Genomic DNA, 144,179 nt, shown 5'->3' on the forward strand with positions numbered 1-144,179 from the left:
TTATTTTTAATGGAGGTTGCAGCCACTCTCTTCTAAACATCTTCTAAACATCTGGATGAAGACCCTTTGAGTCAAAATGTCTGGTTATCCATGTATTAAAGGGTAACTTTTTCAACCTTCAACCTATTTTCTCATATTTTTGTGTCTAATGACTGATGGGAACATTTTTAGGGCCCGAGCGTCGACAGCGGTGAAGGCCCTATTGAAACTGAAGGACTTACTATTATTATTATTACGTCAAATTAATCGCCTTTTTGAGGGACTCAACATACTCAAAAACTTACCAAAATTGGCGGTCACATCAGGCCTGGTAAAAATGTACGTATTTTAAGGGTTTCGGGAATAGGCGCACAAAAATGGCTCACTAGCGCCCCCTACAAAATTTTAAAAAATGTAGCCCCTGCAGTACGTTTAATGTAGACGTGGTATACATACTGTATGTAGCATGTCAAGACGTACAAAAAAGTTTAAGGTAGACTATTGTGTGAGGTATCATTGAAGTCAGTAGAGAGTTCCCTTTTCATTGGAGATGGTTTGGCCCGCCCCTTATGCTTAAGCCCCTTTCATAACTGGTGACCCGTTTATCGTAGACTCTTGTGTGAGGAATCAATGAACTCAGCAGAGAGTTCCTTTTTCATTGATGGTTATCCCTGCCCCATACACTTGTTACAACTTTTGCAATACACCATCTCAAACGGCGCACACTCCACCGTGCGCGCTGTGTCCGACAGTTGCGCAAATGCAGGGTCGCGTGGATCGGCGTCTGCCAGTAAACCCGACGCGCGCAGAGGAGCGAGGGCCAGTCCAACGCTGCTTGCAGCTTTCATTTTAAATTGATCCAGTATTAGCAAGACCGAAACAAGTTGCATTGCAACGTTAAAGGGCAATTGCGTACTGTCCAGTTTCCATCCACTAATAGGGCTGTTTTTGCCGCTGACAGGCTCAGATTATTATTCTAAAGCCCTATCCTGTGCGAATAGGGCTTCAGTGTCTGACAACATTATGGAAATGATCCCTACAGAGATAGATCTTTCTGTTAAAGAATAACATCCTTTTTGTTTAAGATGAAAAAGCCCCGAAATCACCATCACCAAACCCACCAGACTCCATTTAAATAATCAGTGCTTTTATCAGCATAAAGCACACTTGATTCAAAGTCGAAAGAAACAACATAAAACTATGAAAAGCCATCTTGGTTTGTCTTTCCACTGTTCCAATTAATTCACCCATTTACATGCGACAATATGCTGGTTCTATACACGCTAAATGTACTATTTATTTACATGGAGTCTGGTGGGTTTGGTGATGGTGATTTCCGAGCTGTTTCATGTTCAACAAAAAGGATGTTACTCTTTAACAAAAAGGTCTATCTCTGTAGGAATCCTTTCCATAACTTTGTCAGACACTTAGAGTAATAATCTGAGCCTGTCAGCGGCAAAAAACTTTTATTGGACGCAAACTGACAGTGAACATTTGTCCCATAGGGTTACATTGTTCGTGGCTGCCGGTTAAAGCGTTCTCTCTCAATCCTGGACCAATTTCAAAGATTTTTGTTCACATTAGTCACTTAGACACAAATGCATGTGCAAATAGGGCCCAGGTTGAAAAATACCTTAAAATTACCCTTTAATAAAGGGTTTCAAAAGTACTATCAGAGTCCCTCAGATGTCTTTTTACCAACTAACACGAATGGCTTCAATTAAAAGTAAGATTTTAATGCCCCCTTCAGAAGCTCCGCCCCCCAGATTCAGGGACAGGTAACTACTGGCCGGCCGGCACATTCACCTACTGCCACCCCCGTTCCCCCCCCCTCACCCCCCGCCCCTACCATCAACTGTCTCCGCCTGTTGCTGATTGGCTGGAACAGTGCTTTGTGGCTCATTCACTCCATCTTCCAGTCACACAGCCAGGGCTCTGTATTATCACCGCATTTTTTTTTTTTTTCAGTGCACAGAAAATAGAGAGCTAGGTGACCGTGAGGAGATATTCACTGAATTTGACAAAAAGTGTAATGAAAGACCATCACTTACTATACCTTTTTAATAAGAAATAAATACAGAAATAGAGACTGTTCTATACAAAATGGCTGTTTAGCATAAGAAAAAGGAAGCTGAATGGGCTGAGTGCAGAATGCAAAAACTATACAGTATGTGCAATGGGCAGATGAGGACATACGTTTAGAAGATGTTTGTTTACATGTTCTGTAATGAGAAATAAAACTTTATCGTCTGTAGTTGACTGATCAAGACTTTCTAAAGCAGTTTCCCTCAACACGTTAACCTCACACCGACTACAACCTGTTGCATCTCTCGAGTTGAACTACAAACATCATCTTTTAAAACTGATGAGACCGAATTGATTATTTTAAAAAATAAAGTCCTTACCTGCAGCGGTCTTATAGCCAAGCACTAAGACGAGCAGGTAGATATTCACCCTCATCCTCACGCAGACTGACGTGACTGATCAGTGACCACAGTTTTCATCTGAAGTGAGAACAGGAACTCGGCTGCTCTGTGTCAATGTGCGTCGCGTGGGAACAGAAACCCACAATGTTGACTCATATCGATGCCTTCCTCTATTTCCTCCTGTGGTCAATGAATGTTGATGTTTTCTTTTTCTTTTCATATTCATATTTCAATGGATATTCCAAATATACTTCACTTATAATGAACTATGTGTGGAGCTAATTCTCTGCTTTGGTAGGACAGGCACACACACACACACACACACACACACATACACACACACACACACACACACACACACACACACACACACACACATACACTTTGAATGAAATGAGCAGATTGGTGAGAGAATGCCAGTCTTATGAAATTATATGCTCTCTTTCTCTCTCTCTCTCTCTCTCTCTCTCTCTCTCTCTCTCTCTCTCTCTCTCTCTCTCTCAATTCATTTTGCTTTATTGGCATGAACAAAGAAAACATGTTGCCAAAGCAGTTTACAGGAAATTCATAATGTCACATATTTAATACATATATCACATAGATTCTATACTGTACTGATCGCTATACTACACACTAAACTCTCTCTCTCTCTGTCTCTCTCTCTGAGTGAATGGCGGATTGAGTGTGGAGAGCGTAGATTGTGCTGACTTGTTTCAGCGTTTGTGAGTTTATCTTACTCTTTTTTTCTCTTTTTTTGTGTGTATGTGTTTATTTCTTATTATTATTTAGTGGTGTGGTGAGAGTTTTGGTGGGTTGGTGGTGGTGTAACTGGCGGCGTGTCTTTTGTTTGGCACAATGCCAGTGGCGGAAGCCGCTGCGGCTGAGTTTGAGAAGCTGACTCGGCGTCATGCTATCAAACTCAGCCCAGTTGTACAATGTTCTGTGGAGGAGGCCGGTTTAGCGGTGGGAGAGGTGGTTGGGTTCAGCAGCATTAAGTCTGCTTCCCGTATGAACGGAGCGATCGTGATCTTCCTGGACAGTAGGCCTACCGCTAAAGTAAGCGAGGTGGTGGAGAACGGTGTAGTGATCCAAGACACTTTCACTCCCGTTCTCCCACTGGTCAGTCCAGCCATAAGAGTAACGATCTCAAATGCTCCTCCGTTCATAAAAAATGAGATGTTGGCAAAAGAGTTGTCCCGCTACGGACAACTCGTCTCTCCGATAAAAATGGAGTCTTTGGGCTGCAAATCCCCGCAGCTAAAGCACGTCGTGTGTCACCGGAGACAGGTGTACGTGGTTCTCAAAGACACAACAAGTGATCTAAACCTGTCCTTTTCTTTTAAAGTGGAGGGTTTTACTTATATGGTTTTTGCGTCATCAGAGACGATGAAATGTTTTGGATGTGGAGTAGAAGGGCATTTGGTCCGCTCCTGCCCGGCGAGGGGGGCAGAGCGGCGGCCGTCTGCGGCGCCCGCGGCGGGCGCTGCCACGGCTACTGCCGCGGCCGGCGGGGATCCGCCGGAGGCGGTAGCGCCGCTGGCGGCGGGGGCCGTGCCTCCCGCCGTCCCGGTGCTTGATGAACATGTGCCGGCGGTGGCCGCGCCGATGGTGGCAGTGGATTTGCCGGGGACTGTGACCCAGGGTGCTCCGGTGGTCGTGATTCCTCTTTTGAATGTTGGCCCCTCCACTTCAGGTGTTGAGGAAAGTAGTACACAAAAACAGATAACCCTAACCCAAAGTAAAACAAATGAGTGTGTGAACACAGTAGAGGTGAATGAAAACGTGTCAGTGAGTGTGGATCTGCTGGTAGATGACGAGGATATGGATGATGAGGAAGGGCTGAAAATTGCGCAGAAGAGAAAATGTATTGATTCTGTGCCAAAAAACTCAAAAGCTAAAAAAACGAGTAAAGTACTAACCACTCCACCAGAGTCAGAAAGGGACTTCAGTATGACTCAGGAGGACCAGCTGATAACTCATCAGACTCCTTATCTGCCGGCAGATATTAAACAGTTTCTGGAGAGCACTAAGGGAGCCAGGCTGCCCATAGTAGAGGAGCACTTCCCTGATCTCAGGCTGTTCATCCAGTCAGCTCGGCCTCTCACCAGAAAGGCTGGTGAAGAAGTGCTCACAGATCAGGAAATCTACCGTCTAAGGAAACTGATAGTTAAAGTAAAAGCACAACTCAACACCGATGATGATGAATGTTAAACGTGTATTTTCTTTATTTACTATCATGTTTATCTGCTGTTGTTTTTTCTCTCTCTCCATTTATGTGTGATTTTAACATAGGGACTTTAAACATAAAGTTAGATGATTAGAAGTTAGATGTGATGTTTTTACAGGAAACCCACAGCACCACAGACATTGAATGTGACTGGAGGAGGGCTTTTAATGGGGAGGTGATTTTAAGCCACAAGTCCAGTCTGAGTGGGGGGGTGGGGGTGTTATTTGCCAGGAGTTTTTTTACCAGTTTCTTTTGATGTGGATGAGATTCTGCCAGGTGTGTTGTTGAAGGTTACAGCTCATTATGAAAAGGTGAAGTTAGTGTTTTTAAATGTCTACGCGCCAACCAATGGGGTGGATAGGGTAGCATTTTTAAACATTTTATCTGATGCCATTGGAGCTTGTAGTGATGATTATATGTTTTTAGGGGGGGATTTTAACTGTACGGTGGATCCAACCCTAGATAGGAATCATCCTGAACCTCATCCTGCATCGTCCCACAGGATCAGACAGCTAGTGGAAACACATGACCTGTCTGACCTGTGGAGGGGTTTCAATAGGAACCATAGGCAGTACACCTGGAGTCACTCCAGAGACAATGTTTTATCCCTGGCCAGACTGGACCGCCTCTATTGTTTTAGACACCACTTTAATATCTTTAAGAGGTGTGTTATTCAGCCTGTGGGTTTTACTGATCACTGTCTTGTCTCCTGCTCTGTTTTTATAAAAGATGTTTGTTTAAATAGCGCCTATTGGCATTTTAACACAGCTCTGTTGAATGACCAGGCTTTTAAATCTGCTTTTAAGTTGTTTTGGTCTTCCCACAGAGAGAGCAGGCCTGCTTTCACCTGCATTCAGCAGTGGTGGGACTTTGGCAAGGTTCAGATTAAACAACTTTGCCAGCAGTTCACTCGCAATGTCACTGGAGAGTTGTCTCGATCAATGAAGGATCTGGAGAGACAGGTAGAACAATTACAATCTTTAGCAGCTTCTACAGGAGATCGAGGGCATTTAGTCTCCCTCAAGTCTAAACAGTCGGCTATAGCCAACCTGCTGGGCGTCTCAGCACAGGGAGCTCTGGTCAGGTCGAGGTTTATGAACATCTCACAGATGGACGCTCCATCTCAGTTCTTCTTTGGGCTGGAGAAGAAAAATGGACAAAGGAAGATCATCCATTCTTTACGTACGGGTAGCGGCTCTGAAGTCTCAGACTCGTCTGAGATTAGGAAGTTTGCTGCCAGTTTTTACGGAGACCTTTATAAGAGTGAGTGGTCAGATAATCCAGATGTGTACAGCAGTTTCTTCAGTGTTCTCCCTCAGGTAAGCATAGAGGATAACTCCCATCTGGCAGCAGAGGTAACTCTGCAGGAGCTGACTACAGCCATGGGAAGTTTGCAGAGCGGCAGAGCTCCGGGGATGGATGGCCTTCCTGTGGACTTTTTTAAGTCTTTTTGGTCCATTTTAGGACAGGACCTGCTCGAGGTGATAAATGACAGTCTCCAGAATGGAAGACTTCCTCTGAGCTGCAGGAGGGCCGTCATCACCCTGCTGCCTAAGAAGGGAGACCTACAAGAGCTGAAGAACTGGAGACCGGTCTCTCTGCTGTGCACGGATTATAAAATCCTGTCCAAAGCTCTGGCCCTTAGATTGAGGGAGGTGATGGTGTCCATTATCCACCCTGACCAGACTTACTGTGTGCCCGGCAGGCTCATAAGTGACAATGTCACTTTAATTCGGGATGTTTTGGACCTCTCTAGTTCATTGGCTGTTGAAACTGGTCTTATTTCCATAGACCAGGAGAAGGCTTTTGACCGGGTTGAACACCAGTACTTATGGCAGACTCTGGCTGCTTTTGGGTTCAACCCTGGTTTTATAGCCATGATCCAGGTTCTCTACAGTGACATTGCGAGTGTTCTTAAGATAAATGGCGGGCTGGGTGCTCCCTTCAGCATCAAGAGGGGGGTGAGGCAGGGCTGCTCTCTCTCTGGTATGTTATATTCATTGTCCTTCGAGCCTCTGCTCCACAAATTACGGAATAATTTGAATGGTGTGTGTTTCCCTCAGTGTCCTGTGTCTTTTAAGTTTTCTGTTTATGCAGATGATTTGATTGTTTTGGTAAACTCACAAAGAGACATTGAGGTTTTAGAAAATACTGTTAAAGTTTTTGGTTTGATTTCATCTGCAAGAGTGAACTGGGGGAAGAGTGAAGCTGTGGTGGTGGGGGAGAGTTTGGGGGATCGGCTCAGGCTGCCAGGTGCTTTGGTCTGGAGAAAGGGAGGACTGAAGTACCTCGGAGTTTTCCTGGGGGATGAGACTTTTATACAACGGAACTGGGATAATGTTTTAGAGAATGTAAAAGGTCGGCTCAATGGATGGAAGTGGCTATTGCCAAAAATGTCCTACCGTGGCCGCGTCCTCATTTTAAATAACTTGTTCTCGTCTTCCCTGTGGCACCGAATGGCCTGCGTTGACCCCCCGACCTCTCTCCTGTCCCAGGTGCAGAGGCTTTTGGTCGGTTTCTTTTGGGATCGGATGCACTGGGTCCCACAGAGTGTCCTGTTCCTCCCTAAAGAGGAGGGAGGGCAAGGTCTGGTCCATCTGGCCAGCAGAGGTGCTGCCTTTCGCCTCCAGTTTTTACAGAGGATGCTCACTGGACCGATAGACGTTTTGTGGAGGCCTTTACCCCGCTGTATTCTGCAGCGTTTTAACAGCCTCGGCCTGGATTTTAATTTGTTTTTAATGGACTCCAACAACATGAGCAAGTTGTCTCTGCCGGGTTTTTATAGGAGTGTTCTTAGTGTGTGGAACCTGCTGAGGAGACAGAGAGCGGAGCAGGAGGACTCTCTGCATTGGCTCCTGCAGGAACCTGTGCTGTTTGGGACGGTGCTGGACTGTCCTGGCTGGGGAGGAGCAACGCTGTCCAGGGTGCTGAAGGCTGCAGGGATTTCCACTCTGGGTCAGGTGGTGGAGCTGGCTGGACCTCGGCTGGAGGACCCCGTCCATCTGGCTGCTGGACTTGGTCTCAGGTCGGTCCGGGTCACCAGGCAACTTTTGGAGTACTGGAGACACAAGCTGACTGGACATGAATGTTCCCTCCTAGACTCCTTCAGTAATGGGTCACTGCTGCCGAACGAGAACGACCCGTACCCTTCCCTTGGTTTGCTCCTGGATTATAAAGACTGTGGGGGCCCTCTGCTGGAGCCGGTACGGGCCGTCTCTCTGGAGAATGCCTCAGGAAAAGCGTTCTATGGTCTGATGGTGAAAACACTGAACAAGACCAAACTGAATGGACGGACTGACACTCCATGGAGGAGTCACCTTGGTCTGGATCAGAGTTTTAGACCTGCATGGAGGTCCATCTACAAACCTCCACTGGCTAAAAGACATGCAGACTTACAGTGGAGGATCCTTCATGGGATTATTGCGGTGAACTCTTTTGTGTCTGTCATAAACGCTGCTGTTGAGGACAAATGTCCATTCTGTGGACTGAGAGAGACGGTATTTCACTGCTTTTCTGAGTGTCAGCGTCTTTCTGCTGTGATTTTGTTGTTACAAAATGTATTTACCAGATGTGGAGAGGTTTTCACCAAACAGGTTTTTATTTGTGGTTTTAATTACAGTCGCCATCATAAGCACAAGTGCCAGGTTCTAAATTTTGTTTTGGGACAGGCCAAGATGGCGATGTATGTAAGCCGGAGAAGGAAGGTGGAGGACGATTTAAATGTTGATGTTACCCTCGTGTTTGTAAATGCAGTTAAATCCAGACTGCTGGTGGATTTTAGCTTTTATAAAGCTGCTGGAGACCTGAACTGGTTCCAGCAGGTCTGGGGGTTTAATCAGGTTCTCTGTCCTGTCTCGGAAGAGACGCTTACCTTTGGAGACGTGCTCATGTAGTTTATTTATTTTCAAAATGTGTTCTGATGTAATTTATTGAGCCTTGAAATGGAATGAAAATGTGCGGCAAATAAAGCTGGTTTCAAAAATAAAAAAAAAAAAAAAAAAAAAAATCTCTCTCTCTCTCGCGCGCTCTCTCTCTGTCTGTGTCTCTCTCTGTCTGTCTCTCTCTCTCTCTCTCTCTCTGTCATTCTCTCTCTCTCTCTCTCTCTGTCTCTCTGTCTCTCTCTCTCTCTCTCTCTCTCTCTCTCTCTCTCTCTCTCTCTCTCTCTGTCTCTCTCTCTCTCTCTCTGTCTCTCTCTCTGTCTCTCTCTCTCTCTCTCTCTCTCTCTCTCTGTCTCTCTGTCTCTCTCTCTGTCTTTTTAATTCAAGCACACACAAAATCACCTGGCAGGAGAACATGATGTGTGCTATTCTTTCTACAGTCACTGTGAGGCTGAAACTGACTCCCAATCAGTGTTCCATTTAACACGAACAACATTTCAATACCAAAACATGAGCCATTTGATTTCTGCACTGCGCGTTTTTCATGCCCCCGCCTGCCTGTGCGTGCATCCCGTGCATGCGCGTCGCTCCTCCTTGTGAATCCTAAATAGCGCGCCGAGCCGCAGAGCTGGATGGCATCGCAGGGTGTCCGGTGCCAGACTGACCGCTTCGCCCGTGCCAAAAACCGCTACTGTGTTTAGGCCCCAAACTTATTAAGTTTAGAAAAAAGATCATGTTACTTTACTTTCCGAAGGTGACGCACGTGTCGCTGAACATGACGTTTGTATGTAAAGTCTTTTTGGTTATGTTTTACACCAAAAATAATTTACTTAGTTAAGTTAAGCAAAAGTGATTTGGGTTAAAATCAGACACTATAATTCACTTCCTAAAGGTTACAAACGTTTCATACAGGAAAGAAAAACTCCATTCTCCCGGGTGAAAGTCCTGCTTTACGCCCGTCAACCACCACGGCCACTAGAGGGCGCCGCCGCTATAAACATAAATATAGGTCATATTTTGCTGCTTGAACAACAGACTTCTGGGAGCGTTTTCCGGGGGACAACAGTCTCTATTAACTGTAAAAATATACTGTAAACAATTGAAGAACAAAGATGCAACATGTCACCTACTTTCAAATTCTGAAAACATTAAAATATTTTGAACTTAAAAAAAACAAATCTCATCTGTAAACGAGATTCCAACTTCAGCTTTTAATTTGAGCATTTACATTTAAGATGTTCTATTTCACTGTCTATTTGTCCTTTTAAATAAGATTTTTTTTTTCTCTCTTCTCTCTTTCACCTCTTCTCTTTTTCTAATGTACTTTAAGAGTTCCTTCATTAATATTTATTCTGGGTAAAAGTAAAAGTATCCTCTGTAGATTTGTTAAGGTGTATCTGTCAATCAAAGCCAAAAGAAATAATCATTCATTGAAGTATAGTTTATTTAACTAACTCATAGTGACTTAAAAGACCAATTAGAAGAACACAATTTTCACAACATCAAATTGTCTTGATTAAATAATTTGCAAAGACTTAAATTGTGTGAACATGTGAAAATAATAAAACAGATATAAGCTGATATGTACATGTTGTTAAAGGCATACTATATAACTTTTCCCTCTTCGAGTATGCCTTTAAATTAAAGGTCCCATATTGAAAAAGTGACATTTTTACGCCATTTTTAATAATAAAGCTGATTCGAGGTGCTATATAAATACTGTGAAAGTAGTCTCGCATTGCCAGCATGAAGACTAAGAAGACAAGACACATTACTCAGTAACGTGTCTTAATGAACACCACTCAAACTAAAATGAATTAATGCAAACAATCAGATGTAGTTTGTATCTTCATAGTCTCGCATTGCTCTGGTTTATTATAACAATAATAATCTTTATTTAAAGAGCACACCAAGCACAGAGCTTCACAAAACAAACACAACAAGCCAGTCATAAAAACATCAGGTTTTCTAAAACAACAAATAAAAACTATGTTATGTTATTGGCATTTCTTTAAACCAATCACAATCGTCTTGGGCGGTGCTAAGCTCCGCACGGAGCCTCGGTGCCTCTGCAAAATAGCCTCGGGAAGGAACTTGTTTTGGTGGAACATGTGTACATTCAAAGGTTGTTTTAGTAGTGCAACGCCAACACAAAGAAAGAGGACGGTGACGGACATCTGGCCAAAAAGAGGGAGGGATTCCGGCGGAATTTCCGCCGGCAACGGGGCAATCCCGTAAATGAAGTGTTGTCGATATATAGACTACTGTGAAAGTAACAACACGTTCAATCCACAGAGAAATGCACACAGCCAGTATTCAGAAACTGTGCCTTTAAACGAGCCGTCCATTGTGATATCACAACTATACTATAAATAGGTAGAAAGTGTCGCTACAGAGCCGTTACAGTCATTCCCCGGCTGCAGTGACGGAGCAGAGTTATTGGTTCTGGTTGTTTGCCGGCGCTTTGGGTTTCTCCAGTAAACAATACGTGTGACAAACCGAGAAAATCAGAGTGAAAAAAATCCCCATCTGCTTCTCATTCAGTGTTTTATTAAATATATATTGATATTATTTTGTTTCTGTATTTCCAGTTTTAAATATAATCTGTCTTTATACATATATAATGGCCTCTTTGACCCTGTAAACCTGCTTATATATCCTATGTGTTAAAGTTACCTCAATTATTATAATTGTAGCCAACCAAGGAATATGGGGACTCATTAGGAAGCGCTGTCACTGTGAGAAAGAATGAAACACAATGAATATATAATGCATGTTACCAGAAATATGTAAACAGAGTATTTGGCCAAATGTTGATGAGAGCTCAGTTATTACCGGTCTTCTTCTGGTGGAAGATCAGGGATGGTATCGTACGTGGGATCATGTCGGTTTGATCCATCTGTTGAAACATTTTACCAACGAGCATAATTAACCAAATTAGTTCACCTGGAGACAGTCCCATTTGTCTGCTTTTTCTAAAAGGTAGTCGTAAAATGTGTTCATTTATTTACAACCCGTTTTCACTCCCAACTCGTAAAATACTGACGCTGGGTCAGTGTCTCTCAGCGTCAGATACCAACGCAAAAATCACCCTTTAGCGTCTGTATGGAACGCATCAGGCAGATCCCGTTCTTGTGCCGCATGTCAGTTAAACATACGTCCCGACCCAGACACCGAGAGCCCTGATTAAGCGCTTCTAAATATGACGCCAAAGGGCTAGACGCAAGTCCCAAGAGTGTCAAAAAGTGAAGCCAAGAGTCCCGACAAAGCGCATGACTCTAAAGGAGACTTTTTGCGTCAATAACGAACACCAAAGGCACCTGACCAAGCGTCGCTATTTGACGCGCTGGGAGTGAGAATCTGTTGTTATTTACCTGAAACATCTGCCATGCAGTGTGCAGCTGCTTGTGCGGTCAGTGTTCCTCCACATGCCAAAATAAAAGATGTCTTCTTGGTTGTTTTGTTAGATGCAGAATAATCTAAATGCAATGAAGATATAAAATATAGTCTAGTCAGAAGTGCTCCCATTCTCACTGTATATCAATGAAAGCAGGAATAAAACAGTGATGAAGTTCAGTTTACATCAATCAGAATAGAAAGAGGAACATTTCTTGGCTCTCACCATTAGTCGGCTGAAGCACAATTCCATCCTGTATCTCATCATAGATGGGGCATCTTTCTTCACTTCCTGTGAAAAAGACACATCAGTAAAACACATCAGTGTTTTCACACATAGTCCTCTTTAAATGGACCAAACTCAGTTACCTTGGGGCGTTTTCACACTTGGTTCGTTTTACCGCCTTCCAAAAGAACTCACTGACCTATTAGTCAGAATTTCGTTCCGACCTATTTTAATTTTTCTGGATCAATATTGAAAACTTGACCCAGAATGTCTGTCATGTTTGTTAGTGTCTGTTTCCTGTTTTATTTTGTAGTAGTCTGTTTTGCTCCCTGTCTTGTTTTACTTCCTGTTTTGTGTTTCCCACCTGTTTTGATTGTTCTGCCCCGCCCTGATGTGTTTCACTTGTTGTGTCAGCTGTCCCTTGTTAGTCCTTTTGCTGTCGTGTTACCTGTCGTGTTGTTTGTTTCCTGGCTGAGTGGATTACTTGCTTCTAGTAAGTGTGTTCCTGTCTTCAATAAATCTCTTTAACTGCATTTGGGTCCAAGCTTCACCTTCCACCTGACAGAATAATCTGACCATAGATGGACCCAGCAGTTGTTGAGTTTGTGCCAGTTCTTCACCCGTTGGACTCTGTTGGAGAACTTTTGATTGAGTTTTTCCGCTCCCTGCATGAGGAGGACCCCGCTTTCGCTAGGCACCTTATGGAGGGGCGCTGGCAGGCTACGGCAAAGGAATTCGGTCTCCCTGTCTCCAGGCCTGTTTTTCCTCCAGGGCCTCAGAGGACCAGTCCTCCAGAGCCCTCGGTGTTGTGCAGCGGACCAGAGCCCTCGGGGTTGTGCAGCGGACCAGTGCCCGTGCTGTCCAGTGCTCCAGAGCTTTCCAGTGTTCCAGAGCTTTCCAGTGTTTTAGAGCTTTCCAGTGTTCCAGAGATTGAGCTGTCCAGTGTTTCTGAGCGGACCAGTACCCCTGAGTCTACGCCGTTGTTAGGCGCTCCAGAGACTTTGCCGGTGCCGAGCTTCCCAGAGACTCCTGCTCCCCGTGTTTTGTCGGTGATCCGGCCGACTCCTGCTCCCCGTGTTTCGTTGGTGGTCCAACCGACTCCTGTTCCCCATGTTTTGTCGGTGGTCTGGCTGACTCCTGTTCCCCATGTTTTGTCGGTGGTCCGGCCGACTCCTTCCCCCCGGGTTTTGACGGTGGTCCGGCAGACTCCTGTTCCCCATGTTTTGTCGGTGGTCCGGCCGACTCCTTCCCCCCGGGTTTTGACGGTGGTCCGGCCGTTGCCTTGTTTCCTGTGACTGTTCCAGTTACCCTGTCGGCGGATTTGACGACTCCTGATCCTGTTGCTTTGTTGGCGGATCCTGCTCCAGCTGACCCATCGCCTGTCTTCAGCCCAGCTGTCCCGTCGCCTGTCTTCAGTCCAGCTGATCCTTCATCTGCTCAGGCTGCCTGGGCTCCAGAGGGAGTCAGCCTTCGCTGCCGGCCTCCAGAGGGACGCCGTCTTCGCCGACCTGCTCGGTCTCCAGAGGGACGCCGTCTTCGCCGACCTGCTCGGTCTCCAGAGGGACGCCGTCTTCGCCGACCTGCTCGGTCTCCAGAAGGACGCCGCCTTCGATGACCTGCTCGGTCTTCAGAGGGACTCCGCCTTTGCCGACCTGCTCCTCCTTAGTGTCCTCGACGTTCAGTTCGGCTGCCAGAGGGGTTCAGTCCTCGCTGCCACCCTCCAGAGAATCTTCATGGTCCTGTCCACCCTCTAGAATGTCTCCGCCATCCTGTTCGGCCTCCCGAGGGGTTTCGCCTTCGCCACTGCCAGCAGCCCCAGTCACCGAGTTTCGCTCCCATTTCTGTTCACCCTTTTTAGGCTCTTATGGTGGACATTTTTTATTTTTGGGCCATCTGGGAGCCGTCCCTTAAGAGGGGGGTACTGTCACGTTTGTTAGTGTCTGTTTCCTGTTTTATTTTATTAGTAGTCTGTTTTGCTCCCTGTCTTGTCTTGTTTTACTTCCTGTCTTGTGTTTCCAGCCTGTTTTGATTGTTCTGCCCCGCCCTGATGTGTTTCACCTGTTGTGTCAGCTGTCCCTTGTTAGTCCTTGTTAACCCTGGTATTTAGTCTCTGTGTTTCCCGTGTCTTTTGTCGGATTATTTCATTCTGTTTGCGGTGCGTTCTGTTTTGCTGTCGTGTTACCTGTTGTTTGTTTTCTGGCTGAGTGGATTACTTGCTTCTAGGAAGTGTGTTCCTGTCTTCAATAAATCTCTTTAACTGCATTTGGGTCCAAGCTTCACCTTCCACCTGACAATGTCAAAGTTTTGGTCGTCTTTTTCGACACCTTTGTTGCTTTTCTTGATGTTTTATCACTGTTTTTCACTTTCTTTTTCCAATGTTTTTGAAACTTTTATGACGTTTTTGTTGCTTTTTTTTTTTAGTTTTTGCTCACTTTTTCCGATGTTTTTGTCAATTTTTTCTGCGCTTTATTTGATATTTTTGTTGTTTTTTTCCCCCTGCATTTTTCAAGCTTTTTCCAAAATATTTGTCACTTTTTTCAATGTTTTTTTCAAATGCTATAAAATTGAATAAAACCCCCAAATTCAATGAAAGTAGTGAACTGATCATTTATTTAACTTGTGAAGATTGTTCAATGGAGCCATCCACATTATCTTTTTTGACAGTTTGATTGAAAGAATCCCAAATTTCTGATCTAGAAACTCTTTGAAAATGGGTCAAATTTGATCCGAGGACAACATTCGCCTAGCCTAGAAATCTAGACGCACCCTGGCAGCAGCAAATGTAATTTGCAGCCAGGGTCAGTCTAGCAACTCTCCGTTGTCTTGCGAGCTGGAAAAACCAAACTCTAGTCAGGCCAATCACATCGTGTATAGAGTCGGTGGGTGGGGCTTAACATAATGACGGCAGAGTTGCGACGGTTCCGCGTGAATTCCCTGCTACTTGAAAACAAAGAAGATGGCTGCTGCTACTGGCGAACAGCGGTCTTTGGAATCGGCTTTGGCCACAACTCTGGAAGACTTGGAGTTAAACTTTTCTTTGAGAAAAGAACAAAGAACGGCACTGAAGTCATTCTTAAAAAAGGAAGATGTGTTCGGAGTTTTGCCGACCGGATACGGCAAAAGTTGAATCTATCAACTAGCGTTGGTCTGCTTGGTTATAGCGCTATCCTATTGCGTGCAGAGGGAATTTGAAAGACAACCGTTCCCAGACCCAACATCTTGATGTGGGTCTGGCTTGTCAGGCTACATTGTGCCCCTAAGGTGGCAGAAATACGACCTAATATCTAAACCAGAAAATGTAACCGTCTCAGTTTTGAACGTAAAAGTCGGGATTTTAAACACGTGTTTAAATTCATGAAATGTTTGCAGTTTGGTGATGTTTAGGCCCCAAAACTATTAAGTTTAGAAAAAGATTTTTGGGTTAAAATTAGACATTACTTTACTTTCCGAAGGTGACACACATTCAGAAGAAGTCGTTTGGGTTAAAATCAGACGCTATACGTCACTTCCTAAAGGTTAAGAAAAAGCAACATTTCTTATCTCTCACCATTAGTCGGCTGAAGCAAAAATCCCTCCTGTATCTCTTCATAGACTGGGCTTCTTTCTTCACTTCCTGTGAAAAAGACAGATCAGTAAAACACATCAGTGTTTTCACATATAGTCCTGTTTAAACGAACCAAACTCAGTTCTCTTAAGGCGTTTTCACACTTGGTTCGTTTTTGCGCCTTCCAAAATAACTCTGACCTATTAGTCAGAATTTTGTGTGCATATGTAAAGATGTCAAGGCCTCATCAGAGCTGAAGGAAACCAGTCCTCTTCCTGGTTTTTGGTTTCTTTATTTCATTCTGAACAAAAAAAAAACCAATAAGATAAAATATAAAAATACAAAAAGTGCATTGCAGCCACACACTGTACATAAAGATCTTTATGTACAGTCTATGGTTGCAACATACAAAAGGAAAAACAATATGTATAAAGTGTTATAAACAATATGTAGTGGGACAAAGCCGGAGCTTGTTTATTTTCCCCACCCCTTATATTCAATTCTAAACAGTTCCTATACATATTATATATTCATTATTATACAGTACTGTGCAAATGTTTTAGGCAGGTATGAAAAACCCTGTGAACTAAGAATGCTTTCAAAAATGTGTTAAAAAAAGCCTGTTGAAATGCATGTTCCTTTCAAATGGTGCCCCATTTGAAAGGAACATGCATTAGTGGGATGAGCAGCAGTGCTGAGTATGTGGGTTACGCCCATGAAAAATTTGCCAAATCTTCTCTGCCAATGCTTATTCTGCCATTGACTCGTTTGGTGGATTGGATGTTTGAAGTTTGAAGAAACAAGACATATTGGCAATTTAACAATTTATTCATTTCACAAACAGGAGCCTCAGTAGCGTGTGGAAGAACCATACACAGCCACAACAGCCTAGCACCTCCTCCTCATGCTGGTCACCAGCCTGGTGTGGGGTGGCATCTCCCTCACTGGAAAAACGAGGCTTGTCATCATTGGAGGCAATCTCAATGCAGAGAGATATAGAGATGAAATTCTGCAACAAGTGGCAATCCAATGTCTCCACACTCTGGGACCGAACTCTATCCTCCAAGATGACAACGCTCACCCCCAAGGGGCGGGGTTTATCAGAGACTACCTCCAGAATGTGGGAGTGGAGAGGATGGAATGGCCTGCCAGCAGTACTGATCTCAACCCCATTGAACACTTGTGGGATCAGCTTGGTTGTGCTGTTCGTGCCAGAGTGACCAACACAACCACGCTGGCTGACTTGCGACAAATGCTGGTTGAAGAATGGGATGTCATCCCACAGCAGTGTGTGACCAGGCTGGTGACCAGCATGAGGAGGAGGTGCCAGGCTCTTCCACACGCTACTGAGGCTCCTGTTTGTGAAATGAATAAATTGTTCAATTGCCAATATGTCTTGTTTCTTCAAACTTCAATCATCCAATCCACCAAACACCAAACGAGTTAATGGCAGAATAAGCTGTTTGGCATTGGCAGAGAAGATTTGGCAAATTTTTCATGCGCGCAACCCACATACTCGGCGCTGCTGCTCATCCCACAAATGTATGTTCCTTTCAAATGGGGCACCATTTGAAAGGGAACTAAACAGGCTTTCCAATGGTATAAGATTTATTGCCAAAAAGCATTGTTACCACAGAGAAATAATCTACCAAACACACATTTCCTTACTTTTTGTGATAAGTTTAGTTTATTTTCATCAATTAACAAAATGCAGTGAATGAACAGAAGAGAAATCTAAATCAAATCAATATTTGGCCAGTGCCCGTGCTGTCCAGTGCTCCAGAGCTTTCCAGTGTTCCAGAGCTTTCCAGTGTTCCAGAGCTTTCCAGTGTTTCAGAGCTTTCCTGTGTTCCAGAGATTGAGCTGTTGTTAGGCGCTCCAGAGACTTTGCCGGTGCCCAGCTTCCCAGAGACTCGTGCTCCCCGTGTTTCGTTGGTGGTCCGACCGACTCCTGTTCCCCATGTTTTGTCGGTGGTCCGACCGACTCCTGTTCCCCATGTTTTGTCGGTTGTCCGACCGACTTCTGCCCCCCCGTGTTTTGTCGGTGGTCCGACCGTCTCCTGTTCCCCATGTTTTGTCGGTGGTCCGACCGACTCCTGTTCCCCATGTTTTGTCGGTTGTCCGACCGACTCCTGCCCCCCGTGTTTTGTCGGTGGTCCGTCCGACTCCTGTTCCTGTTGCCTTGTTTCCTGTGACTGTTCCAGTTACCCTGTCAGCGGATTTGCCGACTCCTGATCCTGTTGCTTTTCTCCGGACAGTAGATGGGTGTACCTGGGTCCCACTGGTTTCTGCCTTTTCTGAGCTGATGGCACTGCCGATTTCGAAGGGAAATAAGCTTGATCATTTATTTATTACTTGTTTTTCATCTGCTGCACGTGCAAGTTTCCTTGGCCGACCACTGCATCTATGATCCTCAACGTTCCCTGACTTTTTGCAAGTGTACCTATAAGAATTGATGCTGGTTTGAAGGCAAAGGGTAGTAACACCAAATATTGATGTGATTTGGATGTTTTTTTGGTCGCTCACTTTGCATTTTGTAAATTGATAAAATTAAACAATCATTTATATTTTTGAAAGTTAGTTAGTTAGTTTACAGCATTTTTTCACACCTGCCTAAGACTTTTGCACAGTACTGTATATAATATATATTCATAGCAAAATAACAAACAGTAATGTGAATCACCTACCAACATTTTTCAGCTTTTTTTATTTTTATTTTTTATTATTCTTTTTCTTTTGGTTCACTTTTTGGGGTTTATTTATACGTTCTTTTATTAGTGCATCTTCTTAAATGTGTATTTATTGATTCAATGTTTGTCCTTTTAATGTGTAAACAGGTCAAGTTTGATTAACCTCGTCTTTTCAACCGTCTCCGAGTGAAGTAGACGATGATGATGAGGAAGAGGAGGAAGAGGAAGGAGACGACTACTCCATAAACCCACCGAAGAAATGGTTGAGGGATTTCAGGGTCAGCTGAAAGACAAAGTAAGAACTAATTAACACTTTGAACAAACAGCATGTCATTTACAAACACAGCTCAGTTTTTGTTACAGCAGAGCACAAATCAAACAGAGACAGTTATTATATAAAGTATTGTTTGTCGTGCATGTGTATTTCAATACAATTATATACGCTTGATAGGCCGTTGTATCTGCAGGTTAAAATATAAGGTCTGGCTAGTCCACACAGCACTCCGGGATGAGAGAAAAACATGTTCTGGTTTATTGGCATTTCTTCAAACCAATCACAATCGTCTTTGGCGGCGCTAAGCTCCGCACGGAGCAACGGTGCCACTGAAAAATAGCCTCGGGAAGGAATTTCTTTTGGTGGAACATGTGTACGTTCAAAAGTTGTTTTAGTCAGCAACAGAAAACTCAGATTGGACAGATAGTCTAGCTAGCTGTCTGGATTTACCCTGCAGAGATCTGAGGAGCAGTTACCCATAGTCCTCATAAATCAACCAGAGTTTAAAATGCCAACACAAAGAAAGCCCAAGGCAACAGAAATCCGGCCTAAATGAGTGAAAACAGGCGGAATTTCCGTCTGCAACAGAGCAATCCCGGAAGTGGAACGTCGTGAATATAGACTATGACTTTTACAACTAAGCTTAAAAAGATTTACTTCAAAGAAGTACTAACTGAAAATGTTCAGCAACCTATTAGTATAACAAATTATAGGCTATACTTTTATGAAAAAGTGGACATAATGTTCACACATCACCAGGGGTCCGTTTCAGGAAGGAGGTTTAACAAACTCTGAGTCTAACCCTGATGTCTGAGTTGATTTACCCTGAGATGGGAAACTCAGAGTTTTCGGTTTCAGAACAGCTGATATGAGTTGGTTCAATCAACTCAGAGTAGGTTCACGCATGTGCACCACCACAATAAAAAGGCAGCATCAATGGAGCCATGATACTACGATTCACCATGGCAACAACCAAACAAACGGGTCGGCGGAAATACTCATGCGCACATACAGCGAGTTAAAAAAACAACACAGCGGCTGCTGTAAAAGACAGAGACTTTGCGTGGGAGAAAATTGCTGCTAGAGTAAATGCGTATATTCCAATATAGGCTAGTGTATCATATTTAATCATAAGTATAGCCTAATATTACTGGTGAAATGGTATTGAACCTATAATCTATTTCATTTAAGTGCAATACTGTGGGCGAAAAAGTACTACGCCTACTAATCCCACTTAGGCTGCAGCACCATCATTAACAGAATTATAATTCATAATCTTTTATTTCAAAGAGTTTACATCATTCACCTGCAATACTGTCCTGACCTACACTCTTCTGACAGCGCTTTGCTACAGTGGCTTTATGCTCCGATTCACCAATATTGTAAAGAAAATGGGTGACGTTATTGATATGAGGACGCATAAGGTTATTTAGGCTACATAACAGAAGAAGAACAATACCGCTCAAATAGGAAGTTATCTGAAAATTAAAATGTCGGGGTTTCAATATCATCTCCCGACATAAAACACCCTGCGAAGTCAAGCAGAAGTAGGCCTAAAGCAGCTTCTTCATCAACGGGATCGTCAACAAAAGGAAATGCCATGTTTTTAGAAAAAAAAACGTTTTATAGTCTGCCTAACATGGTTAATAAACCAACACATTTTTTTTTTAATTCATTCCGATAACAAACTCCGCTAAAATGTGCCTGATACAGACTGAATGAATGAATGAATGAGGAAATGAAAGTGTGCTATGTCAGAGGGAGGAGACTGAGAGAAACTCACAGGCTCAGTTACCATAGTAACTGACTCTGAGGTTAAGTTACCTCTCTTTCTGAAACAGAAAACTCAGAGTTTCCCTCATCTCAGGGTTAACAAACTCAGTTTTCACTAAACCTGCTTTCTGAAATGGACCCCTAGAATCCTGTCTGACTGGCTCGGTCGCAGCAGAGGCCTGTACTACGAAGCAAGATTTGGCGTTACCGAGGTAACTTCAGGTTCAACCCAGGGTTTTCTGGTCGGGAGCAGGTTAAGTTGGAGATTAGAGATCAACTGGTGTAAAAGCACCGCCTACTGACCAATCAATACTCGATTGATAACGGCGTCACCGTTCTTAGAAGATCAGGCGGACCGACAACCCCATTAACATTCCCTGATGGGTATTTTTATGAAATATATAGATTTTAATGGGATGGAATTACATGTCAGCTATTTGTCGCTTCTTGAGCCGCGTGTCACCAATGCGCACAGCGGTTTGAATTATGTTTTTATATCTTTTATTTGCTCTCACGTTCGCTTCCACTGCCAGGGTTGCAACTGAAATAACAGGCTAAAGCAACGACAGTTTATGGAAAGCACAAGGGTAATTATAGTCAGATGATAATGATGCCTGACTGATGAGGAAGATATTGATAAGCGTTGTGATTTACGCATTTACAGCGTCGGCTATTTTTTGCCAGCTTTCCTTCCTGTTTTAGGAAGCAGCGACTGTATTGCCTTGTGCCTGCAAAACCGTGTCTGTGTTCTTCATATTTATGTAGAATTATAATTTGCTCTTATGTAAAATATGCGGCTCTGGTAGATGTTTGTGATTGGTCGTGCTGTGCAAACACCGCCTCTTTTATGTGAACGCGCACGTTGCTGGATTGGGAAACCCTGGGTTGACTGAACTAGTTGTTAACCACCGTCGTGACACAGGTTATGCAGGATCACGGTTGTTAGGTTAGGTGAGGCCGGGTAACTGAAATAAATCCAGGGCATGTTGATCTTGCTTCGCAGTACTGTCCTCTGGACTATGATGGTTGCATCGTATTTGTTGTAAACTTTGATGTACGTTTCTCAGAACAACTTTGATTCTGTCCTGTCCAGTTACCTGCGTTGGTGGAAGTTTTATCTGTTGTATTTCCTGTTGTTGTTGTTGTCGGGGTTGTTGTTGGGGTTCTTGTTGCTATTGTCGGGGATTTTGTTGTTGTTTTTGGGGTTGTTGGGTTTGTCCTCATTGTTGCTGTTGCTGTTGTTGTTGTTGTTGTTGTCTTGATACCTTCTGTGTGTGGCAGAGGAATACATAGTACAGTATTTATTGTGTGAAGGCAGAAACCTTAGGTTCTTTTTCAGCAGTTTCTATATAAAGGAATAGAGACGATAGACACCGCTCTCATGTCTGTGCGGTAAATATGAAGCTACAGCCTGTTAGCTTAGCTTAGCATAAAGACTGGAAACAGAGGGGAACAGCTAGCCTGGCTCTGGTCAACTTGTTTGTTTAATATGTACAAAACCAGAAAGTGTAAACTGACACATTGTAGTGTCACGGAGCGTTATATGCTGGACGAGCCTCAAGGAAATTACCGCTCTACTCTGTGTTTCCCTCTGATTTCCTGTCTCTCACCTTCGATCATGTTCAGATAAACAGCAAAAAAGTCAATTAAAGGTTACGAGAACAAGAAGAGGAATTTGCACCAGACAGTAGACCCAACCCTGGCTGTGGTGTATGAAGATAGCAGCACACACACACACACACACACACACACACACACACACACACACACACACACTGCCTACAAACAGAGAAGAATAACAGCGTAGGGAGAGGGTAGTTCGGGGCTCATTCGAACCGAGATGCTGGTGGACCGGGCTCTGACATGATGTTTGTTTCTAGGGAAACTTGGACTCTGTTTTTGTGAACCCACAGCTATGTTTGTAAACTTTTATACTGGACTCAGTAAACTTTTCTTAACTTACTGCTGTGTAGCTGCTGCTCTCCCCCGGTGCATTCTACACGCTGAAGGGTGCTTTTTGCTTCGTATCTGACGCTGACAGCCACTACCCAAGCGTCCGTATTTTACGAGTTCAGAGTGAGAATGGGTTGCAAAAAATCACCTACCAGCAGCTCTAAAGCTCACTGAATGACACATAATATCTTGTTTGTTTAATATGTGTTTACTTTGCCGATATTTCTGTTTCCCTCTGATTTCCTGTCTCTCACCTTCGATTACGTTCAGATAAACAGCTGGTTTTCCATCACAGTAGTAAAGTCCAGAGTCGCCAGGCTGCACATCTGTTATAGTCAACGTCTGGTCAACAGAGGAAACATCAAACCTTCTTCCACCAGAGTCTCTGCTCCATGTTGGAACGTGTGATGCTCCGACATCATGAGGACATGTCAGAGTGATGCTGGTCCTCTCTGGAGCAGTGACTATAGTTGTTCCTGAACACAACACACATACTGAGTCAGTACAAACATTGACTCATGTTTATAATGAACCGTCATAAATGTATTACACATGTTCAGCATGAAGTCAGAGGCCATTTGAAGAGTTTTAGGGTTATTTTCACTTAACATGTGCTCCATGTTTATGAGGTTTCAGAGGAGAGATCTTTCCAAATGTGACTACACAAGAACAAGATGACCCTTTTAACATGTTGTTAAAATTATAATTATGATTATAAATGCATGTAATCCTTCATTTAAACAGATCCGTTGTTCAAGAGTAAACAAAGTTTTTTGTAGCACTTGTTCCCTTTGTGAGGAGCTCAGTTTAAACATGTGCTATGAAGTTTAAATGTCTTGTCACATTATTAGGCCTATTAATAATCAGAGATGTGATCAGTTAGCCAATTTTTGCACTTTTTAAGATAAATAATGTGGTTGATTTCATAGTTGTGTATGTTGAAATCTAATTAAAACTAAAAACTTAAACACAGAAGTGCAGATGTAGGCTGCACCAAAAAGCTCCTCAAATACAGGAAGTAAATATTCCTGCCAATCATAGTGCCATGAATTTAAAACTTGATTTTAAATCCTTCTTCAGACATAAATAATGAGTATATTATACTTTACAAAATAGTTGCCATTTACATTTGAAATGCATCATTTCATTATTGTGTATTATTATATTATAATATATTTTTTAATCAAAGATTATTTTTGATTAAACATTTAGCTTAGAGACATGATTCTGAAAAACAGGAAGAGAAACAGAAAGCAGAAGGATGTTTTTGGAGTTTGATGTTACTTGATGGGATCACCGTCAGATCTGCAGCTGCTTCATTGTTACAGAAGTATCTTCCAGACTCTGAGACGACAGCTTTTAGAATGAACAGTGACTTATCAGATAATGAACTGTATTTTTTGCCCGGGTCATCAATATGTTTTATGTCTCTGCCGGTTTTGGAGTTAACTGTCAGAATGTCAACTGTGTCTCCATTCCTCTCTCTGCTCCACGTCACGTCTCCCTCCACAGAGTGAGGACATCTCAGAGTCACCTGTGTCTTTTCTTCAACTATTTCATGGATTATTCCTGCAAAAGAAAAAAAAAGTACAATAAATAAGGTTGTCAGCATTTCTAATATTTAATTAATTTATAATAATGTATACTCTTTATTGATCCCCAATGGGGAAATTACAATTTACACTCTGTTGTTATTACACACACACACACTACACACACACACACACACACACACACACACACGCTCAGGTCCTTTACATGCACTAATGGAGAGATGTCAGAGTAAGTGGGCTACAACCGCTGAACCGGCACCCTGAGCGGTTGGGGGGGTTCGGTGCTTTGCTCAAGAGCACCTTGGCAGTGTCCAGGAGGTGATCTGGCATCTCTCCAGCTACCAGTTCACCTCTGTACTTCGGTGCGTACGGGGACTTGAACGTACGGGGGACTTGAACCAGCGACCCACCAGTTCCCAACCCAATCTCCTACGGACTGAGCTAATGCCACCCTAAATATATAATATAATAATATATAATAATATTGCAAATGAGTCAAAAGTGTTTTCAGACAAAATCAGTCGAGTACTCATCGAATGAGACATTGATTTCTTTACTAAAACAGATTTTCAGACTAAAGATACAGAGGAGTATATATTTATAATGGAGGTTGCAGCCACGCTCTTCTAAACATCTTCTGAACATCTGGATGAAGACCCTTTGAGTGGAAATGTCTTGGTTATCCATGTATTAAAGGGTAACTTTTTCAACCTTCAACCTATTTTCCCATGTTTTTGTGTCTAATGACTGATGGGAACAACAATTTTTAAAATTGATCCAGTATTAGCAAGACCAAAATAAGTTGTATTGCAACATTAAAAGGCAATTGCCTACTGTCAGTTTCCGTCCACTAATAGGGCTGTTTTTGCCGCTGACAGGCTCAGATTATTATTCTAAAGCCCTATCCCGTGCCAATCGGCCATGTCTGTAAAAATTCTACTAATCCTGTGCGAATAGGGCTTCAGTGTCTCACAACATTATGGAAATGATCCCTACAGAGATAGACCTTTCTGTTAAAGAATAAGATCCTTTTTGTTTAAGATGAAAAAGCTCCAAAATCACCATCACCAAACCCACCAGACTCCATTTAAATAATCAGTGCTTTTATCAGCATAAAACACACTTGATTCAAAGTCGAAAGAAACAACATAAAACTATGAAAAGACGTCTTTGTTCATCTTTCTAATGTTCTAACAATTAATACTTTGTTTTGGTTGAAATAAATCCTTAATTCACCCATTTACATGCAAAAATATGCTGGTTCTATACACGCTAAATGTACTGTTTATTTACATGGAGTCTGGTGGGTTTGGTGATGGTGATTTCCGAGCTGTTTCATGTTCAACAAAAAGGATCTTATTCTTTAACAAAAAGGTCTATCTCTGTAGGAATCCTTTCCATAACTTTGTCAGACACTTAGAGTAATAATCTGAGCCTGTCAGCGGCAAAAAACTTTTATTGGACGCAAACTGAAGGTGAACATTTGTCCCATAGGGTTACATTGCAGTCCGGTTCGTGGCTGCTGGTTAAAGCGTTCTCGCTCAATGCCGGACCAATTTCAAAGATTTTTGTTCACATTAGTCTCACACACACAATTGCATGGGCAAATAGGTTGAAAATACCTTAAAATTACCTTTTTAATAAAGGGTTTAAAAAGTACTATCAGAGTGCCTCAGATGTCTTTTTACCAACTAACACAATGGGCTTCCATTAAAAGTAAAACACTGTCAGAATTTTCCTCCAAGTTTTGAACCCAAAGTTTAACTTCAACTTTGACCTTTAAATAATTAAACTCTGTGTCACTGACAGTTTCAATCTTCACACTACAATGACGACAAAGCAACCAGCCAATATCTGAGCAGATCAGAATCAGAAAAGGGTTTTATTGCCACAATCAGACACACCTACGTGGTATTTGTCTTTGTGAATGGTGGAAACATACACAAACAAACATTTAACATTAAAGGAGCAGTAAGTGATGCTGCACAAAGATTGTTGATATTTGAACTCATAGAAAATAGAGAGCTAGGTGACCGTGAGGAGATATTCACTGAATTTGACAAAAAAGTTTTAATGGATTAACATTACTTACTATACCTTTTAATAAGAAATAAATATAGAAATAGAAACTGTTATATACAAAATGGCTGTTTAGTATAAGAAAAAGGAGGCTGAATGCAGAATGCAAAAACTATACAGTATGTGCAATGGGCAGATGTAGATATACAGATGAGGACATACGTTTAGAAGATGTTTGTTTACATGTTCTGTAATGAGAAATAAAACTTTATTGTCTGTAGTTGACTGATCAAGACTTTCTAAAGCAGTTTCCCTCAACACGTTAACCTCACACCGACTACAACCTGTTGCATCTCTCGAGTTGAACTACAAACATCTTTAAAAACTGATGTGACTGAATTGATTAATTTAAAAAATAAAGTCCTTACCTGCAGCGGCCTTATAGCCAAGCACTAAGACGAGCAGGTAGATATTCACCCTCATCCTCACGCAGACTGACGTGACTGATCAGTGATCACAGTTTTAATCTGAAGTGAGAACAGGAACTCGGCTGCTCAGTGTCAATGTGCATCGCGTGCGAATAGAAACCCACAATGTCGTCTCATATCGATGCCCTCCTCTATTTCCTCCTGTGGTTAATGAATGTTGATGTTTCCTGTTATTTTAAACACAACTCATACAGTGCCACAACAGTAACTCAAATCAGGCTGTTCTCATGAACTACTCGTTCATATAGTTACAAAAGGCAATGCACTGTACAACACTACACAGTAACTAAAAATTAGGTGGACTTTAGTATACATTTCTACGAATGTGTCCCCTTTAAAGGAGACCTGTTATAAACCGATTACAGGTTCATACTTTTGTGTTTCTACTAAAACATATTTACATGGTATCATTTTTAAAAACACTTGATTTTTCTCATGCTGCCCATGGTTGCTGCACCTGTATCAGTGGTGGTTCTACATTGAATTACATCCTGGGCGAGACCCCTTCGAGCCCCCCCCCCCCTCCCAAAAAAAAAAACAAACAAAAAAAAAACCCACTTATTTTTTCTTTTCATATTCATATTTCAATGGATATTCCAAATATATTTAAGACTTTGCCTATAATTAACTATGTGTGGAGCTAATTCTCTGCTCTGGTAGGACAGGCACTCACACTGACACACACACACACACACACACACACACACACACACACACACATACACACACTTTGTATGAAATGAGCAGATTGGTGAGAGATTTCTGAAATGATCTTGTTTGTTTACTCTCTCTCTCTCTCTCTCTGTCTCTCTCTCAGAGTCTGTTTCAGCCCCCCCTCCCCTTTCCCCTTCTCACACATCTTCTGTGCACAGCACCTTCTCAGCAAGCAGGGGCGCCTGCAGCTGCAGGGGGCGCCAATTTGCCAATTCCCCACACAGTGAAATGATAGATAATAGAAAACCATTTTGCGGTGCAGAGGATTATTATTTATTTTTTTTTTTTAAGTGCTCGTGCCGCCAGGGCCGGATTAACAATTTCCTGTGCCCTGGGCATCATGACTTAAGGCAAAACTTATATTATTTTTAAAATGCTAAAATGTGAAATTATCACCGAAGCAGACAGTGAGTGTGTATGGAGTAAAAATAAACCATTGGCTACACTGTTGCATGTAGTTCAAAGTCGAGATTATGTTTGTTTCACAATCAACTATATCAACATTTTATGTTGATGCACTACTATATATTCTTATTATTTTATTTTAACAAATAGGCCTTACAACTGGCCTCTTCCTCCCTGCCATCTTCATCTGCCTCCTGACCTGATCACTCTCTGCCTCTGTCCCTCTCTCTGAATCTGCAACCTCCTCTTCCTCGCTGCCATCTTCATCTGCCTCCTCCTGATCACTCTCTGCCTCTGTCCCTCTCTCTGAATCTGCAGCCTCCTCTTCATCCCTCACAGTACATTTTTCCCTTCCCTCTTCTCTTTCACTTAATTCTGCGTCTCCTTCTGTGGTCTTCTCCTGCTCTGACCAGCCTGGTCTCTCCAGTTTACTGCCTTCTCCTCCTTCATTTCCCTCCTCTTCCTCCTGTGCACTACTCAGAATTTGAATACAAATGATCGGTCTCAGCAAGTATTGTGTAGTGTGTTGGAACGTAACGCCACCAAACGACGACCCTCTGTAAACGTTATGAATTCAAACATGCCAGTATGTAATATTTCGTATTAAGCTGTTCTTTACTAAAATCAAAACCAATCAAAGGACAGAATGCTCTTTCAAATCACGAGGGGGCGATTTGACTTTTGGCTAACGTAATAGACGCGCTGTTGTTGATGCTGACTCGCCTTTAGCATACATTACATTTATTACAAATGTAACTTTAAATTAAACGTGTGTTTAAACTTCACCTGGGGAAACTGACTTCACCTTCAGAGGCTCGGGGGGGCAGCTCAGTTGCTCCAGTCTTCGCCGGGATGCAGGGCCACCACACCGCAGCAGACTCGCTGTGTGTGAACGCCGCTCTGCACGTTTGATGCAGGGCCACCCCACCGCAGCAGACTTGCGGGTTGCAAAAATCTGCACGTAATTAGGAAAATGAGGACTGCATTTATAATGTGATCTTACATAATATTTGACGATGCCCAGGGCCCCTTAGATGTCCTGTGCCCCTGGGCATGTGACTAGTTGGCCTAATGGTTAATCCGGCCCAGCGTGCCGCCCCCCCCATGTGTCACGTGCCCGTGCCAAAAACCGCTACTGTGTTTAGGCCCCAAAACTATTAAGTTTAGAAAAAAGATCATGTTACTTTACTTTCCGAAGGTGACGCATGTGTCGCTGAACATGACGTTAGTATGTAAAGTCTTTTTGGTTATGTTTTACACCAAAAATAATTTAGTTAGAAAAAGTGGTTTGGGTTAAAATCAGACGCTACTTCACTTACAAACATTTCATACAGGACTAGAACTCCGTTCTCCCTGGTGAAAGTCCTACTTTACTCCAGTCAACTACTACGGCCACTAGAGGGCACCACCGCTATAAACATAAATATAGGTCATATTTTGCTGCTTGAGCAACAGACTTCTGGGAGCGTTTTCTGGGGGACGACAGTCTCTAATAACTGTAAAAATATACTGTAAACAACTGAAGAACAAAGATGCAACATGTCACCTACTTTCAAATTCTGAAAACATTAAAATACTTTGACCTTAAAGAAATAAAAAAAACTCCATTCCAACTTCAGCTTTTAATTTGAACATTTACATTTAAGATGTTCTATTTCACTGTCTATTTGTCCTTTTAACTAAGATTTTTTTCCCCTCTTCTCTCTTTCACCTCTTCTCTTTTTCTAATGTACTGTAAGAGTTCATCCTTTAATATTTATTCTGGGTAAAAGTAAAAGTATCCTCTGTAGATTTGTGAAGGTGCATCTGTCAATCAAAGCCAAAAGAAATAATCATTCATTGAAGTATAGTTTATTTAACTAACTCGTACTGACTTAAAATTTTAAATGACCAATTAGAAGAACACAATTTTCATAACATCAAATTGTCTTGATTAAATAATTAAGTTTTAAATTGTGTGAACATGTGAAAATAATAAAACAGATATAAGCTGATATGTACATGTTGTTAAATAAAGGTCCCATATTGAAAAAGTGAAATTTTTACAGCTTTTATTCATAATAAAGCTGATTCAAGGTGCTATATAAATGCTGTGAAAGTAGTCTCACATTGCCAGCATGAAGACCACTCAAACTGAAATGAATCAATGCAATCAGATGTAGTTTGTATCTTCATAGTCTTGCATTGCTCTGGTTAATAATAATAATAATAAAAATAATAATAGTAATCTTTATTTATAGAGCACATGAAACACAGAGCTTCACAAAACAAACACAACAAGCCAGTCATAAAAACATCAGAGGCCTGTACTACGAATCAAGATCAACATGTCCAGGATTTCTTTCAGTTATCCGGCTTCACTAACCCCAACAACCACGGTCCCGCATGACCTGTATTACGACGCTGGCTAGAGACGCGCGCGTTCACATAAAAGAGGCGGTGTTTGCGCACCACGACCAATCGCAAACATCTACCAGAGCTGCATCTTTTAAACAAGAAGAACAAACTATAATTCTACATAAATATGAAGAACACAGACACGGTTTTACAGGCAAAGCGCAGGAAGCAAAGTTGGCAAAAAAGCCGACGCTGTTATGCGTAAATCACAACGTTTAGCTTATCAATATCCAGTGGTGTAGTCTACGTGATAGTAAGCTCCAGGATTTCCATATACTCACTTAAAAATGCCCAATGACACGTAACAACATACTTTCCATTATATGTTTGATATATTTTGAATTGTCATCTGTGCTTTTTTCTTCACATAGGCTCAATGGAGGTATTTCACCATAAATTGGTGCATAAAAGTGTATCGGAATGCAGGAAATGAAGTCGTTGATGCTTAAAACTTCCCTGGGGGAGGACATCCAGACCCCCCACTATGATATGCCCCCCTCCTCCCCCAAAGGCAGATTCTGGCCAATATACAGTACAGTACACCCACTACAATACATTAGACTAAACTGGTCACTTCCCCATCAGTCAGGCACAAGATCTGACCATAATTACACTTTTGCTTTCCATAAACTGTCGTTGCTTTAGGCTTTTATTTCAGTTGCAACCCCAGCAGTGGTACACGATCGTGAGAGAAAATAAAAAAAAAAACATAAAAACATAATTTAAACCGATGTGCGCATTGGCAACACACGGCTAAAGACGCAAACAAATAGCCTATACGTAATTCCCTCCGCTGAAAATCTATCTTTCATAAAGATACCCATCAGGGAATGTTAACGGGGTTGTCGGTCTCTAAATGTTTTAACTTTTATGAGCGCACATCTCTCTCTCCGCCAACCGAGCTCCAGCTGATCTTCTAAGAACGGTGACGCCGTTATCAGTCGAGTATTGATTGGTCAGTGGGCGGTGCTTTTATACCGGTTGATCTCTAATCTCCAACATAACCTGCTCCCGACCAGGTTAGGCGTTCAGCATAAGTTACCACGACGATTGAACCCGATCACAAGTGATCCACCTTCGTAGTACAGAAAACCCTGGATTGAGCCTGAAGTTAGCTCGTTAACACCAAATCTCGCTTCATAGTACAGGCCTCTGGTTTTCTAAAACAACAAATAAAAACTATTTGTTATTGGCATTTCTTTAAACCAATCACAATCGTCTTGGGCGGTGCTAAGCTCCGCACGGAGCCTCGGTGCCTCTGCAAAATAGCCTCGGGAAGGAACTTGTTTTGGTGGAACATGTGTATGTTCAAAAGTTGTTTTAGTAGTGCAACGCCAACACAAAGAAAGAGGACGGTGATGGACATCCGGCCGAAAAGAGGGACATCCGGTGGAATTTCCGGCGGCAACGGGGCAATCCCGTAAATGAAGTGTTGTCGATATATAGACTACTGTGAAAGTAACAAAACGTTCAATCCACTGAGAAATGCACACAGCCAGTATTCAGAAACTGTGCCTTTAAACGAGCCATCCATTGTGATATCACAACTATACTATAAATAGGTAGAAAGTGTCGCTACAGAGCCGTTACAGTCATTCCCCGGCTGCAGTGACGGAGCAGAGTTATTGGTTCTGGTTGTTTGCCGGCGCTTTGGGTTTCTCCAGTAAACAATACGTGTTGACAGCGAGCTGTGACAAACCTGTGGGCCGAGAAAAAATACAGAACACAATTTTGTCCGTTTCATCAGAGTGAAAAAATCACCATCTGCTTCTCATTCAGTGTTTTGTTAAATAAATATTTATTATTTTGTTTCTGTATTTCCAGTTTTAAACAGAATCTGTCTTTTTACATATATCATGGCCTCTTTGACCCAGTAAACCTGCTTATATATCCTATGTGTTAAAGTTACCTTTATTATGATTTCCAATCAAGGAATATGGGGACTCAATAGGAAGCGATGTCACTGTGAGAAGAAATGAAACACAATAAATATATAATGCATGTTACCAGAAATATGTAAACAGAGTATTTGGCCAAAGCTCCGTCTTTACCGGTCTTATTCGTCACTGGTGGAAGATCAGAGATGGTGTCGTACATGGGATCCGGTCGGTTTGATCCATCTGTTGAAACATTTTACCAACAAGCATTATTAACCAAATTAGTTCACCTGGAGACAGTCCCGTTTGTCTGCTTTTACTAAAAGGTAGTTGTAAAATACTGACGCTGGGTCAGTGTCTCTCCGCGTAAGATACGGACGCAAAAATCACCCTTTAGCGTCTGTATGGAACGCACCGGGCAGAGCAGCAGCTCAACCGCAGCGCTGTAAGATGACGTAGTGTTAAGAGAGAGAACGGTAGCGAGTAGTATGAAGAACAAAAATCTGTATAAGGAGCTTGGCTAACTATCCTGTTCTTGTGCTGCATGTCAGTTAAATGTATGTCCCGACCCAGACGCCAAGAGCCCCGACTAAGCGCTTCTAAATATGATGCTAAAGGTCTAGACGCAAGTTCCAAGAGCGTCAAATTTCTGATCTAGAAACTTTTTGAAAATGGGTCAAATTTGACCCGAGGCAACATTGCGCCTAGCCTAGAAATCTAGACGTACCCTAGCGGCAGCAAATGTAATTTGCAGCCAGGGTCGTCTAGTAACTTTCCGTTGGTTTGCGAGCTGGAAAAACCAAACTCTAGTCAGGCCAATCACATCGTGTATAGAGTCGGTGGGCGGGGCTTAACATAATGACGTCAGAGTTGCGACGGTTCCGCGTGAATTCCCTGCTACTTGAAAACAAAGAAGATGGCTGCTGCTGGCGAAAAGCGGTCTTTGGAATCGGCTTTGGCCGCGACTCTGGAAGACTTGGAGTTAAGCTTTTCTTTGAGAAAAGAACAAAGAACGGCACTGAAGTCATTCTTAAAAAAGGAAGATGTGTTTGGAGTTTTGCCAAAAGGATCAGCCCATTCTCATGGCAGTTCGTGAAATGGTCAAGTTATTGAATCTATTGATTCGTGAACAGGACACGAATATGTATTTAAATGGGAAGCATATTTCGTGATCACAGCACGACAACGGTAGGGAGTAGTATGAAAAGCATAAAATCCGCGCAGGGAGGTTGGTCGGGGTGGTGGATGGGTCAAACAACACAGGACTCTCTTCCTAACCACAACCGTCCCGTTGTTGTCGGCGTGTCCGGCGCGTGACGGTTCCTTTCCCAGTTCTTTTTTATCCTAACCTCAACCGTCCCGTTGTTGTGGCGTTTCATGTCCCCGTTGTTGCGTGCCACAAAGACCGCGGATCGTGTCCCTGCGCCCGGGGACCCTGTCCCCGTGTGGCGGTCCGTCCCGTTGTTGTCGCTGGCGTGTGGCATTTAATTTCCCCGTTGTAGCCGCGTGTGGCGGTCCATCGGTCCGTCCTGTTGTTGTCGCCGGCATGTGGCGTTTAATTTCCCCGTGGCAGTTCGTGAAATGGTAACGGTCGAAAATTGTGAGCTGTACACGAAATAACCAAGTAAATAATCTGGTTGGTGGTAGCTCTATCCTATTGCGTGAAGAGGGAATTTGAAAGACAACCGTTTATCCCGCCCCTCGGATTGAGCCCTGCCAATGGTGAGTTCCTAGACCAAACATCTTGATGTGGGTCTGGCTTGTCAGGCTACATTGTGCCCCTAGCGGTGGCAGAAATACGACCTAATATCGAAACCAGAGAACGTAACTGTCGTGGTTTTGAACGTAAAAGTCGGGATTTTAAACACGTCTTTAAATGTGTGAAATGTTGCAGTGTGGTTATGTTTAGGCCCCAAAACTATTAAGTTTAGAAAAAGTGATTTAGAAAATGTTGAAATGTTTTTTTTGGGTTAAAATTAGACGTTACTTTACTTTCCGAAGGTGACGCAAGTTCAGAAGAAGTGGTTTGGGTTAAAATCAGACGCTATACTTCACTTCCTAAAGGTTATGAAAAACCATCTCACCATTAGTCGGCTCAAGCACAATTCCATCCTGTATCTCATCATAGATGGGGCTTCTTTCTTCACTTCCTGTGATTAAGACACATCAGTAAAACACATCAGTGTTTTCACACATAGTTCTCTTTAAACGAACCAAACTCAGTTCTCTTAGAGCATTTTCACACTTGGTTCATTTTTCCGCCTTCCAAAATAACTCTGACCTATTAGTCAGAATTTTGTGTGCAAATGTGAAGATTTCAAGGCCTCATCAGAGCTGAAGGGAACCAGTCCTCTTGCTGGTTTCTGGTTTCTTTATTTCATTTTGAACAAAAAATAACAATAACATAAAATATGAAATTACAAAAAGTGCGTTGCAGCCATACACTGTACATAAAGATCTTTATATACCAACATTTTTCAGCTTTTTTTTACAGTTATTCTTTTTCTGTTGGTTCACTTTTTGGGGTTTATTTATAAGTGCAGTTTCTTTTATAAGTTCATCTTCTTAAATGTGTATTTATTGATTCAATGTTTGTCCTTTTAATGTGTAAACAGGTCAGGTTTGATTCACCTCGTCTTTTAAACCGTCTCCGAGTGAAGTAGACGATGATGAGGAAGAGGAGGAGGAGGAGGAGGAAGGAGACGACTACTCCATACACCCAACTAGGAGGACCTGGAAGACAAAGTAAGAACTAATTAACACTTTGAACAAACAGCATGTCATTTACAAACACAGCTCAGTTTTTGTTACAGCAGAGCACAAATCAAACAGAGACAGTTATATAAAGTAGTATTTGTTGTGCATGTGTATTTCAATACAATTATATATGCTTGATAGGCCGTTAAAATTAAAAACCAACAAAATAAAAAACAAAGAAAGAATTGATGGTCCAGGTAGTGTCGCATTTCCAGACTTCCTTCACAGCGCAGAGGAAAGTCTGGCGAGTCCACACAGCACTCCGGGATGGGAGAAAACCGTGCTCTGGTTTATTGGCATTTCTTTAAACCAATCACAATCATCTTGGGCGGCGCTAAGCACTGGACGGAGCCACGGTGTCTCTGCAAAATAGTCTCGGGAAGGAACTTGTTTTGGTGGAACATGTATACGTTCAAAAGTTGTTTAATTCGTGCAACAGAAAACTCAGATTGGACAGATAGTCTAGCTAGCTGTCTGGATTTACCCTGCAGAGATCTGAGGAGCAGTTAACCATAGTCCTCAGAAATCCACCAGAGTTTAGAACGCCAACACAAAGAAAGCCCAAGGCAATGGAAATCCGCCCTAAATGAGTGAAAACAGGCTGATTTTTACATCGGCAACGGAGCACACTGCCGCTGACTTGAGCTTCTAAAGTTACCAGAAGTCATTCATTTTCAATGGAAGCTGGCTTCTCTCAGCTGCAAGGAGCGGAAAATCTGTCGGCGTCGTGTTTTGGGCGTTTTGAGGGACCAGAGCGTCAATCAGAAAGTTGAAAGTAGGACTTTCTTCTTAACTTTATGGTAATGAGCTATGACGCGGTTCAACGGCAAGCAGCGGCAAACGCCAGTAACCAATTGGAATATAGACGTCCTTCGCGCTGGCTGATTCCAGAGAAACATACGATGTAAACTTTCGTTCCTACCAAAACATTAGTTCCGAGACAATGGAGGAAAAGTTCATCATCACCGTTGCTGGGTTCCCTATCATTTATGATATTTGCGTATAGGGACCAGTTAACGTTACCTGCCGGTCACATCGTCTCTAAACAGTCCGCTCACAGTGAAGTCCTGCATGGATCAACAGCTGGCGGCTGCTCGCTCTCCCTGCATTCTGCTGCGGTTCAGCGGCTACCGAGCGAGCTAACTGCTAACAGACACCGCTGAGACCAACAACCAATACAAATTCTGTCATTATATATGTAATTTATAAAAGGTTTCTAGTATCAATGTATTGACCGTGTAGTGGCTGCTTGTGCTTTTTCTTCAATCGTGTGTTGAACATGATCGAACATAGAATTCTGCTACGTCAGAGCGGCCAAAGCGTCAAAAACTTTCCCGTTCTTTTTGACAAGCGTCCTTGACAGGGCGGCCAGAGCTTCTTTACAGCTCAAGTCGTTTGCGGTGTGTACGTACAGTTACAGCTAAGCTTAAAAAGATTTACTTCAAAGAAGTACTAACTGAAAATGTTCACCAACCTACAAGTGTATACCAAATTGTTGGCTATACTTTTATGAAACAGTGGACATAATGTTCACACATCACCTGGACCATGATGGTTGCATCATATTTGTTGTAAACTTTGATGTACGTTTCTCAGAACAACTTTGATTCTGTCCTGTCCAGTTACCTGCGTTGGTGGAAGTTTTACCTGTTGTATTTCCTGCTGTTGTTGTTGCTGTTGTCAGGGTTGTTGGGTTTGTCCTCGTTGTTGCTGTTGTTGTTGTCTTGATACCTTCTGTGTGTGGCAGAGGAATACATAGTACAGTATTTATTTTGTAAAGGCAGAAACCTTAGGTTCTTTTTCAGCAGTTTCTATTTAAAGGAATAGAGACGATAGACACCGCTCTCATGTCTGTGCGGTAAATATGAAGTTACAGCCTGTTAGCTTAGCTTAGCATAAAGACTGGAAACAGAGGGGAATAGCTAGCCTGGCTCTGGTCAACTTGTTTGTTTAATATGTACAAAACCAGAAAGTGTAAACTGACACATTGTAGTGTCACGGAGAGTTATATGCTGGACGAGCCTCAAGGAAATTACCGCTCTACTCTGTGTTTCCCTCTGATTTCCTGTCTCTCACCTTCGATCATGTTCAGATAAACAGCTAGTTTTCCACCACAGTAGTAAAGTCCGGAGTCACCAGACGTGCAGTCTGTTATAGTCAACGTCTGGTCAACAGGGGAAACATCAAACCTTCTTCGTAGTGTGTCTCTGCTCCATGTTGGAGCTCCATGGCAGCCATTTTACTTTCCGCCATAAGCTAGTTATGAATTTTGCATTATATCTGCTGAACCATACATGATAACACAGACAGGCGATGTCTAACCCTATTCTCCCAACCAGTCCTCCAAACCTACGACGATATGCGTAGTTTATCCCTACCATCTAATACGACCACACAGGAAAGCCTCATAAATTATCGCTATTATGTTGTGTATGTTGTGTCTTGTTACCTCCACTCTGAGGTGGAGTTGATGGTACAGTTGTTACTTTTGCTTCTGTTGGAGGAAGCGCTGCTGATGTTTGTCTTGTTGTGGTTGTTGTCAGGGTTGTTGGGTTTGTCCTTGTGGTTGTTATGCGTGGTGCCTTGTTACCTTCAGAGCAAGAAAGAGAACATAAGATAGGGCATGAACATATTTCACTGCAGAAAGTGCTGATAAGATCATACACTCATTTTGAAATGGTTGACAGGCTGTGACCTTTCTGTGGTCTGTCATTTTTGCAAAGTCTTTTCACGGCTTGCTGAGGATGTTTGCTTGACTTGTCATGTTTTGAACTACAATTAACCTCAAAGTTTTGTGTGAAGGCAGCATTTAACCGGCGCTCTTGGTTGAGGTTATTTTTCATCATTTTCTATTCAAAGGTATAGAGACACTAGATAACATTCTTATATCTGAAGTAAATATGAAGCCACAGCCTGTTAGCTTAGCTTAGCATAAAGACTGTAGAGAGGAGGACAGCCATAAGCGGAAGTAACGGGGGGGTCGGGACCTACCCCATCTTAGGGCTGTACCCCTCCTTTAAATTTCATTAGAAACCACGCTGTGTATTGTAAATATTATATACTTCAAATAATTGTGTAAGCAGTAAAACAGTATAAACGCTCATGGGGCAACAAAATGCGTTTTTAAGTTTAGAAACATTTTGAGTCCCCCCTCTCTTGCCTCACAGTGGTTTGGTCCACTGCTTGGTTTCTCCCTTTACGTTAACTGTACACAGAACAAAAGCCCGGTTGGACTCGTGGGAGAGAACGAATCTGGCCACTAAGTACACTGGCATGGCAGTTTTATTCACTTTAAACATCAGATGAAGTGATTATTTTCTCTAATACAGATGATGCTGAGTCAATCATAAATTAGTCATGACAAAGAAATTGTGTATTTTTTCACGAGTCCACTATGTTAGCGGTTATAAAGTTACTTAGCTTGTTTTGGTAGCTTAAAGGATACTTCATTAACATTAGCTAACGTTAGCTTGCTAATTCCACCCAACATGCTTTCACTAGTTACAGAAAATGAGCCTAACAAAGTTGTCACTCATTTGGCCAGAGCACTGTGCTTTTCTACGCTCTTACAAGAGTGTGTAAATGAAATATTAAGTTGTTAAACTTTACCAATTTATTGTCCAGCTGACTGGCTGGCTAGTTAGTTAGCCTGCATGCTAGGAGGCTCAGTTCAGCATCATCTGTATTAGAGAAAAGAATCACTTCATCTGATGTCAGCCTACTACATATCCTTTTTACAAGAACAAATCTGGCTGTATTATTTGTGTCCCCTTCAATAATTGCTCTTAAAAAAATGTAAGTTTACATCTGTCATCTGTTGGATGAAATGTACGCCCATGGGAACAGCTAGCCTGGCTCTGACCAAAGGTAACTATGTTCAGTATAAAGTCAGAGGCCATTTGAAGAGTTTTAGAGTTATTTTCACTTAACATGTGCTCCATGTTTATGAGGTTTCAGAGGAGAGATCTTTCCAAATGTGACTACACAAGAACAAGATGACCCTTTTAACATGTTGTTAACATTATAATTAAGATTATAAATGCATGTAATCCTTCATTTAAATAGATCCATTGTTCAAGAGTAAACAGTTTTTGTAGCACTTGTTCCCTTTGTGAGGAGCTCAGTTTAAACGTGCTATAAATTTAAATGTCTTGTCACATTATTAGGCCTATTAATAATCAGAGATGTGATCAGTTAGCCAATTTTTGCACTTTTTAAGATAAATAATGTGATTGATTTCATAGTTAGTTGTGTATGTTGAAATCTAATTAAAACTATAAACTTAAACACAGAAGTGCAGATGTAGGCTGCACCAAAAAGCTCCTCAAATACAGGAAGTAAATATTCCTGCCAATCATAGCCCCATGGATTTAAAACTTTATTTTAAATCCCTGTACTACAGTGGGTGACAGGGACAAACACACTGCAACTTAATGAAAAACATGCAAATAGACAAAACACAAGCAAATTAAGAAAACATCTTCATAAAATTGACAACACATGCGCAGCATTTAGCAAACGCGCTGCAAATACAGAAACGATGCAAAAAGAAAAGCAGGCAACCCCCGAAAACAAATGCAACAAAAAACAACGCTACATCCTGATTACACAACGGCCTCTAGGGGGAGCGCTATGGGGAACAGCTTGATTTTCGACCCCATGGGCATGGGTGTCAGTTTGGTTTGAAATGTGCTGGGGACAGAGACGCATTCGGCAGTACATTTCCAGAAGTGCTGGGTACAATGACGCATTCATTTTTTTTTTTCTCTTCGCGCAGGTCATGTTTTGAAAGACGCTGTCCTGTAGCTTACTAATGAATAAAAACGTGGTTTAATGTACGTAAACAATGATCAATGATTACCAAATTTCTCTCTCATATTGCTCCTCACAGCCACTGAAAACTGACAAAAAAATCGAACCCAAAGTCCAATTATTATAGACGTTATCTGACATTAAACGTTTCTGCTTCACATTTTCAGCAGGGCAGCGGAGCGGCTGTGGGTTGACTCCCCACGGTTCTCATGGGCTTTATAAGTCATAACGTGAAAAAGCTTAACGTGGTTTAATGTACCTAAACAACGATCAATCATCACCACATTTCTGGTTCGATTTTTTGACAGTTTTCAGTGGTTATGAGGAGCAATATGAGAGAGAAATTTGGTAATCATTGATCATTGTTTAGGTACAAGCTTTTTCCTCGCCATAGGCGCCAATGAAGAAGACAACGCTAATGTGAGATAACTTCTATAATCGTTGGATTTCGGTTTAGTACTTTTTACAGGCTTAAGTGTTCATTACAAGATATGGCCATAAGAAATTTGGTGATGATTGCTCGTTGTTTAGGTACATTAAACCACGTTAAGCTTTTTTCACGTTAAGCAGAATGTCCCGACAGGCAGTGTAGTGAACAGAGAAGCGTGCAGCCAGCGCAGCAGCAGAGCGGCTGTGTCTGCTCTGTAGGAATAGAGATTGTTGTGGATTTTTTGGCATCTGTCGCTCAAGAATTATGTCTTAAGGACTTTTTTTTTTTTTTTAACTAAATTGAGATCGAGGTTTTCAAAAAAAGTGGTGGGTACAAAATGACTCATGACGAAATCTGGTAGGTACGCGTACCCATCGTCCCCACCGAAATCGACGCCTATGCCCATGGGGAGAGAGCGCTCTGCCTTTTTATTACCACGAGTTTACAGACATGTCTCTGTTGATTGAGTATCACCACCTGGGACCTGAGCCAATAAAAGAGAGACACACCCACCAAACAAGAGAAAACATATCTCAAACATAGACTTAATATTTACAGTCTATGATCTCAAAGCAGGTGCACACCGTTCTGAGATTGTACGTGCCCCGTCTGTCTGTCTGTCTGTCTGTCTGTCTGTCTCTCTCTCTCTCTCTCTCTCTCTCTCTCTCTCTATGGGGTTGAAAATCAATGTAAATGTGTTTTGTCTATTTGCGTGTGTTTCATTAAGTTGCAGTGCATTTGCCCCTGTCGGCCACCGTATTGTTCAGACATAAATAATGATTATACTATACGAAATAGTGTATGCAAAATAGTTGCCATTAAAGGTTAAAAAAGGTGCATTTACATTTGAAATGCATCATTTCATTATTGTGCCAGAGCATGTTCTTTTAATCGAAGTTTATTCTTTACTTTTGATTAAACATTTAGCTTAGAGACATGATTCTGAAAAACAGGAAGAGAAACAGAAAGCAGAACGATGTTATTGGAGTTTGATGTTACCTGATGGGATCACTGTCAGATCTGCAGCTGCTTCATTGTTACAGAAGTATCTTCCAGAGTCTGAGACGACAACTTTTACAATGAACAGTGTCTTATCAGCTGATGAACTGTATCGTCTGCCCGGGTCATGAATGTGTTTTATCTCTCTGTGTCCTTTAACTGTCAGTATGACAGTTTTGTCTCCATTCCTCTCTCTGCTCCACCTCACGTCTCCCTCCACAGAGTGAGGACATCGCAGAGACACCTTTTTCTTTTCTTTAACTATTTTATAGATTATTCCTGCAAAAGAAACAAAATTTACAATAAATAACAATCTGTTCTCAGATTGTCAGCATTTCTAATATTTAATTCATTTATAATAATTTATACTCTTTATTGATCCCCAATGGGGAAATTACAATTTACACTCTTATTTTTATGTTATTACACTGCAAATGAGTCAAAAGTGTTTTCAGACTCATTGATTTCTTTACTGAAACAGATTTCCAGACTAAAGATACAGAGGAATATATATTTTTAATGGAGGTTGCCACCACGCTCTTCTAAACATCTTCTAAACATCTGGATGAAGACCCTTTGAGTCAAAATGTCTTGGTTATCCATTTACAGTGTTGGGAGTAACGCGTTACAAAAGTAACGCAATTACAGTAATGTATTCCTTTTTGCTGTAACGCAATAATATAACGCATTACTAATTAAATTTCGGTAATATTATACTCGTTACAATCTCAGTAACGCGAGTTACAACGCATTTTAATGCAACATTTAGTGGTGCATTGTTTTTTTAAAGAATTCACCAACACCGCACATTTCTTCACAGGAAAAAAAAAAAAAGCCGTATTATGTTCCTGTCGCTGTATTCAATGGTTGAGATGACTGCAGAGACAAATACATTTGCGAGATGGATATTATTTTCAGGAGTTATTACGCTGCGTTGAAGTGAGCTGTCCTGTTTCTGTTCCCGTGGTCAGAACCAGAGACGGTACGGACAGCATGTATGTCCCAACAGGTGACGGTACGTCAGCGGCTGACAGATATAAACATGTCGGGAATTAATGTTGAGGCTTGCTACACGTAAATATCATTGCATTTTATCAGCCGTGGAGAGTAACTCTGCCTGTAGTGGAATCGCTTCGAATGACGACCAAAAGCGCTTGTCTTTTACTGTGACCATTTACTGTTCAATATGTTGCAGTTTTACAAACAAGAAAGTGGACATGTTGCATCTCAGTAAGCTAGCAAGAGTAGGCTACACAACAGACAACTTCCGTGTAGCCTACTTCAAAATAAAAGCACTTCCTGTGACAGTTCGCAGTAAAACTAAATTACTGTTAAATAAGGTTGTGTAGGCTACCTTTTCACAAATCAGCTGTAAATCAAGTACTGTAAATAATGTAAATAGTGAGTTTTAATCACACTATAATTGAACATTTCCTTTAGAGTGTTTTAACCTAAACAACATGAATTTCTTATTGAAGTGCTATAAACTTGTCATGTTTTGAACTACAATTAACCTCAAAGTTTTGTGTGAAGGCAGCATTTAACCGGCGCTCTTGGTTGAGGTTATTTTTCATCAGTTTCTATTCAAAGGTATAGAGACACTAGATAACATTCTTATATCTGAAGTAAATATGAAGCCACAGCCTGTTAGCTTAGCTTAGCATAAAGACTGTAGAGAGGAGGACAGCCATAAGCGGAAGTAACGGGGGGGTCGGGACCTACCCCATCTTAGGGCTGTACCCCTCCTTTAAATTTCATTAGAAACCACGCTATGTATTGTAAATATTATATACTTCAAATAATTGTGTAAGCAGTAAAACAGTATAAACGCTCATGGGGCAACAAAATGCGTTTTTAAGTTTAGAAACATTTTGAGTCCCCCCTCTCTTGCCTCACAGTGGTTTGGTCCACTGCTTGGTTTCTCCCTTTACGTTAACTGTACACAGAACAAAAGCCCGGTTGGACTCGTGGGAGAGAACGAATCTGGCCACTAAGTACACTGGCAAGGCAGTTTCATTCACTTTAAACATCAGATGAAGTGATTATTTTCTCTAATACAGATGATGCTGAGTCAATCATAAATTAGTCATGACAAAGAAATTGTGTATTTTTTCACGAGTCCACTATGTTAGCGGTTATAAAGTTACTTAGCTTGTTTTGGTAGCTTAAAGGATACTTCATTAACGTTAGCTAACGTTAGCTTGCTAATTCCACCCAACATGCTTTCACTAGTTACAGAAAATGAGCCGAACAAAGTTGTCACTCATTTGGCCAGAGCACTGTGCTTTTCTACGCTGTTACAAGAGTGTGTAAATGAAATATTAAGTTGTTAAACTTTACCAATTTATTGTCCAGCTGACTGGCTGGCTAGTTAGTTAGCCTGCATGCTAGGAGGCTCAGTTCAGCATCATCTGTATAAGAGAAAAGAATCACTTCATCCGATGTCAGCCTACTACATATCCTTTTTACAAGAACAAATCTGGCTGTATTTGTGTCCCCTTCAATAATTGCTCTTAAAAAAATGTAAGTTTACATCTGTCATCTGTTGGATGAAATGTACGCCCATGGGAACAGCTAGCCTGGCTCTGACCAAAGGTAACTATGTTCAGTATAAAGTCAGAGGCCATTTGAAGAGTTTTAGGGTTATTTTCACTTAACATGTGCTCCATGTTTATGAGGTTTCAGAGGAGAGATCTTTCCAAATGTGACTACACAAGAACAAGATGACCCTTTTAACATGTTAACATTATAATTAAGATTATAAATGCATGTAATCCTTCATTTAAATAGATCCATTGTTCAAGAGTAAACAGTTTTTGTAGCACTTGTTCCCTTTGTGAGGAGCTCAGTTTAAACATGCTATAAATTTAAATGTCTTGTCACATTATTAGGCCTATTAATAATCAGAGATGTGATCAGTTAGCCAATTTTTGCACTTTTTAAGATAAATAATGTGGTTGATTTCATAGTTAGTTGTGTATGTTGAAATCTAATTAAAACTAAAAACTTAAACACAGAAGTGCAGATGTAGGCTGCACCAAAAAGCTCCTCAAATACAGGAAGTAAATATTCCTGCCAATCATAGCCCCATGGATTTAAAACTTGATTTTAAATCCTTGTACTACAGTGGGCGACAGGGACAAACACACTGCAACTTAATGAAAAACATGCAAATAGACAAAACACAAGCAAATTAAGAAAACATCTTCATAAAATTGACAACACATGCGCAGCATTTAGCAAACGCGCTGCAAATACAGAAACGATGCAAAAAACAACGCTACATCCTGATTACACAACGGCCTCTAGGGGGAGCGCTATGGGGAACAGCTTGATTTTCGACCCCATGGGCATGGGTGTCAGTTTGGTTTGAAATGTGCTGGGGACAGAGACGCATTCGGCAGTACATTTCCAGAAGTGCTGGGTACAATGACGCATTCATTTTTTTTTTTCTCTTCGCGCAGGTCATGTTTTGAAAGACGCTGTCCTGTAGCTTACTAATGAATAAAAACGTGGTTTAATGTACGTAAACAATGATCAATGATTACCAAATTTCTCTCTCATATTGCTCCTCACAGCCACTGAAAACTGACAAAAAAATGACTCATGACGAAATCTGGTAGGTACGCGTACCCATCGTCCCCACCGAAATCGACGCCTATGCCCATGGGGAGAGAGCGCTCTGCCTTTTTATTACCACGAGTTTACAGACATGTCTCTGTTGATTGAGTATCACCACCTGGGACCTGAGCCAATAAAAGAGAGACACACCCACCAAACGAGAGAGAACATATCTCAAACACAGACTTAATATTTACAGTCTATGATCTCAAAGCAGGTGCACACCGTTCTGAGATTGTACGTGCCCCGTCTGTCTGTCTGTCTGTCTGTCTGTCTGTCTCTCTCTCTCTCTCTCTCTCTCTCTCTCTCTCTCTCTCTCTCTCTCTCTCTCTCTATGGGGTTGAAAATCAATGTAAATGTGTTTTGTCTATTTGCGTGTGTTTCATTAAGTTGCAGTGCATTTGCCCCTGTCGGCCACCGTATTGTTCAGACATAAATAATGATTATACTATACGAAATAGTGTATGCAAAATAGTTGCCATTAAAGGTTAAAAAAGGTGCATTTACATTTGAAATGCATCATTTCATTATTGTGCCAGAGCATGTTCTTTTAATCGAAGTTTATTCTTTACTTTTGATTAAACATTTAGCTTAGAGACATGATTCTGAAAAACAGGAAGAGAAACAGAAAGCAGAACGATGTTATTGGAGTTTGATGTTACCTGATGGGATCACTGTCAGATCTGCAGCTGCTTTATTGTTACAGAAGTATCTTCCAGAGTCTGAGACGACAACTTTTACAATGAACAGTGACTTATCAGCCAATGAACTGTATCGTCTGCCCGGGTCATGAATGTGTTTTATGTTTCTGTCTCCTTTAACTGTCAGTATGACAGTTTTGTTTCCATTCCTCTCTCTGCTCCACCTCACGTCTCCCTCCACAGAGTGAGGACATCTCAGAGACACCTGTGTCTTTTCTTCAACTGTTTCATGGATTATTCCTGCAAAAGAAACACAATTTACAATAAATAAGAATCTGTTCTCAGATTGTCAGCATTTCTAATATTTAATTCATTTATAATAATTTATACTCTTTATTGATCCCCAATGGGGAAATTACAATTTACACTCTATTGTTATTACACTGCAAATGAGTCAAAAGTGTTTTCAGACTCATCGAATGAGACATTGATTTCTTTACTAAAACAGATTTCCACACTAAAGATACAGAGGAATATATATTTTTAATGGAGGTTGCCACCACGCTCTTCTAAACATCTTCTAAACATCTTCTAAACATCTGGATGAAGACCCTTTGAGTCAAAATGTCTTGGTTATCCATTTATTAAAGGGTAACATTTTCAACCTTCAACCTATTTTCCCATGTTTTTGAGTCTAATGACTGATGGGAACATTTTTAGGGCCCGAGCGACGACAGCGGCAAAGGCCCTATTGAAACTGAAGGAATTACTATTATTATTACTTCAAATTAATCGCCTTTTTGAGGGACTCAACATATTGAAAAACTCACCAAAATTGGCGGTCACATCATGCCTGGTGAAAATTTACATATTTTACGGGTTTCGGGAATAGGCGCACAAAAATGGCTCGTTAGCGCCCCCTACAAAATTTGAAGAAATTGAGCCCCTGCAGTACGTTTAATGTAGACGTGGTATACATACTGTATGTAGCATGTCAAGACGTACAAAAAAGTTTAAGGTAGACTATTGTGTGAGGTATCATTGAACTCAGTAGAGAGTTCCCTTTTCATTGGAGATGGTTTGGCCCGCCCCTTATGCTTAAACCACACCCCTTTCATAACTGGTGACCCGTTTATCGTAGACTCTTGTGTGAGGAATCAGTGAACTCAGCAGGGAGTTCCTTTTTCATTTATGACGGTTATCCCCGCCCCATACACTTGGTACAACTTTTGCAATACACCATCTCAAACGGCGCACACTCCACCGTGCGCGCTGTGTCCGACGGTTGCACAAATGCAGGGTCGCGTGGATCGGCGTCCGCCAGTAAACCCGACGCGCGCAGAGGAGCGAGGGCCAGTCCAACGCTGCTTGCAGCTTTCATTTTAAATTGATCCAGTATTAGCAAGACCGAAACAAGTTGCATTGCAACGTTAAAGGACAATTGCCTACTGTCAGTTTCCATCCACTAATAGGGCTGTTTTTGCCGCTGACAGGCTCAGATTATTATTCTAAAGCCCTATCCCGTACGAATCAGCCATGTGTGTAATTTGTCAAGTAAAAATTCTACTAATCCTGTGCGAATAGGGCTTCAGTGTCAGACAACATTATGGAAATGATCCCTACAGAGATAGACCTGTTAAAGAGTAAGATCCTTTTATTTAACATGAAAAAGCCCCAAAATCACCATCACCAAACCCACCAGACTCCATTTAAATAATCAGTGCTTTTATCAGCATAAAGCACACTTGATTCAAAGTCGAAAGAAACTGTTGTGAGGAGTGAGAAATAGTGGACCCAAACGCAGAGTGAGAGGCAGGCAGGCAGGAGCAAGGTTTGAGCTCGAGGATTTATTGAGAGAACAGAAAAACGGCAGCACGGGGGCTGGAAAAACAACAGGAAAAGAATCACACGGAAAACTCACAAAAGAACGCAGGGAAGGACATGAACACACGCAGGGTGGCAGGGCACGGGCACAAACAGACACAAAACGATCTGACAAGAGACAAAGGGAACACAGAGGTTAAATACATGAGGTAATAAACAAATGAGGGACGGGTGATACAACAGGTGAAACACATCAGGGCGGGGCAGGACAATCAACAAAGGCAGGAACACAAAAAGTAAAACTAGACATGACAAGACAGAAAACAGACTATATATCAAAATAAAACAGGAAACAGAAATACACAGAGAACAGAACAGTCAAAACAGGGTAAACAGAAACTACACAATGAACAGGGAAATACGTAAATACAAATATACACAACAGAAATATACAAAACAAGATACATACAGAAATCAATAATATAGGTAACAGAAATAGAACAAAATACAAAGTAAAATACTGAAACCTAACAGAAATGTCCAAAACCACAACAGAAACAACATAAAACTATGAAAAGCCATCTTGGTTCGTCTTTCCACTGTTCCAATTAATTCACCCATTTACATGCGACAATATGCTGGTTCTATACACGCTAAATGTACTATTTATTTACATGGAGTCTGGTGGGTTTGGTGATGGTGATTTCCGAGCTGTTTCATGTTCAACAAAAAGGATCTTATTCTTTAACAAAAAGGTCTATCTCTGTAGGAATCCTTTCCATAACTTTGTCAGACACTTAGAGTAATAATCTGAGCCTGTCAGCAGCAAAAAACTTTTAGTGGACGCAAACTGACGGTGAACATTTGTCCCATAGGGTTACATTGCAGCCCGGTTCGTGGCTGCTGGTTAAAGCCTTTTCACTAAATCCTGGACCAATTTCAAAGATTTTTAGTCACTTAGACACAAATGCGTGGGCAAATAGGGCCCAGGTTGAAAAATACCTTAAAATTACCCTTTAATAAAGGGTTTCAAAAGTACTATCAGAGTCCCTCAGATGTCTTTTTACCAACTAACACAATGGGCTTCCATTAAAAGTAAGATTTTAATGCCCCCTTCAGAAGCTCCGCCCCCCAGATTCAGGGACAGATAACTACTGGCCGGCCGGCACATTCACCTACTGCCACCCCCGTTCCCCCCCTCACCCCCCGCCCCTACCATCAACTGTCTCCGCCTGTTGCTGATTGGCTGGAACAGCACTTTGTGGCTCATTCACTCCATCTTCCAGTCACACAGCCAGGGCTCTGTATTATCACCGCACTTTTTTTTTTCAGCGCACAGAAAATAGAGCGCTAGGTGACCGTGAGGAGATATTCACTGAATTTGACAAAAAGTGTAATGGATGAACATCACTTACTATACCTTTTAATAAGAAATAAATACAGAAATAGAAACTGTTCTATACAAAATGGCTGTTTAGCATAAGAAAAAGGAAGCTGAATGGGCTGAGTGCAGAATGCAAAAACTATACAGTATGTGCAATGGGCAGATGTAGATATACAGATGAGGACATACGTTTAGAAGATGTTTGTTTACATGTTCTGTAATGCGAAATAAAACTTTATTGTCTGTAGTTGACTGATCAAGACTTTCTAAAGCAGTTTCCCTCAACACGTTAACCTCACACCGACTACAACCTGTTGCATCTCTCGAGTTGAACTACAAATATCATCTTTTAAAACTGATGAGACCGAATTGATTATTTTAAAAAATAAAGTCCTTACCTGCAGCGGCCTTATAGCCAAGCACTAAGACGAGCAGGTAGATATTCACCCTCATCCTCACGCAGACTGACGTGACTGATCAGTGATCACAGTTTTAATCTGAAGTGAGAACAGGAACTCGGCTGCTCGGTGTCAATGTGCGTCGCGTGCGACCAGAAACCCACAATGTTGACTCATATCGATGCCCTCCTCTATTTCCTCCTGTGGTTAATGAATGTTGATGTTTTCTTTTTCTTTTCATATTCATATTTCAATGGATATTCCAAATATATTTAAGACTTCACCTATAATGAACTATGTGTGGAGCTAATTCTCTGCTTTGGTAGGAAAGGCACTCACACTGACACACACACACACACACACACACACACACACATACACTTTGTATGAAATGAGCAGATTGGTGAGAGAGTGCCAGTCTTATGAAATGATATGCTCTGTCTCTCTCTCTCGCTCTCTCTCTCTCTCTCTCTCTCTCTCTCTCTCTCTCTCTCTCTCTGTCTCTCTCTCTCTCTCTCTCTCTCTCTCTCTGTCTCTCTGTCTCTCTCTGTCTGTCTTTTTAATTCAAGCACACACAAAATCACCTGCCAGGAGAACATGATGTGTGCTATTCTTTCTATAGTCACTGTGAGGCTGAAACTGACTCCCAATCAGTGTTCCATTTAACACGAACAACATTTCAATACCAAAACATGAGCCATTTGTTTTCTGCAGTGTGCGTTGTTCATCCACCTGTGCCCCCGCCTGCCTGTGCGTGCATCCCGTGCATGCGCGTCGCTCCTCCTTGTGAATCCTAAATGGTGTGCCGAGCCGCAGAGCTGGATGGCATCGCAGGGTGTCCGGTGCCAGACTGGAGCAAAGACCACTATAGGAGCCGTTAGCGCGGATACAACTGCCCACCGGCCTGGGAGTGCACCATCCCTTTATCACTATTAAATCACCGTTCTTTATTATCAACATTTCATGAGTGAGCACTGCATTTATAACGTGATATTACATAATATTTGACGATGCCCAGGGCCCCTTAGATGTCCTGCTGTGACCAGTTGCCCTAATGGTTAATCCGGCCCAGCGTGCCGCCCCCCATGTGTCATGAAAAAATGCCGCCCCGGGCAGCTGACCGCTTCGCCCGTGCCAAAAAACGCTTCTGTGTTTAGGCCCCAAAACTATTAAGTTTAGAAAAAAGATCATGTTACTTTACTTTCCGAAGGTGACGCACGTGTCGCTGAACATGACGTTTGTATGTAAAGTCTTTTTGGTTGTGTTTTACACCAAAACTACTTTACTTAGTAAAGAAAAAGTGATTTGGGTTAAAATCAGACACTATAATTCACTTCCTAAAGGTTACAAACGTTTCATACAGGAATCAAACTCCATTCTCCCGGGTGAAAGTCCTGCTTTACACCCGTCAACCACCACGGCCACTAGAGGCCACCACCGCTATAAACATAAATATAGGTCATATTTTGCTGCTTGAACAACTTTCAGCGTTTTCTGGGGGACGACGGTCTCTAATAACTGTAAAAATATACTGTAAACAACTGAAGAACAAAGATGCAACATGTCACCTACTTTCAAATTCTGAAAACATTAAAATATTTTGAACTTAAAAAAAAAACAAATCTCATTTGTAAACGAGATTCCAACTTCAGCTTTTAATTTGAGCATTTACATTTAAGATGTTCTACTTCACTGTCTATTTGTCCTTTAAGTAAGATTTTTTTTCTCTCTTTCGCCTCTTCTCTTTTTCTAATGTACTGTAAGAGTTCATTCATTAATATTTATTCTGGGTAAAAGTAAAAGTATCCTCTGTAGATTTGTTAAGGTGTATCTGTCAATCAAAGCCAAAAGAAATAATCATTCATTGAAGTATAGTTTAAATAACTAACTCGTAATGACTTAAAATTTTAAATGACCAATTAGAAGAACACAATTTTCATAACATCAAATTGTCTTGATTAAATAATTTGCAAAGAGTTAAACTGTGTGAACATGTGAAAATAATAAAACAGATCTAAGCTGATATGTACATGTTGTAAGGGCATACTATATAACTTTTCCCTCTTCGGTCCCCCTACAGGTTGTCTCATTGGAACTACAGCTTGTGTGGCTGTAGTTCCAACGAGACAGCCTGTAGGGGTACCGAAGAGGGAAAGTTACATAGTATGCCTGTAAATTAAAGGTCCCATATTGAAAAAGTGACATTTTTACGCCATTTTTCATAATAAAGCTGATTCGAGGTGCTATATAAATGCTGTGAAAGTAATCTCGCATTGCCAGCATGAAGACTCAGAAGACAAGACACATTACTCAGTAACGTGTCTTAATGAACACCACTCAAACTAAAATGAATTAATGCAAACAATCAGATGTAGTTTGTATCTTCATAGTCTCGCATTGCTCTGGTTTATTATAACAATAATAATCTTTATTTAAAGACCACACCAAGCACAGAGCTTCACAAAACAAACACAACAAGCCAGTCATAAAAACATCAGGTTTTCTAAAACAACAAATAAAAACTATGTTATGTTATTGGCATTCCTTTAAACCAATCACAATTGTCTTGGGCGGTGCTAAGCTCCGCACAGAGCCGCGGTGCCTCTGCAAAATAGCCTCAGGAAGGAACTTGTTTTGGTGGAAAGTGTATGTTCAAAAGTTGTTTTAGTAGTGCAACGCCAACATAAAGAAAGAGGACGGTGACGGACATCTGGCCAAAAAGGGGGAGGGATTCCGGTAGAATTTCCGACGGCAACGGGGCAATCCCGTAAATCAATCATTGTCGATATATAGACTACTGTGAAAGTAACAACACGTTCAATCCACAGAGAAATGCACACAGCCAGTATCCAGAAACTGTGCCTTTAAACGAGCCGTCCATTGTGATATCACAACTATACTATAAATAGGTAGAAAGTGTCACTACAGAGCCGTTACAGTCATTCCCCGGTTGCAGTGACTGAGCAGAGTTATTGGTTCTGGTTGTTTGCTGGCGCTTTGGGTTTCTCCAGTAAACAATACGTGTTGTCAGCGAGCTGTGACAAACCTGTGGGCCGAGAAAATCAGAGTGAAAAAAATCACCATCTGCTTCTCATTCAGTGTTTTGTTAAATAAATATTGATATTATTTTGTTTCTGTATTTCCAGTTTTAAATAGAATCTCTTTTTACATATATCATGGCCTCTTTGACCCAGTAAACCTGCTTATATATCTGTATATGTGTTAAAGTTACCTTCATTATTATAATTGTTGCCAATCAAGGAATATAGGGACTCATTAGGAAGTGATGTCACTGTGGGAAGGAATGAAACACAATGAATATATAATGCATGTTACCAGAAATATGTAAACAGAGTATTTTCAGATGTTTTTGTCACTTTTTTCGACTTTTTTGTCACTTTTTTCCAATTTTTTTGTCACAAATTTCCGATGTTATTGTCGATGTTTTTCTCTATTTTTCTGCACTTTTTTTTGACATTTTTGTTGTTTTTTCCAACGTTCTTTGATCATTTTTTTTCAAAAGCTATAAAAATGAATAACACACCCAAATTCAATGAATGAGTAGTGAACTGATCATTTATTTTACTTGTAAAGAGTAATGGTTGTACGGAACTATCCACGTTATGTTTTTGGACAATTTGGTTGAAAGAAACCCAAATTTCTGATATAGAAACTTTTTGAAAATGGGTCAAATTTGACCCGAAGTCACCAACCAAATTAGTTCACCTGGAGACAGTCCCATTTGTCTGCTTTTTCTAAAAGGTAGTCGGAAAATGTGTTCATTTATTTACAATCCGTTCTCACTCCCAACTAAAATACTTCCGATGGAATCGTAATTTTTGGAACGATTCCAAGAAGGAATCGATTCTCGATGCCTATTCCCAGCAACTGCGGAAGCGAGTAGTATGAAGATCGAAAATCCGCATAGTGAGCTTGGTTGGGGTGGAGGATGGGTCAAACAACACAGGACTTTCACCCAGGAGAATGGGGTTCATGTCCTGTTCTTATCCCGCATGTCACTGAAACTTACATTATGTAACCCCACCCACCATCTTTTCCTAAACGCGTTCTTGTGCCGCATGTCAGTTAAACGTACGCCCTGACCCAGATGCCAAGAGTCCCGACTAAGTGTTTCTAAATATGACGCTAAATGGCTAGATGCTAGTCCCAAGAGTTTCAAAAAGTGAAGCCAATAGTTCTGACCAAGCGCATCTAAATATGACTCTAAAGGACACTTTTTGCGTCAATAACAAACGCCAAAGGCACATGACGAAGCGTCGCTATTTGACACGCTGGGAGTGAGAATCTGTTGTTATTTACCTGAAATGTTATTTACCTGAAACATCTGCCATGCAGTGTGCAGCTGCTTGTGTGGTCAACGTTCCTCCACCTGCCAAAATAAAAGATGTCTTTTAGGTTGTTTTGTTAGATGCAGACAAATCTAAATGCATTTTTGTGTATGAAGATACAAAGCCACTAGACAGGACCTTATTCCCTCCAGATTTCTGAGCGATAGTGCCGATGCAATTTCTAGGGTACTCAGGGTAGTTCCCCTTTTTAAGAAAATTAGCAGATCAGATGTTGGTAATCATAGGCCTGTATCAATTCTGACAGCCATATCGAAGGTGTTTGAGCATCTTGTGTATAAGCAGGTGGATGAGTACCTTGTCAGAAAAAATCTACTGTATGAACTTCAGTCTGGATTTAGAGCAGCATCTTTTACTGAAACCTGTCTTATTCATTTATTTCATTATATTCGACAAAACTTTGAAGGAAAGTATGTGGGCATGATTCTTCTTGATTTGCAAAAAGCCTTTGATACTGTTAACTAAGGGTGTCACGATACCATTCCATGTACTTTAACTTGAAACATGAACTTCTTTATTAAAATATTTGAAAAATATCAAATTGTCATAACAAGACATACAAAACATGTGCAATAGAGCATAGAACAACATAATAAAGTGCAACTAATAGTCATAGTGCAACAACTAGTGTCTTCAGACACATTCCAGACTTCCAGTCATCTTTTCAAAAGGTACTGTGCAGAAACAACAACACTGTTTCTAACAGTTGCGTGACCAGAGACGTTGGCTAATTTCCTCCTGAACAGCTAGCTAAGCATTAGCTTCAGGCTAATTTATCACGGCTACAAGGGATGGGCATTTTATGTAATTTCAACATTTGTGTACTCACATTGAATTATATAGCTAGAGTACCCGAGTTGGTTACTCGCAAAAACAATTCAGACACTGCCAGTAAAGTGATCCCGACGGGTCCTGGCTAACCGTGGCTAACGCAGCCATGCTAACCCTGCTAACGCCTAACGTTACCGGATGAGCAGGCAAGCGGGCCACGGCTGTTTACAACGTGTAGCCTGTTCAGCAGCCGTAGCTGACAAAGGTGAGTTATTTAAAGCCAAGTGAGGGGGGCTGTAAATCAGGAAGAGAGGACCGTGAGTTTGCAGTGAACATGCCGTTTTTTAGGTCGGGTAGAGTTGACTTTCAGCCACTTCTTCATGACCTCCTTCTTCTGAATGTATCAACTGGAACACTCTGAAGTGTATACTGCCCCCATCAGTTCCGGAAGAGGCGCAGCACCAATGCTGCTAACACTGGCATCATTGCTAACGGTGCCTACAGTGCTTCAAAAAATGGGCATCGTCTGTGTTTTGTCATTTTAGAACCGGAAGGTGTCGTGTCGGTTCTCGTGACATCCCTACTGTAAAGCATGCAATACTACTATCAAACCTACAAAGTATAGGCTTTAGAAATACAGCTGTGAAATGGTTCACATCTTACCTCACTGGAAGAACTCAAGTTTGTGATGTTGAGGGGACCATATCAGATCCTCAGGATATTACTTGTAGGGTGCCCCAAGGTTCAATCCTTGGCCCCCTTTTATTTTTAGTTTATATCACTGACATGCCAGCTGCAGTGAAATGTAAGCTGCTTTCATATGCTGATGACTCTGCATTATTGGTCTCTGGGAGTGATATCAGTGAAATTGAGAAGACTCTAGGTAATGAATTAGATAGTGTTTACCCAGCCAACAGGCTGGGTCCATTTTATTTGGAACAAGAAGGAAGTTGTCTAGAACAAATGCACTTAAGGTCACTTAAGTGCTTAAGTCACTATTGCTGACAAAATATTATCCAAGTGTGCCGGTAAACTGAAATTCCTGTATCGCAGGACAAGGTATCTAGATTTTTCTATCAAGAAATTACTGGTTGTATCACTGATTCAATGTCATTTTGATTACACATGTTCTGCCTGGTACTGTGGATTATCAGTTAAATTTAAAAACAGACTGCAAGTGATGCAAAATAATGTTATCAGCTACCTGTTAAATGCACCCACCCGGACTCATATTGGTAGAGATGCTTTTTAAAAGCTTTTAGTAGCACTGCTGCCAGTACATGTTATAGTGGAGCAGTTAAAGTTGAAATATGTGTATAATGTCATAAATGGCTCTGCTCCCAAATATTTGCACACAACATAATCACAATAGTGTCCGTTCTTGTAAAGTGCCCAGAGTCAACAATGCAGATAGAATTGCTTTTTTCTATACAGGTATAACATTGTGGAATAATCTGCCGCTTTCCCTTAAAATTGTAAATACCAGAGTGGCTTTTAGACATCAGCTTAAGGCATTTTTATGGAATAGACAGAGTAACCAATCTTTTTAATTAGAGTAGACTGATTATTTTATGTGATCTGTGATTTTTTGATTTTAGAATGCTCTTGATCCTTGAATGATTTGTGTTAAATGTTATTGTCTTTGTCCTGCAACAGGTCTTTGTCATGTGTTGAATGTTCTAACACTAAGGACCATGTGGGAAATAAGTGTTCACACTTTAACATGTTATCCGTTGGATTATGTTGTCTGTCAAATCCAAAATAAATCAAATCAAATATAAAATATAGTCTGTCAGAAGTGCTCCCATTCTCAATGCATATAAATGAAAGCAGGAATAAAACAGTGAAGGAAGTTAATTTCACATCAATCAGAATAGAAAGAGGAACTTGTCTGTTTGTTTTTTTCCAAAGAAAAAGGAAAATTTCTTATGTCTCACCATTAGTCGGCTGAAGCAAGACTCCATCCTGTATGTCTTCATAGACTGGGCTTCTTTCTTCACTTCCTGTGAAAAAAACACATCAGTGTTTTCACATATAATCCTCTTTAAACGAACCAAACTCAGTTCTTTTAGAGCGTTTTCACACTCACTCGTTTTTCTGCCTTCCATAATAACTCAGACCTATTAGTCAGAATTTTGTGTGCATATGTGAAGACTTCAAGGCCTCATCAGAGCTGAAGGGAACCAGGACTCTTGTTGGTTTCTGGTTTCTTTATTTCATTTCGAACAAAAAATAACATAAAATATAAAAATACAAAAAGTGCATGGCAGCCATATACTGTACATACAGATCTTCATATACAGTCTATGGTTGCAACATGCAAAAGGAAAAACAATATCTATAAAGTGTTATAAACAATATGTTCAATATGTCCGAAAAGTAGCGGGACGAAACGGAAGCTTGTTTATTATCCGCACCCCTTATATCCAACTCTAAACAGTTCCTAAACATATCATACATTCATCATTATATATAATATATATTCATAGCAAAATAACAAACAGTAATGTGAAACTTTTTCTACAGTTATCTGTCACGTTTAGTCCCTTTGTCAAGTTTCTTTGTTTAGTTGGTTTTATGTTTTCTGTTGGTTTTCCCATTTCCTGTTTTATTTTGAAGTCTGTCTTTTTTCCCTAGTCTTGTGTTATTTACTTCCTGTCCTTTGTTTTTCCCGTCCTTATGATTGTCTGATGTGTTTCACCTGTTCCCCAGCCCTAGTGGCACCTGTCCCTCGTTTCCTCATTACCCTGTGTATTTAGTCCCTGTGCTTTCTGTGTCTGTTGTTGGTGGATCGTCGGTTGTCTTCTGTCGTGAGTCTTTGTGTGTTAGTTTCTTCCAGTGTAAGCTTTTTACTCGTGTTCTTTTATTTCCCCGTTTCTTCCGTGTTCTTTGGTTTTTTTCTGTATTTTGGACATTACCAGCTTGCGTGTTTTTGTAAACTCTCTTTGTGTTTTCATTGAATTATTTTATTTCTACTGCTGCTTCCTCCTCGCATTTCTGCACTTGGGTCCAAGCCAGATTCTTGACAGTTATCATTCTTTTTCTGTTTATTTATACTTTCTTTTTTTAGTGCGTCTTCTTAAATGTGTATTTATTGATTCAATGTTTGTCCTTTTAATGTGTAAACAGGTCAGGTTTGATTCACCTCGTCTTTTAAACCGTCTCCGAGTGAAGTAGACGATGATGATGAGGAGGAGGAAGGAGACGACTACTCCATACACCCAAATAGGAAGTTGTTGAGGGACTTCAGGGTCAGCTGGAAGACAAAGTAAGAACTAATTAACACTTTGAACAAATAGCATGTCTTTTAACAGACAGTTATTATATAAAATATTATTTGTTGTGCATGTGTATTTCAATACAATTAAATACGGTTGATAGGTTGTTGTATCTAAAGGTTAAAATATAAAAACCAACATAATAAAAAACAAAAAGAATTGATGGTCCAGGTAAAAGTCCAGAGTCACCAGGCTGCACGTCTCTTATAGTCAACGTCTGGTCAACAGGGGAAACATCAAACCTTCTTCGTAGTGTGTCTCTGCTCCATGTTGGAGCTCCATGGCGGTCATTTTACTTTTCGCCATAAGCTAGTTATGCATTTTGCATCATATCTCCTGAACCATACATGATAACACAGACAGGTGATGTCTAACCCTATTCTCCCAAACAGTCCTCCAAACCATACGATGATAGTTCATCCCTACCCTCTAATTAATACGAACACACAGGAGCGCTTCATAAATTATCACGACTATGTGTTTTCTGTGTCTATTTTGAAAGGGTTGACAGGCTTTCTGTGGTCCGACATTTTGCAAAGTGTTCTCACGGCTGGCAGAGGATGTTGTGACTTGTCATGTTTTGTAATACAATTAACCTCAAAGCTTCGTGTGAAGGCAGCATTTAACCTGCCCTCTTGGTTGAGGTTATTTTTCAGCAGTTTCTATTCAAAGGAATAGAGACCCTAGATAACATTCTTATGTCTGAAGTAAATATGAAGCCACAGCCTCTTAGCTTAGCATAAAGACTGTAGAGAGGAGAACAGCCATAGGCGGAAATCACGTTGGGGTCAGGACTAACCCCATCTAAGGGCTGTCCCCCCCTTGTGAGTTTACTTCTGCCCATATTTCTGTGTTTCTCTCTGATTTCCTTTTTCTTACCTTCGGTCACGTTCAGATAAACAGCTGGTTTTCCATCACAGTAGTAAAGTCCAGAGTCACCAGGCTGCACGTCTGTTATAGTCAACGTCTGGTCAACAGAGGAAACATCAAACCTTCTTCCACCAGAGTCTCTGCTCCATGTTGGAACACGTGATGCTCCGACATCATGAGGACATGTCAGAGTGATGTTGGTCCTCTCTGGAGCAGTGACTATAGTTGTTCCTGAACACAACACACATACTGAGTCAGTACAAACATAGATTCATGTTTATAATGCACCGTCATAAATGTATTACACATGTTCAGTATGAAGTCAGAGGCCATTTGAAGAGTTTTAGGGTTATTTTCACTTAACATGTGCTCCATGTTTATGATGTTTTAGAGGAGAGATCTGTCCAAATGTGACTACACAAGAACAAGATGACCCTTTTACCATGTTGTTGAAATTATAGTAATGATAATGCATTTAAACAGATCCGTTGTTCAAGAGTAAACAAAGTTTTTGTAGCACTTGTTCCCTTTGTGAGGCGCTCAGTTTAAACATGTGCTATAAAGTTTAAATGTCTTGTCACATTATTAGGCCTATTAATAATCAGAGATGTGATCAGAGTTTTGCACTTAAGATAAATAATGTATTTGATTTCATAGTTAGTTGCGTACGTTAAAATCTTTATAATTGAAACTAAAAACTTACACACAGAAGTGCAGATGTAGGCTGCACCAAAAAGCTCCTCAAATACAGGAAGTAAATATTCTGCCAATCATAGTGTCATGAATTTAAAACTTGATTTTAAATCATTGTTCAGACATAAATAATGATTATACTTTACAAAATAGTTGCCATTAAAGGTTAAAAAGGTGCATTTACATTTGAAATGCATCATTTCATTATTGTGCCAGAGCATGTTCTTTTAATCAAAGTTTATTTTCTTTTTTTATTAAACATTTAGCTTCGAGACATGATTCTGAAAAACAGGAAGAGAAACAGAAAGCATTTTATTGGAGTTTGATGTTACCTGATGGGATCACCGTCAGATCTGCAGCTGCTTCATTGTTACAGAAGTATCTTCCAGAGTCTGAGACGACAGCTTTTAGAATGAACAGTGACTTATCAGCTGATGAACTGTATCGTCTGCCCGGGTCATCAATGTGTTTTATGTCTTTCTGTCTCCATTAACTGTCAGTATGTCAGTTTTGTCTCCATTCCTCTCTCTGCTCCACGTCACGTCTCCCTCCACAGAGTGAGGACATCTCAGAGACACCTGTTTCTTTTCTTCAACTGTTTGATGGATTATTCCTGCAAAAGAAACAAAATGCAATTACAATAAATAAGAATCTGTTCTCAGATTGTCAGCATTTCTAATATTTAATTAATTCATAATTTATTCTCTTTATTGATCCCCAAAGGGTTAATTACAATTTACACTATTGTTATTACATACTACACACAGACCTGAAATACACACACCTTTTACATGTACTAATACAGAGATGTCAGAGTGAGGGGCCATTGACGTATGCGCAAACAGCAGCGCTGAGCTGTGAAACCCATTGTCAATGGCTTGCCCGTGCAAGAACTGGTCTGCCGCTGAGCAAAGCGCAGCGCAAGCGGCATTTTGCGGCTGGCCGCTCTTGCTCGTGCCACGGTCAACATGGTTCAACTTTGATCGCGGCAAGAGCGGCCGCAGTGCGCTGTGACGTACATTCAAGTGTCTGGAAAAAACAACAAAAACACAGAATACACGTGGATCCACAAACGGAACATGGACGAGAGGTTGATTTTGGCCGTCAGCGATCTCCCAGAGCTGTATAGGCTACGATACAAGTTCGAGGTCGTACAGAGACCTCGGACGCAAAACTATGCTGTGGAAGCATATTTCACCATAATAGGCATGCCAGCTGTGTAGATTATTGTAGCCTCTTGATTTAAATCATTCAGGTTTTTTTTTTAGCTATGTGAAATCATGTCTCCACTGAAATACAATCCTATGTTACATTTTTTCTCAGTTACTTTGGCGCATTTCTCAAATCATAATTTGCATTTGCACAACAGTGAGTGCATTTCTTAAAACAATTGGTGTAAACTGCACCGCATAGTGACTGACCTGAGAAATCGTGTATCTTGCTGGAAATTTTTTGTGTCTAAAGCAAGTATTCAGTCAGTGCCTTGCTCAAGAGCACCTTGGCAGTGATCTGGCATCTCTCCAGCTACCAGTCCACCTCCATAGTTTGGTGCGTACGGGGATTTGAACCAGCGACTCTCTGGTTCCAAACCCAACTCCCTACGGACTGAGCTACTGCCACCTCAAATTTGTAATGTAACAATATTGCAAATGAGTCAAAAGTGTTTTCAGACTCAAAATCAGTCGAGTACTCATCGAATCAGACATTGATTTCTGTACTAAAACTAATTTTCAGACTAAAAGATACTGAGGAATATATAGTATTTTTAATGGAGGTTGCAGCCACGCTCTTCTAAACATCTTCTAAACATCCTTTGAGTCAAAATGTCTTGGTTATCCATTTATTAAAGGGTAACCTTTTCAACCTTCAACCTATTTTCCCATGTTTGTCAGTTTCCGTCCACTAATAGGGCTGTTTTTGCCGCTGACAGGCTCAGATTATTATTCTAAAGCCCTATCCCGTGCCAATCGGCCATGTCTGTAAAAATTCTACTAATCCTGTGCGAATAGGGCTTCAGTGTCTGACAACATTATGGAAATGATCCCTACAGAGATAGACCTTTCTGTTAAAGAGTAAGATCCTTTTATTTAACATGAAAAAGCCCTGAAATCACCATCATCAAACCCACCAGACTACATTTAAATAATCAGTACTTTTATCAGCATAAAGCACACTTGATTCAAAGTCGAAAGAAACTGTTGCGAGGAGTGAGAAATAGTGGACCCAAACGCAGAGTGAGAGGCAGGCAGGCAGGCAGGCAGGAGCAAGGTTTGAGCACGAGGATTTATTGAGAGAACAGAAAAACGGCAGAGTCGAAAGAAACGACATAAAACTATAAAGCCGTCTTGGTTCGTCTTTCCACTGTTCCAACAATCACCACTTCAATGAGACCGAATTGATTTAATTTAAAAAATAAAGTCCTTACCTGCAGCGGCCTTATAGCCAAGCACTAAGACGAGCAGGTAGATATTCACCCTCATCCTCACACAGACTGACGTGACTGATCAGTGATCACAGTTTTAATCTGAAATGAGAACAGGAACTCGGCTGCTCGGTGTCAATGTGGGAGTAGAAACCCACAATGTCGACTCATATCGATGCCTTTCTCTATTTCCTCCTGTGGTTAATGAATGCTGATGTTTCCTGTTATTTTAAACACAACTCATACATTTGCCACAACTAGACAGTAACTACTAGTAACTAGTAAACATATTACACTTGTTCTGCTAGTCTATCGTTAGCTCTCTAGCTTTTAGTGCATTTAAAATGTCTGAAGCGAAGTGGTTGAAAGTGTGGCTGTATTTCACAGCCAAGGATTCCGTGTTGTGACATAGGTTTTACTTATTATATATTTAAGTACTTTAAAACACTAATATAGTTACATTTAAATCACTTTCAATTTAAAGTCTGTTACATTCAAGCCGTGGCCAAATGAGCTGCTACAAAGCTAATTAAGACCATCAGCTCCACACAACTCTCTCTGGATTTCTCAGTATGACTATGTTCAGAAGATTGTGGCGTCAGGTGACTTTCCCGTGCAGAAACTCGAATGAAGATAATGACCTCTTCTGAAGAGTCCATGTTTTTTTAATCCTCCGTGTCCTCCTTGGCTACTAGCAACTGCGTGGGGGAGGGGAGGCGTGGGGGTGGTGCGTGATCACGGAAGGCTTGTATCATGTGGACGCACCGACAGTGTTGTCATTACTTAGAATTCCTCGGCGGGGACAGAAACTTCACACTGTAATGTTGTGAAATGAACGTGGGGTCCTCATAATTAGCAGGGCAGGAAAGAGAAAACATTATTCTCTGCAACTGCACACACTATATACCAAATAACATAATCCCTAAAGATGGGAATGCAGATTTATTAAATGTGGAAAAACCTGGTTTTTCGGGCTTTGGAATCATCTTCCTATGTTGATGAGCTGATAGTCTTAATTAGCTTTGTAGCAACTCATTTGGCAATGGCTTAAATGTAACGGACGTTTAATAATATCAAAAAGTTACGCATTAAAGCTTTAATGTACAGGAGTTTATTTGTTACTTCTAGTGAAAGTGAGATAACAAACTGGGTGCGTTAGGAGAGGACTCAAGGGCCAGCTATCCTTACAATGGCCCTGCCATTACTGTGTAGTGTTGTACAGTGCATTGCCTTTTGTAACTATATGAACGAGTAGTTCATGGGAACAGCCTGATTTGAGTTACTGTCTAGTTGTGGCACTGTAACATTCATTAACCACAGGAGGAAATAGAGGAGGGCATCGATATGAGTCAACATTGTGGGTTTCTATTCCCACGTTACCCACATTGACACAGAGCAGCCGAGTTCCTGTTCTCATTTCAGATGAAAACTGTGGTCACTGATCAGTCACGTCAGTCTGCGTGAGGGTGAATATCTACCTGCTCGTCTTAGTGCTTGGCTATAAGGCCGCTGCAGGTAAAGACTTTATTTTTTAAATTAATCAATTCTGAATTCTGTTTTAAAAGATGTTTGTAGTTCAACTCGAGAGATGCAACAGGTTGTAGTCGGTGTGAGGTTAACGTGTTGAGGGAAACTGCTTTTGTCAACTACAGACAACGTTTTGTACCTTTTAATGTTAAATGTATGTTTTCACCATTCACAAAGGCAAATTCCACGTAGACAAATGACAGACATGGCCGATTCGCACGGGATAGGGCTTTAGAATAATAATCTGAGCCTGTCAGCGGCAAAAACAGCCCTATTAGTGGACGGAAACTGACAGTACGCAATTGCCCTTTGATGTTGCAATGCAACTTGTTTCGTACTCGCTAATACTGGATCAATTTCAAAAAATGTTGTTCCCATCCGTCATTAGACACAAAAACGTGGGAAAATAGGTTGAAGGTTGAAAAAGTTACCCTTTAATACATGGATAACCAAGACATTTCCACTCAAAGGGTCTTCATCCAGATGTTCAGAAGATGTTTAGAAGATGTTTAGAAGAGCGTGGCTGCAACCTCCATTATAAATATATACTCCTGTCTCTTTAGTCTGAAAATCTGTTTTAGTAAAGAAATCAATGTCTCATTCGATGAGTCTGAAAACAGTTTTAACTCATTTGCAATATTATTATATTATATATTTGGGGTGGCAGTAGCTCAGTCCATAGGAGATTGGGTTGGGAACCGGAGGGTCGCTGGTACAAGTCCCCGTACGTTCAAGTCCCCGTACGCACCGAAGTACAGAGGTGAACTGGCAGCTGGAGAGATGCCAGATGACCTCCTGGGCACTGCCAAGGTGCTCTTGAGCAAGGCACCAAGCCCCCCCCCCCCCTCCCCCACGCTCAGGATGCCTGTTCAGAGTATAAATTAATTAAATATTAGAAATGCTGACAATCTGAGAACAGATTCTTATTTATTGTAAATGTTTCTTTTGCAGGAATAATCCATGAAATAGTTGAAGAAAAGACTATGTGCGTCTGCCATGTCCTCACTCTGTGGAGGGAGACGTGACGTGGAGCAGAGAGAGGAATGGAGACACAGTTAACATACTGACAGTTAATGGTGGCGGAGACATAAAACACATTGATGACCCACGCAGACGATACAGCTCATTATCTGATAAGTCACTGTTCATTCTAAAAGCTGTCGTCTCAGACTCTGGAAGATACTTCTGTAACAGTGAAGCAGCTGCAGATCTGACGGTGATCCCATCAGGTAACATCAAACTCCAATAACATCGTTTCAAATGTAAATGCACCTTTTTTAACCTTTTAATGGCAACTATTTGGTAAAGTATAATATAATCATTATTCATGTCTGAACAAGTATTTAAAATAAAGTTTTAAAATCATGGCACTATGATTGGCAGGAATATTTACTTCCTGTATTTGAGGAGCTTTTTGGTGCAGCCTACATCTGCACTTCTGTGTGTAAGTCTTTATTTTCAATTATAAAGATTTTAACGTACGCAACAAACTATGAAATCAAAGACATCATTTCTCTTAAAGTGCAAAAATTGGCTAACTGATCACATCTGATTATTAATAGGCCTAATAATGTGACAAGACATTTAAACTTTATAGCACATGTTTAAACTGAGCTCCTCACAAAGGGAACAAGTGCTACAAAAACTTTGTTTACTCTTGAACAACGGATCTGTTTAAATGAAGGATTAAATGCATTTATAATCATAATTATAACTTTAACAACATCTTAAAAGGGTCATCTTGTTCTTGTGTAGTCACATTTGGAAAGATCTCTCCTCTAAAACATCATAAACATGGAGCACATGTTAAGTGAAAATAACTCTAAAACTCATCAAATGGCCTCTGACTTCACACTGAACATGTGTAATACATTTATGACGGTGCATTATAAACATGAATCTATGTTTGTACTGACTCAGTATGTGTGTTGTGTTCAGGAACAACTATAGTCACTGCTCCAGAGAGGACCAACATCACTCTGACATGTCCTCATGATGTCGGAGCATCACATGTTCCAACATGGAGCAGAGACTCTGGTGGAAGAAGGTTTGATGTTTCCTCTGTTGACCAGATGTTGACTATAACAGACGTGCAGCCTGGTGACTCTGGACTTTACTACTGTGATGGAAAACCAGCTGTTTATCTGAACGTGACCGAAGGTAAGAAAAAGGAAATCAGAGAAAAACAGAAATATTGGCAGAAGTAAACTCACAAGGGGGGGACAGCCCTTAGATGGGGTTAGTCCTGACCCCAACGTGATTTCCGCCTATGGCTGTTCTCCTCTCTACAGTCTTTATGCTAAGTTAAGCTAACAGGCTGTGGCTTCATATTTACTTCAGACATAAGAATGTTATCTATTGTCTCTATTCCTTTGAATAGAAACTGCTGAAAAATAACCTCAACCAAGAGGGCAGGTTAAATGCTGCCTTCACACGAAGCTTTGAGGTTAATTGTATTACAAAACATGACAAGTCACAACATCCTCTGCCAGCCGTGAGAACACTTTGCAAAATGTCGGACCACAGAAAGCCTGTCAACCATTTCAAAATAGACACGGAAAACACAACATAATCGCGATAATTTATGAAGCGCTCCTGTGTGGTTTTTAATTAGAGGGTAGGGATAAACTACGCATATCGCCGTATGGTTTGGAGGACTGGTTGGGAGAATAGGGTTAGACATCGCCTGTCTGTGTTATCATGTATGGTTCAGCAGATATAATGCAAAATGCATAACTAGCTTATGGCGGAAAGTAAAATGGAGCTCCAACAGAGACACACTACGAAGAAGGTTTGATGTTTCCCCTGTTGACCAGACATTGACTATAACAGACGTGGAGCCTGGTGACTCTGGACTTTTACCTGGACCATCAATTCTTTCTTTGTTTTTTATTTTGTTGGTTTTTATATTTTAACCAGTAGATACAACAGCCTATCAAGCGTATATAACTGTATTGAAATACACATGCATGAAAAAAAATACTTTATATAATAACTGTCTGTTTGATTTGTGTCTGCTGTAACAAAAACTGAGCTGTGTTTGTAAATGACATGCTGTTTGTTCAAAGTGTTAATTAGTTCTTACTTTGTCTTCCAGCTGACCCTGAAGTCCCTCAACAATTTCCTAGTTGGATGTTTGGAATAGTCGTCTCCTTCCTCCTCCTCTTCCTCATCATCGTCTACTTCACTCGGAGACGGTTGAAAAGACGAGGTGAATCAAACCTGACCTGTTTACACATTAAAAGTACAAACATTGAATCAATAAATACACATTTAAGAAGATGCACTAATAAAAGAAAGTATAAATAAACAGAAAAAGAATGATAATTGTAGAAAAAAAATAAAGTTTCACATTACTCTATTATTTTGCTATGAATATATATTATATATAATGATGAATGTATAATATGTATAGGAACTGTTTAGCGTTGGATATAAGGGGTGGGGAAATAAACAAGCTTCCGCTTTGTCCCGCTACTTTATGGAACATATTGTTTATAACACTTTATAGATATTGTTTTTCCTTTTGTATGTTGCAACCATAGACTGTATATGAAGATCTGTATGTACAGTGTATGGCTGCAACGCACTTTTTGTATTTTTTTATATTTTATGTTGTTATTTTTTTGTTCGAAATGAAATAAAGAAACCAGAAACCAGCAAGAGGACTGGTTCCCTTCAGCTCTGATGAGGCCTTGAAGTCTTCACATATGCACACAAAATTCTGACTAATAGGTCAGTGAGTTATTTTGGAAGGTGGATAAACAAAGTGTGAGAACGCCCCAAGAGAACTGAGTTTGGTTCGTTTAAAGAGGATTATATGTGAAAACACTGATGTGTTTTTTTCACAGGAAGTGAAGAAAGAAGCCCAGTCTATGAAGAGATACAGGATTGAGTCTTGCTTCAGCCGACTAATGATGAGAGATAAGAAATGTTCCTTTTTCTTTGGAAAAAAAAAAAAAGACAAGTTCCTCTTTCTATTCTGATTGATGTGAAATGAACTTCTTCACTGTTTTATTCCTGCTTTCATTTGCATGCAGTGAGAATGGCAGCACTTCTGACAGACTATATTTTATATTTGATTTATTTGATTGATTTATTTTAGATTTGACAGACAACATAATCCAAAGGATAACATGTTACAGTGTGAACACTTATTTCCGACATGGTCCTTGGTGTTAGAACATTCAACACATGACAAAGACCTATTGCAGGACAAAGACAATAACATTTAACACAAATCATTCAAGGATCAAGAGCATTCTAAAATCAAAAAATCACAGATCACATAAAATAATCAGTCTAATCTAATTAAAAAGATCGGTTACTCTATTCCATATAAATTGTTATGTGGCAGGGAATAATAGGACCCAAACACAGAGAGCAGGCAGGGCGGCAGGCAGAAGGCTTGAACTCGAGGATTTATTGAAACCAAAAACACAGCACAGCGACTGGAAAAACCACAGGGGAAAAACTCACAAAATAACACAGGGAACAAAGGCACCGGACTCTAACATGCTGACTGGATACAAAACACACACTACTGACAGGACACAGACACAAACAGACACAAAACAATCTGACAAGAGACAAGGGAAACACAAGGACTAAATACACTGGGTAACAAGGTAACGAGGGGCAGGTAACACAGCAGGTGAAACACATTGGGAGAGACAGAGTATTCAAAAAAGGCGGGAAAACACAGGAAGTAAAACAGGACACGACAAGACAGAAAACTAGACTATCAAAATAAAACAGGAAACAGAACATAATACCAAACAGGGAACAGAAATATACATGAAACGAAAACAGTCCACAGAATACACAAAACAGGATAAATCTACAAGACAGGGAACAGAAAAATACAGAATAAATATGCAAAACAGAAAACAGCAACAGGAATATACAAACAGGGAACAGAAACATCCACAACCACAACAGTACCCCCTCCTTAAGGGACGGATCCCAGACGTCCAAACAAACAAAAAAGTCAATCCTGGGAGGGTGGAGAAGGACCGAACGGGGGATAATCAAAAAGGTTCCAAAAACAAAAAGAGTCCAAGAAACCAAAAACAACCCAAGGAGGGCGTAGAGGGTCAATAGGGGGCAACCAAGAGTCAATGGGAACTGGGGAAGGAGCACTGGAGACAGGGAACAGAGGGCACTCAGGAACGGGGAACAGAGGGCACTCGGAAACTGGGAATTTTAACAGGTAGCGGATAACATTATTTAGCATCACTTGCAGTCTGTTTTTAAGTTTAACTGATAATCCACAGTACCAGGCAGAACATGCATAATCAAAATGACATTGAATCAGTGAGACAACCAGTAATTTCTTGATAGAAAAATCTAGATGCCTTGTCCTGCAATACAGGAATTTCAGTTCACCAGCACACTTGGATAATATTTTGTCAGCAATAGATTTACGGGTTAATGACTGCTCTAATGTTAACCCCAGGTATGTGACACTTTTCTGAGACACTATTTCAGTGCCATTACATGTGACCTTAAGTGCATTTGTTCTAGACAACTTCCTTTTTGTTCCAAATAAAATGGACTCAGTTTTACCCAGCCTGTTGTCTATGAGCCACTTACTAACACTATCTAATTCATTACCTAGAGTCTTCTCAATTTCACTGATATCACTCCCACAGACCAGTAATGCAGAGTCATCAGCATATAAAAGCAGCTTACATTTCACCGCAGCTGGCATGTCAGTGATATAAACTAAAAATAAAAGGGGTCCAAGGATTGAACCTTGGGGCACCCCACAAGTAATATCCTGAGGATCTGATATGGTCCCCCCAACATCACAAACTTGAGTTCTTCCATTGAAGTAAGAGGTGAACCATTTCACAGCTGTATTTCTGAAGCCTATACTTTGTAGCTTTGATAGTAGTGTTGCATGGTTTACAGTATCAAAGGCTTTTTGCAAATCAAGAAGAATCATGCACACATACTTTCCTTCATCAACGTTTTGTCGAATATAATCAAATAAATGAATAAGACAGGTTTCAGTAGAATATGCTGCTCTAAATCCAGACTGAAGTTCATACAGTAGATTTTTTTCTGACAAGGTACTCTTCCACCTGTTCATACACAAGACGCTCAAACACCTTCGATATGGCTGTCAGAATTGATACACGCCTATAATTACCAACATCTGATCTGCTATTGTTCTTAAAAAGGGGGACTACCCTGGCCTTGGAAAGATACACTGACTTAAAGATAAATTTATTATATGGGTGAGTACCCTAGAAATTACATCGGCACTATCACTCAGAAATCTGGACGGAATAAGGTCCTGTCTAGTGGCTTTGTATCTTCATACAGAAAAATGCATTTAGATTTTTCTTCATCTAACAAAACAACCAAGAAGACATCTTTTATTTTGGCAGGTGGAGGAACGTTGACCACACAAGGAGCTGCACACTGCATGGCAGATTTTTCAGGTAAATAACAACAGATTCTCACTCCCAGCGCATGAAATAGCGACGCTTGGTCATGTGCCTTTGGCGTTTGTTATTGACACAAAAAGTGCCCTTTAGAGCAGTGGTTCTCAAGCTTTTTTCAATAATGTACCCCCTTTTACAGGTTTTTAAGCCATGTACCCCCTAACCTATATAAAGAGGAACAATACAGCGATGTCAGTGATAGATTTACTAAACAACAGCCTTGGACCTGGAAAACATTTAAATGCTGATGAAAAAAGGAGACAAAAACTTTTAAAAAAAACCTGTCAAAACTGAGTTTAGGGTAGAAAGAAGGAAGTAAGGCAAGAAGAGGTCGAAAATAGTAATAAAAACTTTGAAAAAAAAACCCACAGTAGAAAGAAGGAAGGCAACACTAGGGCGACAAAAGTGACAAATTCAAATAAGTGACAAACTTCAAAAAAAGTGACAAAAACTTTGAAGAAAAAAGTATAGTATACAGTATAAAAAAGTAAGTAAGAAAGGCAATAGAATAGGTCAAAACAAGCGACAAAACCTTCTACAAAAGGTGACAAACTTCTAAAACAGCGACAAAAACTTTGAAAAAAGACAAGTAAAGTAACTAGACCCTTGTAACTGAAAAAATTTTGCAAAAAATCTTACGTACCCCCTGCAGTCCTCCAAAGTACCCATAAGGGGACATGTACCCCCTGCAGTCGTCCAAAGTACCCCTAGTGGGACACGTACCCCCATTTCAGAAACACTGCTTTAGAATCATATTTAGATGCGCTTGGTCGGGACTCTTGGCCTCACTTTTTGACACTCTTGGGACTTGCGTCTAGCCCTTTGGTGTCGTATTTAGAAGTGCTTAGTCGGGACTCTTGGCGTCTGGGTCGGGACGTACGTTTAACTGACATGCAGCACAAGAACGGGATAGTTAGGTTTAGGAGAAGATGGTGGGTGGGGTTACATAATGTACGCAAGACAAGAACGGGACACGATCCCCGGTCTCTTGATCGGACCCATTCACCCCCCCAACCAAGCTCCCTATGCAGATTTTCGTTCTTCATAGTACTCGCTACCGTTGTCACTCTTAATACTACGTCATCTTACTCGGTGCGTTCCATACAGACGCTGAGGGTGATTTTTGCGTCAGTGTGTGTAAGTGAGAACGGGTTGTAAATAAATGAACACATTTTCTGACTACCTTTTAGAAAAAGCAGACAAATGGGACTGTCTCCAGGTGAACTAATTTGGTTAACCCTCCTGTTGTCTTCGGGTCAAATTTTACCCATTTTCAAAAAGTTTCTATATACTGTACCCAGAATTTGGGTTTCTTTCAACCAAATTGTCCAAAAACATAACGTGGATGGTTCCATACAACCATTACTCTTTACAAGTAAAATAAATGATCCGTTCACTACTTTCATAGAATTTGGGTGTTATTCAATTTTATAGCGTTTGAAATTTACAATAACATCAAAAATTTGTGACCAAAAAAATGGAAAAAGTGAAAAAAAGTCGAAAAAAGTTACAAAAACAAAAATAAGTTTTAATTTGAAATTTTGACCCAGTAAAAAAAACAGTTGAATGGTCGATGGGAAGACAACACAAGGGTTAATAATGCTCGTTGGTAAAATGTTTCAACAGATGGATCAAACCGACATGATCCCACGTACGACACCATCTCTGATCTTCCACCAGTGAAGAAGAAGACCGGTAAAGACGGAGCTCTCATCAACATTTGACCAAATACTCTGTTTACATATTTCTGGTAACATGCATTATATATTCATTGTCTTCCATTCCTTCTCACAGTGACATTGCTTCCTAATGAGTCCCCATATTCCTTGGTTGGCTACAATTATAATAATGAAGGTAACTTTAAAACATATACAGATATATAAGCAGGTTTACTGGGTCAAAGAGGCCATGATATATACAGAAACAAAATAATATCAACATATATTTAACAAAACACTGAATGAGAAGCAGATGGTGATTTTTTTTCACTCTGATGAAAAGGACAAAATTGTGTTCTGTATTTTTTCTCGGCCCACAGGTTTGTCACAGCTCGCTGTCAACACGTATTGTTTAATGGAGAAAACCCAAAGCGACGGCAAACAACCAGAACCACTAACTCTGCTCCGTCACTGCAGCCGGGGAATGACTGTAACGGCTCTGTAGTGACACTTTCTACCTATTTATAGTTGTGACATCACAATGGACGGCTCGTTTAAAGGCACAGTTTCTGAATACTGGCTGTGTGCATTTCTCAGTGGATTGAACGTTTTGTTACTTTCACTGTAGTCTATATCGACAACGATTCATTTACGGGATTGCCCCGTTGCCGGCGGAAATTCCTCTTTCTTTGTGTTGGCGTTCTAAACTCCGGTGGATTTGTGAGGACTATGGTTAACTGCTCCTCAGATCTCTGCAGGGTAAATCCAGACAGCTAGCTAGACTATCTGTCCAATCTGAGTTTTCTGTTGCACATACAAACTTGTAAACATACACATGTTCCTGTGTCTGTGTGCTGGATCACAGACAGGAAGCGCAACAAGACAAGAGAACTACAATTTAAAGTTAAATTGACACCAAGGGCGTAGGTTTTGTTTCAACATTGCAGGAGACACATTGTAACTAGGAGGCCCATAAAGTTTTGAGCATCAAACACTTAATTTCTTTTTTGCATCAATTTATGCTGGAAATGTCTTTTTTTACGTAAAGGAAATTATTATTATTAACATTAAGTTATCTCCTGTATTGTTCAGTTTATTGGTGTATTAACCCTCTGCACCCTTTTTGACAACTCATGGTCCGTCTGGTTTAATTTTCTAAAAAAGCTTGTAAACATCAAGCCTGTTGTCCACAGTCAATCTATGAACACCATTATTTCAGGACAAACTGTTCTATTAGAATATTTGTGCTGCAGTGAGGTCACTTGAACGTAAACAAAGGTTGTGGGACCATAAAGAGAAATACATAAATAAAACGGAAATTGAATCTCACAGATATTTATTGATATCACACACAGCAATAAAAGCTAAGCCAATCTCCTGTCTAAAACACTTCTCATATGTCTTGGGAGTCAAACAGTGAAAAAAATAAACATAACTTATACAGTGGACAAAATATCTACATTTTTTTTTAAGTCCAGACGCTTTTGCCCTCATGACATTTACTTATGCTAATAATCAAAATAATGTTATATTTATTGATATCACACATACAGCAATGATACAACAGTATTTATGTTGTCTAAAACAGCTCTCCTATATATTTGGAGTCATCCAGTGCAAAAAATAAACATTATTTTTTATTTAACCTTTATTTAACCAGGTAGGCCGTTGAGAACAGGTTCTCATTTGCAACGGCGACCTGGCCAAGAAAAGCATAAGCATACAAGATAACATACAGTTTCACATTCAATATAGTACATAAGAAAACAGAATACAATAGGCTACATAAGTACAGGTTAATGTTACAGATTGTGGTACAGATTGAGTAATTAATAATGAACACTATGTAGACAAACTATTTACATTGCATCAAAAAAGGCCCAAACATATGCCAAAACTCAAAACAGGAATGCCATTCTTCTCTGTACAACGGTTTAGAACGGTAATAGACGATCTTAATATTCTGATTTCGAGTGATCTCTCCCCACAATAAACCATCTTTGTTGTCCCTCGGATGACATATTGCCGGCCTTATATGGTCCTAATGTGTGACAGACCTGCCTTCCATTGGTTTACAAGACAAAAACAAGTGTCTCCCAAAGCATTATGGGAAACAAAATGGATGGTTAGCATCAGAGCTAGCGGTGATCGGCGGCCGAAAATTAATAAATTATGGATCAATCTTGGATGTAAGAATTTGGATTTATTGCTCAAAGACCCCAAAAAAAGGCACAAGTTCCAGGCTGGAGAGAAAACCTGCTGTAGGGGCTACAAAGACACCGACGACACCACCGTGACCGCTAGAGTGTTAGCTCTTATGGCTGTAAAATGATGAAAATATGAATTGGACATGCTGTTTTTCATCGTATACGACAAGCTCGGGCAGATAGGGTTAAACAGTTATTTTTTTACATCTTATGGGGTTGTCTTTCATATTGTTTTAAGGGGGGAAAAATCTACCTCTTCTAAATATTGGGAGGGTGGGGGGACATATCCCCTGCATCCCCCACGAAATCAACGTCTATGACACAGACAAATTTTCATCACGTGTACAATCCGACAGCGCGCTTGTGACTATTGGCACAAATGAAACCCCCTACAAGAAAAAAAACAAATGCTTTGTTACACGTATAAACTGTACATTTTGAATTCAAACCAGAGACTGTAAAAGTAACAGATTGGTGATGTCACCTGTTGGTTCGTGGACTGCCGTTTAGAAGCCTCGAGTTTGGCGATACAGACGTCGCCATCTTGGTTTTTTGAAGCCGCGCGTGTTCAGTGAAAACACACAGTGAGAGGGTCAGAGATTAAGATGAAAACACGGACAACACCCAAAAACAAGTGCAGTCTATTTTAATGTCCACTGTGTTAGCGTGGTTAGCATCACTAAGCCTCTGTCCTGATTGACAGGTCCTAAAGCATCCTCTGCTTTATCTTCTATTTTAAAATAAATGGGACCATAATTTACTAAATGAACATCATGCTGTATTGAAAAAGACTTGAAACTAGCGATTGAGACCATAAACTAAATAAAGTGAGAAACAAAGCTCATTTTCTCATAGACTTCTGTAGAAACAGACTTCATTTTGGAGCCAGTGGAGTCGCCCCCTGCTGGAAATTAGGAAGAATGCAACTTTAAGTCACTTCATCTTTGGCTTCCCTTTTTTAGGCCTGGAGGTTTTGTCCATTATTTGTTCAGGCTATTATACAAACAGGTCATTACAGTTCAACTATTACATTGTTTCCCACGTTTGGTTGTTGTTGCTGCACAACATCAGTGGTAGAAGAAGTAACAGTAGTTTCTGTAGTCGTCATGGTGTAGAAAGCAGCACGAGGACTGATTTCTGTTGTACTGAATGAGGACGAACGCTGATGACAGTTGAGTTTTTACCGCTCTTGTTTCTGCGTGATGGAGGATCTGACATCACTTCCTGTTTCTGCTGTGTGTCGCTTCTGCTGTTTGTCGAGCTGCAAAAGAGAGAAAATAAACATGGACGTGATGTTTTCATGCAACTTTTCAGTCAATGTCAACATGTAAAACAGCGTTTATGGCAGGGGAGGGGCTAGAAGGGGGATGTGAGGTGGTACCACCCCCCCTGAAATATGGTGGTTGTAACACCCCCCTGTAAATTACGCCTATGCATTGGAATTATACATCCTAAACTGTTGAAGTTATTTCTGATAATATGAGCAGCGTTTTTTTCAAAATTTAAAATAAAAACCGTAATTGAATGTTTTGAGTTTCTGAACATGACTTCATTGAAGAGTATTATGAAAGAACTGCTGGAGATTAAAGTGTACTCACCTTTCCTCCAGGTGGTGACGGTGATGCTGATCATGATGATTAAATAGAGGATTCCAATCACCGTACGAACACACATCTGCCACGGGAAAGGAGTCTCTGGAAGACAAGAAACATTCAGAATCAGACCCTCGTCAGGTACATGTATTGGACGACTGATTGAGTTTCACTGAACATGTTGATTCCATATGTAAGACAGAGTTTGGGGACAGTCAGAACATCCTGGAGAAAGTGTATGTCAGCCGGATAGAGAGAGTAATGGTCTCCTTCTGCTTGGACATTAAACTTTTTCTTTGATTGTCAGAACAGCACAAAAGATAAAAAGCCACTGGATGACCTTTACAGTTCAGCTGTATACAGGAAAGCTGCGTCCATCATTGGTGACATTAACATCCCCTCTAAACCAGTGTTTTCTCTAGGTCTGTGGAAGACTTAAGTGCACATATTTGGCGGGGGGGGTTTAGGAGCCCTCCCTCTAGAAAAGTTTGTTTTTCAATTTACAATAATGCAATTTTGCCTCATTTTTTGACCATTATTATTTACATATCTGTTTCTACAATGTTGGAAAAGCTAAAGCACATAATAAATAAATAACACTCCAAAAGCTTAAATACAAAACTTGCTCAAGAAGTCCACTGGGGACTGAATTCAATGCAGAGGAGGGTCTGGCTAGTCCACTCACAATCGTCATGGGCGGTGCTAAGCGCCGGACAGAGCCACGGTGTCTCTGCAAAATAGTCTTTGGAAGGAACTTGTTTTGGTTGAACATGTGTACGTTCAAAAGTTGTTTTAGTCGTGCAACAGAAAACTAAAACTAGTCTAGCTAGCTGTCTGGATTTACCCTGCAGAGATCTGAGGAGCAGTTAACCATAGTCCTCACAAATCCACCGGAGGTTAGAACGCCAACACAAAGACAGAGGAAGGAAACGGACATCGGAAAAAAAGGACATAATGTTCACACATCACCTGGACTATGAGATGGTTGCATCGTATTTGTTGTAAACTTTGATGTACGTTGCTCAGAACAACTTTGATTCTGTCCAGTTACCTGCGTTTGTGGAAGTTTTACCTGTTGTATTTCCTGCAGTTGTTGCTGTTGTCTTTTTACCTTCTGTGAGTGGCAGACAGAGATGGGAAGTAACGAAGAAAGAGACTAGCTGTCCGGAGGATAATCAGTTTAGATCGTGTGTGTGCGTCCTTAAGAACTGTAAGTCGTATAACTTATGTTGTCAGTTCATTTAAGCCTGTTGTTGTATTGGTCTATAGTTCTTGCAAATTTAAAGTAAGTTAGCTAGTGATTTTGTTGTTTGTGTTCTTCACCTGTTACCTAGGTTGCCCGTTGCTTGATCTTAATAAAGCATCAAAAGAGAGAAGTTGTCTCCGTCCGTGTTTTAACAGACACACCTGGGGCGAAGTTGGAAACCAGAATCAGCTTTAAATACAGTCCAAATGTAGTCCTCACTAACAAGTTTAAAATAATTTCACTGGAGTTACCGTTATTTTCGCGTCATCAATACCACATTCAATCTAATTGGATGGGAATATAGGCTACTGTACGTTGCACTTGACACACCACTACAAGACGACTCGACAGATTCGGCGGCATTCTGTATTCATTCGCGGCAAATCATTGCGGCCTGATGGTGGTAATGTTAGCACATAGTAGTATGGATGGCGACATGATTGAAAATGAAGAAATCGGCAGACAAGCAGCAAGACATCCTTGGCCTTATCTGAGAGAGATGTTTGAGATAGTAGGCATCAAGAATGACTCCTGGCCAATGTGCTGCGCAACTCTTAAAGTATGGGGAACTTCTTAATTAATGTCTGTTTAGTAATTCATATTTTATCCTTTATTTTCTTTCCAGAAACCATATTTGAGCACACACACGTACATGTAGATTCCTTTAAATGTTAAGGGGAAGATTAAAAAAAGAGAAACTGGATCTGTGAATTCTCACAGAATCACAACTGAATTCATATCTTGCTACTCAGTCAGAATCTTATTAACCTGGAGACATGGTCTGTCACAATAATCATATATGTGATGTTTTAGGCATATTGGCAGACATCCATTTAAAATGTAGCCAATGGCATATAAAGAGTCTTTCCTCCATGTCCACTGAAGTTTCTCAGCTTGCACTCTAGTAACATTTGTGTGGTCCAGGTAGCTTTGCATAAAAAATGGTTGTCATTCGCAAAGCTACTTTTACTTTTATACTTTAAGTACATTTCCAAGCCTGTACTTTGTTACTTTTACTTGAGTAAATAAGTTAAATCAGTACTTCTACTTTTACCAGAGTATTTTTTAACACAAGTATCTGTACTTCTACTTGAGTACTGGAAGTGAGTACTTTTGCCATCTCTGGTGGCAGAGGAATACATAGTACAGTATTTATTTTACATGCTCTCTCAGATTAAACCGTTTTTCATCCATTTAATTTCATATGAAGATCTGTTTCATCTTACTCTTCTTGTTGTTTCTTTGTTTCTCTGTTGTAGTCTTATCTTTATCAGTCAGAGGTGGAGTTGATGGTACAGTTGTTACTGCTTCTGTTGCTGATGTTTGTGTTGTTGTTGTCGTGGTTGTTGTGGGTGGTGCCAGCATGAAAGAGAACATAAGATAGGGCACAAACATACTTTATTACAGATCAGAGTTTCTATTCAAAGGAATAAATCTTTATAATTGAAACTAAAAACTTAAACACAGAAGTGCAGATGTAGGCTGCACCAAAAAGCTCCTCAAATATCCTTGTTCAGACATGAATAATGATTATATTATACTTTACAAAATTATTGCCATTAAAGGTTAAAAAAGGTGCATTTACATTTGAAATGCATCATTTCATTATTGTGCCAGAACATATTTTTTTTAATCAAAGTTTATTTTTTATTTTTTATTTAACATTTAGCTTAGAGACATTATTCTGAAAAACAGGAAGAGAAACAGAAAGCAGAACGATGTTATTAAAGTTTGATGTTACCTGATGGGATCACCGTCAGATCTGCAGCTGCTTCATTGTTACAGAAGTATCTTCCAGAGTCTGAGACGACAGCTTTTAGAATGAACAGTGACTTATAAGATAATGAACTGTATCGTCTGCCCGGGTCATCAATGTGTTTTATGTCTCTGTCTCCTTTAACTGTCAGTATGTCAGTTTTGTCTCCATTCCTCTCTCTGCTCCACGTCACGTCTCCCTCCACAGAGTGAGGACATCTCAGACGCACATATTCCTTTTCTTCAACTATTTCATGGATTATTCCTGCAAAAGAAACAGAGTTTACAATAAGTAAGCATCTGTTCTCAGAATGTCAGCATTTCTAAAGTTGCAAATAAGTCAAACGTTCTTCGACTATCTTATGGATTACTTCTGCAAAGGAAACACAGTTTTTAATAAATAAGAAAACTCTCAATTGAACCTTGATACAGTGATTGAAGTTTTTACATTATACGTCAACTATACCAGACTCCACTGAGACGAGCTTCAAGACCTCACAGTGCAGACTGCATGCAGCCTACTTTACGTGTTAGTTTTTCTCAATCGATTTGGAACATTTACTAAAACAAACTTACAATTGTTAAAACTCTCAGTACAATCCTCACACCGTGTGGTACTGTACATTCAGCACATCACTCTATGTGACCTGCCAAAGGTAATTACTCAATCAAAGGAATTAGTTCATGTTTCCGTAACCGTTGTCATCAAAACAAAAGGTTCCTTTATCATTGCTTAGACCAAGACAGTCAAAATGCAAAGACATCTTGTGTACTCTGAAAGTGTGATAGTTACCCACTCACAACCGCAAAATTATAAGGAACTACTGTCCGATATGTGCAAGAAAATAGGCTGCCCTCTCCGACCAGCCTCTGTCATACTTAGGCCATAGTTGATTTCATGGTCTATAATTGTTGCTCATTTGTTATTTTCTGTGCCTTTGCCTTTCTCTGGCTCTTGCTTATCCTCTCTGTCCCCCTCTCCCCCTCACCATACCACCCCCCTCTCTAATGCCCCTTCCTTCTGCCCGGGCAGGCTCTTGCCCCTGTCTGTCTCCTGCATGCTCATTATTCCTGGAAAATTCAGTCTTACCCTTGCAGTATACAGTGAATTGTGTTTGAGAACAGATTGATTACAGTATGAGTTTCACCTGTCATCTAGATTGGACAGTATTTGCATTTGGTTGCTCTAAATTGGGAAGAAATGAAATTGTTCCCCAATCTAGCCTGCATCTATCCATCTGACAACTTTTACAACAATACCACATAACTATCATGTATCTGTGTGACAGGTTATTGCGATTGTTGGTTGCTCTTTTTATCATGTAGGGATTCACACAATGATGTGTCTAACTGCATTTGAGAGTAATATGATTCAGTAGCAAATTAATGCAAACTACTTTGATCTGCAAGGCTTACTCGGTGCATTTTGTTCTAATGCAATGATCAATGAGACTGTGAACAACTGACCTAATGTTCATATACGTAAATAGTCATATAGTTTGACAGAGTTTAAAGTCATTCGACGATTGTGCCAAAGCGATTGAGAAAAACTGTATTAACGTTATTGTTCATGTGTAAATCGAGATCAGTCCCGTTGCGTTTCAGGGTATGAGCCAGTTATATTAAATTCCAGTTTAGCAGAAGAAAATGTCACCAATAAGGTGAAGAATAACTGATTGAAGTTCTTACCTGCAGTGACGTTACAGCCCAGAACAAAGGCCAACAGGCAGCTGCGGATATTCACCCTCATCTTTCTACAGACTGAAATGGTTCAGTGCACAGAATAACATGTGATCATCTATTTAGGTTGAGAACAGGAACTGTGTGGTAAAGTAGACCACGTTTCTCAATAGAAAAAAAAAACACTTCATGCGCACTTCCCATAATGGTCGATGAACACTGATGACAAGATTATAAATAGCACATGTGGAAATAATTGGTTAAGAGCATTGTGAGAAGTGAGCTACCACGCACAACAAATGTCCTTACTGAAAAGTACTCGTACAAGCCTGCAGAATCCTCTGAACTTATTTTATTAAAATGTTTCGTTATCACAGCAGCGGAACGAAAGCTCAGTGCTCCTTGGCAGAGGTAACAAAAGAGAAATTAGAAAAGGTTTTATTGCCACAATAAGTACACTAATGTGGAATTTGCCTTTGTGAATGGTGCATACATACACAAAACAAACATATTAAACATTAATATAAAATAAACAATAAAAAACAATATATACATATTAATATTAACATATTAAGAAAAAGGAGGCTGAATGGGTTGAGTGCAGAAATGCGAAGAATATATAGTATGTGCAATGGACATATATTATGTGCAATGGACATATATTATGTGCAATGGACATACAGTATGTGCAATGGACATACAGTATGTGCAATGGATATACAGTATGTGCAATGGATATACAGTATGTGCAATGGACATGTTATGTGGAATGGACATATAGTATGTGGAATGGATACAGTTTAAAATAAGCATCAATAGTAAATTGAGGCGGTTTGGATCATTGCTCAGTGATTTTAAATTAGACATTTCCTTCAATTATTGTGTTTCCCCAAATGATGTATAGATTTGTAGGGATAGTATTACCAAATGGCTTGAAAAATAGTTCATATAGCTGCTGAAAATTAATTCATACAGCTGCTGAAAAATAGTTCATACAGCTGCTGTAGATGGGGAAAACAAATCTCCCTCTGGGCCCCCGGAGGTTTTGGCTGAGCCCCAATGTAACTGCTTATGATTTCAAGTCATTGCAGTATTTGAATGTGTAATACAAACTGCCAGAAGTAGCACTGAGAGTGGTTGTAGTTGCAGCAGTATGTCAGTCAGAATGCCAGTGGTAGAAGAAGTAACGGTAACAGTAGTTTCTGCAGTCGTCACTCTGTTTTCTGTTGGACTGAATGAGGACGAACGCTGATGACTGTTGAGTTTTAACCGCTCTTGTTTCTGCGTGATGGAGGATCTGACATCACTTCCTGTTTCTGCTGTGTGTCGCTTCTATTTGTCGAGCTGCAAAAGAGAGAAAATTAACGTGGACGTGATGTTTTCATGCAACGTTTCAGTCAATGTCAACATGTAAAACAGCATTTATGGCAGGGGTGGGGCTAGAAGGGGGACATGTGGTGGCACCAGCCCCCCTCAATCCATTGGGCTAGTTCTGTCAATCTGACAATTGATATTTCCATTGGCTCAGAGTACTGTCACTTGGCTGCCTGTTCTGGCAATCTTCCCAGCTCCTGTCACATGACCAATTCATGTTTCCATGACGACTATCCAAAATTCTGATAACATGGAACAAGCACTGGAAATGTTGCAGACTGAGCCTATAGAAAATGTGTTTTGACCTTTTCAATGGAATTCCATTGCTAGGCAACAACCTGGCCCCTTGTTAACTTCATTCACATATACTGCAACAGGAAATCAACTTGGGTCCATTTAGAATGTTTATGTTTACATCTGTGAAAAGGTCTATTTAGATATACAATTTGTTTCAAATGAAAACAGGTGAAACTAATAATGAATGTGATGTTGTATTTAGCAGAATTACATCATGTTGTTCTATCCTATCCAATATTTCCTATTTTACTGCCCCTCCCCCTGTGCCACCCCACTTAAAAATCCTGGAATCGCCCCTAGTTATGGTAATTATTAGATACATATTTATGGTTATACATGACTTCCAAATTTGTCTGTTTGTTTGCAGAATATCTCAAAAAAGTACTGGGACAAAGATGTGTGATAATAGCAGCAACAGTTCCCCCATGTGGCCGTTCATAGAACACTTTACATTGGAGCAAGGGTGTAACTTTGGGTTCAACATTGGGGGCTTTGAGATTTCTAATTTGGAGCAAAATTGAAATTTTGAGCGTCAAACACTTTTTTCAATTTTCTGCATTCTGGTGAACTTTTCTAGAACACTTTATGCTGCAAATGTCTTTTTACGTGTAATTATGTAAAGGAAATTATAATTTTGGTTTTTGAGTTTTTTGGAGGGGTGCACTAGCCAGTTTTGATTATACCCCCTGTAAATTACGTCCATGCATTGGAGTTATACATCCTAAACTGTTTAAGTTATTTCTGATATTATGAACAACGTTTTTTTTCCAAAATTAAAAAATAAAACATAATTGAATGTTTTGAGTTTCTGAACATGACTTCATTGAAGAGTATTATGAAAGAACTGCTGGAGATTAAAGTGTACTCACCTTTCCTCCAGGTGGTGACGGTGATGCTGATCATGATGATTAAATAGAGGATTCCAATCACCGTACGAACACACATCTGCCACGGGAAAGGAGTCTCTGGAAGACAAGAAACATTCAGAATCAGACCCTCGTCAGGTACACGTATTGGACGACTTTGATTGTCAGAACAGCACGAAAGATAAAAAGCCACTGGATGACCTTTACAGTTCAGCTGTATACAGGAAAGCTGCGTCCATCATTGGTGACATTAACATCCCCTCTAAACCAGTGTTTTCTCTAGGTTTGTGGAAGACTTACGTGCACGTATTTGGTGGGGGGTTTAGGAGCCCTCCCTCTAGAAAATTTTATGTTTTTACAATAATGCAATTTTGCCTCATTTTTTGACCATTATTATTTACATATCTGTATCTAAAACGTTGGAAAAGCTAGAGCACATAATAAATAAATAACACTCCAAAAGCTTAAAGACAAAACTTGCTAAAGAAGTCCACTGGGAACCAACTACAATGCGGAGGAGGGTCTGGCTAGTCCAATCACAATCTTCTTGGGCGGTGCTAAGCGCTGGACGGAGCCACGGTGTGTCTGCAAAACAGCCTCGGGAAGGAACTCGTTTTGGTGGAACATGTTTACGTTCAAAGGTTTTTTTAATCAGCAACAGAAAACTCAGATTGGACAGATAGTCTAGCTAGTTGTCTGGATTTACCCTGCAGAGATCTGAGGAGCAGTTAACCATAGACCTCACAAATCCACCGGAAGTTAGAAGTTATGATGGTTGCATCGTATTTGTTGTAAACTTTGATGTACGTTTCTCAGAACAACTTTGATGTACACTCAGTTTGAAATGGTTGATAGGCTGTGACGTTTCTGTGGTCCGTCATTTTGCAAATCTGCAAATCTGGCTCTGTCCAAAAGTAACAAAAATCACCTACCAGCAGCTCTAAAGCTCACTGAATGACACATAATATCTTGTTTGTTTAATATGTGTTTACTTCCGCCCATATTTCTTTTTTTCTCTCTGATTTCCTTTTTCTTACCTTCAATCACGTTCAGATAAACAGCTGGTTTTCCATCACAGTAGTAAAGTCCAGAGTCACCAGGCTGCACGTCTGTTATAGTCAACGTCTGGTCAACAGAGGAAACATCAAACCTTCTTCCACCAGAGTCTCTGCTCCATGTTGGAACATGTGATGCTCCGACATCATGAGGACATGTCAGAGTGATGCTGGTCCTCTCTGGAGCAGGGACTATAGTTGTTCCTGTAGAACAAACACGTAAAACTTAACTTTAAAGACTACACTTCCTGAATTTGTTATAGTCCTCACTAGTGGCCAAGATTTTCTGACTTTTCTCTTGGGTTTGAGGTTGAAGCAAATTTCAACTTTTCTTTTTAGACAACACTGTCTTTTACAATATGTAATATTTACATTTACAAAGTGGAGATTTTAAGTTTTAAAGACATAGAAAAGAGAAAACAGAACTCAGTTACAGAACAACTTTATTAAAGTTTGATGTTACCTGATGGGATCACCGTCAGATCTGCAGCTGCTTCATTGTTACAGAAGTATCTTCCAGAGTCTGAGACGACAACTTTTACAATGAACAGTGACTTATCAGTTAATGAACTGTATCGTCTGCCCGGGTCATCAATGTGTTTTATCTCTCTGTCTCTATAAACTGTCAGTATGTAAGTTTTGTCTCCATTCCTCTCTCTGCTCCACGTCACGTATCCCTCCACAGAGTGAGGACATCTCAGAGACACCTGTGTCTTTTCTTCAACTATTTCTTCATGGATTATTCCTGCAAAAGGAACAGTTTACAATAAATAAGAATCTGTTCTCTGATTGTCAGCATTTCTAATATTTAATTAATTTATAATAATTTATACTCTTTATTGATCCCCAATGGGGAAATTACAATTTACACTCTGTTGTTATTACACACTACACGCCTGAAATACACACACACACACACACACACACACACACACACACACACACACACACACACACACACACACACACACACACACATGCTCAGGTCCTTTACATGCACTAATGGAGAGATGTCAGAGTGAGTGGACTGTGACCACTGAACAGGTACCCTGAGCGGTTGGGGGAGACCACGCTCTTCTAAACATCTTCTAAACATCTGGATGAAGATCCTTTGAGTCGAAATGATCTTGGTTATCCATGTATTAAAACAGTGTTTCTCAAATGGGGGTACGTGTACCCCTAGGGGTACTTTGGAGTACTGCAGGGGGTACGTGACATTTTTGCAAAAATGCTAATTTAATACAATATAATACTAATTTAAAATATGTCATACATAATTCCTAAAATAATTATACTATAATAATGAATGAATTAATGATGGATTCTAAACATTTGAAATGTAGCATTTAAATGTTTTTGTTTAAAAAAGGCTGTTGTTTAGTGAATCTATCACTGCCGGCGCTGTATTCTACCTCTTTATATGGCCTTTTTTTTCTACCAAAAATGTTTTGCACTGGGCAGGGGGTACTTGGCTTAAAAAAAGCAATTCAAAGGGGTACACTATTGAAAAACGCTTGAGAAACACTGTATTAAAGGGTAACTTTTTCAACCTTCAACCTATTTTCCCATGTTTTTGTGTCTAATGACTGATGGGAACAACATTTTTTTAAATTGATCCAGTATTAGCGAGTCTGAAACAAGTTGCAATGCAACATTAAAGGGCAATTGCGTACTGTCAGTTTCCGTCCACTAATAGGGCTGTTTTTGCCGCTGACAGGCTCAGATTATTATTCTAAAGCCCTATCCCGTACGAATCGGCCATGTCTGTAATTTGTCAAGTAAAAATTCTACTAATCCTGTGCGAATAGGGCTTCAGTGTCTGAAAACATTATGGAAATGATCCCTACAGAGATAGACCTTTCTGTTAAAGAGTAAGATCCTTTTAGTTTAACATGAAAAAACCCTGAAATCACCATCACCAAACCCACCAGACTCCATTTAAATAATCAGTGCTTTTTATCAGCATAAAATACACTTGATTCAAAGTCGAAAAACAAACAATATAAAACCATGAAAAGACGTCTTGGTTCGTCTTTCTAATGTTCCAACAATCACTACTTCGTTCTGTTTGAAATTAACCCTTAATTCACCCATTTACATGCGAAAATATGCTGGTTCTATACACGCTAAATGTACTATTTATTTACATGGAGTCTGGTGGGTTTGGTGATGGTGATTTCCGAGCTGTTTCATGTTCAACAAAAAGGATGTTACTCTTTAACAAAAAGGTCTATCTCTGTAGGAATCCTTTCCATAACTTTGTCAGACACTTAGAGTAATAATCTGAGCCTGTCAGCGGCAAAAAACTTTTAGTGGACGCAAACTGACGGTGAACATTTGTCCCATAGGGTTACATTGCAGCCCGGTTTGTGGCTGCCGGTTAAAGCGTTCTCTCTCAATCCTGGACCAATTTCAAAGATTTTTGTTCACATTAGTCACTTAGACACAAATGCATGTGCAAATAGGGCCCAGGTTGAAAAATACCTTAAAATTACCCTTTAATAAAGGGTTTCAAAAGTACTATCAGAGTGCCTCAGATGTCTTTTTACCAACTAACACGAATGGCTTCAATTAAAAGTAAGATTTTAATGCCCCCTTCAGAAGCTCCGCCCCCCAGATTCAGGGACAGATAACTACTGGCCGGCCAGCACATTCACCTACTGCCACCCCCGTTCCCCCCCCCCTCACCCCCCGCCCCTACCATCAACTGTCTCCGCCTGTTGCTGATTGGCTGGAACAGCACTTTGTGGCTCATTCACTCCATCTTCCAGTCACACAGCCAGGGCTCTGTATTATCACCGCACTTTTTTTTTTTTTCAGTGCACAGAAAATAGAGCGCTAGGTGACCGTGAGGAGATATTCACTGAATTTGACAAAAAGTGTAATGGATGAACATCACTTACTATACCTTTTTAATACGTAATAAATACAGAAATAGAGACTGTTCTATACAAAATGGCTGTTTAGCATAAGAAAAAGGAAGCTGAATGGGCTGAGTGCAGAATGCAAAAACTATACAGTATGTGCAATGGGCAGATGTAGATATACAGATGAGGACATACGTTTAGAGCATGTTTGTTTACATGTTCTGTAATGAGAAATAAAACTTTATCGTCTGTAGTTGACTGATCAAGACTTTCTAAAGCAGTTTCCCTCAACACGTTAACCTCACACCGACTACAACCTGTTGCATCTCTCGAGGTGAACTACAAACATCATCTTTAAAAACTGATGTGACTGAATTGATTATTTTAAAAAATAAAGTCCTTACCTGCAGCGGTCTTGTAGCCAAGCACTAAGACGAGCAGGTAGATATTCACCCTCATCCTCACGCAGACTGACGTGACTGATCAGTGATCACAGTTTTCATCTGAAGTGAGAACAGGAACTCGGCTGCTCTGTGTCAATGCGCTTAACGTGCGACTAGAAACCCACAATGTTGACTAATATCGATGCCTTCCTGTATTTCCTCCTGTGGTTAATGAATGTTGATGTTTCCTGTTATTTTAGGGCGTTTTCACACATACCTCATTTGGACACTTTCGGACTTTTCAGTTTGATCCAAACCAAAATTAGAGGTGTGAAACCTCCCCCGGACCACGGTCCGGATCAAAAGACCAAATTTTGGTCCGACCAAAAGAGGTGGTCTCGGTCCGGACCAAACTGAACCGTGGTCCGGTTCGTTTACAGTGTGAAAGCATTTTTTGGATGGTTCGGACTTTCGGACCAAATAGAAGAAGCTCTGGCAGGCTCTCCTTGTGTTACAAGACCGGGGAATAGCTCCTTTAAGGAACAGCTCGGTGCTGAGAGAGTGACGGTGACTACGTTCAGAGGAGACAGCTGTCGGCTATCAGAGCAGAGAATACATCAGCAGTTTATTTGTTAAGTGGTAGTAAATGTACAGTGTAGGTTTCCGTTTGTCTCTGAATAAATTCTCCAGAAAGTTCCAGTGTCTTGCTTCTCAACATCACAACAAAACAAAAAGAGCCGCGGCAGTTAGAGGAGAGCAGCAGTCAGATGAAAATAACTCCGACACAGAGAGAGGAGACGAAACCAATCAATTATAAGTATCTGGAGCATTCCCGGCGTTATGGGCGGGCTTTAGGGGGCCGGGCCCGCCCCCAGAGTCTGCTGTGCCCGCCCTGGACGGACGAGCCCTTTTTTAACTGACAAGCTTGATTGGTTTGTCAAAACTGATGCGGTTCAAATGGAAATTGACATGCAGCCTGCATGTCAGGAAGCTATCGGGAATTTGTATGAGAGAATAGGTAGCTTAATGTAAACTAAAGAGATAATTTAGGCTATGGATATATGGCGTTTCCTTAATGTTAATCAACGAGCTCCAAGGTTGGTGGAAGAAATTGACAAAGACGGCAAAAGTACAGGGAGTAACGTTAGTTCTGAAGTTGTCACTGCCAAAGCTAGCATTAGCCACGGTGCTGCTAGCCGACACTGTAACCCAAAGCAAGGGTTGTGTGCAATAGTTGTATGTTTAGTGTACATACTGCGCAGTGAAAATTAAGTCACTCTGCTGTTATGCTGTTTCAATACCAAATAAAATCTGTTAAACGTGTAGACCTGTATGCATTCATTCAATGCTCATTTGCAAGATAATTAACATAATGTTACATGATGAGATTTATTTAATTTGTGCCCCCCCAAAAATAATGGCATGCCCGTCCGTGAATTTGTGTCTGGAGCCGGGTCTGATCTGGAGATGTAGCTCGACGTATGTGATGACGGCAGGACGTAGTTTTGTCACGTAGAGATCTTTAGTGCGCTTGCATAACTGCAGTGTGAAACCAAAACTTACCGGATCAAATGTTACAATGTAACAAAAACATGAATCTTGGTCCGGACCTTGGTTCGGACTCTCATGTGTGAAAACGCCCTTAAACACAACTCATACAGTGCCACAACTAGACAGTAACTCAAATCAGGCTGTTCTCATAAACTACTCGTTCATATAGTTACAAAAAGCAATGCACTATACAACACTACACAGTAATGGCAGGGCCATTGTAACAGTGGTGTAGTGGTCCCTGGAGAAGTGGGTATACTCTCAGTTTTCACCTTTTTTTTTTTTTTTTTTTTTTTTAAAGTAGTCCAGAAAAAAAGCCCTGTTTTAGAAACAGTGACATGTAAGACTATGATTTAGTTTACCCAAAAATCTGTCATTTCTACTTGCTCACTATTATAAAATGATCATGACTTGATTAGGAGCAGTTTGTAGTTACTACTGGTCACACAAGCAGCCTGGATGAATGTAAAATGTATTTATCATGAGGCAAACATGGTGTTATCTCTTCTCCTCTAAATGTGCAGTCATATTGCCACTGGCAATTTGCCAGTAGTTTAAAATAATTATTCATTTGGAAACCACCTTAAAACTTACCTCAGAATTATGTCTTCCATCAACTGGGGTGGCACACCGCCGCTTGTGTTATTTCTTCATCTGTTGTTTGGTCTGCTGCCGTTATCTAGTCAAGTGGCACCGGCACCTGAGGTTTTTTTTTGTTTTTTTTCACTGGCACCTGAGGTATTAGCGATATTTTCCTCGGCATGACCCGCCCTACTCTGCCTCTGATTGGCTCATCAGTCCTCATGCCTAAAGTTAACCAATCTAATCAGTGAAAGCAGCGAGTACCAGCCAATTAGAGGCAAAGGAGGGTGGGTCATGGCTTCACTATCCTTGAGGAAAAAATGGGCAATCTGGCTCACAGATATTACTGAATGGTGCGCATCAGGGGGGATTTAGAAGTGGGTATACGCAATGCTGACTGAAAAATAAGTAGGTATACGCCGTATACCAGCGTATACCCTGGACTACACCACTGCATTGTAAGGATAGCTGGCCCTTGAGTCCTCTCCTAACGCACCCAGTTTGTTATCTCACTTTCACTGGAAGTAACAAATAAACTCCGTTACATTAAAGCTTTAGTGCGTAACTTTTTGATATTATTAAACATCCGTTACATTCAAGCCGTGGCCAAATGAGTTGCTACAAAGCTAATTAAGACCATCAGCTCCACACAACTCTCTCTGGATTTCTCAGTATGACTATGTTCAGAAGATTGTGGCGTCAGGTGACTTTCCCGTGCAGAAACTCGAGTGAAGATAATGACCTCTTCTGAAGAGTCCATCATGTTTTTTGAATCCTCCGTGTCCTCCTTGGCTACTAGCAACTGCGTGGGGGAGGGGAGGCGTGGGGGTGGTGCGTGATCACGGAAGGCTTGTATCATGTGGACACACCGACAGTGTTGTTGTCATTACTTAGAATTCCTCATGGGGGACGACAGATTCTACGCACTGTAGCTTTAATGTTGTGACATGAACATGGGGTCCTCATAATTAGCAGGGCAGGAAAGAACATTCTTCACTGCAACTGCACACACTGTAAACCAAATAACATAATCCCTAAAGATCGGAATGCAGATTTATTAAATGTGGAAAAACCAGGTTTTTCGGGCTCCACGTTTGGAATCATCTTCCTATGTGAAACTTTGGATCCACCAGATAAACAGTTATTTGTATGTATTCCCTGTTTAATAAACATCATCAAATTAGTTGGACTTTAGTATTCATTTCTACCAATGTGTCACCTTTAAAGGAGACCTGTTATAAAACGATTACTTTTGAACTTTTGTGATTCTACTAAAACATATTTACATGGTATAATTTTTAAAAACACTTGATTTTTCTCATACTGCCCATGGTTGCTGCACCTGTATTCACCTTTTGTCTAGCCTATGTCGACGACGTTTAATTTACGGGATTGTTCCGGTGCCGGATGTCCCTCTTCTTCGGCCAGATGTCCGTCCCCTTCCTCTTTCTTTGTGTTGGCGTTCTAACCTCCGGCTGATTTGTGAGGACTATGGTTAACTGCTCCTCAGATCTCTGCAGGGTAAATCCAGACAGCTAGCTAGACTATCTGTCCAATCTGAGTTTTCTGTTTCCGACTAAAACTACTTTTGAACGTACACATGTTCCACCAAAACAAGTTCCTTCCCGAGGCTATTTTGCAGAGACACCGTGGTTACTTCCGGTGCCTAGCGTAGCCCAAGACGATTGTTATTGGTTTAAAGAAATGCCACAACTAAAACAACTTTTGGACATACACATGTTCCTGAGTCTGTGTGCTGGACCGCAGACAGGAAGCGCAACAAGACAAGAGAACTACAATTTAAAGTTAAATTGACACCAAGGGCGTAGGTTTTGTTTCAACATTGTAACTAGGAGGGCCTGGGGGTCCTCCCCCATAAAGTTTTGAGCATCAAACACTTAATTTCCGGCATTGTGGTGAATTTTTATGCAAGAATTTGTGTCTTTTTTGCATCAATTTATGCTGGAAATGTCTTTTTTTTTTACGTAAAGGAAATTATTATTATTAACATTAAGTTATCTCCTGTATTGTTCACTTTATTGGTGTATTAACCCTCTGCACCCTTTTTGACAACTCATGGTCCGTCTGGTTTAATTTTCTAAAAAAGCTTGTAAACATCAAGCCTGTTGTCCACAGTCAATCTATGAACACCATTATTTCAGGACAAACTGTTCTATTAGAATATTTGTGCTGCAGTGAGGTCACTTGAACGTAAACAAAGGTTGTGGGACCATAAAGAGAAATACATAAACAGAAATTGAATCTCACAGATATTTATTGATATCACACACAGCAATAAAAGCTAAGCAAATCTCCTGTCTAAAACACTTCTCATATGTCTTGGGAGTCAAACAGTGAATAAAATAAACATTATAACTTATACAATGGACAAAATATCTACATTTTTTCAAAAAAAAGTCCAAATGCTTCTGTCCTCATGACATTCACTTATGCCAATAATCAAAATAATAATGTCAATATCACACACACAGCAATGCTACACAAGCCTTTGTGTTGTCTAAAACAGTTCTCCTATATATTTGGAGTCAGCCAGTGCATAAACATAATCAACACCATATAGACAAACTATTTACATTTCTTCAAAAAAGGCTCAAATATATGGAGTCGCCCCCTGCTGGAAATTAGAGAGAATGCAGCTTTAAGTCACTTCATCTTTGGCTTCACTTCTTTAGGCCTGGAGGTTTTGTCCATTATTTTTTCAGGCTATTATACAAACAGGTCATTACAGTTCAACTATTACATTGTTTCTCATGTTTGGTTGTAGTTGCTGCACAATATCAGTGGTAGAAGAAGTAACAGTAGTTTCTGTAGTCGTCATGGTGTAGAAAGCAGCAGGAGGACTGTTTTCTGTTGGACTGAATGAGGACGAACGCTGATGACAGTGGAGGTTTTACTGCTCTTGTTTCTGCGTGATGGAGGATCTGACATCACTTCCTGTTTCTGATGTGTGTCGCTTCTGTTTGTCGAGCTGCAACAGAGAGAAAATAAACATGGACGTGATGTTTTCATGCCACTTTTCAGTCAATGTCAACATGTAAAACAGCGTTTATGGGAGGGGGTGGGGCTAGAAGGGGGATGTGAGGTGGCACCAGCCCCCGTCCTCAATCCATTGGGCTAGAGTGCTGTCAATCTGACAATTGAGATTTCCATTGGCTCACTTGGCTGCCTGTTCTGCCAATCTTCCCAGCCCTTGTCACATGACCAATTTCAATGTTTTCACGACTATCCAAAATGCTCATGCAACCATGAGCTGGAAACTGGAAATGTTTTTTTTTTTTTTTTTTTAAAGTTGCAGACTGAGCCTATAGAAAATGTGTTTTGTATTCAGATATACAATTTGTTTCAAATGAAAACAAGTCAATAATAATGAATGTGATGATGTATTTAGCAGAATTACATTATGTTGTTCTATCCTATTCAATATTTCCTATATTACTAAGCAGATTTTCTATGCTGTATTCTGATGAAATGCCCCTCCCCTGGGCCCCCCCCTTAGTGAATATTGACACCCCCCCCCCCTCCCCCTGCCAACCCACTTAAAAAATCCTGGTTATGGTAATTATTAGATACATGTTCATGGTTATACATGACATCCAAAATTGTCTGTTTGTTTGTTTGCAGAATATCTCAAAAAAAGTACTAGGACAAAGATGTGTGATAATAGCAGCAACAGTTCCCCCATGTGGCCGTTCATAGAACACTTTACATTGGAGCAAGGGTGTAACTTTGGGTTCAACATTGGGGGCTTTGAGATTTCTAATTTGGAGCAAAATTGAAATTTTGAGCGTCAAACAGAAACACTTCATTTTCTGCATTCTGGTGCACTTTTCTGTAACAATTTATGCTGCAAATGTCTTTTTATGTGTAATTATGTAAAGGAAATTATTATTATTATTATTATTATTATTATTATTAGTAGTAGTAGTAGTAGTAGTATTTTGGAGGGGGGTGCACTAGCCAGTTTTGATTAATCCCCACGTTACACCTATGCATTGTACATCCTAAACTGTTTAAGTTATTTCTGATATTATGAGCAAAGGTTTTTTCAAAATTAAAAAAAAAACGTAATTGAATGTTTTGAGTTTCTGAACATGACTTCATTGAAGAGTATTATGAAAGAACTGCTGGAGATTAAAGTGTACTCACCTTTCCTCCAGGTGGTGACGGTGATGCTGATCATGATGATTAAATAGAGGATTCCAATCACCGTACGAACACACATCTGCCACGGGAAAGGAGTCTCTGGAAGACAAGAAACATTCAGAATCAGACCCTCGTCAGGTACACGTATTGGACGACTTTGATTGTCAGAACAGCACGAAAGATAAAAAGCCACTGGATGACCTTTACAGTTCAGCTGTATACAGGAAAGCTGCGTCCATCATTGGTGACATTAACATCCCCTTTAAACCAGTGTTTTCTCTAGGTGTGTGGAAGACTTACGTGCACGTATTTGGTGGGGGGTTTAGGAGCCCTCCCTCTAGAAAATTTTATGTTTTTACAATAATGCAATTTTGCCTCATTTTTTGACCATTATTATTTACATATCTGTATCTAAAACGTTGGAAAAGCTAGAGCACATAATAAATAAATAACACTCCAAAAGCTTAAAGACAAAACTTGCTAAAGAAGTCCACTGGGAACCAACTACAATGCGGAGGAGGGTCTGGCTAGTCCAATCACAATCTTCTTGGGCGGTGCTAAGCGCTGGACGGAGCCACGGTGTGTCTGCAAAACAGCCTCGGGAAGGAACTCGTTTTGGTGGAACATGTTTACGTTCAAAGGTTTTTTTAATCAGCAACAGAAAACTCAGATTGGACAGATAGTCTAGCTAGTTGTCTGGATTTACCCTGCAGAGATCTGAGGAGCAGTTAACCATAGACCTCACAAATCCACCGGAGGTTAGAACGCCAACACAGAGACTCAGAGAGGAAGGAAACGGACATCGGAAAAAATGGACATAATGTTCACACATCACCTGGACTATGAGATGGTTGCATCGTATTTTTTGTAAACTTTGATGTACATTTCTCAGAACAACTTTGATTCTGTCCTGTTACCTGCGTTTGTGGAAGTTTTACCTGTTGTATTTCCTGTTGTTGCTGTTGTCAGGGTTGTTGGGTTTCTCCTTGTTGTTGTTGTCGTTGTCTTTTTACCTTCTGTGAGTGGCAGAGGAATACATAGTACAGTATTTATTTTACATGCTCTCTCAGATTAAACCCTTTTTCATCCATTTAATTTCATATGAAGATCTGTTTCATCTTACTCTTCTTGTTGTTTCTGTGTTTCTCTGTTGTAGTCTTATCTTTATCAGTCAGAGGTGGAGTTGATGGTACAGTTGTTACTGCTTCTGTTGGAGGAAGTGCTGCTGTTGTTGCTGTTGTCGGGGTTGTTGTTGGTGTGGTTGTTGTCAGGGTTGTTGGGTTTGTCCTTGTGGTTGTTGTGGGTGGTGCCTTGTTACCTTCAGAGCATGAAAGAGAACATAAGATAGGGCACAAACATACTTTATTACAGATCATACACTTATTTTGAAATGGTTGACAGGCTGTGACGTTTCTGTGGTCCGTCATTTTGCAAAGTCTTCTCACGGCTTGCTGAGGATGTTGTTTGTTTGACTTGTCACGTTTTAAAATACAATTAACCTCAAAGTTTCGTGTGAAGGCAGCATTTAACCTGCCCTCTTGGTTGAGGTTATTTTTCAGCAGTTTCTATTCAAAGGAATAAATCTTTATAATTGAAACTAAAAACTTAAACACAGATGTGCAGATGTAGGCTGCACCAAAAAGCTCCTCAAATACAGGAAGTAAATATTCTGCCAATCATAGTGTCATGAATTTAAAACTTGATTTTAAATCCTTGTTCAGACATAAATAATGATTATATTATACTTTACAAAATAGTTGCCATTAAAGGTTAAAAAAGGTGCATTTACATTTAAAATGCATCATTTCATTATTGTGCCAGAACATATTTTTTTTAATCAAAGTTTATTCTTTACTTTTGATTAAACATTTAGCTTAGAGACATGATTCTGAAAAACAGGAAGAGAAACAGAAAGCTGAACGATGTTATTGGAGTTTGATGTTACCTGATGGGATCACCGTCAGATCTGCAGCTGCTTCATTGTTACAGAAGTATCTTCCAGAGTCTGAGACGACAACTTTTACAATGAACAGTGACTTATCAGCCAATGAACTGTATCGTCTGCCCGGGTCATCAATGTGTTTTATGAGTCTGTCTCCATTAACTGTCAGTATGTCAGTTTTGTCTCCATTCCTCTCTCTGCTCCACGTCACGTATCCCTCCACAGAGTGAGGACATCTCAGAGTCACCTGTGTCTTTTCTTCAACTATTTCATGGATTATTCCTGCAAAAGAAACAGAGTTTACAATAAGTAAGCATCTGTTCTCAGAATGTCAGCATTTCTAAAGTTGCAAATAAGTCAAACGTTCTTCGACTATCTTATGGATTACTTCTGCAAAGGAAACACAGTTTTCAATAAATACGAAAACTCTCAATTGAACCTTGATACAGTGATTGAAGTTTTTACATTATACGTCAACTATACCAGACTCCACTGAGACGAGCTTCAAGACCTCACAGTGCAGACTGCATGCAGCCTACTTTACGTGTTAGTTTTTCTCAATCGATTTGGAACATTTACTAAAACAAACTTACAATTGTTAAAACTCTAAGTACAATCCTCACACCGTGTGGTACTGTACATTCAGCACATCACTCTATGTGACCTGCCAAAGGTAATTACTCAATCAAAGGAATTATTTCATGTTTCCGTAACCGTTGTCATCAAAACAAAAGGTTCCTTTATCATTGCTTAGACCAAGACAGTCAAAATGCAAAGACATCTTGTGTACTCTGAAAGTGTGATAGTTACCCACTCACAACCGCAAAATTATAAGGAACTACTGTCCGATATGTGCAAGAAAATAGGCTGCCCTCTCCGACCAGCCTCTGTCATACTTAGGCCATAGTTGATTTCATGGTCTATAATTGTTGCTCATTTGTTATTTTCTGTGCCTTTGCCTTTCTCTGGCTCTTGCTTATCCTCTCTGTCCCCCTCTCCCCCTCACCATACCACCCCCCTCTCTAATGCCCCTTCCTTCTGCCCGGGCAGGCTCTTGCCCCTGTCTGTCTCCTGCATGCTCATTATTCCTGGAAAATTCAGTCTTACCCTTGCAGTATACAGTGAATTGTGTTTGAGAACAGATTGATTACAGTATGAGTTTCACCTGTCAGCTGAATTGGGCAGTATTTGCATTTGGTTGCTCTAAATTGGGAAGAAATGAAATTGTTCCCCAATCTAGCCTGCATCTATCCATCTGACAACTTTTACAACAATACCACATAACTATCATGTATCTGTGTGACAGGTTATTGCGATTGTTGGTTGCTCTTTTTATCATGTAGGGATTCACACAATGATGTGTCTAACTGCATTTGAGAGTAATATGATTCAGTAGCAAATTAATGCAAACTACTTTGATCTGCAAGGCTTACTCAGTGCATTTTGTTCTAATGCAGTGATCAATGAGACTGTGAACAACTGACCTAATGTTCATATACGTAAATAGTCATATAGTTTGACAGAGTTTAAAGTCATTCGACGATTGTGCCAAAGCGATTGAGAAAAACTGTATTAACATTATTTTTCATGTGTAAATCGAGATCAGTCCCGTTGCGTTTCAGGGTATAAGCCAGTTATATTAAATTCCAGTTTAGCAGAAGAAAATGTCACCAATAAGGTGAAGAATAACTGATTGAAGTTCTTACCTGCAGTGACGTTACAGCCCAGAACAAAGGCCAACAGGCAGCTGCGGATATTCACCCTCATCTTTCTACAGACTGAAATGGTTCAGTGCACAGAATAACGTGTGATCATCTTCTATTTAGGTTGAGAACAGGAACTGTGTGGTAAAGTAGACCACGTTTCTCAATAGAAAAAAAAAACACTTCATGCACGCACTTCCCATAATGGTCGATGAACACTGATGACAAGATTATGAATAGCACATGTGGAAATAATTTGGTTAAGAGCATTGTGAGAAGTGAGCTACCACGCAAAGACAAATGTCCTTACTGAAAAGTACTCGTACAAGCCTGCAGAATCCTCTGAACTTATTTTATTAAAATGTTTCGTTATCACAGCAGCGGAACGAAAGCTCAGTGCTCCTTGGCAGAGGTAACAAAAGAGAAATAGGTGAATGGTGCATACATACACAAAAAAACAAACATATTAAACATTAATATGAAATAAACAATATATACATATTAACTGTTGCATAAGAAAAAAGAGGCTGAATGGGTTGAGTGCAGAAATGCCAAGAATATATAGTATGTGCAATGGATATACAGTATGTGCAATGGACATATAGTATGTGGAATGGACATATAGTATGTAGAATGGATATACAGTATGTGCAATAGATATACAGTATATGCAATGGATATATAGTATGTGCAATGGATAAACAGTATATGCAATGGACATATAGTATGTGGAATGGATATACAGTATGTGCAATGGACATATATTATGTGCAATGGACATATAGTATGTGCAATGGACATATCGTATGTGGAATGGACATATAGTATGTGCAATGGATATACAGTATGTGCAATGGACATACAGTATGTGCAATGGATATACAGTATGTGCAATGGACATACAGTATGTGGATGTGCAATGGGCATATAGTATGTGGAATGGACATATAGTATGTGGAATGGGCATATAGTATGTTTAATGGACATATAGTATGTGGAATACATATAGTATGTGCAATTGACATACAGTATGTGGAATACATATAGTATGTGCAATGGACATATAGTATGTGGAATGGACATATAGTATGTGGAATGGACATATAGTATGTGCAATGGACATATAGTATGTGGAATGGACATATAGTATGTGCAATGGACATATAGTATGTGGAATGGACATATAGTATGTGCAATGGACATATAGTATGTGCAATGGACATACTGTATAGTATGTGGCATGGATACAGTTTAAAATAAGCATCAATAGTAAATTGAGGCGGTTTGTATCATTGGTGCTCAGTGATTTTAAATTAGACATTTCCTTCTTTCTGATTAAATTTGAGGTCGCTCTGGGCCCCCGGAGGTTTTGGCTGAGCCCCAATGTAACTGCTTATGATTTCAAGTCATTGCAGTATTTGAATGTGTAATACAAACTGCCAGAAGTAGCACTGAGAGTGGTTGTAGTTGCAGCAGTATGTCAGTCAGAATGCCAGTGGTAGAAGAAGTAACGGTAACAGTAGTTTCTGCAGTCGTCACTCTGTTTTCTGTTGGACTGAATGAGGACGAACGCTGATGACAGTTGAGTTTTAACCGCTCTTGTTTCTGCGTGATGGAGGATCTGACATCACTTCCTGTTTCTGCTGTGTGTCGCTTCTATTTGTCGAGCTGCGATAGAGAGAAGACATACATGGACGTGATGTTTTAATTACTTTTCAGTCAATGTCAAAACGTAAAACAGCACATTTATGGTAATTATTATAAGGCGCGTGTTTACGGTTATACAAGACTTTGTTTGTTTGTTAGCAGAATATCTCAAAAACTACGTTTTCAGTTTCAATGATATCTGGTAGAAAGCTGGGACAAAGATCACGAAGATCTTTAGTATAAAACCATCAAAGTCTTATCAACAAGATGTATTACTTTTAACTGCATCATGTAGTGTCCAGGTGTTACAGTTGATGTATTTCAATCGAATCATAATTTCTATTTCTATAATTTGTATTTTTGTATATTATGTTGCTATGTGCCTATATGTATATTGTTGTCTCTATTGTACAGTATGTGTCTATATTACTAGTTGTCTACTGAATGTTTACTACTACATGACTATTTGTTGAATGTATAGAGAGTTAACACCTACTGAAGTCAAATTCCTTGTGTATGGAAGTATACTTGGCCAATAAAACTTATTCTGATTCTGATTTCTCTTTAGAGCAATGATACACAGTACCTGATGGGATCACTGTCAGATCTGCAGCTGCTTCATTGTTACAGAAGTATCTTCCAGAGTCTGAGACGACAGCTTTTAGAATGAACAGTGACTTATCAGCTAATGAACTGTATCGTCTGCCCGGGTCATCAATGTGTTTTATGTCTCTGTCTCCATAGACTGTCAGTATGTAAGTTTTGTCTCCATTCCTCTCTCTGCTCCACGTCACGTCGCCCTCCACAGAGCGAGGACATCGCAGAGACACCTGTGTCTTTTCTTCAACTTTTTCATGGATTATCCCTGCAAAAGAAACAGAATGTCTGTTCTCAGAATGTCAGCATTTCTGAAGTTGCAAATAAGTCAAACGTTCCTCGACTATTTTATGGATTACTTCTGCAAAGGAAACACAGCTTTCAATAAATAAGAAAACTCTCATTTAACTGTCAGATGCAGTGATTGCACATTTAATATGATCTTGTTAATTGGTCTTTTTTTAAATTACTAATACAGTGCTTGTTCAAAAACGTGCCTGTTTGGAACAGGCCGATTGCTTGGCCTTGCACTTTACTACAGAATGAAATCTTGTTTTGAAGAAGGCAAAAGGATGTGACCTGGTTTTCCGGTGCATCACAACTTCAAGTTGAATGCAGAGGATTCTGTTTGCTTGACTTCAAATATAATTAAACGCCAAAAACATCTTGGGTGCTGTGCCTAAGCTTTATAATGGCAGGCCAAACCTTTCATACTGAGTTTAAGCTGTTCCCTTAGAGTGACGATACAGAGTACCTCTGGCAAACAAGAATATCTATAAGATATCTTTTATACCTAGTGCAACAAATGACTAAACTGCACTAATCTCCTTGTGCAAAGGGTGCAAGCTGTCATTTAAAATGGTATTGGTTATCCGCCAGTGTACAGGGAGGCCGGGTACATCTGGGATTAGTCTATATCGAAAACGTTTAATTTCCGGGATTGCTCCGTTGCCGCCAGAAATTCCGCTGGACGTCCCTCATTTTCGGCCGGATGTCCGTTACCTTCCTCTTTCTCTGTGTTGACGTTCTAAACTCCGGCTGATTTCTGAGGACTATGGTTAACTGCTCCTCAGATCTCTGCAGGGTAAATCCAGACAGCTAGCTAGACTATCTGTCCAATCTGAGTTTTCTGTTGCATGACTAAAACAACTTTTGAACGTACACCAAAACAAGTTCCTTCCCGAGGCTATTTTGCAGCGGCACCGTGGCTCCGTCCGGCGCTTAGCACCACCCAAGATGATTGCGATTGGTTTAAAGAAATGCCAATGAACCAGAGCATGTTTTTCTCCCATCCCAGAATGCTGTGTGGACTTGCCAGACCCTCCTTCGCAGCGCTGTGGAGGAAGGTCTGGCAATGCGAGACTAATCTATGATTGGACGATAAACTTACTAGACCATCTCAGAAAGACTTCTTTCTTGTCATCCTACCTGGGTTTGTTGCTGTTGTTGTTGTTGTTGTTGTTGTTGTTGTTGTTGTTGTTTTTGGTGTTGTTGTTGCTGTTGTTGTTGTTGTTGTTGTTGTTGTTTTTGGTGTTGTTGTCGGACTTGTCGTTCTCTTGTTACCTTCTGTGTGTGGCAGAGGAATACATAGTACAGTATTTACTTTACCCACTCTCTCAGATTAAAGTGGACATATGATATGCTTTTTCTGTATTTTCTGTCACATCTACAATGTTATAATGTCGGATTTTCATGTTAAACGTGGCAAAAACTTCAAACAATGATGTAAACGTATTTTAGAGAAATCCCCGTGAGCTAAAATGTTTAGATTTTCAACTGTTCTGAACGCTCCGGTTTCAACAGTTTTTTCTACTCTCGGCTGAGTGTTACGCAACACTTAGCCGGCCTTCTATGATTGGTCATCTGCTCCAAGTAGGCAGGACGGGAGTGTTTTGTTTTTTAAGCTACTGCGTTGTTAACATTGTCGCATGTAGCTACATGCAAACGGCAGTAAAAGATGTCATCTTGGCTGCCAGTGTTGTTGAATTCTACCCATTTTCGGGTCGCATTACTGCTGAAACATGTCCGATTGGATAGTGTTTGGTTCAGAAGCCTTTATCTGCGATTTTTGACGGTAGAAAGTGCTGCTTCGTCCCATTACAATATCTAACGTTAGCATACTGCTAACTATTAAGTAGCTGCATGCGGGAGCGTGTCTATGTTCCCCGGGTCCTATGTTCCCTGAGTCCTATGTTCCCTGGGTCCTATGTTCCCCTCTTTGTATGAGACTGGGGAACAGAGGACCCTTTTTCAAAAAAACGGTCCTATGTTCCCCGGTCTGTTACTTTTTCCACCATTACTGCCAAATTCCAACCCTTAACCCCTAACCCAGGGATGACCCCACCTAGGGAGCGTGTCTATGTTCCCCGGGTCCTATGCTCCCCGGTATGTATTGCTACAGGGGAACATAGGACCCTTCTTGGGAAAAACGGGGAACATAGGACCTTTTTTCTAAAAACATAGGGATGACCCCACTGCATGCTAACGCCAGAAAGCAGTAATCTTGGCAGCCAATGTTGGTCATTTCTCCCCAATTTCGGGTCACATTACTGCTGGGACATGTCCGGTTGTGTAGTAGTTGAGAAATATAAAGTGATTTTGAACATTAAAGTATGTAAACATGTTCAAGTAGAATCACAAAATTCAAGTATGAACCTGAAAATGCTATATACAGTAATAGGTCATCTTTAAACCCCTTTTTCATTAATTAAAGTTTGATGTTACCTGATGGGATCACCGTCAGATTTGCAGCTACTTCACTGTTACAGAAGTATCTTCCAGAGTCTGAGACGACAGCTTTTAGAATGAACAGTGACTTATCAGCTAATGAACTGTATCGTCTGTGTGGGTCATGAATGTGTTTTATGTCTCTGTCTCCATTAACTGTCAGTATGTCAGTTTTGTTTCCATTCCTCTCTCTGCTCCACGTCACGTCTCCCTCCACAGAGTGAGGACATCTCAGAGTCACCTGTGTCTTTTCTTTAACTATTTCATGGATTATTCCTGCAAAAGAAACAGAGTTTACAATAAGTAAGCATCTGTTCTCAGAATGTCAGCATTTCTAAAGTTGCAAATTACGTTCTTCAATTATTTTATGGATTACTTCTGCAAAGGAAACACAGTTTTCAATAAATAAGAAAACTGTCATTTAACTGTCATATGCAGTGATTGCACATTGAATATGATCTTGTTAATTGGTGTATTGTTTACATTACTAGTAGCCTACAGTGCTTGTTCAAAGCGTGCCTGTTTAGAACAGGCCGATTGCTTGGCCTCCTGCATCGCTGCTTGCAGCCAAAGATCCTCTATACTAAAGATGGAATGAAACCATGGACAGTAAAAGAATGGACAAAGCGATGCCATAGACTTCCACGGAGACCAGTGAAGTCAATTAGAAGCACTTTTCCGGTGATGGCTGAGCGTTACTGCGCAGCCTCAAACTGAGCTTGACGACGTAGATGTGCCGTGAGCAACCGGTCTAAAAGTTGTAAGTCTTCTGGTAGCTGTGCCAAGAGAAATCTCAATCATTCAATCTTACAGAGACGGAGAGCGTGAGTAGGAGCTGTCCATGAGCGTAGGACGGGAGAAACTTTTGGTAAGTATTCTGATTAATTATTTTGTCATTTCGACTGTATGCTTCCACGTCCCCCTCATCGCCTGCGAGCTTCTCATGTACTATACGGTAATTCCTCTACTATGCGACAGTAAGTCGCGTGGTTATGACACAATCGTTAGCCTATTTTTACAAAAACGCCTGCTATGGGGCCATAACGTGAGATACAAGGTAATGGAGCCTTTTATACATTGTCGTGTTTCTTTAGAAATAAACAATGGACAAATAGAGTCTTTAAACGCTTCAGATGTAAAGTTATTCGCTGTTAAAGTGACGCCAAAATGAATGGCAGTCAATGGAATGCTAACGGAACGTGATGGCTTGTTAGCCTCAGAAACTCCCCATAGGATGTACGCTTTCCAGACGCTCTTTTGAATGACGTTTGAATGTGTAGTGAACGTCGTGTGGATAGATGAGTTATATTTGTATAATGTATTAATATTTTCTTTTGCTAGTGTTAGATATTGACACAGCTAAAAGACATATTTAGCATCACAGAGATTAGTTTTGTTAGGGCGTTCACCAACGTTAGCTGACGTTAGCTTAAACTCGCGAGAGTTTGTTCCTGAGACAGACACAGGTCTGGAACAAAGTTAATTTTCTCCTGATGTGTCCGTCTGAAAATTGCCATTTTTGTGTCAGAATGTTCCGGGGAAATGTGGCTTGTTGAAGAAAGGGTCCAATATTTACTTTGGTGACTACGGGGCGAAAGAATCGCTCATAATCTGTGTTCACATCCAACGTGACACAGATACAGGAAACTACTCTGAGTTGGGGCGTCTCGGTTCTAAACCGTCTCTGTCGCAGCATTTTCCAGAACCATTGTACCCTGAAATAACTTACAGAAGGATCCCAAAGCAGCCCAACTATGCCTTTTTTATCACCACGAGTTTATATACACGTCTCTGCTGATTGGGTATCACCTGTGCAACAGCCAATAAACAAGAGACACACCCACCAAACGAGGGAAAACCAGTGCTCAAAGTGGGCCGGTACTCACTGGTACGCAGTACCGGCACTTCTACATTTTACTCTTAAGCGTACCTGCACTTTTTCTTGCGTACCGCTACTTCTCGCATGTAGCCCATACTCTACCACTGACAGAGAAAGTGTCAGTGTCAGAGAGATTGACCCTAACGTTACATAAACTACACTACTCAGAGTGCACTACGTGATTTACCTCGGATCTTGACAAATCACGTAAAGGCAAGCAGTCGGCCCACCCTATCAGAAGTTGGCTTAGCCACGGACGCTAGTGTCACAGCCCGATCTGAGTCGAGTGCAGATGTGAGTCGCGCATGCTCAGATTTAAACTGTTTACGGCATAACGTGTCATACTGAAATTTGTGAAATCTATAAAATAATAAACGTTTCTCTTTACATACAATAACAGAAGATGGTAATCATTTCAAAAATGTTGTAGCTATCTATGACTGTTTGGTTGCTAACGTTAGCTCAAAATGCCATTCAAGTGACAGCCTTTGTTGTGTTTGATTGCTAACTTTTAGCTAGCAGTCATTTCAAAAACGTTTTAGCTATCTATGACTGTTTGATTGCTAACGTTAGCTCAAAACGCCATTAAGTGACAGCCTTTATTGTGTTTGATTGCTAACTTGTAGCCAGCAGCAGCAGTCATTTCAAAAACGTTTTAGCTATCTATGATTGTTTGATTGCTAACGTTAGCTCATAGACTGTGCGTTAGCTCAAAAAGCCGTTAGCATCTTGTAGGCTACTTGTCGCAAAGTGACGCATGCGCGACTTACATCTGCACTCGACTCACATCGGGCAGTGACAGCTAGTTCGGAAAAGCTGTCTGATGCCTGCAGCCTGACAGTAAAAGATGTTTCACTGCTGAAAACCTGGAAACTAAAAAGAAGTTTGTCGAGTTTGTTTCGGACACCGCACACACTGTGTACAACACTTAAACTTATTCCACAAACTCTGCTCCGGTCACATCTACGCTTCTCCTCTGCTCCCTTCCCACACACACACACACACACACACACACACACACACACACACACACACACACACACACACACACACACACACACACACACACACACACACACACACGTTTGTTTCACTATCTTTGTGGGGACCCGTCATTGACATAATGCATTCCATAGCCCCTTACCCTAATCTTAACTATCACAACTAAATGCCTAACCTTAACCCTTACCCTCACCCTAACCATAACCTAATTCTAACCCTAATCCTAAAACCAAGTCTTAACCCTCAAACAGACCTTTAACCTTGTGGGGTCCAGCATTTTGGCCCTACAAAGCTGTCGGGACCCCACAAGTAAACTGTATTCCCCGGTTTTTGAACCCCACGAATATAGTAAAACAAGCACACACACACAAACTCACATGCACGGAGCTCTCTTAAAGGAGCCGCAGCACCATTTTACAACAGCTGTCAAGAAAATGACACACGCACATGCACGCACGCGCACACACACACACACACACACACACACACACACACACACACACACGACTTGTTTAAATAAATACATACATTTATGTTGTTAATAAATAACAATAAATTGTTGTACCAGCAATATCTCCAAGTTTTGTTTTTCACTGTAAAAATCTCAAATGTCATAATGATTTGGCAATGCAAGAGAGTACCGGCACCTTTTCTTTTCCACTTCAAGCACTGGGGAAAACATACCTCAAAACCTGTTGCACACCGTTTCACACCGTTCAGAGGAAACATGTCATTCAACGCGGTTTCTGTCTGTCATATTGCGAAGCAAAGGGAAGAGTCCAAACAGATAAATCACCCGGAGATACAAACGGATAAATATATCACTTTTCCACGGAGGAAACACCCCTTTATTTTGAATTATAAATGATACCCATGCCTGATATCGCTCAGGTACCTTAATGCTAAAACGTGCCCCTGGCTGTCTGTGTACTTCTACTTCAGAGGAAAACATTGTAGCCTACCACTTTTTCCATTGACAGAGAAATGTTACTGGTTTACGTTGGTAGATTCAGATTTTATTCACAAAATATAGCCTACAAATTCACAGCTCACAGCTGCTTATTACAATACAGTGTCCGGCTTTTGTTTGATACCTAGCGTCGGCAACAAATGCCTTTTTATTGGGTTTCCTTTTAGCGAAATGCACTCAGTAAATTTAAGCCTGGCTTTTATCGTGAAGGATTGACACGGAAGGAGTGAAGCCAGCGTTATGGCAGCGTTTTTTCCCCCTTAACCTTTTATTGTGCAGCCTTTAGGTTTTCAAGGCCTTAAATGGCCTGGCCCCGGAGTATTTGTCCGAGATTGTAACCCTGCGTGAGCACAACCGGTCATTGCGGTCTTCAAATCAGCGAGTTTTAGAAGTACCAAGGTCAAGGTATAAACGGTGGGGTGATCAGGCTTTTGCAGTTGCTGCCCCGAGACTCTGGAATAAGTTACCCCCTGATATTCACACTATTACAGATGGAGCTCTTTTTAGATCCAAACTCAAAACCTATTTGTTTAGTATGGCTTTAATACGTAGTAGTAGTTTGACAATTTCACTCTCCTCCTCTTGTTTCTATGTAACCTTTACTGATTTTACCAATTTCTATTTGTTGTTGTTTTATTCTTGGTTCCTGATGTAAAGCACTTTGGGTACCTGCTGGTTGCTGTAAAGTGCTATATAAATAAATAAATACATGTTAAATGTTTTATTCATATTTATTAATATCCGATAGGCCTATCTAACGCTATCCAAACTACAGGTTCCTCGATTTATAGTTAACAATATCAGACACCATTGACACAAGCGTCAAGATCTCTTAGTGCAGACTGCATGTACTTTATAAATGATTATTATTATTATTATTTACAATATTGAAGTTCTTACCTGCAGTGACGTTACAGCCCAGAACGAAGGCCAACAGGCAGCTACACACATTCACCCTCATCTTCCTTCAGACTGAAATGATTCAGTGCACTGACAAACGTCTGTTCTCATCTTCTATTTAAGTTGAGAACAGATGTGTGATGTCATTACCAGCTTCGGCTTCCGAGGTAAACGGAACGCACTTCATCATCTGATCTCAGCTTCTATTTAAGTTGAGAACAGGAACTATGTGGTGTTTTCTCAAAAGCCCCTAATCTTTTAGGTTTTCAAAATAACTTGGTTATATTTCCCCCTCAGTCTCTCTGACTGGACCGGCATATCAACGCAGCAACCCTACCTACGTTATGGAATTTATAAACAGAAATATCAGACAGTTTTTGCGTCTTTATAGGTGGCAGGAGGGAAAATTAGTCATTCTCAACATTTGTTGTGTTCTGGTTTCGTTCAGTGCCAACCTGTGCACCACAGTCTATGCTGTGCACCAAGTGCAATGCATGTTTTAGCCATATACTGTTAATATTTACAGTCTATGGTTTTAGCCCAGCTAAGTATAAAGACATCTTCAAGTGGACTTTTATTAGAATAACACATAGACTGTCTATATAAAAAGAGGTTTAACAAAAAAAAAATCAACAATGCCGAAATAATAGTCCCAGCAGAAAAATTGTTTACTTTAAGAAGTTATTGCGTCGGCTTGTTTATATGTATAAACCAGTTTCTTTTATTTCCTGTATAATCTGACATAAGGTAAGGTTGTGCTGTTTTGACTCTGATACAGCATGATTGGCTAGCACGCATGTCAATTCAACGCGGACCCCGAATTCCCTTGCGTCCATTGGTTGACTATGTCTGTCCATCACAATGCACGGTTTCGATTGGGCCAAATCACTTTAAAACCCTCTTTCTGCATCGCCCTCAACAATAGGCTGATTTGCGTCTTCAATCACACTCTCTGAATCCCCCTTATTGGTTCTTCGTCTTGTCTGTCACACTATCATTTGCCGTGATTGGCTGCTCTGTCACATATGGGCGGTGCCTTTCCGGAAAATTCGTTTCCTCGTCTGTCATATTGCGAAGCAAAGGGAAGAGCCCAAACAGATAAATTACCCGGAGATACAAACGGATAAATACATCACTTTTCCACGGAGGAAACACCCCTTTCTTTTGAATTATAAATGATACCCATGCCTGATATCGCTCAGGTACCTTAATGCTAAAAATTAGCGTCCGTATTGTGTTTCTGTTTGTTTGTTTATTTAGCTAGCTGCTATCACGTCGCTATCTGACTGCAGCCAACTGCTCTCCAAACACACCGCCTTTGTGGCTATGAGTACGGATTTACTATCTGATTTGGACACTCGTTTCTTCGCTGATAACCTCCTGACAAGCGAAGATTGGGGTGAGTTATCATTTGAAATCCTTTTACAACGGTAAATACGCATGTATAATACGACACAAAGCTAGCCGGGTGCGATAACGTTCGTGTGGGAATGACCAGCAGCCGTCCAGACGAAGCTAGCTGCGGCGTTAAAACGGTTAAATTCACCCCCCCCCCACCTCTACAAAATCTCCATTGTGGACTTTTAAAGGGTTGTATTTGATAGAGAAGGTGTTGCATTATGTGCGAGATGCTCGTTGCACGCGGTTGCAGTGTGTGAAAGCGTGTGCTTCCTCAAGTCAGCAGACCCGGATATGTCAGTTTATCTTTAACATACACTGTGTGGGAAGCGTCATCACACATTAACACCACAGTCTATGATTAACACAAGCGCATGTCCCTTCTTCTCTTTCTTCCACTTTGTAATTACTCGCATTTTATTAGTCTTGTGTTGACCTGTTTCTTGTTAAAACTCTCTGTCAATACACGCGCAATTGAACATGGCTTCTAAGTGGTGTTATTCTGGTTTGTAGGGCTGCAACTAACGATTATTTTCATAGTCGATTAATCTGTCGATTATTTTCTCGATTAATCGATTAGTTGTTTGATCTATAAAAATGTCAAAACATGGTGAAAAATGTGGATCAGTGTTTCCCCAAAGCCTAAGAGGACGTCCTCAAATGTCTTGTTTTGTCCAAAACTCAGATGTTCAGTTTACTGTCACAAAGGATAGATAGATAGATAGATAGATAGATAGATAGATAGATAGATAGATAGATTTTTTTATTGATCCCAAAAAAATGGGAAATAACATGGTTGCAGCAGCAAAATTTCAGACACACAGCACACGTACAGAGTAAACATTAAATAATAGGAAAAGATATACATGAAATAATAATAGAATAATACACTAGCAATATTTAAAAATATATACAATTTGGAAATAAAATGTACAACTGTTTCGATAGATATAGATAAACTAAATAGATATAGATAAACTCAATAGATATAGATAAACTAAACTAGGAGAGAAGAAACTAGAAGATATTCACATTTAACAAGCTGGAATCAGAGAAATCTTATTTTTTTTTAAATAAAAAAATGACTCAAACGATTAATCGATTATCAAAATAGTTGCCGATTAATTTAATAGTTGACAACTACTCGATTAATCGATTCATCGTTGCACCTCTACTGGTTTGTATCTTAACATAAATGCACCTAACTGAAGGTAGTTTTCCCAATGTACTACTTGTTTTAATATGACTATACCAGGTTCATATTAATATATCCATGTGTATACGTTATAACCAGGGTTTTCCCTAGGTTCGTGGAAGAATTGGGTGCACATACAGTGCTAAGCATAAGTTTACATATCCATGCTAAAGTTGACTAAAAAGAGGAATGAAAAAAAACATCTTTTGAAAATAGATGTTAATACCTTAATTAAAAAAGTAGGAAAAATCCAACCTTTAAGGACACCAATTTTCTTTGTGAATGTATAATGTATCGTAAATAAATAAATGTTCTTCCTTAAAATACAGGGGGCATAAGTATACACACCTTTATGTTAAATTCCCATAGAGGAAGGCAGATTTTTATTTTTAAAGGCCAGTTATTTCATGGATCCAGGATACTATTCATCCTGATAAAGTTCCCTTGGCCTTTGGAATTAAAGTAGCCCCACATCATCACATACCCTTCACCATACCTAGAGATTGGCATGGTTTTATTTCAGTTAGCCTAATAGCTAGTTTGATTTGCATTGAGAGATAATTTTATGGAAAGTACCCCATGCCAAGGGAACTTTATCAGGATGCATAGTATCCTGGATCCATGAAATAACTGGCCTTTACAAATAAAAAATGATGAACCTCAAAATGAGCATAATATGAGCACTTTAACTTGCAAAAACGTGAGGTGCAAAAATAATCATTTTTTCTCGAATACGTTGCTTTTGTGATCGTTAGGAGTCAGTTGTGTGTGTGTGTGTGTGTGTGTGTGTGTGTGTGTGTGTGTGTGTGTGTGTGAGACACGCAGGGCTGCACAATATATCATCATAGATATATATCGCCATCGCAATATCAAACGGCGCAATAAACGCATCGCGAAAGACACAATTGTTATGTGTTGGCTGAAAGAAAATATCAGCAGGGAACACTTAAAAAAATGTAACTGTTCTTCTTTTCTTTAGTGCTGCCTTTTACGTAACTGTTCTTCTTTGAGAGAGAGAGAGAGAGAGAGAGAGATTTTCGTTACAACCAAGTACCAAAAACTGAGGAGGACACGCTGTTGGATGCTGTCCTCCTCTCCTACTTCAATGCCTACCTATTTTAAATATTGCTTGTGTAGTATTCTATTATTGTTTCCTATTATTTAATGTTTACTCTGTATGTGTGCTGTGTGTCTGATATTTTGCTGCTGCAACACCGTTATTTCCCATTTTTTTGGGATCAATAAAAATCTATCTATCTAACTCTTCTATATCTCTCTCTCCCCCTGACCCCTGTCTTTCACTGGTTGAAGCCTGAAAATATTGTAAACAAATTAATAACGTAATGATAGTGAGGCGCACCGCCACACATTAGTCTGTGTGTGGGAAACACTGGGATTTGTAGGCCGGGACGTCTCTGCGGCACCACACTACTTCGTTCCGAACGGTTTGACACATATTTAGCCTTTAACAAATGTTGCGCCCCACCCCGCGATTTGGCTAATGCACTTTTGCGATTTCGATAAAATTGCGATTCATTGTGCAGCCCTATCGTGTGGCCGCAGTCCCGTGTGCAACGGATGCAATTTCAGTCCCGATCCAGCGTGATCGGTCTGGGTAGAGTAAAGGCAAGGGGGTCCTGTCTTGCACCCGGCGCAGCGCAAAGCCCGACGCAAGTGTCAGTTTCCCGTCCAGCTCCCGCGTCATTTAAACAGCAAATGGGGCCTAATTTAAAGAAAAATCTTAGAAATGTGGCAACGTAGGGCTGTGGGACCATTGGGCTGACCCTGTTTTTAAACAGCAAATGCACCTGCGCCCATCTGGTCTTACAGGGAGGTGTGTTCAGGTGCATTCTGGGCGTGCTGGTCTTACAGGGAGGTGTGTTCAGGTGCATTCTGGGCGTGCTGGTCTTACAGGGAGGTGTGTTCAGGTGCATTCTGGGCGTATCGCTATCTTGAGGCAGCGGGAAGTGATGGCACCATTGACCAACAAAAACCTGGTCTAAAGTCAATAACGCAGCATTTCATTGTTATTTTTACTGCCGCTTCACCTCGTGGAGTTTTGTTCATGTTCTGCTTGTTTGACGGCTGTTTGGTAACTTGCTCGTGAACGCACATTCAGAGACCATTTCAATTGCTATTTTTATTCTCAGTTCTTATAATTTGGGCGCTGGGGATTTTGCTTCGGGGCTGGCTCGAACCTCTTCAGTGGGGGCGCCAAAAAATCCTCTATGCAGGAAAACCCCTGATTGGTTAATAATAATAATATTAACATCCTGTGTTGTCGCTCGGGACCCTCTGATGCGATCACCCCATTACGTCAAACCTCCAATACTGACCGTTGATTTGTGTCTATCCTACGGTCTACTCTATTCCCTTATAATGCCCATATTTAATGCTGGTCTCTAGACTTTACCCTTGCACTATTGGACTTATTTGCACTACCACTATGATGACACACACTCTGATAGAGCACCTTGGCATGCACACTGAACCACAGGGTCAGTCCCTGCCCGGTCACTGCAGGCCTCTCATGCTTATACATCCCTCAGTATATTCATGTGGATTTTTTTATTTTGTGTCTTTTCTCTTATCCGTGTTATTCATGTGGATTTGTCACTTTATCATCCTGTTTGTGATGTATGTGTATGTTGTGTGTGATGTCTTGAAGCTACTGGGACCTTGAATTTCCCACCCGGGCATCAATAAAGTATCTATCCATCTGTCTGTCGATCGATCTAAATCCTGTCTCTGTCCTCAGATGCCTGCCTGTACCAGTGTGAGAGCATGGAGGAGGGAGAGGACGCCGACTTCAGCCGGGGGTTGAAATACGAGCCATCGGTACGGAGACAAAAAAGACAGGAGGTGTCACTGCTCGCGGCTCTGGTTTCCGTCCCCGGGGACCCGAGAGTGAAACTGAAGCCACAAACACCCCGCCTTCACACAGTTTCACACGTTTGCTAAGTCGTAACTTTACATTTTTGAAGAGGGGGGAAACCCATTCCCCTCCCTGGTGGACAGTGGAGCAAGTAGTTGACATAGTTGTTCCACCGCGACCCAAGCGGAAGCAGCACTTTAAATGCTGTGTTAACAGAGATGGGCTCATACGTTTCTTGGAAACAAGTCATTCAGCGTGAAAAAAACCCCGGACCTATTAGACCAAATCAACCGATTAGTCCACTAAAATCATCCTTGTAAAGAAAGTGTCCATATTCGTCCTCTCTGCTCATCTTGTGGGTTTAATAATATTTTTAGGATTTATGGTTCATTTTTCCCAAAATGTTGAATTATTCCTTTAACTGTGTGATCAACACATTGGCATCGCTCATTCACATGTTGTCGCAGCAGCATTACCCAGTAGGTTCAGATGTTGGGTCAAGAGATAATCAGGCTAATTGTTTGTCAGTTGGCTCACATGCAAACACACACACACACACAGGTTTGTTTCACTATCTTTGTGGGGACCCCTCATTGACATAATGCATTCCCTAGCCCCTTACCCTAACCTTAACCATCACAACTAAATGCCTAACCTTAACCCTTACCCTCACCCTAACCATAACCTAATTCTAACCCTAATCCTAAAACCAAGTCTTAACCCTCAAACAGCACAAGTACTGGACTCCTGGTTTTTGGACCCCACAAATATAGTTAAACAAACACTCTCTCTCTCTCACACACACACACACACACACACACACACACACACACACACACACACACACACACACACACACACACACACACACACACACACACACACCTAATTTTCCACCTGACTTAGTCTCTTTTTTTCCACCCTCTCTCTTTCTTTCTCCCTCCCTCCCTCTCAGTTTGACAACGACCTCGTGCTCACCCTCGATCCTGACAACCCCACGTCGCCGTGGCGACACCTTGACGACAACCTTCTCACAGGTACAGAACAGCCGACCCGTGAGGCGCTCACGGGGGGGAACCTTAAACCGACCTCGGTCAGCGTTTTTGCTTTCACGCATCAAACGTTCTCTGAAACGCGAGACGCTTCCGCCTCGCTGCCGCCACGGCGGCCGGTCGAACCTGTGGAAAACTCTTTTAGTGAGATTATAAAGCAGAAGTAGTCCCCCCTCTAGTATTACATTTAATAGATTATATATAATAGATCTTGTCCAGAGATGGATCAGGTTTAATGTGTTTTTTTTCTTTTGGTCAACAAATCCCATGAAAATTGAGAGACGGAAGTCTGTGGCTCTCTGCTCCGAGACCGTTGGTTCCTACTGGAGACGTCAATCTTTAAAAACGCAAACGTATAGTTTCGTGTTTAAAAAAAGGTCTCCTCTCTCATTCCTAAATATGTCCTCATTGGTTTAAAATGACCTCTGCCAATGATCTGACTTATCCTCGTAAGCTAAGAATTTCTCATCTGTATTTACATTGGACGGGCAAGTCCAAGGAGGCTTCCATGAAGCACTAGCCTACCTGTCTAGGTAATCCACACAATCACATGACTGAAACCAGCTGAAACGGAGAAGGAGAACGGCGAGAGGCGCTCGTTACCGCCCCGGTAAATTAGAAAGCCTGCACTGCACTTTAGTTCGTAATGGAGGATCGTGCTTATGGCGAGCCACGGGAGAAGGAATCCTCGTCGCCGAAAAGGCGACGAAGCTCTATTGGAAGACATGTCGTCATAGCTGCTCGGTACATAACGGCTACCGTAGTTGCAACACGCATTTGAAAAAGCGAGGCGCTAGAGAGCACTGTTCGTTTGAACGCATAATACAATTTCAACGCTAGATGGGAGAAATTCCTACCCAGTGTACCTTTTTTTTTTAGGAGGAAACCTTTTGCTTTTTGTGCTGCTAAATTCATGCGTTTTTTATTTCGTGGAGAGCTTAAATAACTACACGATGAGAGCATAACCTAGTCTTCCCGTAGCCTTTTTTTTTTTTTTTTTTTAAGCATATAACAACCAGAATTGACCTTATATTGTTTGATTTAGTGTGTGTTTTTTCTCCACTTTAAAAAAAGATCCAGCTGAAAGTCAGACTGTTTATTAGAGGGTATTTATTTGATATTTTTTCAGGATATTTTCTCTGTGAGGTTGCTGCCCTGATTCAACCGGACACTTATTAATTCTGTACTCTCGGTGTTATTGTTATCATTCTGGGTTTTGGTGGCGCTTTATCCTCCAGATCACTGTGAAATTCTTCAGAAACGATGTCATTTAAGCATCCACATTTTAAAACTTAATCTTGATTATTCATAGTTTATTGCAGTATACATCTTTCGGTTTGAAGATCTTTATAAGTTGTTACGTGGCACTTTTTAGAAAGTGATAAATAAATCAAGTTATTGTTATGTTTAAGCCTCAGCAGTCTTTGTTTTGATGTCTCTGTCTGCGTGTCTTTGTGTTTTCTCTCTGAAGGAGAAGCGCCCGTGATCAAAAATGAAATGACCATCACTCAGCCGTTACCCGTGGAGATGTGTACGTCCTGCAGCTTCTTTTCAAATCTTAACAAAAACAAACTCTGCTGCTCATGTTGTCACTGGTTTATGGTTTTTTTGTGTTTGTGTGTCCAGTGTTCCAGGTGAAAGCAGAGCCTCCCTCTCCGGCGTCCTCGCTCGCGTCCGACTGCTCTGCGTCGTCTCCAGACCCACAGGTGTGTGTTTAACTCTGTCCAAGTAGACGTTCCACTGAATGTTTAGTTTATTAAGGACCCCCATTAGCTGACGACTTGACGACCAGCTAGTCTTCCTGGGGTCCAACACTACATTTAATCAAACAATACTGAAACATTTCATAACCTATACAAAAAAAAATAAAAAAAATCTATATATAAATAAAAATAAAATGCATGCAACAATATCTGCCAACAAAACTAAGAAACAAAAAATGACACATATAATTAAATAAAAACAATAACAAACCAAGCAAATAGAGAAATATCTTGAAAACAAATGTATTAAAGGAGAACTCCGGTCAATTTCAACACGTAGCTCTGTTTTAAATTTCGGAGTAGGGCTGGGCAATATATCTATTATATCGATATCGTGATATGAGACTAGATATCGTCTTAGATTTTGGATATCGTGATATGACATAAGTGTCTTTTCCTGGTTTTAAAGCCTGCGTTACAGTAAAGTGATGTACTTTTCTGAACCTACCAGACTGTTGTAACTGTTCTATCATTTGCCTTTTACCCACTTAGACATTATATCCACATTACTGATGATTATTTATCTAAAATCTAAGTGTGAAGATATTTTGTTAAAGCCCCAATTGTCAACCCTAGAATATCGCCGCAATATCGATATCAAGGTATTTGGTCAAGAATATCGTGATATTTGAATTGTAAACCATCGGTGTTGCCTACACCATGTTATCCTCCTGCTGGCGTTAGCACCCAGGAGACTGAAACTGGGCTTTAAAGTGAACTTTACAAATTTTAAACGTGCTTTTAGCCTCTTAACATGTTCGAGATGTCATTACAAGGGCCTACCATGTGAAGTGATTCCTTCCGAGTGAACACAGTGAATCTGACTGCAGGAGATGTGAAAGAAAAGCATAAGTTGTGCTAATTCAGCTCTGTTTAGTTCGTCTGTTGAGATGGCAAGACTTGGCAGGACGGTCTACAAACTACAACACCGAAAAGAGATAAAACAAAAATATTTTATTTATTATATTTTTATATTTTTATATATATATTTTTTATATATATTTTTATATTTTTATATATATATATTTTTATATATATTTTTATATTTATTTTTTTATATATATATATATATATATATATATATATATATATATATATATATTTTTATATCTATATACTTTTATATATATATTATATTTATTTTTATATATATATATATTTTTATATATATTTTTATATTTATTTTTATATATATATATATTTTTTTATATATATTTTTATATTTATTTTTATATATATATATTTTTTTATATTTATTTTTATATATATATATATATAATTTTTTTTTTTTTTTTTTTTTTTTTTATACTACCACTGGGTTTACCACTAACACCAACTTATAAACTCTAGTTTTACATTTCTTTTTTTTTTTTTTTGTTTATTCATGGTCATTAAACCCCATTTAAATTAAATAATACCTAATTTGAGTTTAAAAAAAAAAGCTGAAATTATGAATTATTTCGACAAATAGTTTAGTGGATAATCATGACTGTCCATCTTTCTGTCGACCAACAAGCAACTTCTTGTTTTTTTTCTGGGTCAAAAATTTGAAATTGACATTTAAAAAAAAAAATAATAATTTCAACGTTTTGGTCGTCTTTTTCAACACTTTTTTAGCTTTTCCCACTGATGTTTTTGTCACTTATTTCAACGTTTTTGACCCTTTTGTTTTGTTTCGCCTTTTTGAATTTTTTATTTTTGTCACTTTTTTTCCCCAGCGTTCTTTTATCAATCAACAACATTATCGCGTATCATATATTTTCCTCGTATCGTGCAGCCCTACTTGGAATAAATAAAAAATAAATAAATGAATAAAAAACATAATGACACATTCACTTTACGTTGGCAGCAGCATGACTCAGGTCTTTTTATTATTATTATATTATCATTTTCTGACTGCGTCTCGTCTCTCCCCTCCAGATCACAGTTAAAGGTGAAAACCCTCCGACTCCTCCGTACATGTACGGAGACGTGTTGTCCCCCCCGCTGGGCGCCATGGAGGTCACCGTGGCAACAACAGCCGTACCCCGACCACAGACCGAGCTTCAGACGCCGTTACCAGCGCAGATCCCGGCAGTCGTCAGTGGAATACAGACGCAGGCTGCGGGTAGGCTCGCACACACTAACTCTCTGAACGCTGGAGGCCGCAAACAGGCCGCGCGTGTCCAACTCGAGCCCCGCGGGCAAAATCCGGCCCCTCTGAAATTTGGATCCAGCCCGCCTATCAGTTTAGCTTTATAATACATTTTTGGCCCGCCTAGTTGTGCACCAAAACCAAAAAAGACGGGGAAATGTTTTCCAAATTGAAATCACGCGACACTTATAGCAGAATTTGGCAGATTTGCAGACTTTGGGACTCAGAAATTCCCCCAAAAGCAGAGAGTTCACATAGTCAAGCTGTGAAACAGGTTGTTGTGAGTCGGCTGTGTGGCAACCTGCTTTTGAAAAATTTAATTAAAAAATTGGCTGGATACTAACAATGATGGATTGGATGTAATAGAAGCAGAATCATGTTGCACTCAAAGCGTTTCTTTAGACAGATGGTCCATTCATGTAGCATGTTTTTATTGTGGCACTAAGAGGGAAAACAAGAGAGAGATCACTTAATAAAATATATGTGGTTTACAGATAATGTACATCAGTACTTGACCCGTACTTGTGTAAGAATCAAATAGTTGTACCGAGCTGTCTGGGCTGAAGGAAAAGCTCTCGATTTCCCAGTTAATCCTCCAGTCTTCACCTATTCAGGTATTCTGTATAGAGAAGCTCAGGGCAGACCCACAACACAATGGAGGGATTGTATATGTCCCATCTGGTGTGGGAACTCTGGTTTAGTCTTGTGAAGTTGATTGTGTTTTGCTGTTGAAAGAGCATTACAAAAAGGCTGTGCGGCAACCCTGTCCAAACACCGTGTCTACTTTCCTTTGTGTGCATGATTCAAGTTAGAAAAAAACTAATTTGTTTAAACCCAAATAACTCTAGTGGGTGGATGTGATGGAGTGCGTCATCATCCCCGAACTTGTATTTGCATTTCAAATGATTGACTTGTTGACAGCTGGAGTATCTGAAAGTGCTGCGGAGCAAAGCAGTTAACTGACTCAGTCAGTCGTCTAAAATATAATGACTGAAAATGTAAATAAATAAGTTGACATGCACACTTATATTCCACTATTATTCTGAATTAGGTACAGGTCATGTAAACAGCATATTCCGTTTGGATATCCCGGATAAGGCCTTTTTTTAGGGTATAGCATTTTCTGAGTGCTATACCGGATATGCCGGTATATTATTCTGGTTTCAGAAGCATTCTGAATCTGGGTTTTTACTAGCCTGGATGCCAGCCGAACTTAGCCCCGCCCTCAACATTTGAGGTTGGGAAGTTGGGTCTGGACTTGATCTGTTGTGGAGCAACTATGCTTGAACAAGCTGCCTGGACCAATCACATTGTCAGGGCGGGCTTTATACGACGATGGACAGATGATCCACAGTAACGTAATCAGCCACGACACCAAAGAGCGCTCGGGTTGAGTTTGTTTACAACAGAGATGGCTGCCGCTGGAGAATTGAGATGTGTATATTCAGGCTGTAGAGTCAGGCTAGGTTTTTACAGCAGTTTGTGGCCTCTTGCCTGTTTACGGCGTACGGTTTGCAGGGCTGTGGTAAAGATGGATGCTCAAAGGTAAAAGAGGAGAAACACGGCTACTTTTAAACATGAAAGACTTGGATATCAACAGGTTTTTGGATATTTGCACACATTGCTATGCTGATCTTATCAAGGAGCTGGTTGAAGGAATGAAAGCTGGACGCTTTGTTCATACACGCCAACTAGTCTGGTGGAAAACTTTGAAGAAACCCTAATTTTGCACGACTGCATGTAAACGGGAATATTAGCGGATTATTCCCTGTCATGAGCCATGTAAATGGCTAAGTCACAACGTTGTCTTTTTCGGAAGAAGGGCAAAAACTTGGAATTATACGTGCACGTAAACGAAGTCAACACGAAACATTTTTTTTTTTTTCCTCGCCTGTAGTTCTGCCGGGTTCGGCCACATTAAAGGCCAGCACCATCCTGAGCACCAAACCTGCCATCCAGCCCAGACCGGTGTGTGTCACCACCGTCCCCCAGACCCCCGCGCCGGCCAAGACCCTCATACTGCAGGGCCTCCCCTCCATGGACCAGAGCAGACCTGGTAAAGAGATTTATGTCTTTTTTTAATTACTGAATATGTGTTTTTTTGGGGATAACCCTGACTTCCTGTGATGTCTGATCTGTGTCCTCCTGTCTTTCCTCCTCCCCAGTGGTCTTGTCTCAGTCCGTGTGTCTCGGTTCGGCTCCGGCCATCGTCAAGATGGAGCCCGTCTCTCCCAGCATCCACCAGCACTGCACCAGCCCCACCGCTCCGCCCAGCAGCAAACCCATCGTCCCGGCGACGACGGCGTTACCCGGCAACAACTCCAACGATATCGACGTGAGTAGACTGGACGTACCAACACACGCCAGTCATCAAATCGCAGCCAAAGGTCTGGCTCCAATACCAAAATACGTGTGTTTCATTGAAGAATATGCACCAAAGGGCTTATAATGCGCCCCCTTACCCCCCCCGGAGTTCCAGGATGCCTTTGGGATCAGGATTATGTTATTTGATGCCACTGACACTCAACAAATTGAGCCAATATAGCCTAATAATGCTGTTTGATGTAACTTTAGACTACACCAAATACATAAAGGTCTGTCATCAGACATTTATTAGTTTCTGACTCTGGGAAAGTGGGGGAAAACAGTACTGTAGGAGCCAAACAAGCAGTTTTTGTTTATATTTTAAGAACAATAGTTATTATTTTAAGACTTTCCATATTTTGGTTAAAGTTCTGATCCACTGATTTTGATTGACAGCTAGGCCACTGATTGGCAAATCGACCGCACCATAGTAATTGTGGGTGTGGTGTAATTTAATAAAGGGAAGTTGGAAACACGAGTGCAAAGTTTTGGGAGTCCTAGCTTTAGTTGAGACCAAACTGTTTTTTTATTTTTTTTTTATTTAACCATCTAGTCATCCTGTTCATCTTATTATAGATAGATAGATAGATAGATATATATCTATATCTATCTATCTATCTATCTATCTATCTATCTATCTACCTCTCTCTCTCTCTCTCTCTCTATCTCTATCTCTCTCTATCTATCTATATATAATTTAAGGTTTTACCAAAAATACTGTAATCTCTAAACTATCTCTTCACACATTTTGGCTATTCTATAAGATATTTTATTGATAACTAATGTAATAACTAATGTAATCATTTTCATGTTTCACTTCCATTCACTGAGCCTCCCCTGAAACAGTTTGGAGCCCCCCTGGGGAGCCCCGCCTCCCACTTTGAAAACCCCTGGCTTAATGCATCAGTGTTGAATTAAGAAAACATGGAAATGAACCGACATTTTACCAAAGAAATGATACGTAAATCCTAGTAATGATAATGAATGTATATCTTACCTACGTTGAGTCTGCAGTCCCTAAAGCTGCAGCCAAGTGTAGCAACGTGTACGACATGAGATCATTTGTTCAGGAAGATCACAGTGTTTCCTCTATGGTGATTTTGTAGTGGCGGCCCACCACGGCAAAATTTCCACCGCCACGGTGTCAGAAATAGGGCTGTACAAAAAATGTAGTCGCGGTTGCCTTTTAAAATATCCTGCCGACATAATGCAAATAATGCTGCCGCTCACATTGCAATTTCAATTCAATTTTATTTATAGTATCAAATCATAACAAGAGTTATCTCGAGACCCTTTACAGATAGAGTAGGTCTAGACCACACTCTATAATTTACAAAGACCCAACAATTCTAGTAATTCCCCCAAGAGCAAGCATAGTGCGACAGTGGCGAGGAAGAACTCCCTTTTAGGAAGAAACCTCGGCCAGACCGTTGTCCCTCTGTCCTCCTAGTTTCTTGAAACTCTTCCCTCTGGGCTATTTCCAACCCTTCTTCATCCATCTCTTTCCAATCCCCCCCCCACCCTCCCCACCCTCCCCCGGTGCAGATGAAGGTGCTGAAGCGGCAGCAGAGGATGATAAAGAACCGGGAGTCGGCCTGCATGTCAAGGAAGAAGAAGAAGGAGTACCTGCAGAACCTGGAGGCTCAGCTCCGGGAGGCCCAGCAGGAGAACGAACGTCTTCGCCGAGAGAACCAGACGCTGAGGGAGAGACTGGCCGGGAGAGAGGTGAGGAAGAGGAGGGAGGATGTGACTCTTCATCTTCTCCTTCTTTAATAATTCATCTCGCTTTGCCCTCAACATGTTTTCATCTTTTTAATGAGAAAATGAAAGCTAGGGGAAGACAAATTAAGCCCCAAGCGAGGTGAAACTTTGGCTGTCTGTTATTCTCCTTTTCCACTGGCCAAAACCCCCCCCTACTTACACTAAAAACCCGCTAACATCTGGCTTCTGTCTGCAACAACTGTGATTGGTCCACTTAGTCAGATCAATTACAAAGACGCCTTTTAATGACAAAATTGAAGCTAGTGGAAGAGAAATTAACCTGGAGGGAAGGTGAAACTGTGACTGTGTTAGTGGAGTTAACTTTTCCATATCTATCTTAAAGGTCCCATGGCATGAAAATTTCACTTTATGAGGTTTTTATAACATTAATATGAGTTCCCCCAGCCTGCCTATGGTCCCCCAGTGGCTAGAAATGGTGATAGGTGTAAACCGAGCCCTGGGTATCCTGCTCTGCCTTTGAGAAATGCTCAGTCGAAGACGGGGCAGTCGGGACTCAGCCAGAAATGGCAAGCGGGATGAGCGTGACTAAGCCTCTCAAAATCTGGCGAAAATCTTTTAAACTGGCCTTTGTCGATCTGAAATGAAGACAGATTCAGCAACTGTATGGCCTATTTCTCGCTTAAAATGTTTTCAGAAACACGTTTCAGTGAACTATTTTAGTACAATATGAGATTGTATTCTGAACGAGCCGCCATTAATGGCCGGTTGAAAAATCCAAAATCCGGAAGCAGCAGCCAGACCCATGTGACGCGTTCGTCCAATCAGCTGCCGACAATACAGATTAGCGCCGCCTGCTTTTATGTCTCGTCGCTTTGGCGTGTTCCGAGGCATTTTTTTTGACCAACTCGGGGAGACTGATCGGTCCAACTGCCTTTTGCTGCCGACGGTCGGCCCTCTGGTCGGTCTGTAACGGCCTTAAGACACAAAAGGACCCACGTGGCAGCACAGACAACATCCCAGTAGCACGAGCCCAGGTCGCTACAGAGCCGCGCCTCATACCTCATCTCATACCTACTCAGTCTTTTGAAATGTGGAAAGAGAAGAGCCTTGATTAAAGGAAGACTCCTGCTGATTTCCCTGCAGAGTGACACACCTCACTGAGGGGGTTTAGAGTCATAGTACAGCTGCTGCTGCTGAATTCAGTTAACAACAACAGGTTGAAGAGGAGGAAATAACTCTGAGAAAAATAGCGAAGGGGAGGGACGGGAAGATCCGGACTGACCTGCCTGCAGAACACAAAAGCACTTGAAGAGAGAAATCTGTCAAAGCTGTAAAACCTGATGGTGGGAATGAGTGGGGAAGTTGGAGAGTATGAGCTACTTCTTCATAGTCAGTGTGTTTAGCTACAGAAGGTGGCGGTCGGCACGGCCCCAGTTTTGGAGAAGCAGGCCGGAGTACCAGTGTCAGTTTAAGTGGACGCTATATTTAGAACATTTCCAGCGCTTTACCTTGTCATCAGACAGCCCTTTACGACGGGGAACTGAAGCCGTTATCTCTGCTCTCTTCAAAGCCACCAGACTCCTTTGACGGAAACGGTCATTTGACCTCGCAGAACGCTGCTCTACCGCTGCCTCCATTAATCAGTTTGTCTGTGTTATTGTTTGACTTTGGTGTTAGTTCAGATTCAACAAAAGTCACACAATAACACAAACTTACTGACCGATGGAACATATTCTAAATATAGCGTACACTTAAACTGAATCCATTTAGCTGCTGCCCCCCGTAGAGAGAAGTTCAAACTATCCCTTTAACCCTCATGTTGTCCTCGGGTCAAATTTGACCCGTTGTTAAAAAAATTCTTTATCAGCAAAAGTGGGTTTCTTTCAACCAAATTTTCAGACAAATAATGCGGCTTGTTCCACACAACGCTCTTCACAAGTAAAATAAATGAGCAGCCCGCTACGTTCTTTAGATTTGGATGTTTTTATTTAATTTTATAGCATTCAAAGGAAGTTTTTTATGAAATAATGTTGAAAAAAGTTACAGAAATGTCCTCAAAAGCTTCAAAAACGTGGGGGGGGAACCCCACAAAAACGTCAAAATGCACATGAAAAAAATTTACGAAAACATCGTAAAAAAAGTGACAAAAACATCGGGAGGGAAAAGCAACAAAAGTTTTGAAAAAGATGACCAAAACGTTGAAAAAAAAGTTAAAATTTTGACCCAGAAAAACAAAAAGTTGCACGGTCGACGGGAAGACAACACGAGGGTTAAATAAACCTCAGTTTGTTTACTGAACAACCGCTAGGAAGAAAAATCCAGTTCAAGTCGCAGAGGAAGTGAGAAAAAGGGTCCTAAGTGTTTTCATGGTGTATTTTCTGCATGTACATGTACAGTATTTACGAACACGCAGCTTGAGTTTTCCCTTTTTTGTGTATTTTCAGGGCAGCGACTCGGCGAGTAACAAGAGAGCCGTGTGTGTCATGGCCGTTCTGCTGTTCATGACGTTCAGCTTCGGACCCGTCAGGTATCCTGCACACTTTCTTATTAAACATCTTAACCCTCGCATTGTCCTCGGGTCCAAATTTGTCAAATTTGACCCGTTTTTAAAGTTTGTTCTATCAGAAATATGGGTTTCTTAGAACCAAATTACCCAAAATAACATGGATGCATGCACATTTGTATGGAAGCCATACAACATTCTTCGCAGGTACAATTGATGATTACTTTCAATTAATATATAAAAATATCCTGACTGACTGTCTGTGATTCACTCAGCATCTTCTGATCTGAACTATTAGTCAAAACAATTCATAATTTCTTGCTTTTGTTAACTCAAAAAATAGGTATAATGTCATATAAATTAGGTTTATTGACCATGAATTTTAAAAAGCGTTGAGAAAAGTGCCAAAAAGAAATCCATTTTCTAATTTTGACCTGGATGGGAAGACAACACGAGGGTTAAAACCCAATTTTTTTTTTTGTTTTTTGTGGTATATTTATCCAAAGATCTTTTATACTAAAGATAAGCGCATTTCAAGCAGCGCCAATGGTGTGATACGCTACACACTTCCTGTCTCCTAAAGGGTCATGGCCTCCGTTTTTGGAAATAAATTGGAAAAATCCAACCTTTAAGGACACCAATTTTCTTTGTGATCGAATAATGTATCGTAAATAAATAAATGTTCCTCCTTAAAATACAGGGGGCATAAGTAAGTACACCCCTATGTTACATTCCCATAGAGGCAGGCAGATTTTTATTTTTAAAGGCCAGTTATTTCATGGATCCAGGATACTATGCATCCTGATAAAGTTCCCTTGGTCCCCACATCATCATATACCCTTCACCATACCTAGAGATTGGCATGGGGTACTTTCCATAAAATCATCTCTCAGTGCAAATCAAACCAGCTATTAGGCTAACTGAAATAAAACCATGCCAATCTCTAGGTATGGTGAAGGGTATGTGGTGATGTGGGGCTATTTTAATTCCAAAGGCCAAAGGAACTTTATCAGGATGCATAGTATCCTGGATCCATGAAATAACTAATAAATAAAAATCTGCCTGCCTCTATGGGAATTTAACATAGGGGTGTACTCACTTTTGTTGCCAGCGGTTTAGACATTAATGGCTGTGTGTTGAGTTATTTTGAGGGGACAGCACATTTACACTGTTATACAAGCTGTACTCTTCATACTTTACATTGTAGCAAAGTATAATTTAATAATAATAAGGTTGGATTTTTCCAAATTTTTTCAATTAAGGCATTAAGATCAATTTCAAAAAGATGATTTTTTTTTTGGGTTGTTGTTTGTATTTGTTAATGCGTCCGTATTGTCTACATGTGTATGCACTAAAAGGATCTTCCAGGAGTTCCCGAAAATCCTGGCATTACATTACAGTCTCATTTTTTTTTTTTTTTAAAAGCCGTCCAATGCCACGATGATTTTTAAAATCGAATCATCACAATGTGACTTTCTTGAAATCAACGAATTTACGAAAAGTTAATTTGAGGAGAGAAAAGACCTGCAGCGGGTAATTACAACAGCCCAGAGAACCATTGCTGCCCCTCTCCCAAGCCTGGAGGACATATACTCCAGTAGGCTGCAGAGAAGACCCTACACACACCCTGGCCACATCCTGTTTGACACCCTACCCTCAGGCAGGCTCTTAGGGTCATGAGGGCGCAGACAAACCGCATGAGAAATAGCTTTTTTTCCCAGGGCCATAAATAAGCTGCTGAAAGGCTAAGCTGGACTTGAACCAGAGCTCTCTGACTCGTTCTCTCCCGCAGCATCATGGACAGGAAGCTGTCGGGCCTACAGGACGGTGTGGTGTCGTATACGGGACGACGGCTGCTGGAGTTCGAACAACAACAACAACAACAACAACATAAGCAGCAGCAGGCAGCAGCTCAGCCTCGGAGCAGAGTGGAGGACAGAACGGAGACGGAGGAGGACGCGGGAGACGAGGCTGCGGAGGCCTTTCAGTTCAGGTGAGAAGAATCGGACAACGCAAAGGTTCAGTTTTCACTCCGGCGACATTCAGTTCATCCAAGTTTCACAGCGTTGTTTTAAGAAAAAGCTCACACACGCAAATTAATTTCACATCATATTTGCTAGCATCTGTCTGCGTGATATTCACTTCCCTCAGCAGAACTTCTCTCGCTTTGCCAGACCTTCCTCCACAGCGCTGCGGAGGAGGGTCTGGCTAGTCCACACAGCATTCTGGGATGGGAGAACAACGTGCTCTGGTTTATTGGCATTTCTTTATACCAATCGCAATCGTCTTGGGGCGGCGCTAAGTGTTGCGCGGAGCCACGGTGCCGCTGCAAAAATAGCCTCGGGGAAGGAACATGTTTTGGTGGAACATGTGTACGTTCAAAAGTAGTTTTAGTCGTGCAACAGAAAACTCAGATTGGACAGATAGTCTAGCTAGCTGTCTGGATTTACCCTGCAGAGATCTGAGGAGCAGTTAACCATAGTCCGTCTGCCTTGTGTGGGCCGCTGCTCCCTAAACGTTGAGCTCCGAACGCAAAGCGCAATAAAATAAATTCAAATGGGCTTGTTTTCATTTCCTGAACAACGACGGTTTTGGACAGACAAGGTTCTCGCTCGACAGCAACAATATGTAACTTTTCCGCATTAAAATGTGCACAAAGGACTAGGTTTTAAAATACGCCCGGGACGTCTCATCTCTTGCACTTGTCTCGGAAGGTTTGGCGCGCAGAACAAAGTGTCCGTCCTCTGCCGCTGAACCTTCCAACACAACGCCGTTAGTCGAAGGAACCGGCGAACGCGTCTCAGAAGAGCAATCAGCAGTGAAAGGTTGCCGTCTGCTCAGCGTAGAGCTCGGTGACTGATTTATAATCCCCAGATGACATGAAGCGGAACGTTCCCTCGCCGTGCTGTTTTCGTAGGGGAAAAAAAAAACCAGCCTCTCAAACAAGTTTTACTGCACAGACTTATTCACTCGGCAGATAATCATCTACTCTACAACCGTTAAGAGAGAAATGCTGACAAACTTGATTTCTAACAGAACGGGTTCTCCGACATCTTTAACCGCCTCCACGTGTGGAACACCGTGCGGTTTTCTGCTGGAATTGAAAGCATTACATCCTCCAAAGGCGGCGTGTACTTTACTGTATATTTCCTTGCAGATAATAAATACTCTACTCATCCCAAAGCCCACCTACACATGATCCGCGGCAAAACCCCAGAGACAAAAATGATTTGCGCTGGTTAGGGGGTACATGGCTTAAAAAAAACTGTTCAAAGGGGGAACATTATTGAAAAAAGCTTGAGAACCAGTGGTTTAGGTAACAGACGCTCCACTGTTCTGCTACAGACGTTCATGGACTCACAGCTGTGACTACGTTAACATGCACGTACTATTCCGGTTTTTGCCCTTATTTCTAAAAAAAGACGATATTCCGACTAGGATGTTTACATGGCTAATGAAAGTGAATAGTCCACTAAATTTCCCGTTTACACGCAGCCGTGCGAAATGGGATTTTTTCAGAGTTTTCGGTGGCGGACTTGTTGGATCCTCTTTCATTCCTTCAACCAGCTTCTTGGAAAAAGGTCGGCGTTGCGATGTTGATACCTGTTAATATCCAAGTCTTTCGCAGTGTTTAAAAGGTAGCTGTGTTTCTCCTTCTTTTTCTTTTGGCCATGCATCTCTACCGCAGCCTTGCAAACTGTTGGCTGGTTGGTTTGTGTACAGTAGCCAACAAGTAGTAAACTGTCCCAAAACTGCGGTTAAAAAACCCCGATTGAGACGCGTATTCTGAATGCGCTGTACACATGTCCAAAGAATGCTTCTAAAACATGAATAATACCAGAATATCCCACACGTCTTAATCAGAAAATGCTAAATTCGGATAAAGGAATATATCATTCGGAATATCCAACCAGAATATGCTGTTCACATGACCTGTATCAAATTGGGATTATTGTCATATTTGGAATAATAGTGGAATACTAGTGTGCATGTAAACATACTCAATGCATCGCTGAATGAATATAGGGGAAACCCGGTGGATATTTCAAAAAAAGATTGTTTTGGCCTGTGTGTGTCTGTGTGTCTGTGTGTGTGTCTGTGTGTAGGAACCTGAGCGATGTGTTCAGTGACATGAAGGATCTGGTGCTGCAGGACATCGACCGATACTTCAGCTCCTCGGACTGCAGACAGTTCAACCGCTCCGAGTCTCTCAGGTCAGTCCAACACCCCAGCTGTTAAAATACAACTTTCATCAACTTCTCTGATCCTTCTTCATCTCATTCTCCTTCAAATCCTGCTTCTTTTTTACATTAACAAAGACTTTATATGAAAACGTATTTTAACACACTTCTAACTTGCAGTCTGTACAGGACAGGTGATTGATTTTTGATTTTAGCACATACTTTTCAGACGACAATACATTTCAGAGACGTTACGTTAACCCTCCTGTTGTCTTCCCGTCGACCATTAACTTGTTGTCCTCCCGGGTCTAAATTGAAAATGATTTTTATTTTGTGCTTTTTTCCAAAATTTTAGTATGCTTTTGACGCTGTTTTAAACAATTTTTTCACTTTTTCAACACTTTTTTTTTATATTCATGGTCAGCAAACCTAATTTAAATGACATTATACCTAATTTTTGAGTTTAAAAAAGCTGAAATTATGAATTATTTTGACTCCTAGTTAAAATCAGAGGATGTTAAGTGGATCACAGACGGGTATATGTTAAAGGTTAGTCAGGACACTGTTTTAAAACCCTTTTACGCATTTTTTTGAAATGCTATAAAATTGAATCAAACACCCAAAATTCACTGGTAGTAATTAGTAATTTTACCTGCGAAGAACGTTGTCTGGGTTCCAGACCACGCACATGTGCATCCAAGTTATGTTTGGGCAATTTAGATGAAAGAAACTCATATTTCTGATATAAAAAAACTTTGAAAATAGGTCAAATTGGACCCGAGGACAACAGGAGGGTTAAAAAAGGACTTGCAAAGGTAACTCAGAAAACCCCCCCCGAGGGGGCTCGGCATGTCGGGTTCCCTACAATTATCAAACAATACATAAACGAAACGACAACATACAGCCTATGAAATGAAAAAGCGACCGAAGAAAGGAAGAAGAAAACAAAGAGTGAAGAAAGAGAGAAAAGGGAAAAAAAAGAATCCGTTAGTTGAGTTTACACATTAAAAAGTCAATCATAAGCCTGCAGTGCTGAACGTTTGCCCCACCCAGCCCTCATGAAGGAGGGACAGAACGTCTTCCGGGTTCAAGCGAGGAGTCCGGGAGCTGTCGAATAAGATCACGTCGTTGCCTTTGTCTCAGTTTAGTGTTTCTGGCTCTCCCCACATGTACTTCAGGCTGGCAGATGAGCTGAGGGGTTGGGTCCACCGACACCAGATCGACAGGAAGAAGTCTGGAGGAAAACCAAAAATCGCCAAGAAGGCCAAAATCGCCCAGGTTCAGTAGACCTCCTCTTCTTCCTGTTAAAGCTGACGCTGCTTTTTTTCCTCTTTTTTTTCATAAGCCTGTTTTTATGTTTTTTATAGGGCTGTCAAACGATTACATTTTCTTAATCGCGATTAATCGCTGAATTTCTATGGTTAATCGCGATTAATCGCTGAATTTCTATAGTTAATCGCGATTAATCGCCTGTTTTATCACATGATTGAAATTCTATTATTTTGCATTTCAGAACAGTTTTTAAGTCCATATTAACAATGGAAAGCCATTCTTACCAGTGGATCTGGATTGGGAATCAAATAAATGCAAAGAAAGTTACTTTATGAACTTGATTTTAAGATTTGTATTTGTTTATTATATATTTAATCTAGTCACACATTGGAATTTAACAACAACTTTGAATGCACCACGAGGCTGTAAATTACCAGTTTCATTGAACGCACCGTCTGTGTTTTTCCGACAACAGCAGCTGCAGACTGTTACATCCCGGTGTTGAATTCTCTACAGTGAAATACAGACACACTTTACACCGTTCAGCGTTAGCTGTCAGCATTGTAACCCTGTTTAATCCAGCTACTAGCTAGCGGTAGGCTAACGTTAGCTGCTGTCGAGTATAGTGTTAACTAGCGTCACGTGCAGCAATGTTTCTATTTCCTGTTAACGTCTGTTTCAGAGCATCAGAGAGAAGTGCAGAGATATCAGTGGCACCAGGATGAGGCACCGAAATCCGCGTTGCTATTCCTGCAGCAGCAGGATGTGCTACGAGGAAGTACGGCAAAATAGCAGCCTGTTAGGCACGACGCAAAGCCGAGTGAAGTGAAAATAAATTAATAAATGGCGGCATGCGATTAATACGATTTAAGAAATAAATAAATAAAAAAAATAAAAATTAACGCATTATGCTCGACCCTTAATCGCATCGCAATTAACGCGTCAATGCTGACAGCCCTAGTTTTTATAAACCAGTTTTTTTTATTCCATTAGTTTCTTGTTTTTATAGTTACTTTATAAGTCAAACTGCCTTTGCGTATGTTGTGAGAAACCTTAATGTCGGAGGTTTTTGTGTCGTATGTTCCAAATGGGCAGAATGCAGTTGCTGTTGATTTAGCGTCCCTTAAAAAAGAAACGCGGATTGTTAAAGTTCACGTTAACCGTGTTTCCGTGTCACTTTGTTGTTGCAGAAAGCTCAGCTGAGGAAGACGAACTTCTCCAGATATCTGCCGATTCAGGCTCACCGCTCCTTAGAAAGGTACAGCACGCAGTTCCTTACACACTCCTGTAATGAGTTACAGGAGTTTCAGTCCGAGTGTCAAGAGAAATGCAAAGCTCAGTGAAACCGAAACCACAAATCTACACTGAAACTAATCTGGCTGGTTTCTGTCAGCTGTGTGGAGAGAAGAAAACTGGGGAACACTGTCGTTGAAGGTATCTACATAAGAGTGACATGACAGTGTCATGTGTTCATGACACATGAACCCTAACCCTAACCCTAATCATAACTTTTCATGACAAAAACTTTTTTTTTTACCTTTATTTATCCAGGTAAGTCGATTTGAGAATAATTTCTTATTTGCAACGACGACCTGATCACATTCACACAGTTCCACATTCATACCTGGAAGCTGCCCAGTACGACCACAGTCTGATCTGCTGGCCACTGAGCAGCTCCACTGGAGCGGTTGGCGGTTAAAGGCCTTGCTCAAGGGCACCTCAGTGGTGGTAACGAGGGAGGGACGCTTTTCCTGACCCAGATTTTATTTTGCCGGTCTGGGGATTGAACCGGCGACCTCCCGGTCCCAAGCCCCCAAGCTTCCTTAACCCTTAGGCCACCACTGCCCTATTTACGACACGTTCATGACAGTATCATGTCACTCTTATGTAGCTACCTTCAAGTAAAGTGTACCCGAAAACTGGAAACGGGACAAATATATTTATTTAGTTTCTTTAACATGTTAAAAAAATAAGAAAATGTACATTGAGTACAGGCACGAAAACCAACACAAACAAAATCCTCAGTAAATACTGTATATCTTTCAGAATTCCAGTATCTGATTCAACAGGGTCCTAAAAATATGAAAAAAAATGAGTCTTAAATGTAATATTCTAAAAACGCATACATTTTTTCTTGTCCTTTCGTAGGATTAAATAAACCGCAACCTCGTAAATAAATATTTTGCGTGTTTTTAAATGTGCTTTTATAGCATACAAACACACTTCACAAAAAGGTTTCATTAAATTCAGGTAACGTTGCTTCTTTTTCTTGGCTTTAAATCCACGCTGATTTCCGTTATATGGCCGTGAAGTTGGCATTCAATTTCATCCTCGCTGGTATTAAAAGGGTCTAAAAGAACTCTCTTAAATTTAACTTGGAGAATCCCGCGGGTAACCTGTTGAAGGATGTCCATGTTCAAAAAATAGTAGGAAGGTCCTGCTGGTCCTACTCCCTACAAATGTATATAATTATTGATAATTACTTGGTAACTATGGAAACGAGAACCACAGCTGACAGTTGGATAAATTAGTAAAACTTAATATTGGCGTTGAACTTGTTGTCGTTGTTCCTGTCTGCAGTCAGCTGCAGGTGCTTCCTGGTCCTGAGGTCACCTACAGCGACTTCATGGACGCCATCGACCGCCGAGAGGACACGTTCTACGTCGTCTCCTTCAGACGGGTACGACACACACACACACACACACACACACACACACACACACACACACACACACACACCAGGCGTTAAGGCCAATTCATGCTTCTGCATTAAAGGTGCCGTAGGTAGGATTGCGAAGATCCAGGACATCGACAACTTCCGAGTCCCTCCCCCCCTTTCCACTAAAGCTCAAAACAGTCTCCTAAGCCCCTCCCACAAGGGAGAATACGTGTGCATGAGCAGTGATGGACACGCAGTGAGACACCCCCTTCTCTCACTGTGACTCTAGTCGCTACTCGCGCCATAGCCACTTATGTAGGCTACGCCTACGTGCAATAATCCTGCTGTCCAATCAGCATCTTGACATGCCACACCTGTGAGGTGGATGGATTATCTCGGCAAAGGAGAAGTGCTCACTAACACAGATTTAGGAAGATTGTGAACAATATTTGAGAGAAATAGGCCTTTTGTGTACGTAGAAAAAGTCTTAAATCTTTGAGTTCAGCGCTTGAAAAATGCGGGCAAAAACAAAAGTGCTGCGTTTATAATTTTCTTCAGTATATGAGCCGTTAGGGGGATTTTATTTAAATATGTGCAACAGTCAGTGGATGGAACATACATAGTTCATTTTTGTCTACAGGATCACCTCTTGTTACCGGCCATCAGCCACAATAAGACCAGCCGGCCCAAAATGTCTCTGGTGATGCCGGCCATGTCCGTGAACGGTGAGTAGAGCCAACTGCAAACTGCAAATATTCAAACTGATGGTCAGAATGTAAATAAATGGTTAGATTATCCAGGAGACGCTTCTGTGTGTCCGTGTTGTGGCCGAGATGTGATTTAAAAGAAATCAACGTTAAGATTTTTTCTAAATCGCCACCAAAAAAAACTAACCTCTGCGGAGTTTGCCATAGGGGAGACACGCGAAGAAACGCAGCGGGCATGAGGCAAACAGTTGGGACCGAGTCAACTTTTGGAGAAACCCAACCCCACGTCGCGCTGCAGTGACTTGTTGGTGTGTTTTGAGGCGGTGTGAGAGTCCCGTACAGGAAACAGGAAACACCACTGCCTCTATTGCTGCCACAAGCTCAAACAACCAAACTACTGCAGTTGTGCATACCTGCAAACTAGTCGCTTTTCGGCGAAAATTGCCGTTTTGAATGGAAAAATGTCATCAACGTGAATTGTGTAGACCCGAAGACTTTTTAATTTGATTAATTTGGGGGGTCCGAGACCCAGTGCTAATACGGCACTGGTGCCTTAACGACCGTTATCTACCGGACCGAATAGCAACGCGGATTTCGGTGCCTAACAGGACGTCCCCCACATGGGCCGTGTCAGTGGCACAACCCTGCGACAAATCGCCTGATCCCTGTTTTTAGTCTGAATGATCCCAAACGCTGAAAGCTATGTTGTACTTGTTTAAGTCTATTTATGTTAAATTTGTCTCCTTTTCTTTCTTCCTCTCTTCCTCCTTACCCCCTCCTCTTCCTGCCCTCTCAACCCCATCACTCCCTCCTTCACTCCCTCCCTCCTCACCCGTCCTCTCTCCTTCCCTCCTGTCCACCCTCATTTTCTCCCTCCCTCCTTCCCTCCCGTCCTCCCTCCTCACCCGTCCTCCCTCCTTCTCTCCCTCCCTCCTCACCCGTCCTCCCTCCTTCCCTCCTGTCCTCCCTCATTTTCTCCCTCCCATCCTCCCTCCCTCCTCACCCGTCCTCCCTCCTGTCGTCCCTCCCTCCTTCCCTCCCGTCCTCCCTCCCTCCTCACCCGTCCTCCCTCCTTCCCTCCTATCCTCCCTCATTATCTCCGTCCCGTCCCTCCTCACCCGTCCTCCCTCCTTCCCTCCTGCCCTCCCTCATTTTCTCCCTCTCGTCCTCCCTCCCTCCTCACCCGTCTTCCCTCCTTTCCTCCCTTCCTCCCTCCTTTCCTCTCTCCCTCCTGTCCTCTCTCATTTTCTCCCTCCCCTCCTCCCTCCCTCCCTCCTCACCTGTCTTCCCTCTTTTTCTCCTGTCCTCCCTCCCTCATTTCCTCCCTCCCTCCCTCCTCACCTGTCCTCCCTCCTGTCCTCCCTCATTTTCTCCCTCCCTCCCTCCCTCCCTCCCTCCCTCCTCACCTGTCTTCCCTCCTTTCCCTCCCTCCCTCAGAGAGTCTCTATAACTCCTCTCAGGGTTACGAGATGATGATGCAGGTCGACTGCGAGGTCATGGACACCCGCATCGTCCCCATCAAGTCCTCGGCCGTCCCGCCGTCTCTCCGCGACCCGCCTCCCCCGCCCCCCTCCTCCCACCACAACCACCATCACCACGGGAACCACACCTCGCTGCGAGGGCGCCACCACCACCATCACCCCTCGCCCTCCTCTCCGTCTTCTTCTTCCTCTTCGGGTCAACCTTTGCCCGCCCGCCAACGGACAGCGGAATATTTAATCAGCCAATCAGAAGGGGTCTGATGAGGCAAGAAGGGAAACGGGAAGATTAGTTTGATGGTTAAAGGAAACATTCAAACCTTGGGACAGACATCTTTTTAAAAAAACATATCTTCATCATCCCGCCGACAGGTAACAAATACACATCTTTTCTGTCTGGAAAAGTTTTCCGGAAACCCGAAAATTCAAGAAAAACTCCACAAGCACTCATAAAAGGATTTGAATTAGTAATTCAAGTTGTTACCGTCACTAAACTCAACCTCCTCGTTCCGATTCTGGGGTTGAAAACTTAAAAAAAAAGCTTCTATAGAAGATAATGTCCTAATATATAAGAATATAACGTTGGATGCGGAGCCGGCAGCACAGCGCACTAAGAAATAATACTGCGTTTTAATATTTAATTGTGAAAAGTGTACAGTTTGAATGAAAGCGTGGAGGACCGGAAGCTGTCACAGCGGTTTCCGTCGGTGCTCAAGTGATTTTTTTCGTCCTCTCGGAGCACGGTTTGTTGGTTTGTTTGAGTTTTTAAGCTCCGTGACAATCTGTCACCGCCCGTCTCGGCGCTCAGCATGTGGAAACTGGTTCGGCCTGACAGGTGGCGCTGCGGAGCTGCACCGTTTTTTAAAGCATAGACTGTGTAAGTGAAGCCAGAACATCTGGTGGCCGATGGGACAAAAAAAAAATCTACACGTCAAATACATTTCTCCCAAAGATGATTTCTGTCATTTCCATGATCTCGCTGATGTTTGTTCAAGTGTTCATTTGTCTGATCAGTTTGGTTTTTATTAGTATTTGATGCTATAAAAACACGGGGGAAACTTCGTGACTGACAGCTGGGATTGACTCGTGATTGGTCGGGCCCGGGTATATGGGCGGGACTTTGATACTGCGGCTCCAGCGCCCAATCACTACACCGCACAGATTCTGGTTCCAAAATTACAAGATGGCAAGCGCATGTATCCGGGATGTTTTGGCTCCACTTTTGTACAGCGGGAGGAAATGGGAGACGCGTCCAGGCATGGGCCGGTTACCGGTTTCAAGGTATACTGTGGTTTCAAAAAGTCAAGGTTTTAAAACCCCTAAAATTTCCTAAAAAGTCGACAAGGACATAAAGTGCAGTTTAGAAATCCATCTCTCTGCCAGTGTGCAGTATGTTAAAAAATCAAATACATTGTGTTCAATGGAAAAAAGTTTTTTTTTTACCCAGACAAGCTGCAGTTACAATACCGTGAAACAATGATATATCTTTTAAGGTTATCATACCGTCAGAATCTCATACCGGCGCATGCCTAGACGCGTCACCCATCTGTATATACAGACTGACTGTGAGTTACTCTTAAAAAGGTTTTCTAGACATTCAGATCAGTATTTTTTTTTTCTGCATTTCAACATTTCAACATCTGGGAGAGAAGTCTTTTGATCAGCAGTTGGCAGGTTAATTAATAATGGAAGCTTAATTCATGACTGTGCAGCTCCGGCAGGACGGACCCAGCCTCCACCGACGGTCCGGCTCGCAGCCGAGCTTTCTGTGGAGTTTGTGTTTGTATATTTGTGTAGTTGTGACTCTCGGTTGTTTTTAGACTTCAGGTAGAACAGGAAACATGTCGTCGGGATGCTCGACGTCAGCACTGACGGCTGCTGCACAAAGCCGGGACTTAAGGAAATGTATCTACCGGGTCTGGAGGAACGAGAGGAGGTAGAACCAAGGTTGGGCATCGTTTCTCGATTCTTTGGAGGGGTGGAGTTGAAACGTGTCACAGATTAGAGGAACATTTCATTTTGATTCAATGGTGAATAAAAGTTTTTCACCGTAAAATAAAGCCACACTTTAGAGCGCCGCTTACTGTGCTCCGTGGCTCCAACACAACAAACGCCTGCTGGAAGTACGGCGGTCGCTACAGACTCCAAAACTTAAATTTGGAACAGATGATTGGATTCGTACCAAATTTTCCAAACTATTCCAATTCCAATTAAGGCTGTGTTCACACTTGGCGTCTTCCTTGAAGCTGCCAGCGTCTGTTCTACGTTATAATCCTGTGGAGTGAACTGTGTTTTCAAAAAAGTCCTCAGCGCTTTTTTAAACGCCACCGCCGACTTCTTTTCTGCAGCTCGGAGCGTCTTTTTGAAGTTGAAAAAAAGTTCAACTTTTCTGAAAAAAAAAAACGCCCTACGTCAAGCGCTTTTTTGACAGCCGACCAATGACAAGCGGAGTAGCCAGACCTGTCGTTTCCATAACAACAAGAACAAATGGAGGCGGAGCACAGCGAGTTATACGATATGACCGGGTGCTCCGTGTACAGGGAACTCACTTTGTTTTATCTAACGTTAGCATCTCTCTCTCTCTCTCTCTCTCTCTCCTCTCTCTCGCTCTCCCTCTCTCTCTCTCTCTCTCTCTCTCTCTCTCTCTCTCTCTCTCTCTCTCTCTCTCTCTTTCTTTCTGTCTCTCTCTGTCTCCCTCTTCCTCTCTCTCTTTCTGTCTCTCTCTGTCTTCCTCTCTCTCTCTTTCTGTCTCTCTGTCTCTTTCTGTGTCTCTCTGTCTCTGTCTCTCTCTCTCTCTTTCTCTCTCTCTCTCTCTCTCTCTCTCTCTCTCTCTCTCTGTTCTTTTTCTAGCTCGCTCCACCTCTTTGTTTATCTAACGTTAGCACCTCTCTCTCTCTTTCTCTTCTCGTTCTTCTGTTTTTTTTTCTACAGAAGTGCCCTAGTCAACTTTTTCTTGTCAAAAAGACACCAAGTGTGAACACAGCCTTTAGAAATGATTCCATTGAAACTGTAGGTTTTGAAACGATTCCAAGTTGGAACCAGTTCTTGATGCCCGATCCTGGGTATGATGGATAAATACTGGCCTTGAGTTTGACACGTGGTTTAATGGTACCAATTTGCAAAAATGTCAACTAATCTATAGGCTAAACCCTCCCCAAAAAGAAGCTTAGTAATTATAGAGATAGGGGTCTTGCTTTTTAAACTCAACCACTTCAGAAGATCACTAAGATCCGGCTTCATGTGGCGTCCGTCAGATTTATTATTCATGTTTATTTTTTTTATATGTGAAAGAAAGATGTTCTTGTTTTGAATGGGGATTATTTAATAGTTGTAAATATCAGTGTTCCTGCTGTATGTAGATACTGTTTTCTCACCTTTTTTTATAATTTTTTTATTTCTTTTTGTCGTTTTGATATGTTGACAACAAAAAGTAAAAGAAAAAAAAAATTTAAATAATACAATACACAATAATACATAATACATACATTTTGTGGAATAATGAAGCTCGAAGGAGGGGGAAAAAGCTACGTTTTTATTCTTGTGTTCAGTTCGGTGGACCAACCACTTTCTCTCACTCTGTGCTCATAGTATGAGCTCAGGATCTTCTGTCCTGATAATACAATATATTTACGGAAATATACACAGAACGAACTTGTAGGGAGTTACATCTCCTTCTCTAATTACAGTTTATAAACCATCCCAGAAAACATAATTTCTGCCAAAACAAGCCACAATAAATTTTTTTTACTTTGTAAAAAATGTCTCAAACGTTGAACACGTCCTGTTATTTTTCTTCCGACCAAAAATGTTTCAGATTTTCTTTGTTTCACACACAAAAACCTGTTTTCCTTCTTGTCTTTGTTGTGTGTTTTTTTTTTTTTCACGTTTTGTGTATCGGATCTTCTCCTCGACTCTAAAAACTTTAAAGAGACATTTCAACAATTGTGTCTCTTTACAACCCAGTCTCACGGCAGTTCGTGAAATGGTCACGTTATTTAATCTATTGATTCGTGTACACGGACACGTTGATCTCGTTTTTTTTTTTTCCGTGGTGGCCAGCACGTTAGTTTAAATAACGTATTTCAATGGGAATACAGCACGACCCGTTGTTGTCGCGCGTCCCCCAGAGACCGCGGCCGTCAACTTTCCCCGTTGTTCTTTTCCTAAACCCTTCCGTTGTTGTTACATTACATTACATGTCATTTAGCTGTCGCTTTTATCCAAAGCGACTTACAAATTGCTATATATCAGAGGTTGGACGCCTCTGGAGCAACTAGGGGTTAAGTGTCTTGCTCAGGGACACATTGGTTGATGTATCGCAGTGGGAATCAAACCCAGGTCTCCCACACCAAAGCCATGTGTTATATCCACTGCACCATCTCCACCACCGTTGTTGTCCCGCGTCCCACAGAGACCGCGGATCGTGTCCCGCGTGTGACCTTTTTTTCTTTTTCCCCGTTCTTCTTTTCCTAAACCCAACCTCCATATAGATGCTTCCCATTACGTTGCTGACCATCACGAAATAAACAAGATACATGTGTCCGTGTACACGAATCAGTAGATTAAAATTTACGTGACCATTTCACGAACTGCCGCGAGACCGAGTGTCTCTTTAACTTCCTCGGCTTGATGGGAAATGCAACACTACATTGTTGGAGTGGCCCTTTAAGAGTTACGTTAAGTTTTTTTTTTTTTTTTTTTTTTTTTTTTTAACGCAGCAAAATGTAAAAACTATAAAACAAAAAAAAGTTTGACAATCAAAGAATTGAAAACTTGAGGTACACATATTTTCCATTTAGCAAAAGAACTACCTGAGTAGTTTGTGTTTGCTAATAAAAAACGTGAAAATCAAGATTCAGGGGGAGAAAAAAGTGGGATGTTTTTGAAATTAGTTTTGTTTTTGTTGAGTTTTACAGGCAGTTAAAGGGGATAGTTTGAGTCTTACGTATGAAGTGGGGTTGTATGAGTTACTTCTCTGTTGTCAGTGAATCTCTGCTCTCTTCCAACCCACCAGACCCCTTTGACAAAAACAGTAATTTAACCTCACAGAACGCGAGAGTTGCTGCTCTACTGCTGCCTCCGTCGCTTAGTTTGTGTCATTGTGTAACTTTAGGTCCTGTTTACACGAATACGCTCGCGAGTGAAAACGTAAAAATATTTTATCAGATGTGCCTTTCGTTTAGACGGCGTTTTTGGGGCTTAAAAACGCAAAAAAAGTGAAACCACCCTCCAGAGTGGAAATCTTAAAAGGGTGTGGGTGTGTGGAGCAATAACTCCACCTCCTCGTCTGTCCAGACCAAATTGTCAGCTTTTGTTGTTCGCTTCGCGGTACTAGGGAGAGGAGAGGGAGAGAAGTAGAAGGAAGGTTCTACGCAGGCGCGCGGACTTGGTGGTGTTGTGTGACAGTGCTTCACACTACCACCTAGCCGCCTGGTGTGCATACTACATCGAATTGCACACACTTTTGCTTCACCATATGCACTCAGATTTCCCCCCCAAAACGCTCATCTAAACGTGGAATAAAAAGTGAGAACGCAACGCCACTTTTGCGTTTTCTCTTCAGATCGCTTGCGTCTAAACACAGCCTCCGATCTAACCTTTTCAAACAACGGAGTCACACAGTGACACAAACAAACTAAGCGACGGAGCCAGCGGTGGAGCAGCAACTCCCGTCTTCTGCGAGGTAAAATTACTGTTTTTGTCAAAGGAGTCTGGTGGCTTTGAAGAGAGCGGAGATCATGACGGCTTCAGTTCCCCGTCGTAAAGGGCCATCTGACAGCAAAGGTAAAGCGCTGGAAATACTCTAAATATGGCGCCCACTTCGGCTACATTTACATCGCTACGTTTTGGTTTTTAAGCAGAGTTTTGAGCCAAACGCGATCTCCGTGCACACAAGTGGTTTTAGCTCCAGTAGAAGAACTAATCTCCGTTTAAACTAACGGATGTTTTTAGGTGTCTAAAATTCGTCCTGTGGAGAAAAACCTCATACAACCACTAGGGGTGCATGATTCAGAAAATGTCACGATTCGATATTGATTTTTAGGCTCAAGATTCGATTCAAAATCAATTTTCGATGTAAAAACGATTCACAGCATGTAAATGTAGTTACTTTTCCCATGTGATTACAGTAGAAATACAATTTTATATCTATCGATTTTTGGAATTCTATGAATCGATTTTGAATCGGTAGAGCTTGAATCGCGATACGAATGTGAATCGATTATTTTTTTTTTTTTTTTTTTGCACACCCCTAACAACCACACTTCAACACATCTGAACTATCCCTTTTGAGACAGTCCGACTCGTAACTCCTCCGTAATTTGTAGTTTTTGCTTTTGGATATTTGTACAGATTAAAACAGACAAGATATAACATGTTAATCAGCTTTAGAGCTGCTGGTAGGTGGATTCATGTTACCCTTTTAACCAGAGTTCCCCTCCGTTTCCAGTCTTTATGCTAAGCTAAGCTAACCAGCATATTGAGCGGCGTACAGACGCGAGTTCGGTGTCTATCTGAACATCTAACTCTCAGCAAGAAAGCGAAGAAGTGCAAACTTGAAAAATGCCGAGCTATCACTTTAACTCCTGCTAACGTTCCCACTCTTTCTCTTCGGCTCTGGTTTCCTTTTTTTATGTTTTGTCTGTGAAGATGTTTGTCCTCCAGCCCGCTGCACTGCACCGCACGCTGCTCCTCCTTTTTTAAAACAAAAGTTTATATATATATATATATATATATGCTTTTTGTTTTTTGTCATTTTTTTTATACAGATTGATTGAATTTGTTACTTTTTTGTGTAAAGAAATGCAAAGATGAAAAAAGAAAAGTGCATATGAAGTTAAATGTTGCTTTTTGAAACGTCATGTTCTTATCAAATGCCACGGTTCTTGTTTTAAAAAGAAAAACAAAGATTGTATGCAAATGTTTTGGGCAATAATGGTAATATCTCTCATCTGGCTGGTGGTTCTCGACGGACGGACGGACGGACGGACGGACGGGATATTGCGATAACGATAAAAAAGCGATATATTGTGCAGCCCTAGAAAATATGCGTTAACGTTGTTGAATGTCGCAATAATGATATATTACTTGTGATACTTGCTTTCAGTATTCGGCTAAAATACAACCAACTGCTTGTTGGATTTAAATCAAATGAAAGGAAATCATTCCCAACTTTCTTCTATTGAACATTGAATTTATACAAAATGCACCACTAAAGAAAGTGACAGTTACATTTTAATGTGCCGTTTTCGACTGATATTTTCTTTAAACGAACACAAAAAAGTGCGTGTCCCAGCCTTTTACGATGTGTTAATTGTGCCAGTTGATATCGCGATGGCGATCTATATTGTGCAGCCCTAAAAAGATTTTCATTTTTATTATTGTCGTATTTTAGGTTATTTTCTCGATGAATCAAATTATTTGTTGTACAAATATTTAAATTGACATTTATTATTTTATTTTTTTAAATAATTTTTGGGACATTTTAGCCTTTAATAGACAGGAAAGAGGGTAGAGAGAGGGTGGGAAGACATGCAGTAAATGGCCGCAGGTCGGACTCGAACCCTGCGTTGAGGACTGAGCCTCTGCATAAGGGCGCCCGCTCTACCACGTGAGCTACCCAGGCGCCCACAAATTGACATTTTGATATTGAAAAGACAAAGCCGAAAACCAACAAAAAACAAAGTACTTTTGAGCAAAAAAACAACATTTTTCTGCTTTTTTGCTTTAAAAAATAATTTGGAACAATGACCAAAATATCCAAATAGGTGCATATTAATTTTCGGTTGATATACTAATCAGTGAAGGTACTAATCATTTATGCATTGTCCCCGTAAAAATAATAAAATAAAGTACAATTAAAGTAGTCAAAGTTGGCAGTTGTTCCTGGATGAGAGATTTCGTGATTTTTTTTAAATTTTTTAATCTGTCGGGTCAAATTTGAGCCCATTTTCAAAAAGTTTCTATATCAGAAATTTGGGTTTCTTTCAACCAAATTGTCAAAAAGAAATAAAGTGGATGTTCAATACAACGCTCAGTAAGTAAAATAAATGATCTGTCCATTACTTTCATTGAATTTGGGTGTTTTCAATTTTCTAGCATTTGAATTTATTATTTTTTTTTTATAAAAACTTTGAAAAAAGTGACAAAACATGTCAAAATAATCGACAAAAACCTCGGAAAAAGTGAAAAAAAAAAAGCTTCAAGAATGTCGGCAAATGCTTCAAAAACGTCAGAAAAAGCTTCATAAACGTCGGAAAAAGTGAGAAGAATTTCGGGAAGAGCGACAAAAGTGTCAAAAAAGAAGACTGAAACATTGAACAGAGAGTTGTAATTTTAAATTTCAACCGAGAAAAAACGAAAAGTTGCACGGTCGACTGGAAGACAAAACCGTAATTGTGTGAACTGGAGTTTCAGCTCTGTTCTTTGTGTTAGACAGAAAACCAATTAAAAAAAAAAAAAAAAAGAAAATGCCATCGTGGCGTTTGATTGGTCGAGGCAGAATGTGTATCCAGTTAAGAACCACCGACCCGATCAGAGTCCAGATGTCAGATATATTCACTTGTTTCATGTTTGGTTTTTTACTATCAGACCTTTTTCAGAAAATGATTTTTTTTCCAACAGCATGCATGTAAATACGTCTCTGTTGTTGTCGTTTTGTTTTTTATTTAAATCTGTAAATACATCTTTCTAATTCCATCCTCCCTGATGAAATGACACGACTCATTCAAACTTTTTTTTCAAGCCTTTTGTTTGTAGGAAAAACGACGCGTTTGATAAAGATATTATAATAAACTAACGCTCGCTTCTGTTGTTTTTTTATGGAAGTTGTTAATCCGCTTGCAGTGTTTCTGTCGGTTTTATTATTTAAATTATCAGTCTAACCCTTTTTATATAAGTACTCCTTCCACAGCGCTGCGGAGGAAGGTCTGGCTAGTCCACACAGCATTCCTGGATGGGAGAACAACGTTGGCATGTCTTTAAACCAATCACAATCGTCTTGGGCGGTGCTAAGCGCCGGATGGAGCCATGGTGCCTCTGCAAAATAGCCTCTGGAAGGAACTTGTTTTGGTGGAACGTGTGTACGTTCAAAAGTTGTTTTAGTCGTGCAACAGAAAACTCAGATTGGACAGATAGTCTAGCTAGCTGTCTGGATTTACCCTGCAGAGATCTGAGGAGCAGTTAACCATAGTCCTCAGAAATCAGCCGGAGGTTAGAACGCCAACACAAAGGAAGAGGAAGGTTACGGACGCGCCCCCCCCAAAACGGTGGTAGGGGAAACACCTTTTTCTACTGTTGGTTATTTTCTATTGTGTATTGTTTCTGTATATCATCCATTTGGATTTTTTGAGCTTGTTAAGCACTTTGACTTCAACTATGGTTGTTTTTAAAGGTGCTATATGAATTAGTGCTGTCAAACGATTAAAATATTTAATCACGATTAATCGTATTAATGTCATAGTTAACTCGCAATTAATCGCACATTTTTATCTATTCTAAATGTCCCTTGATTTCTTTTTGTCCCATTATTTTTTTCTCATTTTAATGCTCTTATCAACATGGAAAAGTGGATCGGCTTGCTTTGTGCTTTTGTCGCCTGGCTTTGACGAGGGGGCGGAGAATTGGCATTGTGCTTGGCCGTCAGCCGTGTGCTTGGCCGCTTGGCCGTCAGCCGCGTGCTCGGCCGTCAGCCGCGTGCTCGGCCGTCAGCCGCGTGCTCGGCCCTCAGCCGCGTGCTCGGCCCTCAGCCGCGTGCTCGGCCCTCAGCCGCGTGCTCGGCCGTCAGCCGCGTGCTCGGCCATCAAGTGGTATTTCAGACTGGATGTGCTGCGATGATAGTTCAGTTCACAACAACCAAACACACAGATCACTTTGGTCTTGTCAATGGAACCATTTGGCAACTTTTTAAAAGTAAACTGTACATCCATTTTGGCGTCTCATGCTCCCCATCCACTCAAAACGTAACGTTAGCCTACTACTCTTTGGCCGGCTCACAAGCCCAAACAAGTGTGTGCCTGTTTTTGTTTCCGGTCTAGCTAGATCCGGTGCGGTGTTGTAGTTTTTCTAACGTTACTAGTTGTTGCAACAGCATGTGAAAAAAACTACAAAGTTTGCTAGGCCAAAAAGAACGTTAATCTCGCGATAAAAAAATTTACGCCGTTAAAATGGGTTTGCGTTAATGCCGTTAATAAGGCGTTTAACTGACAGCACTAATATAAATAAATAAATAAATAAATAAATAAAATTTCACTTTTATTTTTACAGGCAAGTCATTAAGAATAGGTTCTTATTTACAATAGCGGCCTGAGAAGTGGCAAAGCCACTTAGGGAATGGGAAAGAGGGCTAGAAGATCAAATCCATTAGAAATATATACAGTTTAAAATGACATAAAATACAATTTTGAAAGACAACACAGACAGCAGTAAACACATAAACTGAGAGGAACACAGAAGTACAAGGGTGAGAGTAAGAGAGGGAGAAACCGTACAAATATTTTGCTGGAAAATTATGATGTGGAGAATGAATTAAGTTCAGGGAAAAATACTGGCCCGAAGGCCAGGGGAAGATCTGACTTCAGTTATCTATACTCTCTAACTCCCTCGTGTTAGTTTAATGAGACTAATGACACCAGAACTCAGGGATCCAAACTGAGACGATCGATTTAAAGCCAAGAAAGTTTACTGAAGTCCAACATCTTAAGTTTACAGATGCTACAGATACTAATTGTAGGTTCACAAGAATGACACTAAGTTTCCCTAACTGCAGACAAATGTATACAGAGTTCAATTCAGCAGAGTCTATGTCAGATTATGAACTCCGTCTATCCAAAATCCTAATCTTTCCCTCTCCCTCCAGTCTCCGGGCAGATGTTCCAGCTCTCATACAAACAACAAGAGCCACCCCCTCCCGTACCACCTCACCGACTGGTACAGAAAAACTAATTCCTGGATTTATAAGGTAATCAAAGTTTAGGCTAACTAAATGTCCCGAGTCTATACATTATACAGGGGATACAACTTTAATAATGAGAATAACGTATCTAGAATATAGAAATATTTCTACAAGAAGCAACTGCATATATCAGTGAGCATGAATGATATGACTGTTTTGAAGGATGAAATGATAGAAATTTAGTTTGTCCAGTTTGAAAATCTTTTGCAGAGC

General features: G+C 40.8%; 3 protein-coding genes and 7 long non-coding RNA genes across 11 annotated transcripts in view; 4 read left to right on the top strand and 6 right to left on the bottom strand.

Moving 5' to 3' along the window:
- LOC116051709 overlaps positions 1 to 2,581 on the bottom strand; it is a 6,824-nt gene extending 4,243 nt beyond the window's left edge. Inside the window, exon 1 of the mRNA XM_035992880.1 lies at positions 2,385 to 2,581. Within this exon, the coding sequence (XP_035848773.1) occupies positions 2,385 to 2,439 (55 nt within the window). The 5' untranslated portion in view covers positions 2,440 to 2,581. The remainder of the gene's footprint in view (positions 1 to 2,384) is intronic.
- Positions 2,582 to 31,297: 28,716 nt separating this feature from the next.
- On the bottom strand, positions 31,298 to 32,026 carry LOC116051718. The gene is made up of 3 exons (XR_004105420.2): positions 31,994 to 32,026; positions 31,852 to 31,905; positions 31,298 to 31,641 (listed from the first exon to the last, which is right to left on the bottom strand). It is a non-coding gene; the product is annotated as an uncharacterized LOC116051718 (long non-coding RNA).
- Positions 32,027 to 37,006: 4,980 nt separating this feature from the next.
- On the bottom strand, positions 37,007 to 61,183 carry LOC118493314. Its single transcript, XR_004895306.1, has 4 exons — positions 61,090 to 61,183; positions 58,997 to 59,277; positions 57,981 to 58,202; positions 37,007 to 37,166 (listed from the first exon to the last, which is right to left on the bottom strand). It is a non-coding gene; the product is annotated as an uncharacterized LOC118493314 (long non-coding RNA).
- LOC118493313 lies at positions 56,614 to 92,441 on the top strand. Its single transcript, XR_004895305.1, has 5 exons — positions 56,614 to 56,663; positions 56,953 to 57,091; positions 74,543 to 74,666; positions 81,758 to 81,881; positions 92,360 to 92,441. It is a non-coding gene; the product is annotated as an uncharacterized LOC118493313 (long non-coding RNA).
- On the top strand, positions 62,395 to 63,848 carry LOC118493316. Its single transcript, XR_004895308.1, has 3 exons — positions 62,395 to 62,601; positions 63,565 to 63,689; positions 63,783 to 63,848. It is a non-coding gene; the product is annotated as an uncharacterized LOC118493316 (long non-coding RNA).
- LOC116051726 (cell wall protein DAN4-like) lies at positions 73,741 to 96,173 on the bottom strand. Of its 2 annotated transcripts, none has more exons than XM_035992879.1 (6): positions 95,994 to 96,173; positions 94,291 to 94,569; positions 93,548 to 93,663; positions 76,998 to 77,079; positions 74,532 to 74,627; positions 73,741 to 74,194 (listed from the first exon to the last, which is right to left on the bottom strand). In XM_035992879.1, the coding sequence occupies exons 1-6, from the start codon at positions 96,052 to 96,054 to the stop codon at positions 74,151 to 74,153; spliced, it is 678 nt and encodes a 225-aa protein (XP_035848772.1). In that variant the 5' UTR covers positions 96,055 to 96,173; the 3' UTR covers positions 73,741 to 74,150. The 2 variants fall into 2 exon arrangements, with proteins under 2 accessions (XP_035848772.1, XP_035848770.1); XM_035992877.1 differs by lacking the exons at positions 73,741 to 74,194; positions 74,532 to 74,627; positions 76,998 to 77,079 and adding exons at positions 91,099 to 91,170; positions 92,349 to 92,444; positions 93,263 to 93,361 and having other exon boundaries at positions 93,469 to 93,663; positions 95,994 to 96,169.
- A 10,639-nt stretch (positions 96,174 to 106,812) lies between these two features.
- Positions 106,813 to 134,277, top strand: atf6b (activating transcription factor 6 beta). The gene is made up of 17 exons (XM_031302247.2): positions 106,813 to 107,111; positions 111,064 to 111,143; positions 112,136 to 112,217; positions 113,704 to 113,763; positions 113,859 to 113,938; positions 115,916 to 116,102; positions 118,027 to 118,185; positions 118,295 to 118,464; positions 120,039 to 120,218; positions 122,660 to 122,742; positions 124,511 to 124,711; positions 126,825 to 126,932; positions 128,078 to 128,177; positions 129,362 to 129,429; positions 130,752 to 130,851; positions 131,471 to 131,555; positions 132,975 to 134,277. The coding sequence occupies exons 1-17, from the start codon at positions 107,039 to 107,041 to the stop codon at positions 133,277 to 133,279; spliced, it is 2,121 nt and encodes a 706-aa protein (XP_031158107.2). The 5' UTR covers positions 106,813 to 107,038; the 3' UTR covers positions 133,280 to 134,277.
- A 784-nt stretch (positions 134,278 to 135,061) lies between these two features.
- Positions 135,062 to 135,649, bottom strand: LOC116051715. The gene is made up of 2 exons (XR_004105417.2): positions 135,344 to 135,649; positions 135,062 to 135,289 (listed from the first exon to the last, which is right to left on the bottom strand). It is a non-coding gene; the product is annotated as an uncharacterized LOC116051715 (long non-coding RNA).
- Positions 135,650 to 137,923: 2,274 nt separating this feature from the next.
- Positions 137,924 to 138,206, bottom strand: LOC116051722. Its single transcript, XR_004105424.1, has 2 exons — positions 138,047 to 138,206; positions 137,924 to 138,007 (listed from the first exon to the last, which is right to left on the bottom strand). It is a non-coding gene; the product is annotated as an uncharacterized LOC116051722 (long non-coding RNA).
- A 1,049-nt stretch (positions 138,207 to 139,255) lies between these two features.
- Positions 139,256 to 141,462, top strand: LOC116051710. The gene is made up of 2 exons (XR_004105412.2): positions 139,256 to 139,462; positions 139,509 to 141,462. It is a non-coding gene; the product is annotated as an uncharacterized LOC116051710 (long non-coding RNA).
- The last annotated feature ends 2,717 nt before the right edge of the window (positions 141,463 to 144,179 follow it).

Source organism: Sander lucioperca, chromosome 16 (genome assembly GCF_008315115.2).
Source record: "Sander lucioperca isolate FBNREF2018 chromosome 16, SLUC_FBN_1.2, whole genome shotgun sequence".
Lineage (NCBI taxonomy): Eukaryota > Metazoa > Chordata > Actinopteri > Perciformes > Percidae > Sander > Sander lucioperca.

What these genes read in the sequence shown, in the direction of transcription:
- LOC116051726 (XM_035992877.1), bottom strand. Translation starts at nt 96,054, where the DNA reads ATGAGGGTGAATATCCGCAGCTGCCTGTTGGCCTTTGTTCTGGGCTGT. An exon ending in ACACAGAAACAACAAGAAGA is followed by an intron (nt 93,362 to 93,468) that starts GTAAGATGAAAC and finishes TGCCACTCACAG; the next exon opens with AAGGTAAAAAGACAACGACA. An exon ending in CGTCACCACCTGGAGGAAAG is followed by an intron (nt 91,171 to 92,348) that starts GTGAGTACACTT and finishes TCTCTGTTGCAG; the next exon opens with CTCGACAAACAGAAGCGACA.
- atf6b (XM_031302247.2), top strand. Translation starts at nt 107,039, where the DNA reads ATGAGTACGGATTTACTATCTGATTTGGACACTCGTTTCTTCGCTGAT. An exon ending in TTCAGCTTCGGACCCGTCAG is followed by an intron (nt 122,743 to 124,510) that starts GTATCCTGCACA and finishes TCTCTCCCGCAG; the next exon opens with CATCATGGACAGGAAGCTGT. An exon ending in AACCGCTCCGAGTCTCTCAG is followed by an intron (nt 126,933 to 128,077) that starts GTCAGTCCAACA and finishes CATGTACTTCAG; the next exon opens with GCTGGCAGATGAGCTGAGGG.